The sequence below is a fragment of the Mobula hypostoma genome, chromosome 12 (genome assembly GCF_963921235.1).
Source record: "Mobula hypostoma chromosome 12, sMobHyp1.1, whole genome shotgun sequence".
Taxonomy (NCBI): domain Eukaryota; kingdom Metazoa; phylum Chordata; class Chondrichthyes; order Myliobatiformes; family Myliobatidae; genus Mobula; species Mobula hypostoma.
In genome coordinates this window covers 2,601,107-2,745,285 of record NC_086108.1, presented here as the reverse complement: position 1 = coordinate 2,745,285, position 144,179 = coordinate 2,601,107, and the positions used below count along the sequence as shown (strand labels likewise).

The 144,179-nt window shown below is 50.2% G+C and overlaps 1 protein-coding gene across 2 annotated transcripts; it reads right to left on the bottom strand.

Annotated features, from left to right (window-relative positions):
* Positions 1-35,552: 35,552 nt before the first annotated feature.
* LOC134354565 (inositol-tetrakisphosphate 1-kinase-like) lies at positions 35,553-143,474 on the bottom strand. Of its 2 annotated transcripts, XM_063063492.1 has the most exons (10): positions 143,248-143,474; positions 124,442-124,466; positions 93,860-93,985; positions 84,624-84,741; positions 81,514-81,612; positions 75,922-75,962; positions 73,026-73,191; positions 68,234-68,301; positions 49,430-49,592; positions 35,556-36,157 (listed from the first exon to the last, which is right to left on the bottom strand). In XM_063063492.1, exons 1-10 carry the CDS (start codon positions 143,337-143,339, stop codon positions 35,874-35,876), a joined length of 1,182 nt encoding a protein of 393 aa, XP_062919562.1. In that variant the 5' UTR covers positions 143,340-143,474; the 3' UTR covers positions 35,556-35,873. The 2 variants fall into 2 exon arrangements, with proteins under 2 accessions (XP_062919563.1, XP_062919562.1); XM_063063493.1 differs by lacking the exon at positions 93,860-93,985 and having other exon boundaries at positions 35,553-36,157.
* Between the last annotated feature and the right edge of the window lie 705 nt (positions 143,475-144,179).

Below are 144,179 nucleotides of genomic sequence, written 5' to 3'. Positions count from 1 at the left end.
AGTGAGGGGGAAAGAGATTGAGAGAGTGGGGGGGAGAGAGATTGAGAGAGTGGGGGGCGAGGGAGAGATTGAGAGAGTGTGGGGAGGGAGAGATTGAGAGAGTGGGGGGGAGGGAGAGATTGAGAGAGTGGGGGGAGGGAGATTGAGAGAGTGGGGGGGAGAGAGATTGAGAGAGTGGGGGGGAGGGAGAGATTGAGAGAGTGGGGGGAGGGAGATTGAGAGAGTGGGGGGAGAGAGATTGAGAGAGTGGGGGGAGGGAGATTGAGAGAGTGGGGGGAGGGAGAGATTGAGAGAGTGGGGGGAGGGAGAGATTGGGAGAGTGGGGGGAGGGAGATTGCAAAGTGGGGGGAGAGAGATTGAGAAAGTGGGGGGGAGAGAGAGATTGAGAGAGTGGGGGGATGGAGATTGAGAGAGTGGGGGGATGGAGATTGAGAGAGTGGGGGGGAGGGAGATTGAGTGGGGGGAGGGAGATTGAGAAAGTGGGGGGAGGGAGATTGAGAGAGTGGGGGGAGGGAGATTGAGAGAGTGGGGCGAGGGAGAGATTGAGTGAGTGGGGGGAGGGACAGATTGAGAGAGTGGGGGGGAGATTGAGAGAGTGGGTGGGTGGGAGAGATTGAGAGAGTGGGGGGGAGGGAGATTGAGAGAGTGGGTGGGTGGGAGAGATTGAGAGAGTGGGGGGGAGGGAGATTGAGAGAGTGGGGGGAGGGAGAGATTGAGAGAGTGGGGGGAGGGAGAGATTGAGAGAGTGGGGTGTAGGGAGAGATTGAGAGAGTGGGGGGAGGGACAGATTGAGAGAGTGGGGGGAGGGAGAGATTGAGTGGGGGGAGGGAGAGATTGAGAGAGTGGGGGGAGGGAGAGATTGAGAGAGCGGGGGGGGAGATTGAGAGAGAGTGGGGGGGAGAGATTGAGAGTGGGGGGAGGGAGAGATTGAGAGAGTGGGGGGAGGGAGTTTGAGAGAGTGGGGGGAGAGAGATTGAGAGAGTGGGGGGAGAGAGATTGAGAGAGTGGGGGGTGGGAGAGATTGAGAGAGTGGGGGGGAGATTGAGAGAGTGGGGGGGGAGATTGACAGAGTGGGGGGAGAGAGATTGAGAGAGTGGGGGGAGAGAGATTGAGAGAGTGGTGGGGAGATTGAGAAACTGGGGGGAGGGAAATTGAGAGAGTGGGGGGAGGGAGAGATTCAGAGAGTAGGGTGGAGGGAGAGATTGAGAGAGTGCGGGGGGAGGGAGAGATTGAGAGTGGGGGAAGGGAGAGATTGAGAGAATGGGGGGGAGAGAGAGATTCAGAGAGTGGGGGGAGATTGAGAGAGTGCGGGGGAGATTGAGAGAGTGGGGGGAGGGAAATTGAGAGAGGGGGGAGGGAGATTGAGTGGGGGAGGGAGATTGAGAGAGTGGGGTGGAGGGAAATTGAGAGAGTGGGGGGAGGGAGATTGAGTGGGGGAGGGAGATTGAGAGAGTGGGGGGAGGGAAATTGAGAGAGTGGGGGGAGGGAGAGATTCAGAGAGTAGGGGGGAGGGAGAGATGGAGTGAGAGGGGGGAGGGAGATTGAGAGAGTGCGGGGGGAGGGAGAGATTGAGAGAGTGAGGGGGAAAGAGATTGAGAGAGTGGGGGGGAGAGAGATTGAGAGAGTGGGGGGCGAGGGAGAGATTGAGAGAGTGTGGGGAGGGAGAGATTGAGAGAGTGGGGGGGAGGGAGAGATTGAGAGAGTGGGGGGAGGGAGATTGAGAGAGTGGGGGGGAGAGAGATTGAGAGAGTGGGGGGAGGGAGATTGAGAGAGTGGGGGGAGAGATTGAGGGAGTGGGGGGGAGGGAGATTGAGAGAGTGGGGGGAGGGAGATTGAGAGAGTGGGGGGAGGGAGAGATTGAGAGAGTGGGGGGAGGGAGAGATTGGGAGAGTGGGGGGAGGGAGATTGCAAAGTGGGGGGGAGAGAGATTGAGAAAGTGGGGAGGAGAGAGAGATTGAGAGAGTGGGGGGATGGAGATTGAGAGAGTGGGGGGGAGGGAGATTGAGTGGGGGGAGGGAGATTGAGAAAGTGGGGGGAGGGAGATTGAGAGAGTGGGGGGAGGGAGATTGAGAGAGTGGGGCGAGGGAGAGATTGAGTGAGTGGGGGGAGGGACAGATTGAGAGAGTGGGGGGGAGATTGAGAGAGTGGGTGGGTGGGAGAGATTGAGAGAGTGGGGGGAGGGAGAGATTGAGAGAGTGGGGGGAGGGAGAGATTGAGTGGGGGGAGGGAGAGATTGAGAGAGTGGGGGGAGGGAGAGATTGAGAGAGCGGGGGGGGAGATTGAGAGAGAGTGGGGGGGAGAGATTGAGAGTGGGGGGAGGGAGAGATTGAGAGAGTGGGGGGAGGGAGTTTGAGAGAGTGGGGGGAGAGAGAGTGAGAGAGGGGGGGGAGAGAGATTGAGAGAGTGGGGGGTGGGAGAGATTGAGAGAGTGGGGGCGAGGGAGATTGAGAGAGTGGGTGGGTGGGAGAGATTGAGAGAGTGGGGGGGAGGGAGATTGAGAGAGTGGGTGGGTGGGAGAGATTGAGAGAGTGGGGGGGGAGGGAGATTGAGAGAGTGGGAGGGAGGGAGAGATTGAGAGAGTGGGGGGAGGGAGAGATTGAGAGAGTGGGGTGTAGGGAGAGATTGAGAGAGTGGGGGGAGGGACAGATTGAGAGAGTGGGGGGAGGGAGAGATTGAGTGGGGGGAGGGAGAGATTGAGAGAGTGGGGGGAGGGAGAGATTGAGAGAGCGGGGGGGAGATTGAGAGAGAGTGGGGGGGGGGAGAGATTGAGAGTGGGGGGGAGAGATTGAGAGTGGGGGGAGGGAGAGATTGAGAGAGTGGGGGGAGGGAGTTTGAGAGAGTGGGGGGAGAGAGATTGAGAGAGTGGGGGGAGAGAGATTGAGAGAGTGGGGGGTGGGAGAGATTGAGAGAGTGGGGGGGAGATTGAGAGAGTTGGGGGGGAGATTGACAGAGTGGGGGGAGAGAGATTGAGAGATTGGGGGGAGAGAGATTGAGAGAGTGGGGGGGAGATTGAGAAACTAGGGGGAGGGAAATTGAGAGAGTGGGGGGAGGGAGAGATTCAGAGAGTAGGGTGGAGGGAGAGATTGAGAGAGTGCGGGGGGAGGGAGAGATTGAGAGTGGGGGAAGGGAGAGATTGAGAGAATGGGGGGGAGAGAGAGATTCAGAGAGTGGGGGGAGATTGAGAGAGTGCGGGGGAGATTGAGAGAGTGGGGGGAGGGAAATTGAGAGAGGGGGGAGGGAGATTGAGTGGGGGAGGGAGATTGAGAGAGTGGGGTGGAGGGAAATTGAGAGAGTGGGGGGAGGGAGATTGAGTGGGGGAGGGAGATTGAGAGAGTGGGGGGAGGGAAATTGAGAGAGTGGGGGGAGGGAGAGATTCAGAGAGTAGGGGGGAGGGAGAGATGGAGTGAGAGGGGGGAGGGAGATTGAGAGAGTGGGGGGGGAGAGAGAGATTGAGAGAGTGCGGGGGGAGGGAGAGATTGAGAGAGTGAGGGGGAAAGAGATTGAGAGAGTGGGGGGGAGAGAGATTGAGAGAGTGGGGGGCGAGGGAGAGATTGAGAGAGTGTGGGGAGGGAGAGATTGAGAGAGTGGGGGGGAGGGAGAGATTGAGAGAGTGGGGGGAGGGAGATTGAGAGAGTGGGGGGGAGAGAGATTGAGAGAGTGGGGGGAGGGAGATTGAGAGAGTGGGGGGAGGGAGAGATTGAGAGAGTGGGGGGAGGGAGAGATTGGGAGAGTGGGGGGAGGGAGATTGCAAAGTGGGGGGGAGAGAGATTGAGAAAGTGGGGAGGAGAGAGAGATTGAGAGAGTGGGGGGATGGAGATTGAGAGAGTGGGGGGGAGGGAGATTGAGTGGGGGGAGGGAGATTGAGAAAGTGGGGGGAGGGAGATTGAGAGAGTGGGGGGAGGGAGATTGAGAGAGTGGGGCGAGGGAGAGATTGAGTGAGTGGGGGGAGGGACAGATTGAGAGAGTGGGGGGGAGATTGAGAGAGTGGGTGGGTGGGAGAGATTGAGAGAGTGGGGGGGAGGGAGATTGAGAGAGTGGGAGGGAGGGAGAGATTGAGAGAGTGGGGGGAGGGAGAGATTGAGAGAGTGGGGTGTAGGGAGAGATTGAGAGAGTGGGGGGAGGGACAGATTGAGAGAGTGGGGGGAGGGAGAGATTGAGTGGGGGGAGGGAGAGATTGAGAGAGTGGGGGGAGGGAGAGATTGAGAGAGCGGGGGGGAGATTGAGAGAGGGTGGGGGGGAGAGATTGAGAGTGGGGGGAGGGAGAGATTGAGAGAGTGGGGGGAGGGAGTTTGAGAGAGTGGGGGGAGAGAGATTGAGAGAGTGGGGGAGAGAGATTCAGAGAGTGGGGGGTGGGAGAGATTGAGAGAGTGGGGGGGAGATTGAGAGAGTGGGGGGGGAGATTGACAGAGTGGGGGGAGAGAGATTGAGAGAGTGGGGGGAGAGAGATTGAGAGAGTGGGGAGGAGATTGAGAGACTGGGGGGAGGGAAATTGAGAGAGTGGGGGGAGGGAGAGATTCAGAGAGTAGGGGGGAGGGAGAGATTGAGAGAGTGCGGGGGGAGGGAGAGATTGAGAGAGTGAGGGGGGAAAGAGATTGAGAGAGTGGGGGGGAGAGAGATTGAGAGAGTGCGGGGGGGAGAGAGATTGAGAGAGTGCGGGGGGGAGGGAGAGATTGAGAGAGTTAGGGGAGGGAGAGATTGAGAGAGTGGGGGGAGGGAGAGATTGAGAGTAGGGGGAGGGAGAGATTTGGAGAGTGGGGGGGAGGGAGATTGCAAAGTGGGGGGAGGGAGATTGACAAAGTGGGGGGGAGAGAGATTGAGAAAGTGGGGGGGGAGAGAGATTGAGAGAGTGGGGGGGGAGAGAGATTGAGAGAGTGGGGGGAGGGAGATTGAGTGGGGGGAGGGAGATTGAGAAAGTGGGGGGAGGGAGATTGAGAGAGTGGGGGGAGGGAGATTGAGAGAGTGGGGGGGAGGGGGATTGAGTGGGGGGAGGGAGATTGAGAAAGTGGGGAGGGAGAGATTGAGTGAGTGGGGGGAGGGACAGATTGAGAGAGTGGGTGGAGGGAGAGATTGAGAGAGTGGGGGGAGGGAGAGATTGAGAGAGTGGGGGGGAGATTGAGAGAGTGGGGGGAGGCAGAGATTGAGCGAGTGGGGAGAGAGATTGAGAGAGTGGGGGTGAGGGAGAGATTGAGAGAGTGACGGGGCGAGAGATTGAGAGAGTGGGGGGGAGGGAGAGATTGAGTGAGTGGGGGGGAGATTGAGAGAGTGGGGGGGGAGATTGAGAGAGTGGGGGGAGGGAAATTGAGAGAGTGGGGGGAGGGAGAGATTCAGAGAGCAGGGGGGAGGGAGAGATTGAGTGAGTGGGGGGAGGGAGATTGAGAGAGTGGGGGGGAGAGAGAGATTGAGAGAGTGCGGGGGGAGGGAGAGATTGAGAGAGTGAGGGGGGAAAGAGATTGAGAGAGTGGGGGGGAGAGAGATTGAGAGAGTGGGGGGGAGAGAGATTGAGAGAGTGCGGGGGGAGAGAGAGATTGACAGAGTGGGGGGGGGAGAGATTGACAGAGTTGGGGGAGGGAGTGATTGAGAGAGTTGTGGGGAGGGAGATTGAGAGAGTGGGGCGAGGGAGAGATTGAGAGAGTGAGGGGGAGGGAGAGATTGAGAGAGTGGGGGGGGGAGGGAGATTGAGAAAGAGTGGGGGAGGGAGAGATTGAGAGAGTGGGGGGGATGGAGAGATTGAGAGAGTGGGGGGAGGGAGATTGAGAGAGTGGGGGGGAGAGAGATTGAGAGATTGGGGGGGAGGGAGATTGAGAGAGTGGGGGGAGGGAGATTGAGAGAGTGGGGGGGAGGGAGAGATTGAGAGAGTTAGGGGAGGGAGAGATTGAGAGAGTGGGGGGAGGGAGAGATTGAGAGTAGGGGGAGGGAGAGATTGGGAGAGTGGGGGGAGGGAGATTGCAAAGTGGCGGGGGAGGGAGATTGACAAAGTGGGGGGGAGAGAGATTGAGAAAGTGGGGGGGAGAGAGATTGAGACAGTGGGGGGATGGAGATTGAGAGAGTGGGGGGGAGGGAGATTGAGTGGGGGGAGGGAGATTGAGAAAGTGGGGGGAGGGAGATTGAGAGAGTGGGGGAGGGAGATTGAGAGAGTGGGGGGAGGGAGATTGAGAGAGTGGGGGGGAGATTGAGAGAGTGGGGGGAGAGATTGAGAGAGTGGGGCGAGGGAGAGATTGAGTGAGTGGGGGGAGGGACAGATTGAGAGAGTGGGGGGAGGGAGAGATTGAGTGAGTGGGGGGAGGGAGAGATTGAGAGAGTGGGGGGGAGATTGAGAGAGTGGGGGGGTGGGAGATTGAGAGAGTGGGGGGAGGGAGAGATTGAGAGAGTGGGGAGAGAGATTGAGAGAGTGGGGGGAGAGAGATTGAGAGAGTGGGGTGAGGGAGATTGAGAGAGTGGGGGCGAGAGAGAGATTGAGAGAGTGCGGGGGGAGGGAGAGTTTGAGAGAGTGAGGGGGGAAAGAGATTGAGAGAGTGGGGGGGAGAGAGATTGAGAGAGTGGGGGGGATGGAGAGATTGAGAGAGTGTGGGGGATGGAGAGATTGAGAGAGTGGGGGGAGGGAGATTGAGAGAGTGGGGGGGAGAGAGATTGAGAGATTGGGGGGGAGGGAGATTGAGAGAGTGGGGGGAGGGAGATTGAGAGAGTGGGGGGAGGGAGATTGAGAGAGTGGGGGGGAGGGAGAGATTGAGAGAGTTAGGGGAGGGAGAGATTGAGAGAGTGGGGGGAGGGAGAGATTGAGAGTAGGGGGAGGGAGAGATTGGGAGAGTGGGGGGAGGGAGATTGCAAAGTGGCGGGGGAGGGAGATTGACAAAGTGGGGGGAGAGAGATTGAGAAAGTGGGGGGGAGAGAGATTGAGACAGTGGGGGGATGGAGATTGAGAGAGTGGGGGGGAGGGAGATTGAGTGGGGGGAGGGAGATTGAGAAAGTGGGGGGAGGGAGATTGAGAGAGTGGGGGAGGGAGATTGAGAGAGTGGGGGAGGGAGATTGAGAGAGTGGGGGGGAGATTGAGAGAGTGGGGGGAGAGATTGAGAGAGTGGGGCGAGGGAGAGATTGAGTGAGTGGGGGGAGGGACAGATTGAGAGAGTGGGGGGAGGGAGAGATTGAGAGAGTGGGGGGAGGGAGAGATTGAGAGAGTGGGGGGAGGGAGAGATTGAGAGAGTGGGGGGGAGATTGAGAGAGTGGGGGGGTGGGAGATTGAGAGAGAGGGGGGAGGGAGAGATTGAGAGAGTGGGGAGAGAGATTGAGAGAGTGGGGGGAGAGAGATTGAGAGAGTGGGGGGAGAGAGATTGAGAGAGTGGGGGTGGGAGAGATTGAGAGAGTGACGGGGCGAGAGATTGAGAGAGTGGGGGGAGGGAGAGATTGAGAGAGTGGGGGGAGATTGAGAGAGTGGGGGAGAGATTGAGTGAGTGGGGTGAGGGAGAGATTGAGAGAGTGCGGGGGGAGGGAGAGATTGAGAGAGTGCGGGGGGAGGGAGAGATTGAGAGAGTGCGGGGGGAGAGAGTGATCGACAGAGTGGGGGGGGGAGAGATTGACAGAGTGGGGGGAGGGAGTGATTGAGAGAGTTGGGGGGAGGGAGATTGAGATAGTGGGGGGAGGGAGAGATTGAGAGAGTGGAGGGGGGGAGATTGAGAGAGTGGGGGGAGAGATTGAGAGAGTGGGGCGAGGGAGAGATTGAGAGAGTGGGGGGGAGGGAGAGATTGAGAGAGTGGGGGGGAGGGAGATTGAGAAAGTGGGGGGGAGGGAGATTGTGAGAGTGGGGGGGAGGGAGAGATTGAGCGAGTTAGGGGAGGGAGAGATTGAGAGAGTGGGGGGAGGGAGAGATTGAGAGTAGGGGGAGGGAGAGATTGGGAGAGTGGGGGGAGGGAGATTGCAAAGTGGCGGGGGAGAGAGATTGAGAAAGTGGGGGGGAGAGAGAGATTGAGAGAGTAGGGGGATGGAGATTGAGAGAGTGGGGGGTAGGGAGATTGAGTGGGGGGAGGGAGATTGAGAAAGTGGGGGGAGGGAGATTGAGAGAGTGGGGGGAGGGAGATTGAGAGAGTGGGGGGAGGGAGATTGAGAGAGTGGGGGGGAAGATTGAGAGAGTGGGGGGAGAGAGATTGAGAGAGTGGGGGGTGGGAGAGATTGAGAGAGTGGGGGGTGGGAGAGATTGAGAGAGTGACGGGGCGAGAGATTGAGACAGTGGGGGGGAGGGAGAGATTGAGAGAGTGGGGGGGAGATTGAGAGAGTGGGGGGGAGATTGAGAGAGTGGGGGGAGGGAGATTGAGAGAGTGGGGGGGAGAGAGAGATTGAGAGAGTGGGGGGGAGAGAGATTGAGAGAGTGCGGGGGGAGAGAGAGATTGACAGAGTGGGGGGGGAGAGATTGAGAGAGTGCGGGGGGAGAGAGAGATTGACAGAGTGGGGGGGAGAGATTGACAGAGTGGGGGGAGGGAGTGATTGAGAGAGTTGGGGGGAGGGAGATTGAGAGAGTGGGGCGAGGGAGAGATTGAGAGAGTGGGGGGGAGGGAGAGATTGAGAGAGTGGGGGGGAGGGAGATTGAGAAAGTGTGGGGGAGGGAGATTGAGAAAGTGTGGGGGAGGGAGAGATTGAGAGAGTGGGGGGAGGGAGATTGAGAGAGGGGGAGGGAGGGAGAGATTGAGAGAGTTAGGGGAGGGAGAGATTGAGAGAGTGGGGGGAGGGAGATTGCAAAGTGGGGGGAGGGAGATTGACAAAGTGGGGGGAGAGAGATTGAGAAAGTGGGGGGGAGAGAGAGATTGAGAGAGTGGGGGGGAGAGAGATTGAGAGAGTGCGGGGGGAGAGAGAGATTGACAGAGTGGGGGGAGAGATTGACAGAGTGGGGGGAGGGAGTGATTGAGAGAGTTGGGGGGAGGGAGATTGAGAGAGTGGGGCGAGGGAGAGATTGAGAGAGTGGGGGGGAGGGAGAGATTGCGCGAGTGGGGGGGAGGGAGATTGAGAAAGTGTGGGGGAGGGAGATTGAGAAAGTGTGGGGGAGGGAGAGATTGAGAGAGTGGGGGGAGGGAGATTGAGAGAGTGGGGGGAGAGAGATTGAGAGAGTGGGGGGGGAGGGAGATTGAGAGAGTGGGGAGAGAGATTGAGAGAGTGGGGGGAGAGAGATTGAGAGAGTGGGGGGGTGGGAGATTGAGAGAGTGGGGGGAGGGAGAGATTGAGAGAGTGGGGCGAGAGAGAGATTGAGAGAGTGCGGGGGGAGGGAGAGATTGAGAGAGTGAGGGGGGAAAGAGATTGAGAGAGTGGGGGGGGAAAGAGATTGAGAGAGTGGGGGGGAGAGAGATTGAGAGAGTGGGGGGGAGAGAGATTGAGAGAGTGCGGGGGGAGAGAGAGATTGACAGAGTGGGGGGGGGAGAGATTGACAGAGTTGGGGGAGGGAGTGATTGAGAGAGTTGTGGGGAGGGAGATTGAGAGAGTGGGGCGAGGGAGAGATTGAGAGAGTGAGGGGGAGGGAGAGATTGAGAGAGTGGGGGGGAGGGAGATTGAGAAAGAGTGGGGGAGGGAGAGATTGAGAGAGTGGGGGGGATGGAGAGATTGAGAGAGTGTGGGGGATGGAGAGATTGAGAGAGTGGGGGGAGGGAGATTGAGAGAGTGGGGGGGAGAGAGATTGAGAGATTGGGGGGGAGGGAGATTGAGAGAGTGGGGGGAGGGAGATTGAGAGAGTGGGGGGAGGGAGATTGAGAGAGTGGGGGGGAGGGAGAGATTGAGAGAGTTAGGGGAGGGAGAGATTGAGAGAGTGGGGGGAGGGAGAGATTGAGAGTAGGGGGAGGGAGAGATTGGGAGAGTGGGGGGAGGGAGATTGCAAAGTGGCGGGGGAGGGAGATTGACAAAGTGGGGGGAGAGAGATTGAGAAAGTGGGGGGGAGAGAGATTGAGACAGTGGGGGGATGGAGATTGAGAGAGTGGGGGGGAGGGAGATTGAGTGGGGGGAGGGAGATTGAGAAAGTGGGGGGAGGGAGATTGAGAGAGTGGGGGAGGGAGATTGAGAGAGTGGGGGGAGGGAGATTGAGAGAGTGGGGGGGAGATTGAGAGAGTGGGGGTAGAGATTGAGAGAGTGGGGCGAGGGAGAGATTGAGTGAGTGGGGGGAGGGACAGATTGAGAGAGTGGGGGGAGGGAGAGATTGAGAGAGTGGGGGGAGGGAGAGATTGAGAGAGTGGGGGGAGGGAGAGATTGAGAGAGTGGGGGGGAGATTGAGAGAGTGGGGGGGTGGGAGATTGAGAGAGAGGGGGGAGGGAGAGATTGAGAGAGTGGGGAGAGAGATTGAGAGAGTGGGGGGAGAGAGATTGAGAGAGTGGGGGGAGAGAGATTGAGAGAGTGGGGGGAGAGAGATTGAGAGAGTGGGGGTGGGAGAGATTGAGAGAGTGACGGGGCGAGAGATTGAGAGAGTGGGGGGAGGGAGAGATTGAGAGAGTGGGGGGAGATTGAGAGAGTGGGGGAGAGATTGAGTGAGTGGGGTGAGGGAGAGATTGAGAGAGTGCGGGGGGAGGGAGAGATTGAGAGAGTGCGGGGGGAGGGAGAGATTGAGAGAGTGCGGGGGGAGAGAGTGATCGACAGAGTGGGGGGGGGGAGAGATTGACAGAGTGGGGGGAGGGAGTGATTGAGAGAGTTGGGGGGAGGGAGATTGAGATAGTGGGGGGAGGGAGAGATTGAGAGAGTGGAGGGGGGGAGATTGAGAGAGTGGGGGGAGAGATTGAGAGAGTGGGGCGAGGGAGAGATTGAGAGAGTGGGGGGGAGGGAGAGATTGAGAGAGTGGGGGGAGGGAGAGATTGAGAGTAGGGGGAGGGAGAGATTGGGAGAGTGGGGGGAGGGAGATTGCAAAGTGGCGGGGGAGAGAGATTGAGAAAGTGGGGGGGAGAGAGAGATTGAGAGAGTAGGGGGTAGGGAGATTGAGTGGGGGGAGGGAGATTGAGAAAGTGGGGGGAGGGAGATTGAGAGAGTGGGGGGAGGGAGATTGAGAGAGTGGGGGGGAAGATTGAGAGAGTGGGGGGGAGAGAGATTGAGAGAGTGGGGGGTGGGAGAGATTGAGAGAGTGGGGGGTGGGAGAGATTGAGAGAGTGACGGGGCGAGAGATTGAGACAGTGGGGGGGAGGGAGAGATTGAGAGAGTGGGGGGGAGATTGAGAGAGTGGGGGGGAGATTGAGAGAGTGGGGGGAGGGAGATTGAGAGAGTGGGGGGGAGAGAGAGATTGAGAGAGTGGGGGGGAGAGAGATTGAGAGAGTGCGGGGGGAGAGAGAGATTGACAGAGTGGGGGGGGAGAGATTGAGAGAGTGCGGGGGGAGAGAGAGATTGACAGAGTGGGGGGGAGAGATTGACAGAGTGGGGGGAGGGAGTGATTGAGAGAGTTGGGGGGAGGGAGATTGAGAGAGTGGGGCGAGGGAGAGATTGAGAGAGTGGAGGGGAGGGAGAGATTGAGAGAGTGGAGGGGAGGGAGATTGAGAAAGTGTGGGGGAGGGAGATTGAGAAAGTGTGGGGGAGGGAGAGATTGAGAGAGTGGGGGGAGGGAGATTGAGAGAGGGGGAGGGAGGGAGAGATTGAGAGAGTTAGGGGAGGGAGAGATTGAGAGAGTGGGGGGAGGGAGATTGCAAAGTGGGGGGGAGGGAGATTGACAAAGTGGGGGGGAGAGAGATTGAGAAAGTGGGGGGGAGAGAGAGATTGAGAGAGTGGGGGGGAGAGAGATTGAGAGAGTGCGGGGGGAGAGAGAGATTGACAGAGTGGGGGGGAGAGATCGAGAGAGTGCGGGGGGAGAGAGAGATTGACAGAGTGGGGGGAGAGATTGACAGAGTGGGGGGAGGGAGTGATTGAGAGAGTTGGGGGGAGGGAGATTGAGAGAGTGGGGCGAGGGAGAGATTGAGAGAGTGGGGGGGAGGGAGAGATTGAGAGAGTGGGGGGGAGGGAGATTGAGAAAGTGTGGGGGAGGGAGATTGAGAAAGTGTGGGGGAGGGAGAGATTGAGAGAGTGGGGGGAGGGAGATTGAGAGAGTGGGGGGAGAGAGATTGAGAGAGTGGGGGGGAGGGAGATTGAGAGAGTGGGGGGGAGGGAGATTGAGAGAGTGGGGGGGAGGGAGATTGAGAGAGTGGGAGGGAGGGAGAGATTGAGAGAGTTAGGGGAGGGAGAGATTGAGAGAGTGCGGGGGTAGAGAGAGATTGACAGAGTGGGGGGAGAGAGATTGACAGAGTGGGGGGAGGGAGTGATTGAGAGAGTTGGGGGGAGGGAAATTGAGATAGTGGGGGGAGGGAGAGATTCAGAGAGCAGGGGGGAGGGAGAGATTGAGTGAGTGGGGGGGAGGGAGATTGAGAGAGTGGGGGGGAGAGAGAGATTGAGAGAGTGCGGGGGGAGGGAGAGATTGAGAGAGTGAGGGGGGAAAGAGATTGAGAGAGTGGGGGGGAGAGAGATTGAGAGAGTGGGGGGGAGAGAGATTGAGAGAGTGCGGGGGGAGAGAGAGATTGACAGAGTGGGGGGGGAGAGATTGACAGAGTTGGGGGAGGGAGTGATTGAGAGAGTTGTGGGGAGGGAGATTGAGAAAGAGTGGGGGAGGGAGAGATTGAGAGAGTGAGGGGGAGGGAGAGATTGAGAGAGTGGGGGGGAGGGAGATTGAGAAAGAGTGGGGGAGGGAGAGATTGAGAGAGTGGGGGGGATGGAGAGATTGAGAGAGTGGGGGGAGGGAGATTGAGAGAGTGGGGGGAGAGAGATTGAGAGATTGGGGGGGAGGGAGATTGAGAGAGTGGGGGGAGGGAGATTGAGAGAGTGGGGGAGGGAGATTGAGAGAGTGGGGGGGAGGGAGAGATTGAGAGAGTGGGGGGAGGGAGATTGAGAGAGTGGGGGGGAGGGAGATTGAGTGGGGGGTGGGAGAGATTGAGAGAGTGGGGGGGAGGGAGAGATTGAGAGAGTGGGGGGGAGATTGAGAGAGTGGGGGGAGGGAGATTGAGAGAGTGGGGGGGAGAGAGAGATTGAGAGAGTGGGGGGGAGAGAGATTGAGAGAGTGCGGGGGGAGAGAGAGATTGACAGAGTGGGGGGGGAGAGATTGAGAGACTGCGGGGGGAGAGAGAGATTGACAGAGTGGGGGGGGAGAGATTGACAGAGTGGGGGGAGGGAGTGATTGAGAGAGTTGGGGGGAGGGAGATTGAGAGAGTGGGGCGAGGGAGAGATTGAGAGAGTGGGGGGGAGGGAGAGATTGAGAGAGTGGGGGGGAGGGAGATTGAGAAAGTGTGGGGGAGGGAGATTGAGAGAGTGGGAGGGAGGGAGAGATTGAGAGAGTTAGGGGAGGGAGAGATTGAGAGAGTGGGGGGAGGGAGATTGCAAAGTGGGGGGGAGGGAGATTGACAAAGTGGGGGGGAGAGAGATTGAGAAAGTGGGGGGGAGAGAGAGATTGAGAGAGTGGGGGGGAGAGAGATTGAGAGAGTTAGGGGAGGGAGAGATTGAGAGAGTGGGGGGAGGGAGATTTCAAAGTGGGGGGGGAGGGAGATTGACAAAGTGGGGGGGAGAGAGATTGAGAAAGTGGGGGGGAGAGAGAGATTGAGAGAGTGGGGGGGAGAGAGATTGAGAGAGTGCGGGGGTAGAGAGAGATTGACAGAGTGGGGGGGAGAGATCGAGAGAGTGCGGGGGGAGAGAGAGATTGACAGAGTGGGGGGAGGGAGTGATTGAGAGAGTTGGGGGGAGGGAGATTGAGAGAGTGGGGCGAGGGAGAGATTGAGAGAGTGGGGCGAGGGAGAGATTAAGAGAGTGGGGGGGAGGGAGAGATTGAGAGAGTGGGGGGGAGGGAGATTGAGAAAGTGTGGGGGAGGGAGATTGAGAAAGTGTGGGGGAGGGAGAGATTGAGAGAGTGGGGGGAGGGAGATTGAGAGAGTGGGGGGAGAGAGATTGAGAGAGTGGGGGGGAGGGAGATTGAGAGAGTGGGGGGGGAGGGAGATTGAGAGAGTGGGGGGGAGGGAGATTGAGAGAGTGGGAGGGAGGGAGAGATTGAGAGAGTTAGGGGAGGGAGAGATTGAGAGAGTGCGGGGGGAGAGAGAGATTGACAGAGTGGGGGGGGAGAGAGAGATTGACAGAGTGGGGGGAGGGAGTGATTGAGAGAGTTGGGGGGAGGGAGATTGAGAAAGTGTGGGGGAGGGAGATTGAGAAAGTGTGGGGGAGGGAGAGATTGAGAGAGTGGGGGGAGGGAGAGATTGAGAGAGTGGGGGGGAGGGAGAGATTGAGAGAGTGGGGGGGAGGGAGAGATTGAGAGAGTGGGGGGGGAGGGAGATTGAGAAAGTGTGGGGGAGGGAGATTTAGAAAGTGTGGGGGAGGGAGAGATTGAGAGAGTGGGGGGAGGGAGATTGAGAGAGTGGGGGGGGGAGGGAGATTGAGAGAATGGGGGGGGGAGGGAGATTGAGAGAGTGGGGGGGAGGGAGATTGAGAGAGTGGGAGGGAGGGAGAGATTGAGAGAGTTAGGGGAGGGAGAGATTGAGAGAGTGCGGGGGGAGAGAGAGATTGACAGAGGGGGGGGGAGAGATTGACAGAGTGGGGGGAGGGAGTGATTGAGAGAGTTGGGGGGAGGGAGATTGAGAAAGTGTGGGGGAGGGAGATTGAGAAAGTGTGGGGGAGGGAGAGATTGAGAGAGTGGGGGGAGGGAGAGATTGAGAGAGTGGGGGGAGGGAGAGATTGAGAGAGTGGGGGGGAGGGAGATTGAGAAAGTGTGGGGGAGTGAGAGATTGAGAGAGTGGGGGGGAGGGAGAGATTGAGAGAATGGGGGGAGGGAGATTGAGAGAGTGGGGGGAGGGGATGATTGAGAGAGTGGGGGGGGAGATTGAGAGAGTATGGGGGAGGGAGACATTGAGAGAGTGGGGGGGAGAGAGATTGAGAGAGTGGGGGCGAGGGAGATTGAGAGAGTGGGGGCGAGGGAGATTGAGAGAGTGGGGGGAGGGAGAGATTGAGAGAGTGGGGGGGAGGGAGTGATTGAGAGAGTTGGGGGGAGGGAGATTGAGAGAGTGGGGGCGAGGGAGATTGAGAGAGTGGGGGGGAGATTGAGAGAGTGGGGGGGAGGGGGTGATTGAGAGAGTGGGGGGAGGGAGAGATTGAGAGAGTGGGGGGAGAGAGATTGAGAGAGTGGGGGGGAGGGGGTGATTGAGAGAGTGGGGGGAGGGAGAGATTGAGAGAGTGGGGGGAGGCAGAGATTGAGAGAGTGGGGGGAGGGAGAGTTTGAGAGAGTGGGGGGAGGGAGATTGAGAGAGTGGTGGGAGGGAGAGATTGAGAGAGTGGGGGGGAGGCAGAGATTGAGAGAGTGGGGGGAGGGAGAGTTTGAGAGAGTGGGGGGAGGGAGATTGAGAGAGTGGTGGGATGGAGAGATTGAGAGAGTCGGGGGTAGGGAGAGATTGAGAGAGTGGGGGGAGGGAGATTGAGAGAGTGGGGGGAGAGGGAGATTGAGAGAGTGGTGGGAGGGAGAGATTGAGAGAGTCGGGGGGAGGGAGAGATTGAGAGAGTGGGGGGGAGACATTGAGAGAGTGGGGGGAGGGAGAGATTGAGAGAGTGGGAGGGAGAGATTGAGAGAGTGGGGGGAGGGAGTGATTGAGAGAGTGGGGGGGAGATTGAGACAGTGGGGGGAGGGAGAGATTGAGAGAGTCGGGGGGAGGGAGAGATTGAGAGAGTGGGGGGAGAGAGATTGAGAGAGTGGGGGGAGGGAGATTGAGAGACTGGGGGGAGGGAGAGATTGAGAGAGTGGGGGGGCGGGAGAGATTGAGAGAGTGGGGGGAGGGAGAGATTGAGAGAGTGGGGGGGAAGGACAGATTGAGAGAGTTGGGGGGAGATTGAGAGAGTGGGGGGGTGGGAGATTGAGAGAGTGGGGGGAGGGAGAGATTGAGAGGGTGGGGGGAGTGAGATTGAGGGGGAGGAGCGAGAGTTTGTGGGGGAGGGAGATTGAGAGAGTGGGGGGAGAGACTGAGAGAGTGGGGGGAGGGAGAGATTGAGAGAGTTGGGGGGAGGGACAGATTGAGAGAGTGGGGGGAGGGACAGATTGAGAGAGTGGGGGGAGGGACAGATTGAGAGAGTGGGGGGAGGGAGATTGAGAGAGTGGGGGGAGGGAGAGATTGAGAGAGTGGGCGGAGGGAGAGATTGAGAGAGTGGGGGGAGGGAGATTGAGAGAGTGGGGGGGAGGGAGATTGAGAGAGTGGGGGGAGAGATTGAGAGAGTGGGGGTGAGGAAGCGATTGAGGGGAGGGAGATTGAGAGAGTCGGGGGAGGGAGAGATTGAGGGGGAGGAAGAGATTTGGGGGGAGGGAGAGATTGAGATAGTGGGGGAGGGAGATTGAGAGAGTGGGGGGAGGGAGATTGAGAGAGTGGGGGAGGGAGAGATTGAGAGAGTGGGGGGACGGAGATTGAGAGAGTGGGGGGATGAAGATTGAGAGAGTGGGGGGGAGAGATTGAGAGAATGGGGGGGAGAGATTGAGAGAGTGGGGGGGTAGAGATTGAGAGAGTGGGGGGGAGTGATTGAGGGAGTGGGGGGGAGGGAGATTGAGAGAGTGGTGGGAGAGGGAGATTGAGAGAGTGGGTGGGAGAGATTGAGGGAGTGGGGGGGGAGGGAGATTGAGAGAGTGGGGGGAGAGATTGAGAGAATGGGGGGGAGAGATTGAGAGAGTGGGGGGGGTAGAGATTGAGAGAGTGGGGGGGAGAGATTGAGGGAGTGGGGGGGAGGGAGATTGAGAGAGTGGGGGGAGAGGGAGATTGAGAGAGTGGGGGGGAGAGATTGAGGGAGTGGGGGGGAGGGAGATTGAGAGAGTGGGGGGAGAGGGAGATTGAGAGAGTGGGGGGAGGGAGAGATTGAGAGAGTCGGGGGAGGGAGAGATTGAGAGAGTGGGGGAGGGAGAGATTGAGAGAGTGGGGGGGAGATATTGAGAGAGTGGGGGGTGAGGGAGAGATTGAGAGAGTGGGGGGAGGGAGAGATTGAGAGAGTGGGGGGAGGGAGATTGAGAGAGTGGGGGGGAGGGAGAGATTGAGTGAATGCGGGGGAGGTGATTGAGTGAGTGCGGGGGAGGGTGATTGAGAGAGTAGGGGGAGGGTGATTGAGAGAGTAGGGGGAGAGTTTAAGAGGGGGGGGAGGGAGTTTGAGAGAGTGGGGGGAGGGAGATGGAGAGAGTGGGGGGAGGGAGAGATTGAGAGGGGAGGGAGATGGAGAGAGTGGGGGGAGGGAGAGATTGAGAGGGTGGGGAGAGGGAGATTGAGAGGGGGGAGCGAGAGATTGGGGGGAGGGAGATTGAGAGAGTGGGGGGAGAGACTGAGAGAGTGGGGGGAGGGAGATGAGAGAGTGGGGGGGAGAGCTTGAGAGAGTGCGGGGGAGATTCAGAGAGGAGGGACTGAGATTGAGAGAGTGGGGGGGAGGGAGAGATTGAGAGGGTGGGGGGATGGAGATTGAGAGAGTCGCGGGGGAGAGAGAGATTGAGAGAGTGGGGGGAGGGAGAGATTGAGAGAGTGGGGGGGAGGGAGAGATTGAGGGGGAGGGCGAGGGAGATTGAGAGAGTTGGGGGGAGGGAGATTGAGAGAGTGGTGGGGAGAGAGAGATTGAGAGAGTGGGGGGGCGGGAGAGATTGAGGGAGTGGTGGGGAGAGATTGAGAGAGTGGGGGGGAGGGAGATGGAGAGAGAGGGGGGAGAGAGATTGAGAGAGTTGGGGGGAGGGAGATTGAGAGAGTGGGCTGAGGGAGAGATTGAGAGAGTGGGGGGGAGGGAGAGATTGATAGGGTGGGGGGGAGGGAGAGATTGAGAGAGTGGGGGGGCAGGAGAGATTGAGAGAGTGGGGGGGAGGGAGAGATTGAGTGAGTGCGGGGGGGGGTGATTGAGTGAGTGCGGGGGAGGGTGATTGAGAGATTGGGGGAGGGTGATTGAGAGATTGGGGGGAGGGAGAGATTGTGGGGGGAGGGAGATTGAGAGAGTGGGGGGAGGGAGAGATTGAGAGAGTGGGGGGGAGGGAGAGATTGAGAGAGTGGGGGGGAGGGAGAGATTGAGAGAGTGGGGGGAGGGCGTTTGAGAGAGTGGGGGGAGGGAGAGATTGAGAGCGTGGGGGGGAGGGAGAGATTGAAAGAGTGGGGGGGAGAGAGAGATTGAGAGAGTGGGGGGGGGAGAGATTGAGAGAGTGGGGGGGCTGGAGAGATTGAGGGAGTGGGGGGAGGGAGAGATTGAGAGAGTGGGGGGAGAGACTGAGAGAGTGGGGGGAGAGATTGAGAGAGTGGGGGGATGGAGAGATTGAGAGAGTGGGGGGAGGGAGATTGAGAGAGTGGGGGGGAGGGAGATTGAGAGAGTGGGGGGATGGAGATATTGAGAGAGTGGGGGGAGGGAGAGTTTGAGAGGGGGGTAGAGATTGAGAGAGTGGGGGGGGAGGGAGAGATTGAGAGAGTGGGGGGCGGGAGATTGAGAGAGTGGGGGGAGGGAGAGATTGAGAGAGTGGGGGGAGGGAGTTTGAGAGAGTGAGGGTGAGGGAGAGATTGAGTGGGGAGGGAGATTGAGAGAGTGGGGGGAGGGAGAGATTGAGAGAGTGGGGGGGAGGGAGAGATTGAGAGAGTGGGGGGAGGGAGTTTGAGAGAGTGAGGGTGAGGGAGAGATTGAGGGGGAGGGAGATTGAGAGACTGGGGGGAGGGAGATTGAGAGAGTGGGGGTGAGGGTGAGATTGAGGGGGGAGGGAGATTGAGAGAGTCGGGGGAGGGAGAGATTGAGAGAGTGGGGGGAGGGAGAGAGTGAGAGTGGGGGGAGGGAGAGAGTGAGAGAGTGGGGGGAGGGAGAGTTTGAGAGGGGGGTAGAGATTGAGAGAGTGGGGGGGAGAGATTGAGAGAGTGGGGGAGAGATTGAGGGAGTGGGGGGGGAGAGATTGAGGGAGTGGGGGTGAGGGAGATTGAGAGAGTCGGGGGAGGGAGAGATTGAGAGAGTGGGGGGGAGGGAGAGATTGAGAGAGTGGGGGGAGGCAGAGATTGAGAGAGTGGGGGGGTGGGAGATTGAGAGAGTGGGAGGGAGAGATTGAGAGAGTGGGGGGGAGAGATTGAGAGAGTGGGGGGGAGGCAGATTGAGAGAGTGGGGGGAGGGAGATTGGGAGAGTGGGGGGAGGGAGATTGGGAGAGTGGGGGGAGGGAGAGATTGAGGGGGAGGGAGATTGAGACAGTGGGGGGAGGGAGAGATTGAGAGAGTCAGGGGGAGGGAGAGATTGAGAGAGTGGGGGGGAGAGAGATTGAGAGAGTGGGGGGAGGGAGATTGAGAGAGTGGGGGGGAGGGAGAGATTGAGAGACTGGGGGGAGGGAGAGATTGAGAGAGTGGGGGGGAGATTGAGAGAGTGGGGGTGGTGGGTGATTGAGAGAGTGGGGGGAGGGAGAGATTGAGAGACTGGGGGGAGGGAGAGATTGAGAGAGTGGGGGGGAGATTGAGAGAGTGGGGGTGGTGGGTGATTGAGAGAGTGGGGGGAGGGAGAGATTGAGAGGGTGGGGGGAGGGAGATTGAGGGGGGGAGCGAGAGTTTGTGGGGGAGGGAGATTGAGAGAGTGGGGGGAGAGACTGAGAGAGTGGGGCGAGGGAGATTGAGAGAGTGGGGGGGAGGGAGATTGAGAGAGTGGGGGGGAGGGAGATTGTGAGAGTGGGAGGATGGAGAGATTGAGAGAGTGGGGGGGAGGGAGAGATTGAGAGAGTGGGGGGAGGGAGAGATTGAGAGAGTGGGGGGGAGAGAGATTGAGAGAGTGGGGGGGAGGGAGATTGAGAGAGTGGGGGGGAGGGAGAGATTGAGAGAGTGGGGGGGAGAGAGATTGAGAGAGTGGGGGGGAGGGAGATTGAGAGAGTGGGGGGGAGGGAGAGATTGAGAGAGTGGGGGGAGGGAGAGATTGAGAGAGTGGGGTGGAGGGACAGATTGAGGGAGTTGGGGGGAGATTGAGAGAGTGGGGGGGGTGGGAGATTGAGATAGTGGGGGGGAGGGAGATTGAGAGAGTGGGCGGCGGTAGGATATTGAGAGAGTGGGGGGGAGGAAGATTGAGAGAGTGGGGGGGAGGGAGAGATTGAGTGAGTGCGGGGGAGGGTGATTGAGTGAGTGCGGGGGAGGGTGATTGAGAGAGTGGGGGGAGAGTTTGAGAGATTGGGGGGAGGGAGATTGAGAGAGTGGGGGTGGGAGAGATTGAGAGGGTGGGGGAAGGGAGATTGAGGGGGGGAGCGAGAGATTGGGGAGAGGGAGATTGAGAGAGTGGGGGGAGAGACTGAGAGAGTGGGGGGGAGATTGAGAGAGGAGGAACTGAGATTGAGAGTGTGGGGGGAGGGAGAGATTGAGAGAGTGGGGTGGAGGGACAGATTGAGGGAGTTGGGGGGAGATTGAGAGAGTGGGGGGGTGGGAGATTGAGATAGTGGGGGGGAGGGAGATTGAGAGAGTGGGGGGGAGATTGAGAGAGGAGGAACTGAGATTGAGAGTGTGGGGGGAGGGAGAGATTGAGAGGGTGGGGGGGGGTGGCAGATTGAGAGAGTGGGGGGGAGGGAGAGATTGAGAGAGTGGGGGGAGGGGGATTGAGAGAGTGGGATGAAGGAGAGATTGAGGGGGAGGGAGATTGTGAGAGTGGGGGGGAGGGAGAGATTGAGGGGGAGGGATAGATTTGGGGGGTAGGAGAGATTGAGAGAGGAGGGAGGGAGATTGAGAGTGGGGAGAAAGAGGGAGCATGAGAGAGAGAAATGGGGAGAAAGAGGGAGGGGAGAAGGAGATGGGGAATGAGAGATAGATAGAGAGAGAGAGAGAAAATAAATGAGGGAGAGAGGCAGAAGAGTTCACCTAGCCAAAGGCCCAGCTGCCAATGGTGGAGCAATTAAATTCAGCAAGTTACCATATTGATCAAAGTCAAGTTTATTGTCACAGTCATAAATATGTGTATACACAGAGTGTATCAGCTATCAGAAGAAAAACATAAATATGGAACAGGAACAATAAAACCCATTGCAGTGTCAAGTGGCCATAGTGTTACAATTCTGAGGTTGAGCAGGGTGGTTGGAGGGAAGTAGCTGTTTCTGAACCTGGTGGTGTGAGACTTTAGGCTTCTGTACCTGCTGCTGGTGGTAGCGGTGAGAACACTCCTGGCCCGCACGGTGGGGATCTTTGCTAATGGACGTCGCCTTTGTGAGGCAGCACCTCCTTTAGATGCCACCAATACGGAGGAGGGACGTGAGGTGGGTTAGACCAGGTAAGAAGAACAGCTTTTCCTTCCATGAAGGGCAGGAGTAAACCATGAAGACTTTTAGGATGGTTTGATAGCTTTGTGATTACTGTGATTTTAATAAATGTATGAGGGGTGATTGATAAGTTTGTGGCCTAAGGCAGAAGGAGTCAATTTTAGAAAACCTAGCACATTTATTTTTCAACATAGTCCCCCCCTACATGTACGCACTTAGTCCAGCGGTCGTGGAGCATACGGATCCCTTCCTTCGAGAAGTGGTCCACAGCAGGGGTGATTGATAAGTTCGTGGCCTGAGGTAGAAGGAGATGAGTTATTAACTTCAAACTTTCTGCATCTTCACTCAGAGTCGAACTGTACATGCATGTAACAAGAGCGTCTTGGATCTCCAGGTGGTCCACAGCAGGGGTGATTGATAAGTTCGTGGCCTAAGGTAGAAGGAGATGAGTTATACAGCTCTCGTTACATGCCCATGCAGTTCAACTCTGAGTGATAATGCAGAAAGTTTGAAGTTAATAACTCATCTCCTACTTCCTTAGGCCACAAACTTATCAATCACCCCTCGTATTTAGTTAGAGTCCTGGGGCTTAGAACACTATAGCACAGAAACAGGCCTGACAGAAGTTCGAAGTCCAAAGGTTAACTTTATTATCAATGTATGCAGAATACAACCTTGAGAGTCGTCTTCTCCAGATGCCACAAAACTAAAAGAAACCTTGACAGTCGTTGAAAGACATGCCCCCTAATACAAAAAGAAATAAAACAAGAACTTGCAAACCCCAAACCCCGCCCCCAACCCCTTCCTTGCACAAAAACTAATATATTGCCCACATGGGAGTAAAAAACAGCGACCATAACATCAAATGCCCAACACCCTCTCTCGTACACAGAAAAACACTAACAAGAGCATCAGACCCCCGATGCCCAAACCCCTCCCTCACACGAAAAACTAACATGTCACCCACCCAGAAAATTGCAACAAGGACATTAAACCGCAAATCTCAACCCACCAATCCTAGTTTTCCTGTAGATTTCTTAGTCCCATCAACACACACCTGGATCATAGCAGGCCTTACCCCTCCACCCCCATCCAAGCTTCTCTTCATGCTGAAATTGAACCTGCAGCTGCCTGAATTTACACTATCCAGCTGCAGCTGAATAGGGCTCAGAACAGCTGGCCCGATTAGTAACACATCTGCATTATCATATACTCTGCCTTGTGGGAAGGAACATCAGGAGGGGCTGTAGTTCCACCCCGTGCACCCATTTCATTCCCAATACACCATTACTGATGTTTTCTCATTCCCAATACACCAGGCTCATCTTTATACGGGAAGGCTAAAGCTTTCAGGCAGGATATAACCCATCAAACTCCCAAATGCCACTAACCAGAACCAATTTTTCAAACTTCTCTCCGTAGCAATGGTCAACCCGCTGATTTCCCTCCACAGATGCTGCCTGACCAGCTAAGTGTAACAAAAATATTTTAAAAATTTGCTCCTCGTTCATAAAACAGCACCTTTGGCCCACAATGTTGTGCCGAACCAGCTAAACAGTAAATTAAAAGAAATAAAAACTAAACCCTCCTAGCTACATAATATCAATTTCCCTCCACCTTCCTCACATCCATGTGCCTATCCAAACATCTCTTAAAAGTCTCTAATGTATCTGCCTCTACCACCAGACCAGGCAGTACATTCCAGACATCCACCACTCTCTGAGTAAAAAACTTATCCCTCACTTACCCCTCACATCCCCCCTGAACCTACCCCCACCTCCCTCACCGTCAATGCATGCCCTCTGGAATTAGACATTTCAACCCTGGGAACCAGATATTCTCTGTCTACTCAATCCATGCCTCTCAAGTCCTTATAAACCATAGATCTTTTCTGATTCAGCAGCCGGATGTAGCCCCAAACACTGTGCATGTGTTAAAGATTATAACAAGTTACTTAATTTGAAATTATGAATGAAAAGTAATTAATAAAGTAGGAAAAGAGACAAAGTAATGCTTATCAGCCAATCTTAAAACCACTCCACAAATTCAATGTTATGGCGTCTGTTCAACAGTATACATGTTCGGTCAAAACAAAATGATTAGTCAGGCATGGAAGTTTACGGAGAGAAGGCAGGAGAATGGGGTTGAGAGGAAAATAGGTCAGCCATCATCAAATGGTGGAGCAGACTCGATGGGCCGAATGGACAACACCGAACATGTAACTCACACACACCACACATAATGTAATATTACCACAAATAAATTAACAAATCATGTATGACACAAGTTAAAAAGCTAACAGTATATAACGATACTGGTGCTTCATATGTGATAAGGCACAGGGGGGTGGCGAGGAGGTCCGTAGTCTTATGGTCTGGGGGATGAAGCTGTTCTTGACACAAGAGGACTGACATGTTGGCGTGGGAATAGGAATTGAAATGTTTGACCACTGGGATGTACCGCTTTTGGCAGATGAAGCCAAGCTGCTTAATGAGGTGGTCCCCCTTTTTCTTAACCACTTTTTGGTTTTTGCTCCCCCAGTCTCGGCATTTGTGCTTTGTTGTGTCTCTGCTGACTAATGTCACTTCAGCTGCAGTGCTGCCATTATTACACTGGGATAATTGTAAAACTACCTCAGTTATCACTTAATTCAATTAGAAATCTGCTTTTAATTGCTCTGGTGGCATGAGGGATGTAAATGGCTGATGGTTGTGTTTTTCATGAACACTTATACCCATTTTGCAGTTTCGTTGTACCCACTGCAGCTCTACCGAACTCTGGTTAGATCACATTTGGAGTATTGTGTTCAGTTCTGGTCGCTTGTTATAGGAAGGACGTGAATGGTTTAGAGAGGGTGCAGAGGAGATTGACCAGGATTGGATAGCATGTCTTACGAGGATAGATTGAGTGAACCAGGGCTTTTCTCTTTGGAGTGAAGGAGGATGAGAATTGACTTGACAGAGATATATAAGGGACATAGATAGAGTGGACAACTGGGAACTTTATCCCAAGGCGAAATGGTTAATACAGGAGGGTGAAAGTTTAAAAGTTCAAAGTAATTTTTATTATGAGAGTACATGACTTAATGGATTGAAGGGTGCCCATTCAGAACAGAGATGCAAAGAAATTTTTTTAGCCAGAGGGTGGTGAATCTATGGAGTTTGTTGCCACGGACCGCAGTGGAGGCCAAGTCATTGGGTGTATTTAAGGCAGAGATTGATAGGTATCTGAGTAGCCAGGGCATCAAAGGTTATGGTGAGAAGGTGGGGGAGTGGGACTAAATGGGAGAATGGATCAGCTCATGATAAAATGGCAGAGCAGACTCGATGGGCCGAATGGCTGACTTCTGCTCCTTTGTCTTACATATGTCACCATATACAACCCTGAGATTCATTTTCCTGCAGACATACTCAGCAAATCTATAGAATAGTAACTGTAACAGGATCAATGAAAGATCAACCAGAGTGCAGAAGACAACAAACTGTGCAAATGTAAATATAAATAAATAGCAATAAATAATGAGAACATGAAACAATGAGATAAAGAGTCATTAAATTGAGATCATTGGCTGTGGGAACATCTCAATGGGCAAGTGAGTGCAGTTATCCGCTTTTGCTCACCAGAGCCTGATGGTTGAGGGGTAGTAACTGTTCTTGAACCTGGTGGTGCGAATCCTGAGGCTCTGTACCTTCTACCTGATAGCAGCAGTGAGAAGAGAGCACGGCCTGGGTGGTGAGGATCTCTGATGATGGATGCTGCTTTCCTATGACAGAGTTTTATTAAAGTGTTTAAGGGAAGTATAGTGAGGAGGTAGTTTTTTTTTACACTGAGGGTGCATGGGTGCATGGAATGCCCTGCCAGGGCTGGTGGTAGAGGCAGATACAGTAGGGACATTTAAGAGACTCTTAGATAGGTACATGGATGATAGAAAAATAGAGTGCTGTAAGGGAGGAAAGAAGTAGATTGATCCTGGATTAGGTTTTAACATCAGCACATTGTGGGCTGAAGGGCCAATATTGTTCTATGCTCTATGTTCTAAATAGAACTAAATCCAATATTTGTTGGATGTTCTTGTGGCATGAAGCTCCCTAGATTCTCCACAACATCACCAGGAACTTATGGAACCTTTTGCAACCTTCCTTTAAACACAAGTTCCATATTGCCCTATTTTTGGCAATGCTCCAATCATAGACAAACTTTGCATCTTTGCAGCTTCCGATTGGCTCAAGGGGAGAAAGAGGAGCCAATTGTGAGAGCATGTTGTGATGGTGGGAAGGAAGGCACCATCCTATTGGCTCCCAAACGCTGTCAATCATGAAGTTGCTTTGGCATTTCCCAAGGCCATCTGACTGGCACTGCCCAGTGATCATGAGTGCCCATAAGCTGGAAGGCAGGGTTTCTCACTGGGATGTGGTTACCGATGTGTGCTGGCCAATGATTTCACAGGAGTAATTATTAATTTGTTATATTGTCATGTGCAGCAGGATACATTTTTTACATGTGAGCCACGGAGATCATTCCAAATGCAAGTACATTGATGAAAATACCTTGTAAAATGTGTAGCTTGGGTGGTTGATGGTTGGGTTGAGTTACTTTCCGATCTTGGCAATCCATTTGCAAACGTTTCGTCACCGTACAGCATCAGTGTACCAAGATTGGAGAACACTTCAACCCAACAAAGTACATTGAGGTAGAACAAGATAAAACAGAATGCAGAATAAAGTATTACCATTACAGAGAAAGTGCAGTGCAGACAGAAAATACGGTGCAAGTATCATGAGAAGGTGGATAGTGAGGTCAAGAGTCCATCTTATTCTTGTTGCTCTTGCTGTCCAACTTTACAATACAACAATCTTACAAGACCAGGGTGGAAGCTGCCTCTGAGCCTGGTGACATGTGTCTTCTGCCCGATGGGAGAGGGGAGAAGAGAGAGTGTCTGGGGTGGGCGGGATCTTTGACGATGCTGGCTGCTTAACTGAGGCAACGAGAAGTGTGGACAGAGTTTATAGAGGGGAAGGCTGGTTCCAGTGGTGGACTGAGCTGTGCCCACGACTTGGTACAGAATGGAGAATCCCATGAATATGCCAGTTCTGGCTGAGCTGGAAGCTGTGTGGGGTAGAGGTAGACAATTGTCTCCAAAACAGTAATTGCTCCTTCACTGGAGGATATTCAACCCCCGTCAAATGTATTTTAAATACTGGCAGGTTGAAAATGGAATGGTATCTGCCATTTAACACTCATCTACAATCTGCATGTTGCTGTGGAAACCTGACTTGAAGGCTTCACCAAGGCCTTGGGATGGAGGATGCCTTTGGTGTTGTGGGAGTTGAAGTATCTGATGAGGCTAATGTAGGAATCCAAGTCAAAGCGGAACTTATTATCAAAGTACTGTATGTATATGTTACCATACAGTACCTGAGATTCATTTTCTTGCAGGGATTTGCAGGAAAACAAAAAAAAATAGAATTTGTGAAAATCTGTATACAGAAGGTCTGACAAACAGCCAACGTGCAACAAAAGACCACTTATGTAAATAAATAAATATTACTGGGCCATGAGTTGTACATTCCTTGAAAGTGAGTCTTTAGAGTGTGGACGTAGTTCAGAGTTGCAGTGAGCTCCTCTAGTTCAGGAGCCGGCTGCTGTAAGGTAATAACTGTTCCTAAACCTGGGGCTCCTGTACCTCCTGCCCCATCATAGTAGTGAGAAGAGAGCATGGGTTAGACAGTAGGGGTCATTGACCATGGATGCTGCTGTCTCGTCGCAGTTAGGGAGGGCCTTACCAGTGATGAACTGGGCTGTCTACCACTCCCTGTAGCCTTTTCTGTTCCAGGACATTGTCGTTTCCATACTAGGCTATCACTCTCCCCCACTCCCCCCCAACTAGGGCTGGTGGTGGGCAGCTCCTTCTGCCCCTTACATCTGCTCCGTACCAGCTCAAGCCCTGAGGTCTTCAATCACCCCTTCCATTCTGAGTAGTCATGGGCCAGACATTTCCAAGAGACAGCAGGGTGCCACCTGCGTTGAACTAAGGTTAAACAGACCCAACACAGGCTGCAAACGAGGCCAAGTAATTATCACTCTCCTCCCCCCACCCCCACTACCTCAAGTGGCATCCCATCTTCATTGTGCGAGTGACATTGCCATTCTTGGACTGTTATATTAAGATGCTCTGGAAATTACACCTGTCTAGTAATTATAAACTGTCTTTTTTGAACATTTTGCATTGGTTACCATAGGAACGGAAGTATTCCCAAAGGTGCCTGAGGCAAATATTTGCAGTCATTGGCACAGTTTGGCCCACCACCCATCTGTGTTTACCAATACCTGTGAGAAAATAAAATCTTGTTTCAGAACCACTACCCACGTCTTCAAGTAATTTTTTCAAGTCTCGCCTCTAAATTTCACTCAAGGTTGATCTTGCGACACGAGAGTCGGCTGCTTGGTCCGTCATGCTTCCAGGATTGAACGTCTTGTCATATGAGGAGCGTTTGATGGGTCTGCGTCTGGGCCTGGAATGCAGAAGAATGGGGGTGATCTCATTGAAACCTATTAAATATTGAAAGGCCTAGATAGAGTGGATGTGGAGAGGATGTTTCCTATGATGGGGGAGTCCAAGACCAGAGGACACAGCCTCAGAATAGAGGGACAACCATTTAAAACAGAGTTGAGGAGAGTGGAGTTGGTTGCCACAGGCGGCTGTGGAGGCCAAGTCATTGGGTATTTTCAAGGCAGAGGTTGATAGTTTCTTGACTAGTCGGGGCATGAAGGAATAGGAGGAGGAGGCAGGAGACTGCAGCTGAGAGAGAAAATGGATTGGCCATGATGAAATGGCAGAGCAGACCTGATGGGCCAAATGGCCTAATTCTGCTCCTATACCTTATGGTTTCATGTTTAATGCTGGCCCTCAAGGGAGCAATCCAATCGTTCCTGTTTCTTCCTCGTTCTTACACATCCCCTTTAACTCCCCTCCCCCATAATACTCCCCCCTTTACATACACTAGCAGGTATAACTCTCACAGGTGTGGGGTGCACATGCAAACTCCACACAGACAGCACCAGATATCAGAATTGAATCTGGAGTTCTGAGGCAGCAGCACTACCTGCTGCTTACTATTCCGAATCAGAATCAGGCTTATTATTAAATACTGAGGATTCTGCAGATGCTTGAAGTGTTGAGGAAAACAGATACAAAATGCTGAAGGAACTCGGCAGGTCAAGTCGCATCTATGGCAATGAATAAATAGTCGGTTTTGGGCTGAGACCCTTCTTCAGGACTGGAAAGGAAGGGGAAACCTCAGAATAGAAGGTGGAAGGGGAGAGGGGGAGGAGGATAGCTGGAAGGTGATAGGTGAAGCCAGGTGGGTGGGAAAGGTCTAGGGCTGGAGAGGAAGGAATTTGAGGGAGAGGAGAGTGGACCATAGGAGAAAAGGAAGGAGGAGGTGACCCATAGGCAGGTGAGAAGGGGTAATAGGCCAGAGTGGGGAATAGAAGAGGGGAGGGGGAGGGAAATATTTTTTACTGGAAGGAGAAATCGATATTCATGCCATCAGGTTGGAAGCTACCTGGACGGAATAGAAGGTGTTGCTCCTCCGCCCTGAGGGTGGCCTCATCTTGGTACAAGAGAAGGCTGTGGCTTGAGATGTCGGAATGAGAAAGGGAATCGGAATTAAAATGTTTGGCCACCAGGAAGTTCTGCTTTTGGCGGATGGACTGCAGATGCGCAACAAAGCGGTCCCCCAGTTTCTGATGGGTCTCACCAATGCAGAAGAGGCTGTACCAGGAGCACCGGACACAGTAGAGCTGGTAATAGAGGAAGCAGTTTGTCACTGCCTTCTTGTGGCGGTGTATCTATAAGATGGGTGACCCCGGCCATTATCAATACTCTTCAGAGACTGTCTGCCTGGTGTCAGTGGTCACATAACCAGGACTAGTGATCTGCACCGGCTGCTCATACGACCATCCAGCACCTGCTCCCATGGCCTCATGTGGCCATGATCAGGGGGAGGGGGGGCCACTAAGCAGGTGCTACTCCTTGCCCAAGGGTGACCTGACCTGCAGGCTAGCGGAGGGAAGCAGCTCCTTTCATCTCCTTTGGTAGAAACGTTTCTCCACCCTGCCTTCTGGATGGTGAGGCTCCTTAATAATGGGTGCTGCCTTCCTGAGGTATCATCAGCCTCCCTTCCATAATCACATTAGATTAATGTAACATAAAACCATAAATGTAGCAAAACATTCAATTTCCCTTTAACAGACTATATTCAAATAAACATGCTTTCACAATAAACTAGCTTCTCTATACTGAAGGTCCAGTCTTTTGGATGGTGTTCTGTTTCTTTCGGGATAATGCCTTTGGATTTGTGGAGTGGCATCAGGTTTGGCAGGTGTCTTGTCCAGGACAACTTTCTCTGTTGCAGGTGTCACATTGTTGTTAGTGACATGATCGTCACCGAGAGGCACGTTTGGTGGCTGTAATGCGTCCATCTAATTGATGCAGTCATCTCAGGTGTGTTCTTTGGCTGAGTATCCAATGTCTCATCCACATGACGTCTTCATGTCTGATCTCCAACATCCACTGGGAACATCAGTGGTCCAGTTCTTGTAGCTATCCCACCGGCTGTCCACTTGTCTTCTCGGTAATCACTTGTTAGGACTTCCAGTCCAATCTCGATTTACTTGATAACTAGATAAACCGTTTATTCTACACTTCCCTTCGTCGGTCTGGTTTCAGGAGGCCTACGCGAGATCTCAGATTCCAGTTCATGTGCAGCTTTGCAGGTGTTTGGATTGTCATCACATGAAGAGAGTTCTGATACACAAAAAGGAAGTTGTTCCACCTTGTGCTGTAGAGAAACGTCCTCCTTGTCCACCGCTTTTAATGGACTTCTTGAGGGTTTGGATAAATCTTTCAGTTAACCTATTGGTTGCTGGGTGGTGAGGAGCTGACTTGAAATGTCTGATACCATTTTTCTTTGTGAGCTGTCGGAATTCTTCTGGGTGTATTGCGGTCTGTTGTCACTCACAATTTCTTCAGGTAAGCCGTTTCCGGTGAGGATAGACCTCAGAGTGGAAACAGTCTTTGCCAAGGTGGCTAACTTCATTGGTACAACCTCCGGCCACTTCAAATGAGCATCCACAGAAATGAGGAACATGGAGTCCATGAATGGCCCAGTGAAGTCAATATGTATTCTTGTCATGGGGAAGATGGTCACTCCCACGGACGTGCCTGTTGGCGGGGGGGTGCATTTTGAATTTTTTGGCATCCCAAACTCCTTTTAGCCAAGTCTTCAATCTGTTTATCTATTCCTGGCCACCACACGTAGCTCTGGGCAAGACTCTTTGTTGTGACTGTGTACCCAGGTGACCTTCATACACATTCTCTAACACAGTTCAGAGGGGATCACAACATGAGCTCTGCACATCGGGGTTCTTTGACATACAGACAGTTGGTCTCGTCTCGCTGAGGACTCGAGACACAGGATTATCCTGAACTGGCCATCCTGGCATGGTGATGTCATAGACTTTCAACAATTCCTTGTTCCTTTTTTTATTTCAGAATTTGTTACTGGCAGTTGGTCTACCAGCACCGTGTGGAACATCTCTGCTGGGTCACAGTATGAAGACTTTGCTTCTTTAGTTGTCAACAGTGCAAGACTTGAGAAGCCGTCAGTATTACTGTGGTGTTTGGTACTCTGGAACTCCATGTCATAAGAGTGGGCTGCTGGGGAAAGAGCCCAGTGTTGCAAGCAGGCGGCAGTCGTCACTGGAATTCCCTTCCCGGGACTGAAAATGGAAAGGGGCCAGCGGTCTGTCAGTAGGATAAACTTTCGTCCGTAGAGGAAGTGGTGGGGCTTCTTTATTTCCCAGGCTAGACCCAGGGCCTCTTGGTCAATCTGTGCATAGCTGCATTCTGTGCTCGTCAGTGATCTTGAAACAAGCGCAATTGGACGTTCAGATCCATCTTTCATAGTGTGTGACAAAACAGCTCCAATGTCATAAGGGGACGTAACACACGCCAGTCTGATGGGCAGGGATGAGTCAATGGCTGAGCAGTTCATCTGGTGTAATTAGTCTCTGTTTCCTTGAATGCTCTTTCACATCTTTCTGACTATTCCCACTTTGCTCCTGTCTGTAACAGTGCAGCACTGTAGTAATGTTTGGAAAAAACCGGTGGTAGTAGTTTACAAGGCCTAAATATGCCCTGAGTTGTGACACATTTTTCAGTCTGGCTGCCTGTAGCATTGCTTCAATCTTCTCTTGTGGTTTATGTAAGCCATTCTTCTCAATGACATGTCCACAATATTAGATTTCATTCTTGAAAAACTCACATTTCTCTCTCTTTGCACACAGACCATACTCACAGCCTGGTAAGCACCTTACCAAGATTCTGGAGGTGCTCCTCATCATTTTTGCCAGTCACAATGATATTATCAAAGTAACATTGTGTTCCTGGGATATCTTATAGCACTTGCTGATGTAATGCCAAAGACAAGATAATTATACTGGAACGGTCCCTTGTGTGTGTTGATTGTGAAGAACTTCCTGCTTGACTCCTCAATCTCCATTTGTGACAAGTCAATCCCCGCCTGCCAAAGTTACAGCAGGAAATACTGCACAGTACACAGCACAGGGTTGACTTTGAAGTCCTGCACATGCAAACATCTCTCCCTCTGTCTCTCTGACTATACCCCTTGCCCATCCTCTGGGCTTCCCTCCTCCCACTTTTCCTTCTCCCTGGGCCTCCTGTCCCATGATCCTCTCATATCCCCCTTGCCAATCACCTGTCCAGCTCTTGGCTCCATCCCTCCCCCTCCTGTCTTCTCCTATCATTTCAGATCTTCCCCTCCCCCTCCCACTTTCAAATCTCTTACTAGCTCTTCTTTCGGTTAGTCCTGACGAAGGGTCTTGGCCCGAAATGTCAACTGTACCTCTTCCTAGAGATGCTGCCTGGCCTGCTGCGTTCACCAGCAACTTTGATGTGTGTTGCTTGAAATTCCAGCATCTGCAGATTTCCTTGTGCTGGCCTTCCCTTTCTTGATGACTGGGAAAAAAGGTTATGAGAGAAAACTGGCAGGAAACATAAAAACGGACTGTAAAAGCTTTTATAGATATGTAAAAAGGAAAAGACTGGTAAAGACAAATGTAGGTCCCCTGCAGACAGAAACGGGTGAATTGATTATGGGGAGCAAGGACATGGCAGACCAATTGAATAATTACTTTAGTTCTGTCTTCACTAAGGAGGACATAAATAATCTTCCAGAAATAGTCGGGGACAGAGGGTCCAATGAGATGGAGGAACTGAGCGAAATACACGTTAGTAGGGAAGTGGTGTTAGGTAAGTTGAAGGGATTGAAGGCAGATAAATCCTCAGGGCCAGATGGTCTGCATCCTAGAGTGCTTAAGGAAGTGGCCCAAGAAATAGTGGATGCATTAGTGATAATTTTTCAAAACTCGTTAGATTCTGGACTAGTTCCTGAGGATTGGAGGGTGGCTAATGTAACTCCACTTTTTAAAAAAGGAGGGAGAGAGAAACCGTGGAATTATAGACCGGTTAGCCTAACGTCGGTGGTGGGGAAACTGCTGGAGTCAGTTATCAAGGATGTGATAACAGCACATTTGGAAAGCGGTGAAATGATCGGACAAAGTCAGCATGGATTTGTGAAAGGAAAATCATGTCTGACGAATCTCATAGAATTTTTGAGGATGTAACTAGTAGAGTGGATAGGGGAGAACCAGTGGATGTGGTATATTTGGATTTTCAAAAGGCTTTTGACAAGGTCCCATACAGGAGATTAGTGTGCAAACTTAAAGCACACGGTATTGGGGGTAAGGTATTGGTGTGGGTGGAGAATTGGTTAGCAGACAGGAAGCAAAGAGTGGGAATAAACGGGACCTTTTCAGAATGGCAGGCGGTGACTAGTGGGGTACCGCAAGGCTCAGTGCTGGGACCCAGTTGTTTACAATATATATTAATGACTTGGATGAAGGAATTAAATGCAGCATCTCCAAGTTTGCGGATGATACGAAGCTGGGTGGCAGTGTTAGCTGTGAGGAGGATGCTAAGAGGATGCAGGGTGACTTGGATAGGTTGGGTGAGTGGGCAAATTCATGGCAGATGCAATTTAATGTGGATAAATGTGAAGTTATCCACTTTGGTGGCAAAAATAGGAAAACAGATTATTATCTGAATGGTGGCCGATTAGGAAAAGGGGAGGTGCAACGAGACCTGGGTGTCGTTATACACCAGTCATTGAAAGTGGGCATGCAGGTACAGCCAGCGGTGAAAAAGGCGAATGGTATGCTGGCATTTATAGCAAGAGGATTCGAGTACAGGAGCAGGGAGGTACTACTGCAGTTGTACAAGGCCTTGGTGAGACCACACCTGGAGTATTGTGTGCAGTTTTGGTCCCCTAATCTGAGGAAAGACATCCTTGCCATAGAGGGAGTACAAAGAAGGTTCACCAGATTGATTCCTGGGATGGCAGGACTTTCATATGAAGAAAGACTGGATGAACTGGGCTTGTACTCGTTGGAATTTAGAAGATTGAGGGGGGATCTGATTGAAACGTATAAGATCCTAAAGGGATTGAACAGGCTAGATGCAGGAAGATTGTTCCCGATGTTGGAGAAGTCCAGAACGAGGGGCCACAGTTTGAGGATAGAGGGGAAGCCTTTTAGGACTGAGATTAGGAAAGACTTCTTCACACAGAGAGTGGCGAATCTGTGGAATTCTCTGCCACAGGAAACAGTTGAGGCCAGTTCATTGGCTATATTTAAGAGGGAGTTAGATATGGCCCTTGTGGCTACGGGGATCAGGGGGTATGGAGGGAAGGCTGGGGTGGGGTTCTGAGTTGGATGATCAGCCACGATCATAATAAATGGCGGTGCAGGCTCGAAGGGCCGAATGGCCTACTCCTGCACCTATTTTCTATAATGGGTGTGGCCCAATCGCTCCATTCAACCTTGAAGAGAATGCCAGATGCCTCCAAGTTCTGAACTTCAGCATCCACTTTAGGATATAGGGTATAAGGCACTGGTAAATGTCGGCCCAGATCAGAGGTGATTAGAGCAAGTGAAATCAGCAATCGCCTCTGATCTGGGCTGACATTTATGTGCCGGGCGGCACCTAATTAATCAGCTTGTTTATTTTGGCTTTTTTCTTAAAGATGTGCTGGGTGTGTCCCGGCTTCCGCTGCACCGCTGCATGCTTTGTGGCCCAGTATCTGTCCGTTGTCCAGAGGTTGGGGACCACTGCCTTAATGCATCAGAAAGTCATCGTTGAAGTCACAGTATTGGGAAAGTTTGTGCAGTTCTGCAATATATTCGGAAATGCTTTCATCCTTTGACTGATTCCTTTGGTGAAATCTAAACCTCTCAGCTATTACAAGCTGTTTTGGGCTCAGGTGAGTTTTGCAAAATTGCAACAATTTCATTGAATGTCTTGCTTGCTGGCTTTTCAGGAGTTACTAAGTTAAGAGACTGTGCTTTCGAGTACCCATTCAGGTAAGAGGTGTGCAGACTTTCTTTACCTCATCCATGCTTATTAGCATTACAATACAGTTCAACCCTCTCAATATACGATTCCCAGTCCTCAACAGCATTATCAAATTCATTAACTTACCTGAGTGAGGCCATTATCATGTTATTTTCTCTTTAGCTTTGCTCTCACTGTTACTCACATGTCCTTTCGTGTCTGTGACCACCTTCTCCATATCGGTTCAGTTCACACTGTCCTCTCTTCCTTCCTCTGAAGTCTGTCATCTTGTAACTGTTGGTGCAGTTGGTGATATTCGCTGACATTTAGGTTTGTACTCATTGCCAATTTGCCGAGTCTGTACAACTACATAGAGCATCCATACATTACATAACGCTCACATATAAACTGCTGTTCCGGGACCCCTCTGCAATACAGAGGCCCATGTAAAACCATTGGAACAGCGGAGCCGCAGAAATTCAAGCCATCATTACAAAACAATATCAATATGTGCAAGTCTGCTTAGTCCCAGATGCACTGTAGAACTCACTAAAGTCAGTGCAATAATCAGTACTCATTTCCAAATCAAAACACATTTGCATATTTGATTGTACTTCTGGAAATAACAAAATGAAAGTAGAGGAGAAATATTTTCCATCTCAGAGGGTTGGAAAGGGTCTGGAAGAACTCAGCAGCATCCACGGGAGGAGAGGGATTGTAAACCTTTTGGAATTCAATTTAATATGTTGTTCGATGGCTCTGGCTCTGTGCTGCAGTTTAGAAGAATGGTGGGGGGGGGGTACAGAATTTTATTAAAACACCATATCACAATTTATAGAGTCTCCTTGAATAGTTTTTGCTCTCAGATTATGCTCTTATTGCAATACTTCTTATTTTTTACTTTTTTTATTGTAACTTGTGGCATTTTTAATGAGTTGCACTGTACTGCTGCCCCAAAACAAATTTCACAACATATTTCAGTGATAATACAGGTGATTCTGAACAAACAGAATAAATTGACAGATTATTCTATGTTTAATATCACAACTCAAGAGATATCTGAAATATATTTTATTAATAAGAAGTTAATCTACAATAATATGTTGAACATACAAAGCAATTAAACTCTCCATAACATTAATCTCAAGGCAAATATAATAAAACTTCTAATAATATCTCAAGTTCTCAATCAGTTCCATGACGGACCCTTTGGGAGGGTTGAACTACTCACAGCTGGACTGGCAATGGATGGGTGACTGAGTGACCAATTCCTGGAAACAGGCAGAGTCCATGGGCCACTTCCCTACAAGAGCTTCCTCTGCCATCCACGGCTCTTTCCTGAGGTTACTGGGGGCTGAGTCCTTCTCCTGGGGGCTTTGCAACCAGTTGGGAAGGACTGGTTGACTGATGTCGGCGATGGCTCCATCGAGATTCCTTTCCTGTTCACGTAGCAGTGTTTCAACGTGGTCCAACAGGGCGTTGAAGAATTCAGGAACACCTTCGTACCCTGTGGGGAGAGGTGGAATGAGGTATTATTAGCACATTTGAAAATAGTTGGCCAGGTGAATGGTTAATCCTCGTGTCACGTACCACTACAGCACAAATGCAGGACCTTCAGCCCATCTAAACCATGATTTAGCCCTGACCCACACCTGAATCATAGCCCCCCGTACCCCTCCCACCCATGTACCTATCCAAATTTCTTCCTAGTCACATCGGCCCACAACAGGACCACAGCCATCCATACCTCTTTCATTCATGTACCTATCCAAACTTATCTTAAGGGTTGAAATTGAACCTACGTCCATCACTTGCGCTGGTAGTGTGTCCCACACTCTAACCACCCTCTCAGCAAAGAAGCTCCCCCTCATGCTCCCCTTAAATTTTTCACCTTTCACCCTTAACCTATGACCTCTGGTTGTAGTCTCACCCAACCTCAGTGGAAAAAGCACGCTTGCATTTACTGTATTTATACCCTCATAATTTTGCACACCTCCATCAAATCTCCTCTCTTTCACCTATGGTCCAGGGAATACGCACCAGCAGGCACAGGAAGAGCTTCTTCCCTGAGGCTGTAAACCCTGCTGAACCTCTCATCACAGCGCTAAGCAGTATTGCACCCATAATGTACTGTCTCAGTACTTTTATATTTGTGTGCTGTAGCACTTTTTTTATTCGCAGTTATTTTGTAAATAACACTATTCTTTGCATTTCTGGTCAGATGCTAAATGCTTTGTATCTGTACTCGGCACAATGACAATAAAGTTGAATCTAATCTAATCTAATCTAAAGTCCAAACCTCTTCAACCTTTCCCGATAACTCAAGTCTCAAGTCAGGTCAAGTCACTTTTTTTTGTCGTTCGACCATAACTGCTGGTAACGTACACAGTAAAAACGAGAGAACGTTTTTCAGGACCATGGTGCTACATGAAACAATACAAAAACTACACTGAACTACAGACCTATCTGGGACTGCATGAAGCACATCGAACAGTGCAGGCATTACGATAAATGATAAACAAGACAACAGGCACAGCGGAGGGCAGTAGGTTGGTAGTCCGATGGCTTGGGGGGAAAAACTGTTACAGAAATAAACAGCTGAATGGCGGTGTCCGGGATCACGTCCGTTTCTGTATTCCCGCCGAGTATTTCGCCGGAATCGGATGCAGTCCAATTTAATGTCCATTGGAGAGCAGAATGGACGGGAGAGCTGGCAGGCTAGGGCTTGCTTTTTTCCTGACACGGACTCCTGCCCGCTCGTTTCGCTTCCGCTTCCTCGCACTCCGCTTACGACCTCCCCACCTCCGGCCACCGGCATCAGGCGACTCCGAGGACTGTGGGCCCGATACCCTCAGCGAGCCGAGGTCGCGCAATTTAACCAGCAGATCTTCATGAAGGTTTGTTTTTGGGCGATCTGTGTATTGTAGCAGTATCTGGCGATGGTAGATAGTCGCTCTGTTATCCATTGCCCTAAACCCTAATTGTGCCTTAAAATTAAATTAGCACAGATCCAAAAGGCCACTGCTGGCCATACTGTGCCGCCTGCCGGATCCTTGTAAATTTAAAATGGGAAAAAAATCATTACCCTTATTCCAATCCAACACTGCCTAGCCAAGCCCCTGAGAAGGTGTACGACCATAAGATTAAGGAGCAGAAATAGGCCATTTAGCCCATCAAGTCTACTCCACCTGTCAATCGTGGCTCATTTTTCCCTATTCCATTCTCCCTATAACCAGTCATAAACCTATCAACCTCTGCCTTAAATGCACCCATTGACTTTACCTCTACAGTCACTTGTGGCAACTTAATTTCACAGATTCATGACTCATCCCCATTCTAAAAGAACACCCCTCATTTCTGAGATTGTGCCCTCTGGTCTTAGACTCCCTTCTTGTAGGAAAAAATCCTCCCCACATCCCCTCTGTCTAGGCATTTCAACTTTCAATAGATTTCAATGAGATCCGCCCTCATTCTTCTAAATTCCAATGAGCAAAGGCCCAGAACCATCAAACACTCCTCATATGACAAGACTTTCAATCCCAGAATCATTTTTGTGAACCTCCTTTGAACCCTCTCCAATGTCAGCACATCCTTTCTTAAACAAGGGCTCAAAAACTGTCAACAGTACTCCAAGTGAGGCCTCACCAATGTATGTGCAGGGCTTCTAGATAATCTTGGGACTGTTCTTGGTCAGTTCCCAAGTTCTAAAGGGACATCCCTTTATTCTGAGTCTGTGCCCTCAGATCCTAGACTCCCCCATGATGAGAACATCCTCTCCATATCCATTCTATTCGTGCCTTTCAGTATGTGGTAGGGATCAGATTTCAGATTTATTCATCACATTTACACTGAAAAATACAATGAAATGTCTCATTTTCATTAAGAACCCATACACCCAAGGAACTGCTAGGGGGAGCAGTATAGAGCAAAGGACCTGTCCTGTGCTGTGCTGTGCAGTACAGAGGCCAGAATTAGGCCACATAGCTGTTCAAACCTGCTCCACCAAAGAGTGGAGTGAAATACAACCCCGAGATCGGTCTTCCCGCAGACAGCCTCACCCGGAAGGGCCCTGAATGAGGGAGGTGGGGTGGGGGCAGGTGTGGCACTTGCTCCACTTGCAAGGATGAGCACCAGGAGGGAGATCAGCAGGGAGGGCTGTGAGATGTCGTGTGGGGAGCAATCCCTGTGGAAAGCAGAAAGTGGGGTGGGGTGGGGGGGGAGGGAAAAATGTACTTGGTGCTGGGATCCTGTTGGAGATTGCGGAAGTGCGCAGTATTATGTGCTGGATACGTAGCCTAGTGAGTTGGTAGCTGAGGACAAGGAAACCTATCCCCAGTGGGGCAGCGGGAAGATGGGGTGAGGGTAGACGTGCGCGAAATGGAAGAGATGCGGGTGAGGGCAGCACTGATGGCGGTGGAAGGGAAGCCCCTTTCTTTGAAGAAGGAGGACATCTCCTTCAGTCTAGAATGAAAAGCCTCACCCTGAGAGCAGATGCAGCAGACACAGAGTAACTGAGAAAAGTGACATGGTGGGAAGAGGTATAGTCAAGGTAGCTGTGAGATCAGTGCGTTTATAAAAGATAGACTGTCTTGGGGACAGAGAGATTGAGAAAGGAGAGGGCAGTGTCGGAAATGGACTAAGTAAATTTGAGGGCCGAGGCCTCCACTTTCCACTCCCATTCTGACATGTTAGTCCATGGCCTCCTCTCCCGTTCCGATGAGGCCACACTCAGTTTGAAGGAGCAACACTTTATATTCCATCTGGGTAGCCTCCAGCCTAATGGCATGAACATCAATTTCTCGAACTTATGGTAAATGCCCCACTCCCTCTCCTTCACCATCCCCCATTTCTGTTTCCCTCTCCCACCTCATCTCCTTACGTACCCATCACCTCCCTCTGGTGCTCCTCTCCCTTCCCTTTCTTCCATGGTCTTCTGTCCTCTCCTGTCAGATTCCCATCTCCAGCCCTTCAACTCTTTCACCAATCCACTTCCCAGCTCTTCACCCCCTCACACTCTCCCAGCTTCACCTATCACCTGCCACCTTGTACTTCTTCCTCCCCTCCCTCCACCTTCTTACCCTGACCTCCCCTTCCTTTCCAGTCCTGATGAAGGGTCTCAGCCCAAAACATCGACTGCTTACTCTTTTCCTCAGATGCTTCCTGACCTGCTGAGCTCCCCTAGCGTTTGTGTGTATTGCTCTGAAATTCCAGCATCTGCAGATCTCCTCGTGGTTCAGAAGAGCAAAAATAAAATGGTTTGTGAAGAAATTAGCTGTGGAAAGAGGAAGGCTGTTGGTCCATGGCTTTCTCTTGTACTAAAATCAGGCCACCGTCAAGGTGGAGGAGCGACACCTTATATTCCACCTGGGTAGTCCCCAACCTGATGGCATGAATATCAATTTCTCCTTCCGGTAAAATCCCCTCTTCCCCCTCACCTCCTCTTCTATTCCTCACTGGCCTCTTACCTCTTCTCACCTGCCTATCACCTCCCCCTTCCCTTTCTCCCATGGTCCACTCTCCTCTCCCATCAGATTCCTTCCTCTCCAATCCTTGACCTTTCCCACCCACCTGGCTTCACCCGTCACCTTCTAGCTACCACCTTCCCCTTTTCCCATCCTTTTTATTCTGGCATCTTCCCTCTTCCTCTCCACTCCTAAAGAAGGGTCTCAGGCCGAAACGTCAACTGTTTATTCATTTCCATGGATGTTGCCTGACCTGCTGAGTTCCTCCAGCATTTTGTGCGTGAGAGCCTGTGTTCTTTAACTACTCTCTCCGAACACTGACTCATGCCGGGGGAAGGTGGAGCTAGCGAAGGTCATCGCTGAGGAAATAAGCCACACAGATCAATGTGGCAAGCCCAGTGAGGCACACAGCCTCGGGCCAAAAGCCAGCATCACTCAAGGAAGTCTGTTGCTCAACACAAGGCCTGTGGTTTTGCTCTGGGAGGAACCAGACCAGGTGGCAGGGTGGAGACACGTCTCTACCAAAGGCACTCCTTTCTTCAACCAGCCTGCAGGTCACTCTTGGGCAAGGTGTAGCACCTGCTTAGACCCTCCCCCCGATCAAAGTCATAGGATCTGGTGGTGCAGGTTGTATAAGCAGTGAGTTTGCACGTTCTCCCCTGACGGCGTGGGTTTCCTCTGGGTGTTCCAGTGTCCTCCCACAGTCCACAGGCGTACTGGATGGTAGGTTAATTGGTCATTGTAAATTGTCCCGTGACCAGGCTAGGGTTAAACTGGGGAATTGCTGGCTCAAAGGGCCAGAAGGGCCGGTTCTGTGCGGTATGTCTATCTATCAATCAATAACTATCACAAGTCCTGGTTATCTGACCACTGACACCAGACAGATGCTCTCTGAAGAGTATTGATAATGGCTGGGATCACCTTTCTAGTAAAGACACTGTCCAGAAGGTGGCAATGGTAAACAGAAGACAACCTGCAGATGCTGGAAATCTGAGCAACACACACAAAATATTGGAGGAACTCAGCAGCCAGGCAGCATCTATGGAAAAGAGTACAGTTACCGTTTTGAATCAAGACCCTTTGGCAGGAAGGCAATGGCAAATCACTTCTGCAGAAAAATTTGCCAAGGACTATCATGGTGATGGAAAGACCATGACTGGCCACATCAGAGGACATGGCACATAATGATGATGATGATGATGAGTCACTAGAAAATAATTCAATTGTGGTGTTAGAAATAGATAGGGAGCAAGCCAACTATGTAGAGTTTGAACTGATCTCCAGGATCAGGACTCCAGAAAGCCCGTGGGTGAGGGGTGGGGGCAACTCACTGAGTAAACTGGCAGTTATTCAGAAGGCAGTTAAGTTGTAGTTATCTCGGGGGGGGCGGGGGAGTAGGGTTGAAGTCACTGGGTAAGATGGGATATTTCCCTCTGTAGCAGGGTCTGGTGATAATTGGGTAGTTTCACATTCACCATTACAAATTAAACTTTAAAAAAAAATTCCAGGCCATTTAACTGCTTCAGTTTGCCTTTTCAATCAGGAAGTTTTGAACATAAATCCCAGTCTTCAGATGTTAAACCAGCATCAACCCCTATCTGTCCATGGCAAAAATCCTAATCTGGACCAGGCTGGTCTCACAACAGCTCTCAGACCAAAAATTCCAAGATGGCACTGACCTTTGACCTCTGCTAAGTCACAGCTCAGATTTATTTGACTTTTAATTGTTTAATTTTTTTGTGGAGGGAGGGGAAACAGAGAGGGTGTTGGGGGTCAGGTTAGGGCTTGGAGACCAGGATGTGAGGGAATTAGAGGTCAGACCGGAGTACAAGTCTCTGCTCCGTATTTGAAGACCAATGACGCAGACGTGAGACATCCTTATGAAGTCATATGAAGAAAGACTGGATGAACTGGGCTTGTACTCGTTGGAATTTAGAAGATTGAGGGGGGATCTGATTGAAACGTATAAGATCCTAAAGGGATTGGACAGGCTAGATGCAGGAAGATTGTTCCCGATGTTGGGGAAGTCCAGAACGAGGGGTCACAGTTTGAGGATAGAGGGGAAGCCTTTTAGGACCGAGATTAGGAAAAACTTCTTCACACAGAGAGTGGTGAATCTGTGGAATTCTTTGCCACAGGAAACTGTTGAGGCCAGTTCATTGGCTATATTTAAGAGGGAGTTAGATATGGCCCTTGCGGCTACAGGGGTCAGGGGGTATGGAGGGAAGGCTGGGGCGGGGTTCTGAGTTGGATGATCAGCCATGATCATAATAAATGGTGGTGCAGGCTCGAAGGGCCGAATGGCCTACTCCTGCACCTATTTTCTATGTTTCTATCCTTGCTTGAGTGTCAGACCGGCAGCAGGGAGAGGCAAAAGGGCCCCACAGATGAACAAGTTACTGGTCTGTTCTGGAGTCGGAGTTCCCTGCAAGCAGAGAGGATGAGTTCCAACAACTCCCTGGTTGCATCAATCAGTGAGACCAGAGTTTGAGGCCTAGAGTTCAGTGATCAGTGTGTCCTGGGATCAATGCTGAGGATCAAGGAGCACGGGTCAATGCCAGGAAGTCGAGGCCTGTTGGCCAGAGCCAAGACTGCCAGTCTCTGCAGGAACACTGGGGAGGTTAAAGCTTGGTGTCTTCAGGCCAGAATCTGTGTCCACTAGAGGCCTGAGGCCTGCCTCGGGGTTAAAGGACTGCGTATGTATGTGGATGGGAGGAAAGAACGGTTGTTTCATTGCTTGGTGTGTTCTCTGTTGTTCTGTCGAGCATTGTGGGATTGCTACGTTGGCACTGGAATGTAGGGTGGCCAACTTTCTCACTCCCAAATAAGGGACAAGAGTAGCAGTCAAATACGGGACACTTGTGTTTACCCCGAAGAAGACTACCATGACCATGAAACCTTGCGCGAGCACTTGTGTGCACATGTGTGACGTGCACACGCCTGTATGTGCCGATTTTTTTTTCCACAAATTGGTTTTGGCTCAATTTTCCCGACTGCACTGTACATGCATTATTTCTACTTTATATAGGATGTGTATTTTATCATATCATTCCTGCTTTTACTACATGTTAGTGTTATTTTAGGTTTTATGTGTTATTTGGTGTGATTTGGTAGGTTAGTTTTTGGGTCTGGGAATGCTGAAAAATTTTTCCCATATAAATTAATGGTAATTGTTTCTTCGCTTTATGCCATTTCGGCACGAAAGGTTTCAGAGGAACGCTCTACCTTAGCGGGGGAAATAGAGGACAAGGGCAATCCCGTATGGTACAAACCAATTTAGCCCAATATACGGGATGGCCCGGCTAATTCCGGACAGTTGGCAACCCTACTGGAATGTGTGGTGACACTTGTGGGTTGCCCCCAGCACATTCTCGGCTGTGCTGGTTGTTAACACAAACACCGCATTTCTCTGTGTATGTTTCTTTGTACGTGTGAGAAATGAACTTGAATCTTGAACCCTCGACCTCATCAGGATGGGACACCTCCACATGCAGCTTCCCTCCAAGTCACCCACCATCCTGCCCTCCACTATCCGTCATTGCCGTGGGTGATCACCGTCTTCCCATGACCAGGATTGTTCTTGGCAAACTTTTCTATAGAACTGGTTTGCCATTCCCGTCTTCTGGGCTGTGTCTTTACAAGACTGGTGACCCCAGCCATGATCAATACTCTTCAGAGATTGTCTGTCTGGTGTCAGTGGTCACATAACCAGGACTTGTGATCTGCACCAGCTGCTCATACGACCATCCACCACCTGCTCCCATGGCTTCACATGACCCTGACCGTGGGGCGGGGGGGCTACACCTTACCCAAGGGCGACCTGCAGGCTAGCGGAGGGAAGAAGTGCCTTGCACCTCCTTTGGTAGAGATGTATCTTCACCCACCACCACTATACCCTGCTTGAACAGATAAATCTCCAAAAAATATTGTATAACTGCTTCAAGTTAAAATAAAATTTCAGTGTGGTGGAGAAAGGGGAAGGAAGCGTGACTAATTGGAGAACTCAACCAGTCAGGCGAGATCTAAAACACATAATTGCAAACCTCCAGCACTGTGGTCAATGTTATGATGTTAGCAGTTCCGGTACTGACTGGTACGGTTGAGCTTTGACCTTGTACATTGAAGAGTAGACGCAATGTGTTGAGAACTTTTACCTCAGTGTATTGAGTGCCAGATAACACCCCATCTCTTGGGTATCGATAATACGCAACACACACAAAGTATCTGGAGGAACTCAACAGGCCAGGCAGCATCTGTAGAAAAGGGTACAGTCGACGTTTCGGGCCAAAATCCTTTGGCAGGACTGGAGAAAAAAAGTGGAGGAGTAGATTTGAAAGGTTGGGGGGAAGGGGGAAGAGAAACACCAGGTGATCGGTGAAAACCGGAGGGGGAGGGATGACGTAAAGAGCTGGGTAAGTTGATTGTGAAAGAGACAGAAGGCCAGGGAGGAACGAAAAAGGGGGGAGGAGCTCCAGAGGGAGGCAATGGGCAGGCAAGGAGATGGGAAGTGGTGAAGTGGGAGGGGTGGTGGGGGCATTACTGGAAGTTTGAGGAATCAATGTTCATGCGTTCATGCCACCAGGCTGGAGGCTACCCAAACGGAATGCAAGGTGTTGTTCCTCGTGGTTTCATCACGACAGTAGAGGAGGCTGTGGATAGGCATATTGGAATGGGAATGGGAAGTGGAATTAAAATGGTGGCCACCGGGAGATACTGCTTTCTCTGGCAAACAGAGTGTAGATGCTCGGTGAAGCGGTCTCCCACCTGGAAGTGTCACCTCACCTGGAAGGACTGTTTAGGACCCTGGATGGTAGTGAGGGATGAGGTGTAGAGGTAGATGTAGCACTTGTTCCGTTTGCCAGGATAAGTGCCAGGAGGGAGATTAGTGGGGAGGGACGAATGGAATGGACAAGGGAGTCACGTAGGGAGTGATCCCTGCGGAAAGCAGAAAGTGGTGGGGGGGGGATAAATGTGTTTAGCAGTGGGATCCCATTGGAGGTGGCGGAAGTTTTGGAGAATTATGTGCTGGACATAATGTGCTGGAATTATGGGGCTAGTGGGATAGTGGGGTGATAGGTGAGGACAAGAGGAACCCTATTCCTGCTAGGGTGGTGGGAGGATGGGGTGAGAGCAGATGTGTGTGAAATGGAAGAGATGTGATTGAGGGTAGCGTTGATGGTGGAGGATGGGAAGCCTCTTTCCTTGAAAAAGGAGGACATCTCCTTCATTCTAGAAATGAAAAGCCTCATCCAGAGAGCAGATGCAGCTGAGATGGAGGAATTGAGAGAAGGAGATGTTGTTCGTAGGTTTGTAATAGACATCAGTGGATAAACTGTCTCCAGAGATGGAGACAGTGAGATCGAGAAAAAGGAGGGAGGTGTTGGAAATGACATGGTGAATTTGAGAGCAGGGTGGAAGTTGGAGGCAAAGTGGATGAAGTCGACGACTTCAGCACGGGTGCAGGAAGCAGCACCAATGCAGTCATCAATGCAGCGTAGGAAAAGTGCGGGACGCCCACCAGTGTAGGCTTGAAACATAGACTGTTCCACGTAGACAACAAGCAGGCAGGCATAGCTGGGACAGTCCTTCCAGGTGAGGTGACACTTCACCTGTGAGTCTGCTGGGGTCATATACTGTGATTGGTGCTACTGGCGTGTATTGCTGAGACCCAACAGACTGGAAAACTGCTTTGCCGAGCATTTACGCTCCATCCGCCAGAACAAGTGACATCTCCCAGTGTCGTGATGAGGGCACAATTAGGTTGGAGGAACAACACATTATATTCCATTCTGATGGTATGAACATCGATTTCTCAAACTTCGGGTAATGCCCCCCCTTCACTATTTCCCATCCCCCTTTCCCTCTCTCACACATTATCCCCTTGCCCGCCCATCACCTCCCTCTGGTGCTTATCCCCCCCTTTTTCTTTCTTCCACGGCCTTCTGTCTCTTTCAACAATCAACTTCCCAGCTCTTTATTTCATCCCTCCCCCTCCTGGTTTCACCGATCACCTGGTGTTTCTCTCTCCCCCTCCCCACCTTTCAAATCTAATCATCTTTTTTTCTCCAGTCCTGCCGAGGGGTCTCAGCCCGAAACGTCGACTGTACTTTTTTCTATAGATGCTGCCTGGCCTGCTGAGTTCTTCCAGCATTTTGTGTGTGTTGCTCGGATTTCCAACATAGAACCATAGAACACTACAGCACAGAAAACAGGCCAATCTGCCCTTCTAGTCTGTGCTGAAACTTTATTCCGCTAGTACCTTTGACCTGAACCCAGTCCATAACCCTCCAGACCTCTCCCATCCATATACCTATCCAATTTATTCTTAAGACTTAAGAGTGAGCCCTCATTTACCACATCAGATGGCAGCCCATTCCACACTCCCACCACTCTCTGAGTGAAGAAGTTCCCCCTAATGTTCCCCCTAAACCTTCCCCCTTTCACCCTAAAGCCATGTCCTCTCGTATTTATCTCTCCTAATCTAAGTGGAAAGAGCCTATTTACATTTACTCTGTCTACACCCCTCATAATTTTGTAAACCTCTATCAAATCTCCCCTCATTCTTCTATGCTCCAGGAATAAAGTCCTAACCTGTTCAATCTTTCCCTGTAACTCAACTCCTGAAGACCCGGCAACATCCTAGTAAATCTTCTCTGCACTCTTTCAATCTTACTGATATCCTTCTTATAGTTAGGTGACCAGAACTGCACACAATACTCCAAATTTGGCCTCACCAAAGTCTTATACAACCTCACTATAACATCCCAGCTCCTATACTCAATACTTTGATTTATGAATTCCAGGATGCCAAAAGCCTTCTTTACAACTCTGTCTACCTGTGACGCCACTTTCAGGGAATTATGTATCTGAACTCCCAGACCCCTTTGTTCCTCCACACTCCTCAGTGCCCTACCATTTACTGTGTATGTCCTACCTTGATTTGCCCTTCCAAACTGCAACACCTTACACTTGTCTGCATTAAATTTCATCTGCCATTTTCTGGCCCATTTTTCCAGTTAGTCCAGATCTCTCTGCAAGCTTTGAAAGCCTTCCTCACTGTGCACAACGCCTCCAATCTTAGTGTCATCAGCAAACTTGCTGATCCAATTTACCACATTATCATCTAGATCATTGATATAGACAACAAACAACAGTGGTCCCAGCACAGATCCCTGAGGCACACCACTAGTCACAGGTCTCCAGTCTGAGAAGCAATCATCTACTACCACTCTCTGTCTTCTCCCACACAGCCAATTTCAAATCCAGTTTACAACCCCTCCATGAATACCTAGTGCCTGAACCTTCTGAACTGACCTCTCGTGGGGCCTTGTCAAAGGCCTTACTAAAATCCACGTAGACAACATCCACAGTCTTTCCTTCATCTACTTTCTTGGTAACTTCCTCGAAAAACTCTACAAGATTCGTTAAGCACAATCTACCACGCACAAAGCCATGCTGACTATCCTTAATCAGCCCTTGGCTGTCCAAATACTTGTATATCCGATCTCTCAGAACACCTTCCAATAATTTACCTACTGCTGTTGTCAGGCTCACCAGTCTGTAATTACCTGGTTTACTTTTGGAGCCTTTTTTAAACAACGGAACAACATGTGCTACCCTCCAATCCTCTGGCACCGCACCGGTAGCTAAGGACATTTTAAATATTTCTGCCAGGGCCCCCGCAATCTCTACACTAGTCTCTCTCAAGGTCTGAGGATTCTCCCTTGTTAGTGAATCAATTATACACAGATGGATTACTAACAATCAAAAATGGAAGAAAAAAGTTTTTGTTTCAACAAACAGACCAGGAAGTTCTGTAACCAAGATTAGATGCAGAGATAGTTGTATTCAAAGCCAGTTTGTTCTACAATGAATGGGATGACCTGTTGAATACAGATGCTCCAAACCTTGCAGCAACAGCCAAGAATTTTGCATGAACTGGTGATGGTTGGCTGAAGATAATCAGCAGCACACGGGTTGGTATGGCAGTGCAGCACTTAACGTGACGCTTCATAGCACCGGCAACTGGGGTTCAATTCCCGCCACTGCCTGTAAGGAGCTTGTACGCTCTCCCCGTGACCGCGTGGGCTTTCTCTGGGTGCTCTGCTTTCCTCCCACAGTCCAGGGATCGGTAGGTTAATTGGTCATTGTAAATGGTTCCATGATTAGGCTGGGTAGGATTGCAGACTGAAGGTCCAGAAGGGCCTGCTCCATGCTGTATCTCAATAAACGAATAAAATAGAATTTAAAAATCCTAATGAGAGCAGAGAGCCCTGGAAGGGGAACTATTACATGTTCTATTTTTAGTTATTTAGAGATCCAGCACAGTAAGCACTCATTAACACACTAACCCATATGTCTATGGAATGTGGAAGGAAACTGGAGCACCCCAAGGTCACGGAGAGAGCGTACAGACTCCTGCCAGCGAAGGGCGATCAGCCCCGGTCACCAGGGCTGTAACAGCACTACTACTGTGCTCAGCAACGTTCTATGTTCTAATTGGCTGTAAAATGTCAGTAGTGAATGGTTTCAAAGATTTTCAAAGGCCTTGTTTTGAAAAAAAGGAAGTGGAAATCAGAATACAATTAGTTTGACAACACACACAAAATGCTGGAGGAACTCAGCAAGTCAAGCAGCACCTATGGAGAGAAATAAACAGTTGACCCTCATCAGGGTCTTGGCCCAAAATGTCGACTAGTTATTCTTCTCGATAGATGCTGCCTGACCTGCTGAGTTCCTCCAGCATTTTGTGCATGTGGCTCTCGATTTCCAGTGCCTGCAGAATCTCTTGCATTGGTTTGGTAAAGAGTTTACACCACTTGCACCTTTCCAAGCATCCCAGTGGTGCATTCCTTCAGTCATTCTGTGACATCATCATCATGTGCCATGTTGTGTGATGAGGGCAATCATGGGGACCATGATTGTTCTTGGCTAATTTTTCTACAGAAGTGGTTTGCCGTTGTCTTCTCCTGGGCAGTGCCTTTACAAGACAGGTGACCCCAGTCATTATCAACACTCGCCAGAGATTGTCTGCCTGGGGTCAGTGGTCGCACAACCAGGAGTTGTGATCTGCACCGGCTGCTCATACGACCGTCCACCACCTGCTCCCACGACTTCACGTGACCCTGATTGCAGGTGCTGCACCTTGCCCAAGGGTGACCTGCAGGCTACCGGAGGGAGGGGCACCTCACACCTCCTTTGGCAGAGATGTATACACACACTGCCACCAAGGTAATGCAAAATGCAACAGTGGTCACTTACAGATGTACCAGGGTAGAGACACGACGCACACTGCCCGGTAACTGATCTGTACTAACCTGGAAATGCATTGATATCGATCACTGCCAGCTTGCCAGATCTGCTGTCGACAATGACATCCACCCCAAACAGTGACAATCCCAGGGACATCTGCAGGCATCGGCTGATGGATTGAATAATCCCATCCGATGGTCCACTTGGGTGGTTCTCCTGTTCGTCCCTCTGTAGGAACAGGGCAAAGACAAAGACACACATTGGTTTAGGGAAAGAGCCAGGAGGTTTAAAGAGGAATCAGAAGGCGGGTAATTTCAAAACATTTAACCAATTCGAAGAGAGACACTGGTGTCTGAAATGTGAGTCTAACTTCGTAAACACAAGGAATTCTGCAGATGCTGAAAATTCAAGCAACACACATCAAAGTTGCTGGTGAACGCAGCAGGCCAGGCAGCATCTCTAGGAAGAGGTACAGTTGATGTTTCAGGCCGAGACCCTTCGTCAGGACTAACTGAAAGAAGAGATAGTAAGAGATTTGAAAGTGGGAGGGGGAGGGGGAGATCTGAAATGATAGGAGAAGACAGGAGGGGGAGGGATGGAGCCAAGAGCTGGACAGGTGATTGGCAAAAGGGGATATGAGAGGATCATGGGACAGGAGGCTCAGGAAGAAAGGTGGGGGAGGAACCCAGAGGATGGGCAAGGGGTATAGTCAGAGGGACAGAGGAAGAAAAAGGAGAGAGAGAGAGAAAGAGTGTGTGTATATAAATAAATAACGGATGGGGTACGAGGGGGAGGTGGGGCAATAGCAGAAGTTAGAGAAGCCAATGTTCATGCCATCAGGTTGGAGGCTACCCAGACGGAATACAAGGTGTTGTTCCTCTTACTTTAAGCGAGGTACACACAGGTCACACGGTAATGTTATAAGATAAAACTTTATTTATCCCGAAGGAAATTATCGTTGCAAGGCTGCTCAGTCAGAAATATATACTTTAAAATACGAAATATAAGCATCAAGGTATGAAAAAGAATACAAAATGTGGCATTAAAAAGTAATAGTACAAAATACAGATGTGCAATGAAACCATATCATTGTATACTTGAGGAGGAGGAGTTGTAGAGGCTCATAGCCACAGGGAGGAAGGATCTCCCGTGACGTTCAGTGGTGAACCTCGGAGGAATTAGCCCGTTACTAAAGGTGCTCCTCTGTTTGTCCGGTCTGTCATGGAGGGGGTGAGAGGGATTGTCCATAAAGCTCCATAGTTTCTGCAGGATCCTCCTCTCCGACACAACCACCAGGGGATCCAGTTCCACCCCCAGAACAGAAACAGCCTTCCCGACGAGCTCATCGATCTTCGTCGCGTCAGCTGCTCTCGCCCTGCTGCAATTCATGGATTTATACATACAGCCCATGATGAATTATTTAAATGAAGAATGCTTACTCAAACAATATATAAGATTACTCAGCTATTAAATACACAACAGGCTGTATCTGCAACACAAAACCCAAGTGTGACAGAGGCAGCGATGCACATTTAAAACAAGCACTCGAGAAGACCACAACTTTGTCGTAGGGTTCGGAGGCTCGCGTGCCTCAGTTACTCAGAGAGCTATGGCGGCTGGAGTCTGGGCTTTATGCTTTGGCTCTTGTTAGGGTCGCCTATGCCAAATAGGTCAAAGGTTAGAGGCCAGACTAAGAGTGGTCCACCAATCCACCAGGTTTGGGGATTCAAGCTCAGGGCTAACAACCCAGAATGGTAAAACAAACTGTTACAGAAACAGCAGTGAAGAATTCTTCTGCATCTGAGTGTGATGGTATTCCTGAGTCTCCACCCGGGACTTGGATGACTGACAGTAGTGAAAACTGAGAGGAAGCTACTGACACGATGAAGGAAGCCCTGAACACCACCAGAGATGGGGGATCTTCACTGCTGCCCTAACTGGCAGAGACTCAAGTCACCAGGGTGCAGAAAAGTATAGGAGTGGTGTAGATGGACAACAAGAATATGTGGGTAGGTGACCAATTTCTATATTGTACCACCATATAACCTGCTGTACAGGTTTACCAGAATGATCCGGGGAATCAAAGGGTCAACAATGAGAAGTGTTTGATTAACTCTGGGCTTGTACTCGCTGGAGTTTAGAAGAATTGGGGGTGGGGGAGATCTCTACTAGATAGAATGGATGTAAGGAGGACATTACTTATAGTGGGAGAATCTAGGACCAGAGGACACAGCCTCAGAATAGAAGGGTGTCCCTTTAGAATTGAGACGAGGCAATGACTCTTTGCTACTGAGCCACGGTAACCAGGAGAAAGGACAGAACAAAGGTGCACTTTATGATGTTGTATCTGCCAGTATCAAAATAGTGAAGAGTAAGAGAATCTTAATTCATTATGAGGTTTGTTGTGTGACATCGGCACTCATGGTCTTTCCACGACCCTGATGGTTCTTGGCAAATTTTCCCACAGAAGTGGTTTGCCATTGACTTCCTCTGGGCAGTGTCTTTACAAGACCGGTGACCCCAGCCATTATCAATACTCTTCGGGGATTGTCTGCCTGATGTCAGTGGTCACATAACCAGGACTTGTGATCTGCACCGGCTGCTCATGTGATCATCCACCACCTGATCCTGTGGCTTCGCTGACCCTGATTGAGGGGGTAGTGGGGGTGGGGGGCTAAGCAGGTGCTACACCTTGCCCAAGGATGTCCTGCAGGCTAGTGGAGGGACGGAGCACCTCACACCTCCCTTGGTAGAGACATATCTCCACCCTGCCAAGCAAAGAACATCTCAGCAGTCACAAACAAATTGCCCAGGAACACTACTTCCTTGTTCTCCTTTCACACTATTCATTTTTGTAACTTGTAATGATTTTTAAGTCTTGCACTGTAGAGGGACGTCCCTTTACAGCTAGGATGAGGAAGAACCGCTTTAGTCAGATGGTGGCGAGTTTGTGGAATTCATTGCAGGTATAGCCACTGGGTGTATTTAAAGTGGGGGTTGATTAGTTCTGGATCAGTCAGGGTGTCAAAGGTTACATGAAGGCAGCTGAAAAGGAAAATAAACCTGCCACAATGGAACGGCAGAACTGGTGATGTAAAGTGCGGTGCTAACCACATCGCTGAAGATTTATGTTGGAAAGCCGTGCATCTGGAGTGGGGATTCCCAACCTTGTTTATGCTGTACTATTACGCAAAGGGTCCATGAACCCCAGGTTGGGAACTCCTGATCTGGAGTCACAAAGCAGCCTCGATCACATTAATGGAAGGAACAAACTTGAGGGGCTGAATGGCCTTTCCTGCTCCAGCCTATTAAATCTGCTCACAACATAACACTGCTGTTAAATGAGCTCAACGGGAAATTGCCTGCCCATCAAATTAAACATTCATAACAGCTGTAGAAAAGGGTTTAGTGGTAACCAAACTAAATCCTCCTTAACCACATCTGGTTACTGACTAAAACAGGAAGTAATGACTTTACCTTCTCCCTGGTAATGACCACACAATTATAGTCATAGTCATACTTTATTGATCCCGGGGGAAATTGGTTTTCGTTACAGTTGCACCATAAATAATTAAATAGTAATAAAACCATAAATAGTTAAATAGTAATATGTAAATTATGCCAGGAAATAAGTCCAGGACCAGCCTATTGGCTCAGGGTGTCTGACCCTCCAAGGGAGGAGTTGTGAAGTTTGATGGCCACAGGCAGGAATGACTTCCTATGATGCTCTGTGTTGCATCTCGGTGGAATGAGTCTCTGGCTGAATGTACTCCTGTGCCCAACCAGTACATTATGTAGTGGATGGGAGACATTGTCCAAGATGGCATGCAACTTGGACAGCATCCTCTTTCCAGACACCACCGTGACAGAGTCCAGTTCCATCCCCACAACATCACTGGCCTTATGAATGAGTTTGTTGATTCTGTCGGTGTCTGCTACCCTCAGCCTGCTGCCCCAGCACACAACAGCAAACATGATAGCACTGGCCACCACAGACCCGTAGAACATCCTCAGCATCGTCCGGCAGATGTTAAAGGACCTCAGTCTCCTCAGGAAATAGAGACGGCTCTGACCCTTCTTGTAGACAGCCTCAGTGTAGACAGACCAGTCCAGTTTATTGTCAATTTGTATCCCCAGGTATTTGTAACCCTCCACCATATCCACACTGACCCCCTGGATGGAAACAGGGGTCACCGGTACCTTAGCTCTCCTCAGGTCTACCACCAGCTCCTTAGTCTTTTTCACATTAAGCTGCAGATAATTCTGCTCACACCATGTGACAAAGTTTCCTACCGTAGCCCTGTACTCAGCCTCATCTCCCTTGCTGATGCATCCAACTATGGTAAAGTCATCAGAAAACTTCTGAAGATGACAAGACTCTGTGCAGTAGTTGAAGTCCGAGGTGTAAATGGTGAAGAGAAAGGGAGACAAGACAGTCCCCTGTGGAGCCCCAGTGCTGCATCTACATCTCCTCTATAGGTTGTTGGTGCCCAGCCAGACAATAAGATGGAAATAATTTGGAAGGTGTGAACGTGTGTAGCTCAGGTGGTTGATGCTTGGGTTGAGTTGTTCTCCGATCCTGGCGATTTACTTGTAAATGTTTCGTCCCATATGAGGAGACGTCATCCGTGCACTGTTGATTGTGGTGTGTCCTCTGAATGCTTGGCCTTGATATACTTTTCGATCAGCTGATTCAGTAGAAAAACTCAGTTGTGCTGTGGGGAGGAAATCTTGTTGCTAATTGTTTACGTGGCAAGCTCCATGCGTTCTGGTCTGGATTTTGCCCAGGATCGAGGTCTACGTGTTTGCGGAAAATCACACGTATAGGAGTTCTCTTGCATGTCCTGTGTTTGCGTGTGCCATGACTTTCACTGACGGCAGGTTGAATTTGTGCCCCTCTCAATCTTCATGGGTAGAACGCAGAAAGCCTACAGCACAATACAGGCCCTTCGGCCCACAATGCTGTGCCGAACATGTCCCTACCATAGAAATTACCTAGGGTTACCCATAGCCCTCTATTTTTCTAAGCTCCATGTACCTGTCCAGGAGTCTCTTAAAAGACCCTGTCGTATCCGCCTCCACCACCGTCACCAGCAGCCCATTCAACGCACTCACCACTCTCTGCGTAAAAAACTTACCCCTGACATCTCCTCTGTATCTACTCCCCAGCACCTTAAACCTGTGTCCTCTCGTTCTAGCCATTTCAGCCCTTGGAAAAAGCCTCTGACTATCTACATGATCACTGGGTAGAGACGAGGGAGAGTTGGTTGTTTCGCTTTGCAGTTGATGTTCATGGATCCTTGCGGATAGTTTTCTCCCAGTTTGCCAGGTGTAACATTTGCTGCAGTCCCCACCTTGGATTTTTGTCTATTCTTTTTCTCTCTCCTTCTCTCCCTCGCCCCCTGCCAGGACCAACTCCTCTTGCCTCTCTCTCTCCCCCCTTCCAGGTCACTCCCCGCTCTCTCCCCCTGCCAGGCAACACCACCCCCTCCCGCAGTCAGGACCATTCCTCTATCTTCCCCTTCCAGGACCCTCCCCTCTCTCTCCACCAGCGTCCCCTCTCTGCCTGCCACCACACCCTCTCTCAATGATTTGTGCAAATGTACATTCCCACTCGCACTGGTGTGCAGTGAGAATCTTACTTGCAGTATAACAAGCACAGATCATCAGATAAGCAGCGTTCACAAATTAGATACAAGTTTTACAAGAACACAGTTAAAACAAAACACTTAAGTGATCAGAGTGTTGCTAAGTTCTCCTAGGTAGGCTCTGTCCACCACAAAAAGCAGGATTTCCCAGGGGCTACCCATTTCAATTCCACTTCCCATTCCCATACGTCAGTCCACGGCCTCCTCTACTGCCGTGACGAGGCCACACTCGGGTGGGAGGAGCAACACCTTGTACGTCTGTGTAGCCTCCAACCTGATGCCATGAACTTCTATTAATTGCCCCCCATCTCCTCTCCTTCATCATTCCTGTTTCCCTCTCTCACCTTATCTCCTTACCTGCCCATCGCCTTCCCCTGGTGCTCCTCTCCTTCCTTTTCTTCCATGACCTTCTGACCTCTCCTATCAGATTCCCCCGTCTCCAGCCCGTTATCTCTTTCACCAGTCAACTTCCCAGCTCTTTATTTCACCCCTCCCTCTCCCAGTCTCCCAGTCTCACCTTGTACTTCCTGCTCCCCTCCCCCACCTTCTCACTCTGACCTCACCCCTCCCCCTCTTCCAGTCTCACCTTGTACTTCCTCCTCCACTCCCCCACCTTCTCACTCTGACCTCACCCCTCCCCCTCTCCAGTCTCACCTTGTACTTCCTCCTTCCCTCCCCCACCTTCTCACTCTGACCTCACCCCTCCCCCTCTCCCAGTCTCACCTTGTACTTCCTCCTCCCCTCCCCCACCTTCTCACTCTGACCTCACCCCTCCTCCCCTCACCCAGTCTCACCTTGTACTTCCTCCTCCCCTCCCCCACCTTCTCACTCTGACCTCACCCCTCCCCCTCTTCCAGTCTCACCTTGTACTTCCTCCTCCACTCCCCCACCTTCTCACTCTGACCTCACCCCTCCTCCCCTCACCCAGTCTCACCTTGTACTTCCTCCTCCCCTCCCCCACCTTCTCACTCTGACCTCACCCCTCCCCCTCTCCCAGTCTCACCTTGTACTTCCTCCTCCCCTCCCCCACCTTCTCACTCCGACCTCACCCCTCCCCCTCTCCCAGTCTCACCTTGTACTTCCTGCTCCCCTCCCCCACCTTCTCACTCTGACCTCACCCCTCCCCCTCTCCCAGTCTCACCTTGTACTTCCTGCTCCCCTCCCCCACCTTCTCACTCTGACCTCACCCCTCCCCCTCTCCCAGTCTCACCTTGTACTTCCTCCTCCCCTCCCCCACCTTCTCACTCTGACCTCACCCCTCCTCCCCTCACCCAGTCTCACCTTGTACTTCCTCCTCCCCTCCCCCACCTTCTCACTCTGACCTCACCCCTCCCCCTCTCCCAGTCTCACCTTGTACTTCCTCCTCCCCTCCCCCACCTTCTCACTCCGACCTCACCCCTCCCCCTCTCCCAGTCTCACCTTGTACTTCCTCCTCCCCTCCCCCACCTTCTCACTCTGACCTCACCCCTCCCCCTCTCCCAGTCTCACCTTCTACTTCCTCCTCCCCTCCCCCACCTTCTCACTCTGACCTCACCCCTCCCCCTCTCCCAGTCTCACCTTGTACTTCCTCCTCCCCTCCCCCACCTTCTCACTCTGACCTCACCCCGCCCCCTCTCCCAGTCTCACCTTGTACTTCCTCATCCCCTCCCCCACCTTCTCACTCTGACCTCACCCCTCTCCCTCTCCCAGTCTCACCTTGTACTTCCTCCTCCGCTCCCCCACCTTCTCACTCAGACCTCACCCCTCCTCCCCTCACCCAGTCTCACCTTGTACTTCCTCCTCCCCTCCCCCACCTTCTCACTCTGACCTCACCCCTCCCCCACCTTCTCACTCTGACCACCCCTCCCCCTCACCCAGTCTCACCTTGTACTTCCTCCTCCCCTCCCCCACCTTCTCACTCTGACCTCACCCCTCCCCCTCTCCCAGTCTCACCTTCTACTTCCTCCTCCCCTCCCCCACCTTCTCACTCTGACCTCACCCCTCCCCCTCTCCCAGTCTCACCTTGTACTTCCTCCTCCCCTCCCCCACCTTCTCACTCTGACCTCACCCCTCCCCCTCTCCCAGTCTCACCTTGTACTTCCTCCTTCCCCTCCCCCACCTTCTCACTCTGACTTCACCCCTCCTCCCCTCTCCCAGTCTCACCTTGTACTTCTTCCTCCCCTCCCCCACCTTCTTACTCTGACCTCACCCCTCCCCCTCTCCCAGTCTCACCTTGTACTTCCTCCTCCCCTCCCCCACCTTCTCACTCTGACCTCACCCCTCCCCCTCTCCCAGTCTCACCTTGTACTTCCTCCTCCCCTCCCCCACCTTCTCACTCTGACCTCACCCCTCCCCCTCTCCCAGTCTCACCTTGTACTTCCTCCTCCCCTCCCCCACCTTCTCACTCCGACCTCACCCCTCCCCCTCTCCCAGTCTCACCTTGTACTTCCTCCTCCCCTCCCCCACCTTCTCACTCTGACCTCACCCCTCCCCCTCTCCCAGTCTCACCTTGTACTTCCTCCTCCCCTCCCCCACCTTCTCACTCTGACCTCACCCCTCCCCCTCTCCCAGTCTCACCTTGTACTTCCTCCTCCCCTCCCCCACCTTCTCACTCTGACCTCACCCCTCCCCCTCTCCCAGTCTCACCTTGTACTTCCTCATCCCCTCCCCCACCTTCTCACTCTGACCTCACCCCTCCCCCTCTCCCAGTCTCACCTTGTACTTCCTCCTCCCCTCCCCCACCTTCTCACTCTGACCACCCCTCCCCCTCACCCAGTCTCACCTTGTACTTCCTCCTCCCCTCCACCACCTTCTCACTCTGACCTCACCCCTCCCCCTCTCCCAGTCTCACCTTCTACATCCTCCTCCCCTCCCCCACCTTCTCACTCTGACCTCACCCCTCCCCCTCTCCCACTCTCACCTTCTACTTCCTCCTCCCCTCCCCCACCTTCTCACTCTGACCTCACCCCTCCCCCTCTCCCAGTCTCACCTTCTACTTCCTCCTCCCATCCCCCACCTTCTCACTCTGACCTCACCCCTCCCCCTCTCCCAGTCTCACCTTCTACTTCCTCCTCCCCTCCCCCACCTTCTCACTCTGACCTCACCCCCCTCTCCCAGTCTCACCTTCTACTTCCTCCTCCCCTCCCCCACCTTCTCACTCTGACCTCACCCCTCCCCCTCTCCCAGTCTCACCTTCTACTTCCTCCTCCCCTCCCCCACCTTCTCACTCTGACCTCACCCCTCCCCCTCTCCCAGTCTCACCTTCTACTTCCTCCTCCCCTCCCCCACCTTCTCACTCTGACCTCACCCCTCCCCCTCTCCCAGTCTCACCTTCTACTTTCTCCTCCCCTCCCCCACCTTCTCACTCTGACCTCACCCCTCCCCCTCTCCCAGTCTCACCTTCTACTTCCTCCTCCCCTCCCCACCTTCTCACTCTGACCTCACCCCCTCTCCCAGTCTCACCTTCTACTTCCTCCTCCCCTCCCCCACCTTCTCACTCTGACCTCACCCCTCCCCGTCTCCCAGTCTCACCTTCTACTTCCTCCTCCCCTCCCCCACCTTCTCACTCTGACCTCACCCCTCCCCCTCTCCCAGTCTCACCTTCTACTTCCTCCTCCCCTCCCCCACCTTCTCACTCTGACCTCACCCCTCCCCCTCTCCCAGTCTCACCTTGTACTTCCTCCTCCCCTCCCCCACCTTCTCACTCTGACCTCACCCCTCCCCCTCTCCCAGTCTCACCTTCTACTTCCTCCTCCCCTCCCCCACCTTCTCACTCTGACCTCACCCCTCCTCCCCTCACCCAGTCTCACCTTGTACTTCCTCCTCCCCTCCCCACCTTCTCACTCTGACCTCACCCCTCCCCCACCTTCTCACTCTGACCACCCCTCCCCCTCACCCAGTCTCACCTTGTACTTCCTCCTCCCCTCCACCACCTTCTCACTCTGACCTCACACCTCCCCCTCTCCCAGTCTCACCTTCTACATCCTCCTCCCCTCCCCCACCTTCTCACTCTGACCTCACCCCTCCCCCTCTCCCAGTCTCACCTTCTACTTCTTCCTCCTCCCCTCCCCACCTTCTCACTCTGACCTCACCCCTCCCCCTCTCCCAGTCTCACCTTTACTTCCTCCTCCCCTCCCCCACCTTCTCACTCTGACCTCACCCCTCCCCCTCTCCCAGTCTCACCTTGTACTTCCTCCTCCCCTCCCCCACCTTCTCACTCTGACCTCACCCCTCCCCCTCTCCCAGTCTCACCTTGTACTTCCTCCTCCCCTCCCCCACCTTCTCACTCTGACCTCACCCCTCCCCCTCTCCCAGTCTCACCTTGTACTTCCTCCTCCCCTCCCCCACCTTCTCACTCTGACCTCACCCCTCCCCCTCTCCCAGTCTCACCTTGTACTTCCTCCTCCCCTCCCCCACCTTCTCACTCTGACCTCACCCCTCCCCCTCTCCCAGTCTCACCTTGTACTTCCTCCTCCCCTCCCCCACCTTCTCACTCTGACCTCACCCCACCCCCTCTCCCAGTCTCACCTTGTACTTCCTCCTCCCCTCCCCCACCTTCTCACTCTGACCTCACCCCTCCCCCTCTCCCAGTCTCACCTTCTACTTCCTCCTCCCCTCCCCCACCTTCTCACTCTGACCTCACCCCTCCCCCTCTCCCAGTCTCACCTTCTACTTCCTCCTCCCCTCCCCCACCTTCTCACTCTGACCTCACCCCTCCCCCTCTCCCAGTCTCACCTTCTACTTCCTCCTCCCCTCCCCCACCTTCTCACTCTGACCTCACCCCTCCCCCTCTCCCAGTCTCACCTTCTACTTCCTCCTCCCCTCCCCACCTTCTCACTCTGACCTCACCCCCCCTCTCCCAGTCTCACCTTCTACTTCCTCCTCCCCTCCCCCACCTTCTCACTCTGACCTCACCCCTCCCCCTCTCCCAGTCTCACCTTCTACTTCCTCCTCCCCTCCCCCACCTTCTCACTCTGACCTCACCCCTCCCCCTCTCCCAGTCTCACCTTCTACTTCCTCCTCCCCTCCCCCACCTTCTCACTCTGACCTCACCCCTCCCCCTCTCCCAGTCTCACCTTCTACTTCCTCCTCCCCTCCCCCACCTTCTCACTCTGACCTCACCCCTCCCCCTCTCCCAGTCTCACCTTCTACTTCCTCCTCCCCTCCCCCACCTTCTCACTCTGACCTCACCCCTCCCCCTCTCCCAGTCTCACCTTCTACTTCCTCCTCCCCTCCCCCACCTTCTCACTCTGACCTCACCCCTCCCCCTCTCCCAGTCTCACCTTCTACTTCCTCCTCCCCTCCCCCACCTTCTCACTCTGACCTCACCCCTCCCCCTCTCCCAGTCTCACCTTCTACTTCCTCCTCCCCTCCCCCACCTTCTCACTCTGACCTCACCCCTCCCCCTCTCCCAGTCTCACCTTGTACTTCCTCCTCCCCTCCCCCACCTTCTCACTCTGACCTCACCCCTCCCCCTCTTCCCTCCCCTCCCCACCTTCTCACTCTGACCACCCCTCCCCTCTCACCACCTTCTCACTCTGACCTCACCCCTCCCCCTCTCCCAGTCTCACCTTCTCCTCTCCCTCCCCACCTTCTCACTCTGACCTCACCCCTCCCCCTCTCCCAGTCTCACCTTGTACTTCCTCCTCCCCTCCACCACCTTCTCACTCTGACCTCACCCCTCCCCCTCTCCCAGTCTCACCTTGTACTTCCTCATCCCCTCCCCCACCTTCTCACTCTGACCTCACCCCTCCCCCTCTCCCAGTCTCACCTTGTACTTCCTTCTCCCCTCCCCCACCTTCTCACTCTGACCTCACCCCTCCCCCTCTCCCAGTCTCACCTTGTACTTCCTCCTCCCCTCCCCACCTTCTCCCTGACCTCACCCCTCCCCTCTCCCAGTCTCACTCTGACCTCACCCCTCCCCCTCTCCCAGACTCACCTTGTACTTCCTCCTCCCCTCCCCCCCTTCTCACTCTTACCTCACCACTCCCCCTCTCCCAGTCTCACCTTGTACTTCCTCCTCCCCTCCCCCACCTTCTCACTCAGACCTCACCCCTCCTCCCCTCACCCAGTCTCACCTTGTACTTCCTCCTCCCCTCCCCACCTTCTCACTCTGACCTCACCCCTCCCCCACCTTCTCACTCTGACCACCCCTCCCCTCACCCAGTCTCACCTTGTACTTCCTCCTCCCCTCCCCCACCTTCTCACTCTGACCTCACCCCTCCCCCTCTCCCAGTCTCACCTTCTACTTCCTCCTCCCCTCCCCCACCTTCTCACTCTGACCTCACCCCTCCCCCTCTCCCAGTCTCACCTTGTACTTCCTCCTCCCCTCCCCCACCTTCTCACTCTGACCTCACCCCTCCCCCTCTCCCAGTCTCACCTTGTACTTCCTCCTCCCCTCCCCCACCTTCTCACTCTGACCTCACCCCTCCCCCTCTCCCAGTCTCACCTTGTACTTCCTCCTCCCCTCCCCCACCTTCTCACTCTGACCTCACCCCTCCCCCTCTCCCAGTCTCACCTTGTACTTCCTCCTTCCCTCCCCCACCTTCTCACTCTGACTTCACCCCTCCTCCCCTCTCCCAGTCTCACCTTGTACTTCCTCCTCCCCTCCCCCACCTTCTCACTCTGACCTCACCCCTCCCCCTCTCCCAGTCTCACCTTGTACTTCCTCCTCCCCTCCCCCACCTTCTCACTCTGACCTCACCCCTCCCCCTCTCCCAGTCTCACCTTGTACTTCCTCCTCCCCTCCCCCACCTTCTCACTCCGACCTCACCCCTCCCCCTCTCCCAGTCTCACCTTGTACTTCCTCCTCCCCTCCCCCACCTTCTCACTCTGACCTCACCCCTCCCCCTCTCCCAGTCTCACCTTGTACTTCCTCCTCCCCTCCCCCACCTTCTCACTCTGACCTCACCCCTCCCCCTCTCCCAGTCTCACCTTGTACTTCCTCCTCCCCTCCCCCACCTTCTCACTCCGACCTCACCCCTCCCCCTCTCCCAGTCTCACCTTGTACTTCCTCATCCCCTCCCCCACCTTCTCACTCTGACCTCACCCCTCCCCCTCTCCCAGTCTCACCTTGTACTTCCTCCTCCCCTCCCCCACCTTCTCACTCTGACCACCCCTCCCCCTCACCCAGTCTCACCTTGTACTTCCTCCTCCCCTCCACCACCTTCTCACTCTGACCTCACCCCTCCCCCTCTCCCAGTCTCACCTTCTACATCCTCCTCCCCTCCCCCACCTTCTCACTCTGACCTCACCCCTCCCCCTCTCCCAGTCTCACCTTCTACTTCCTCCTCCCCTCCCCACCTTCTCACTCTGACCTCACCCCTCCCCCTCTCCCAGTCTCACCTTCTACTTCCTCCTCCCCTCCCCCACCTTCTCACTCTGACCTCACCCCTCCCCCTCTCCCAGTCTCACCTTCTACTTCCTCCTCCCCTCCCCACCTTCTCACTCTGACCTCACCCCCCTCTCCCAGTCTCACCTTCTACTTCCTCCTCCCCTCCCCCACCTTCTCACTCTGACCTCACCCCTCCCCCTCTCCCAGTCTCACCTTCTACTTCCTCCTCCCCTCCCCCACCTTCTCACTCTGACCTCACCCCTCCCCCTCTCCCAGTCTCACCTTCTACTTCCTCCTCCCCTCCCCCACCTTCTCACTCTGACCTCACCCCTCCCCCTCTCCCAGTCTCACCTTGTACTTCCTCCTCCCCTCCCCCACCTTCTCACTCTGACCTCACCCCTCCCCCTCTCCCAGTCTCACCTTCTACTTCCTCCTCCCCTCCCCACCTTCTCACTCTGACCTCACCCCCCTCTCCCAGTCTCACCTTCCCCTCCTCCCCTCCCCCACCTTCTCACTCTGACCTCACCCCTCCCCCTCTCCCAGTCTCACCTTCTACTTCCTCCTCCCCTCCCCCACCTTCTCACTCTGACCTCACCCCTCCCCCTCTCCCAGTCTCACCTTCTACTTCCTCCTCCCCTCCCCCACCTTCTCACTCTGACCTCACCCCTCCCCCTCTCCCAGTCTCACCTTGTACTTCCTCCTCCCCTCCCCCACCTTCTCACTCTGACCTCACCCCTCCCCCTCTCCCAGTCTCACCTTGTACTTCCTCCTTCCCTCCCCCACCTTCTCACTCCGACCTCACCCCTCCCCCTCTCCCAGTCTCACCTTGTACTTCCTCCTTCCCTCCCCCACCTTCTCACTCTGACCTCACCCCTCCCCCCTCCCAGTCTCACCTTGTACTTCCTCCTCCCCTCCCCCACCTTCTCACTCTGACCTCACCCCTCCCCCTCTCCCAGTCTCACCTTGTACTTCCTCCTCCCCTCCCCCACCTTCTCACTCTGACCTCACCCCTCCCCCTCTCCCAGTCTCACCTTGTACTTCCTCCTTCCCTCCCCCACCTTCTCACTCTGACCTCACCCCTCCCCCTCTGCCAGTCTCACCTTGTACTTCCTCCTCCCCTCCCCCACCTTCTCACTCTGATCTCACCCCTCCCCCTCTCCCAGTCTCACCTTGTACTTCCTCCTCCCCTCCCCCACCTTCTCACTCTGACCTCACCCCTCCCCCTCTCCCAGTCTCACCTTGTACTTCCTCCTCCCCTCCCCCACCTTCTCACTCTGACCTCACCCCTCCCCCTCTCCCAGTCTCACCTTGTACTTCCTCCTCCCCTCCCCCACCTTCTCACTCTGACCTCACCCCTCCCCCTCTCCCAGTCTCACCTTGTACTTCCTCCTCCCCTCCCCCACCTTCTCACTCTGACCTCACCCCTCCCCCTCTCCCAGTCTCACCTTGTACTTCCTCATCCCCTCCCCCACCTTCTCACTCTGACCTCACCCCTCCCCCTCTCCCAGTCTCACCTTGTACTTCCTCCTCCCCTCCCCACCTTCTCACTCTGACCTCACCCCTCCCCCTCACCCAGTCTCACCTTGTACTTCCTCCTCCCCTCCACCACCTTCTCACTCTGACCTCACCCCTCCCCCTCTCCCAGTCTCACCTTCTACTTCCTCCTCCCCTCCCCCACCTTCTCACTCTGACCTCACCCCTCCCCCTCTCCCAGTCTCACCTTGTACTTCCTCCTCCCCTCCCCCACCTTCTCACTCTGACCTCACCCCTCCCCCTCTCCCAGTCTCACCTTGTACTTCCTCCTCCCCTCCCCCACCTTCTCACTCCGACCTCACCCCTCCCCCTCTCCCAGTCTCACCTTGTACTTCCTCCTTCCCTCCCCCACCTTCTCACTCTGACCTCACCCCTCCCCCTCTCCCAGTCTCACCTTGTACTTCCTCCTCCCCTCCCCCACCTTCTCACTCTGACCTCACCCCTCCCCCAGTCTCACCTTGTACTTCCTCCTCCCCTCCCCCACCTTGTCACTCTGACCACCCCTCCCCCTCTCCCAGTCTCACCTTGTACTTCCTCCTCCCCTCCCCCACCTTCTCACTCTGACCTCACCCCTCCCCCTCTCCCAGTCTCACCTTGTACTTCCTCCTCCCCTCCCCCACCTTCTCACTCCGACCTCACCCCTCCCCCTCTCCCAGTCTCACCTTGTACTTCCTCCCTCCCTCCCCCACCTTCTCACTCCGACCTCACCCCTCCCCCTCTCCCAGTCTCACCTTGTACTTCCTCCTTCCCTCCCCCACCTTCTCACTCTGACCTCACCCCTCCCCCTCTCCCAGTCTCACCTTGTACTTCCTCCTCCCCTCCCCCACCTTCTCACTCTGACCACCCCTCCCCCTTACCCAGTCTCCTTGTACTTCCTCCTCCCCTCCACCACCTTCTCACTCTGACCTCACCCCTCCCCCTCTCCCAGTCTCACCTTCTACTTCCTCCTCCCCTCCCCCACCTTCTCACTCTGACCTCACCCCTCCCCCTCTCCCAGTCTCACCTTCTACTTCCTCCTCCCCTCCCCCACCTTCTCAGTTTGACCTCACCCCTCCCCCTCTCCCAGTCTCACCTTCTACTTCCTCCTCCCCTCCCCCACCTTCTCACTCTGACCTCACCCCTCCCCCTCTCCCAGTCTTACCTTCTACTTCCTCCTCCCCTCCCCACCTTCTCAGTCTGACCTCACCCCTCCCCCTCTCCCAGTCTCACCTTCTACTTCCTCCTCCCCTCCCCCACCTTCTCACTCTGACCTCACCCCTCCTCCTCTCCCAGTCTTACCTTCTACTTCCTCCTCCCCTCCCCCACCTTCTCACTCCGACCTCACCCCTCCCCCTCTCCCAGTCTCACCTTGTACTTCCTCCTTCCCTCCCCCACCTTCTCACTCTGACCTCACCCCTCCCCCTCTCCCAGTCTCACCTTGTACTTCCTCCTCCCCTCCTCCACCTTCTCACTCTGACCTCACCCCTCCCCCTCTCCCAGTCTCACCTTGTACTTCCTCCTCCCCTCCACCACCTTCTCACTCTGACCTCACCCCTCCCCCTCTCCCAGTCTCACCTTCTACTTCCTCCTCCCCTCCCCCACCTTCTCACTCTGACCTCACCCCTCCCCCTCTCCCAGTCTCACCTTCTACTTCCTCCTCCCCTCCCCACCTTCTCACTCTGACCTCACCCCCCTCTCCCAGTCTCACCTTCTACTTCCTCCTCCCCTCCCCCACCTTCTCACTCTGACCTCACCCCTCCCCCTCTCCCAGTCTCACCTTCTACTTCCTCCTCCCCTCCCCCACCTTCTCACTCTGACCTCACCCCTCCCCCTCTCCCAGCCTCACCTTCTACTTCCTCCTCCCCTCCCCCACCTTCTCACTCTGACCTCACCCCTCCCCCTCTCCCGGTCTCACCTTGTACTCCCTCCTCCCCTCCCCCACCTTCTCACTCCGACCTCACCCCTCCCCCTCTCCCAGTCTCACCTTGTACTCCCTCCTCCCCTCCCCCACCTACTGACTCCGACCTCACCCCTCCCCCTCTCCCAGTCTCACCTTCTACTTCCTCCTCCCCTCCCCCACCTTCTCACTCCGACCTCACCCCTCCCCCTCTCCCAGTCTCACCTTCTACTTCCTCCTCCCCTCCCCCACCTTCTCACTCTGACCTCACCCCTCCTCCTCTCCCAGTCTCACCTTGTACTTCCTCCTCCCCTCCCCCACCTTCTCACTCTGACCTCACCCCTCCCCCTCTCCCAGTCTCACCTTCTACTTCCTCCTCCCCTCCCCCACCTTCTCACTCTGACCTCACCCCTCCCCCTCTCCCAGTCTCACCTTGTACTTCCTCCTCCCCTCCCCCTCTCCCAGTCTCACCTTGTACTTCCTCCTTCCCTCCCCCACCTTCTCACTCTGACCTCACCCCTCCCCCTCTCCCAGTCTCACCTTGTACTTCCTCCTACCCTCCCCCACCTTCTCACTCTGACCTCACCCCTCCCCCTCTCCCAGTCTCACCTTCTACTTCCTCCTCCCCTCCCCCACCTTCTCACTCTGACCTCACCCCTCCCCCTCTCCCAGTCTCACCTTGTACTTCCTCCTCCCCTCCCCCACCTTCTCACTCTGACCTCACCCCTCCCCCTCTCCCAGTCTCACCTTGTACTTCCTCCTCCCCTCCCCCACCTTCTCACTCTGACCACCCCTCCTCCTCTCCCAGTCTCACCTTGTACTTACTCCTCCCCTCCCCCACCTTCTCACTCTGACCTCACCCCTCCCCCTCTCCCAGTCTCACCTTGTACTTCCTCCTCCCCTCCCCCACCTTCTCACTCTGACCTCACCCCTCCTCCCCTCTCCCAGTCTCACCTTGTACTTCCTCCTCCCCTCCCCCACCTTCTCACTCTGACCTCACCCCTCCCCCTCTCCCAGTCTCACCTTGTACTTCCTCCTCCCCTCCCCCACCTTCTCACTCTGACCTCACCCCTCCCCCTCTCCCAGTCTCACCTTGTACTTCCTCCTCCCCTCCCCCACCTTCTCACTCTGACCTCACCCCTCCCCCTCTCCCAGTCTCACCTTGTACTTCCTCCTCCCCTCCCCCACCTTCTCACTCTGACCTCACCCCTCCCCCTCTCCCAGTCTCACCTTGTACTTCCTCCTCCCCTCCCCCACCTTCTCACTCTGACCTCACCCCTCCCCCTCTCCCAGTCTCACCTTGTACTTCCTCCTCCCCTCCCCCACCTTCTCACTCTGACCTCACCCCTCCCCCTCTCCCAGTCTCACCTTGTACTTCCTCCTCCCCTCCCCCACCTTCTCACTCTGACCTCACCCCTCCCCCTCTCCCAGTCTCACCTTGTACTTCCTCCTCCCCTCCCCCACCTTCTCACTCTGACCTCACCCCTCCCCCTCTCCCAGTCTCACCTTGTACTTCCTCCTCCCCTCCCCCACCTTCTCACTCTGACCTCACCCCTCCCCCTCTCCCAGTCTCACCTTGTACTTCCTCCTCCCCTCCCCCTCTCCCAGTCTCACCTTGTACTTCCTCCTTCTCCTCTTCTCACTCTGACCTCACCCCTCCCCCTCTCCCAGTCTCACCTTGTACTTCCTCCTACCCTCCCCCACCTTCTCACTCTGACCTCACCCCTCCCCCTCTCCCAGTCTCACCTTCTACTTCCTCCTCCCCTCCCCCACCTTCTCACTCTGACCTCACCCCTCCCCCTCTCCCAGTCTCACCTTCTACTTCCTCCTCCCCTCCCCCACCTTCTCACTCTGACCTCACCCCTCCCCCTCTCCCAGTCTCACCTTGTACTTCCTCCTCCCCTCCCCCACCTTCTCACTCTGACCTCACCCCTCCCCCTCTCCCAGTCTCACCTTGTACTTCCTCCTCCCCTCCCCCACCTTCTCACTCTGACCACCCCTCCTCCTCTCCCAGTCTCACCTTGTACTTACTCCTCCCCTCCCCCACCTTCTCACTCTGACTTCACCCCTCCCCCTCTCCCAGTCTCACCTTGTACTTCCTCCTCCCCTCCCCCACCTTCTCACTCTGACCTCACCCCTCCCCCTCTCCCAGTCTCACCTTCTACTTCCTCCTCCCCTCCCCCACCTTCTCACTCTGACCACCCCTCCTCCTCTCCCAGTCTCACCTTGTACTTCCTCCTCCCCTCCCCCACCTTCTCACTGACTTCTCATCTCTGGTTCTATTCCTGGTGGAGGGTCTCGGTGTCTTTTGTTCTCGTCCACAGATGCTGCCCCAGTGCCTAGCCTGCTGAGTTCCTCCAGCATTTTGTGTGTCAGTTAGGGTCTCACTGCTTGGTTCACATTAACCAGGGGAAAGCTGGTGAGCAGAGGGTGGAGCATCAGGACACTGTTTTATTCATTTTTATCTGACACCCTGCCCTCCTGCACCTCGTGCACTTACCTGTGTTAGGTGAGAGCGAGATTCCGGTTTCGAAACTTCGTGACTATTAAAGAATATCGTTTTCCTATCTGAGAATGAAAGGCAGAGTGAGAACCATGTACACCCTTCAGTCACCACCTATCCCTCCTTCCTCACTCTGACACCAACACTCAATGTCCATTCAATTCGGCACAGGAGTATTTCCAACAAAGTGGCCACAGGAGTGAGGTTTGGTGCGGTTTTCTGCTGCTGTAGTCCGTCCACTTCAAGATTTGATGTGTGGAGCGTTCAGAGATGCTCTTCTGCACACCACTGTTGTAACACGTGGTTATTTGAGTTACTGTCAGCTGGAATCAATTTGCCCAGTCTCTGACCCTTCTAATTAACAAGCTGTTTTCACCCACAGAACTGGCGCTCAACGGATGTAATTTTGTTGTTCACACCATTCTGTGGAAAGTCTCGAGAAAGAGTACAGGAGACGGGATGTTATGTTGAAGTTGTACAGGATGTTGCTGAGGCCCTGATGTAAAGGATTGTGTGTAGCTCTGGTCACCTACCCACAGGAAAGATGTGAATAAGGTTGAAAGAGTACAGAGAAAATCTACGATGATGTTGCTGGGTCTGGAGGACCTGAGTTACAAGGAAAGATTGAATAGGTTAGGACTTTATTCCTTGGAACATAGAAGACTGAGAGGAGATTTTATAGAGGTATACAAAATGAAGAGGGGTATGGATAAGAGGTTGGGGTGGGACTACAACCAGAGGGATGTGTTAAAAGTGAAAGGGAAATCTTTAATGAGAACATGAGGGGAACTTCTTCACTCGGAGGGTGGTGAGAGTGTGGAATGGGCTGCCAGCACAAGTGGAGCGTGCGAGCTCGACTTCAACGTTTAAGAGAAGTTAGGATAGGTACATGAATGGTAGGGGTACGGAGTGTTATGGTTCCAGTGCCAGTCAATTTGAGTAGACAGTTTAAATGGTTCGGCACGGACTAGATGGGTGAATGTTCAGTTTCTATGCTGTACTTTTCTACGAGTCTATCACTAATGTGTGTCAAGATTCAGCAGTTTCTGAGGTACTCAAACCAGCCCACCAACAAACATTCCACTTTCAAAGTCACTTAGATCACTTCTCTTTCCCCCTTCTGATATTTCTGAACAACAGCTGAACCTCTTGACCAAGTTGGCACACTTTTACGCATTGAGTTACTGACTAGATATTTATTTATTCAAAGATACAACACAAAACAGGCCCTTACGGCCTAATGAACCACAACTCCCAGCAACCCACCTACTTAACACAGCTTTTCACTGGATAATTTACAATGACCAATTAACCTACCAACCAGTACACCTTCGGAATGTGGGAGGAAACTGGAGCACGCGGGGGAAACCACATGCTCATACAAACTTCTAACATATAACTCGGAACTGAACTCCGAACTTTGACGCTCCAAGCTAAAATAGTATTGTGCTAACAACCGCCCTACCATGCTGTCCCTAGTGAAGTGGTCACTGATTGTATGCACACATAGGAGATTCTGCAGGCATTGGAAATCCAGAGCACAGAAATGCCATCACAAAGGCAGCACAACATCACCTCTACCATTTTTTTTTAAGAAGTTTGTGTAGATTTGGCATGTCACCAAAAACTTTGACAAACTTCTATAAAGTGCAGTGGAGTGTAACCTAAATGATTGCATCATGGCCCAGTATAGAAGCTCCAATGACCAGGAATGGATAAGGCTACAAAAAAAAATGGCGGATATGGCCCAGGCTATCACAGGCAAAGCCCTCCCCACCATTTACAAGGAGTGCTGCCACAAGAAAGCAGCATCCATTGTCAAGGTCCCCATCTTCCAGGCCATGCTCTCTTCTCACTACTGCCATCGTGCAGGAGGTACAGGAACTTTGGGTTCCACACCACCAGGTTCAGGAACAGTTATTACCCCACAACCATCGGGCTCCTGAACCAGTGTGGATAACTTCACTCACCACAATGAGCCTCAGGTCCCACACCACCAGGTTCAGGAACAGTTATTACCCCTCAACCATCAGGCTCCTGAACCAGTGTGGATAACTTCACTCACCACAATGAGGCTCAGGTCCCACACCACCAGGTTCAAGAACAGTTATTACCCCACAACCATCAAGCTCCTGAACCAGTGTGGATAACTTCACTCACCACAATGAGCCTCAGGTCCCACACCACCAGGTTCAGGAACAGTTATTACCCTACAACCATCAGGCTCCTGAACCAGTGTGGATAACTTCACTCACCTCAATGAGCCTCAGGTCCCACACCACCAGGTTCAGGAACAGTTATTACCCCTCAACCATCAAGCTCCTGAACCAGTGTGGATAACTTCACTCACCACAATGAGCCTCAGGTCCCACACCACCAGGTTCAGGAACAGTTATTACCCCACAACCATCAGGCTCCTGAACCAGTGTGGATAACTTCACTCACCACAATGAGCCTCAGGTCCCACACTACCAGGTTCAGGAACAGTTATCACCCCACAACCATCAAGCTCCTGAACCAGTGTGGATAACTTCACTCACTATAACTCTGAATTGACTCCACAATCTACAGACTCACTTTCAAAGACTCCGAAACTCAGGTTCTTGGCATTTTTAAATTTGTACAAATTGCCTTCCCTTGCACATTGTTTGTTAGTCATTGTTTATGGATAATTTTATTGTAAATTCTATTGTATTTCTTCAAATTTTTTCTGTAAATGTCTGGAAACAATAAATCTCAAGGTGGGATATAGTAACATATGTACTTTGATAAAATTTTGCTGTAGCTTACTTCATGTCACCAAAGACTCTTGCATATTTCTACAGATGTATTGTGGAGAGCAGTCTAACTGGTTGTATCACTACTGTAAGGAGGAGCGGGGAGGGAGAGTGGGCTACTGCACAGGATCGGAAAAAGCTACAGAGAGTTGTAAACTCAGTCAGCTCCATTATGTCCACTAGACTCCCCAGCATCTTCCAAAGGCAATGTCTCAAAATGGCAGCATCCTTCATTAAGGAACCGCAATCACCTCTTGAACGTGCCCTCTTCTCATTGCTACCATTGGGGAGGGGTACACGAGCCTGAAGACCCACACATAATGATTCAGCAACAGCTTCTTCCCCTGTCATCAGATCCTGAACGGGCAATGAATCAACCCATGGCCCGCAACTGTCACGGTATTCTTTAATGATCTGGAAGAGTGCAGTGCACCCAAGTTTGGTGATGATACCAAATTGAGTGGAGAAGCAAATTGTGCAGAGGATACAGAGAGTCTGCAGAGAGGTTAAGTGAGTGGGCAAGGGTCTGACAGATGGAGTACAATGTTGGTAAATGTGAGGTCATCCACTTTGGAAGGGAAAATGGAAGATCAGATTATTGTTTAAATGGTGAAAGATTGCAGCATACTGCTGTGCAGAGGGACTTGGGAGTGCTTGTGCATGAGTCACAAAAGGATGGTTTGCAGGTACAACAGATTATTAAGAAGGCAAACGGGATGTTGGCCTTCATTGCTAGAGGGATTGAATTCAAGAGCAGGGAGGTCATGCTGCAACTATACAGGGTAATGGTGAGGCCGCACCTGGAGTACTGTGTGCAGTTCTGGTCTCCATACTTGAGGAAGGATATACTGGCTTTGGAGACAGTGCAGAGGAGGTTCACCAGGTTGATTCCAGGGATGAAGGGGTTAGACGATGAGGAGAGATTGAGTCGCCAGGGACTGTACTCGCTGGAATTCAGAAGAGTGAGAGGAGATCATACAGAAACATATAAAATTATGAAAGGGATAGATAAGATAGAGACAGGAAAGTTGTTTCCACTGGTAGATGAGACTAGAACTAGGGGACATAGTCTCAAGATTCGGGGGAGTAGATTTAGGACGGAGATGAGGAGGAACTGCGTTTCCCAGAGAGTGGTGAATCTATGGAATTCTCTGCCCACTGAGGCAGTGGAGGCTACCTCAGTAAATATATTTAAGACAAGATTGGATAGATTTTTGCATAGTAGGGGAATTAGGGGTTATGGAGAAAAGGCAGGTAGGTGGAGATGAGACCATGTTCAGATCAGCCATGATCTTATTGAATGACGGAACAGGCTCGACGGGCCAGATGGCCGACTCCTGCTCCTATTTCTTATGTTCTTTGGACACTACTTCACTATTTTTGTTCTCTTTTTGCACTTATTTAATGTAAATGTTCAAAATATATTTTTTATTGCAATTTCCAGAGTATTTTATACATAGCACTGCATTGCTGCCACCAAAAGCAAATTTAACGACACAGAGTACTGTGCAAGTCTTCAGCACACGCTGTGTATATCACCAGGGAGCCTCAGGCCTTTGCATAGTACTGTAGGAATTCTGTGTGTTACACTGTAAAACAAAGCATGGCATGTGTGAGTGATGGTAAACCTGACGCTGATATGGGTCTCTATTGTAACTGAGAGTGGGGAGAGAGCAGGGAGAGGGGAACCATGTTTGGGAAAAGGGGAATGCAGAGGGAAGCACCAGAGAGACATTCTGTAATGATCAATAAACCAATTGTTTGGAGTCAAATGACCCTGCCTGGTGTCTCAGGGCTGGCTGTGTCTGTACTCGTGCTACTCCCCCCCCCCACCCAGTCACTCCCCCTCTGCCACCTGTCCCACACCCTTTCCACAGTGCTCGCCATTCCCAACATTATTTGCCCCCGCCAGATTTACAAACTCACTCTCTGCTCCACTTTGACAAATACAGTACTGCACAAAAATGCTGACTCCGATTTGGCCCACACACAGACCTGTTGGTTAAACTAACCTGATTTACCAAGGGCAAAATTCTTCAGGGATGGTCTTTTCACAACAAAATGCGACTGACCAACCACAAAGATTTTATAGAGGACAGCGTTATGATTGATGAAACTCTGTAGCACGCAGGGCAGACTGATGTCCTGTAGACCGTCTTCACTGAAGATGAGAGCCATCTGCGAAGAAAAGGAACTCTTGTTTCTATAATGGAGACACGAGATGCTGTAATCCAGAGCAACACTCGAGATGCTGGAGGAATCTCCTTCACGCCAGCTGGAGAGGTCAACCCAAAATGTCAACTGTCCATTTCCGCCCCTGCTTTCCCGAGCTCCAGGACCTTGTCTCCTTCTCACTTCTACATGCCAACTCTTTCAACCTTGGGTGCTTAACCCAGAGGGCATGCATTGAATGAAAGGGTTATAGACAAGGTGAATGGAGTCATTTTCCCAGGAAATGAGAACTTTAAAAGCTGTAGTCTATAAGCATTGAGTTCAAAAATCAAGAGCTAATGCTGCGACTTTATAAAACTCTGATCAGGCCGCATCTGGAGTATTGTGTACAGTTCTGATCACCCACTATAGGAATGATGGTGAGGCTTTGGAGAGGGTACAGAAGAGGTTTACCAGGATGCTGCCTGGTTTAGAGGGCATGTGTTATCATGAGGGGCTGGATAAACTTGTTGTTTTCTCTGGAGCACAGGAGGCTGAGGGGAGATCTGATAAGAGTTTTACGAGATTATGAGAGGCAGATATAGAGTGGACAGACAGTATCTGTTTCCCAGGGTAGAAATGTCTAATACCAGAGGACGTACATTGAGGGTGTACCTCTTCTGATATACACCCTCAATTTATACCAGAGGGTGAGGGGGGTAGGTTCAAGGGGTATGTGAGGGGTAAGTTTTTTTACTCAGAGAGTGGTGGATGCCTGGAATGCGCTGCCTGGTCTGGTGGTAGAGGCAAATACATTGGAGGCTTTTAAGAGACGTTTGGATAGGCACATGGATGTGAGGAAGATGGGGGGGGGATATGGACACAGTGTAGGTAAGAGGGATTAGTGTTTGCGGGCTTTTTGATCTGCTTTCTAACTGGTTCAGCACAACATCGTGGGCTGAATGGCTTGTTCCTGTTCTGTACTCTTCTATGTTCCTAATACATTATTACATTTCAGGAATCTCTGCTATGTTCCTGACACATTATCACATTTCAGGAATCGCTTCCTCATTGATACAGTGGTCAGTATCCCTGCCTGTCACGAGGGAGTCTGGGGTTCAGTTCCCCAATGGGGAGATGGTTTTGGGGCAGCATGGTAATGTAGCTGTTAGCGTGACACCATTGCAGTGCCAGTGAACTGGGTTCAATTCCTGTTGCTGTCTGTAAAGAGCTTGTATCTTCCCTCGTGATCATAAAGAGCTTGTATCTTCCCCCGTGATCATGTGGGTTTCCTCCAAGTGTTCCAGTTTCCTCCCACAGTCCAAAGATGTACCAGGTAGAATAGAACAGAACTTTATTGTCATTGTTCAAGACAACGAGATTGTGGTGCTACTCCAGTCTGTGTAAAACAGATATTGACAATGAATGTGGCATGATTTAATTCTCTAAAACTTCCCATATCTACATGCAACAAGTGACTTTGATAGTCCATAACACTCCAAGGCAATTGGCAAGCCGGAGTGTAGCATTATTCAACACACAACAGCTCTTTGGAAGACGCAAACACGAGGAATTCTGCAGATGCTGGAATTTCAAGCAACACACATAAAAGTTGCTGGTGAACGCAGCAGGCCAGGCAGCATCTCTAGGAAGAGGTACAGTCGAGACCCTTCGTCAGGACTAACTGAAAGAAGAGCTAGCTCCTTCAGTTAGTCCTAACGAAGCGTCTCGGCCCGAAACGTCGACCGTACCTCTTCCAATAGATGCTGCCTGGCCTGCTGCGTTCACCAGCTCTTCCCAAGAAGCTGTATTTCAGCCTTACTGTCTTGGCTAAGACGTTTCTCCTACCAGATGGCAGGAGGTTGAACAGTCAGCGTCTGGGATGGGATGGGATGGGTCTTTGATGGTGTGATGAGCATGCCATAGGCACTGAGGGTTGTAGGTTGCTTCAGGTCGGGTAGTTGAGTTCCAGTGAAGTGCTGAGCTGTCCTGATCACCCGCTGGAGTGCTTTGTGATCGGTCTTGCTCAATAGGCTAATTGGTAACATGGGTGTAACGCTGCTGGATTCTGTGTACACTGCTCTGGCTTTCAGCGCTTATTGTGTCAGGTGGCCTTGCAGGCTTAGCAAGTCAAGGAGAGGATTGATTAAATAAAGAAGGAAATTAATAAAGAAAATCAATAATCAGCTCAAGGGATCTTGATTAAATTTTAAAGAAACTCCTCCTTGTGACAAGGTTGATGAGAAAGGAATTTTTCAAACAAAGAACATAGGTTACCACAGCAACACACACACACACAATGCTGGAGGAGGAAGTAAACAGTCAGTGTTTCAGGCTGAAACCCTTCAATGGGCTGGAAATGAAGGGGGAAGAAGGCCGAATGTGAGGGGAGGGGTAGTGCAGGCTGGCAGGTGATGAGCGAGACCAGGTGAGTGGCGGGAGGAATAAAGTTATTAGCTAGGAGGTGATAGGTGAAGGAGGTAAAGGTTGCTATTTGGAACAGATTGCTTGAAGGGTCGGTGAGAGCAGCAAGTCAAATATAGGAGGCGTCAAGAGGAACTAAGAGTGAAGATCCAGTGAATGGACTCCTGGTCTGTGAGAATCTGTGACACCATCTTGAAATTCTTTGTTTGGGGGTTTTAAGGCTTAAAGTCGGCTGAAGGCACTTGGCTCATTTGAAACTGGAGGACTGGGAAAGGTTTCCTGAAGCATCCAGCTTTGAGTGTACAGAGTTCACAGTCTTGGTCCACTACTCACATTGTGGGAACTCGATCCCTGTGCAACCCTGGTCTTGCAAACTGCAAGAGAACAAACCAGAAGTTAGACTTAAGTGAATAAGCCCCCCTTCCTCGTTACCAACGCAGTGAACACTTCAGCAAGAATGTTCAAACACAAGTTAATCACACTTAGACCATAAGATATGGGAGCAGAATTAGGCCATTCGGATCATCAACTAATTCACCATTCCATCATGGCTGATCGAAGTTCCTGCTCAACTCCATTCCCCTGCCTCCTAACACCCTGACTCACCAAGAAACTATCAACCTCTGCTTCAAATATATCCAATAACTTGGTTACTGCAGCTGTCTGTGCAATGAATTCCACAGATTAACTACTCTCTGGCTAAAGAAATTCCTGTTCTGAATTGAAGTCTCTCTGTTCTGAAGCTGTGTCCTCTGGTCCTAGGCTCCCCCACCATAGGAAACATCCTCTCCTCATCCACTCTATCTGTGTCCTCTGGTCCTAGACTCTCCCACTATAGGAAACATCCTCTCCTCATCCACTCTATCTGTGTCCTCTGGTCCTAGACTCTCCCACTACAGGAAACATCCTCTCCACATCCACTCTATCTGTGTCCTCTGGTCCTAGACTCTCCCACTACAGGAAACATCCTCTCCACATCCACTCTATCTGTGTCCTCTGGTCCTAGACTCCCCCGCTACAGGAAACATCCTCTCCACATCCACTCTATCTGTGCCCCCTGGTCCTAGACTCCCCCGCTACAGGAAACATCCTCTCCACATCCACTCTATCTGTGTCCTCTGCTCCTAGACTCCCCCAGTACAGGAAACATCCTCTCCACATCCACTCTATCTGTGTCCTCTGGTCCTAGACTCCCCCACCATAGGAAACATCCTCTCCACATCCACTCTATCTGTGTCCTCTGGTCCTAGACTCCCCGGCTACAGGAACCATCCTCTCCACATCCACTCTATCTGTGTCCTCTGGTCCTAGACTCCCCCACTATAGGAAACATCCTCTCCACATCCACTCTATCTGTGTCCTCTGGTCCTAGACTCCCCCAGTACAGGAAACATCCTCTCCACATCCACTCTATCTGTGTCCTCTGGTCCTAGACTCCCCCAATATAGGAAACATCCTCTCCACATCCACTTTATCTGTGCCCTCTGGTCCTAGACTCCCCCACTATAAGAAACATCCTCTCCACATCCACTCTATCTGTGCCCTCTGGTCCTAGACTCCCCCACTATAGGAAACATCCTCTCCACATCCACTCTATCTGTGTCCTCTGGTCCTAGACTCCCCGGCTACAGGAAACATCCTCTCCACATCCACTCTATCTGTGCCCTCTGGTCCTAGACTCCCCCACTATAGGAAACATCCTCTCCACATCCACTCCATCTGTGTCCTCTGGTCCTAGACTCCCGCACTACAGGAAACATCCTCTCCACATCCACTCTGTCTGTGTCCTCTGGTCCTAGACTCCCCCACTATAGGAAACATCCTCTCCACATCCACTCTATCTGTGTCCTCTGGTCCTAGACTCCCGCACTACAGGAAACATCCTCTCCACATCCACTCTATCTGTGTCCTCTGGTCCTAGACTCCCCCACTATAGGAAACATCCTCTCCACATCCACTCTATTGAGGGTTTTCAGCATTCGATAGTTCTCAATGAGCTCCCCCACATTCCTCTAAAACAGTGAGTACAGGACCAGAGCCACCAAACACTCCTCATACGTTAACCCTTCCAGCTCCTTATTATCAATACTAAACTTCCAGACTAAATTCATCTTTACAACTGTCAGGATATCCCAAACACAAATGCTGGAGGAATCTAGAACTGGCTTTCCCCAAACGGGCTTGACCACTTTGAAAGATGTAGGATTGAAAGATGTAGAATTCTTTTGAGTAGAGTAAAGAAACTGCAAGGATAAAAAGACCTTGATGGGAGTTATATACAGGCCTCTGAACAGTAGAAAGGATGAGGGCTACAAATTACAATGGGAGATAGAAAAGACTTGTCAAAAGGGCAATGTTACAATAATCATGGACAGAAATTTCAATATGCAAGTAAACTGGGAAAATCAGATTGATGCTGGATCCCAAGAGAGGGAAGTTGTAGAATGCCTATGATGTAGCTTTTTAGAGCAGCTTGTGGTCCAGCCCACTTGGGGAAAGGCAATTCTGGATTGAGCATTGCATAATTAATTAGGAAGCTCAAGGTAAAAGAACCATTAGGAGGCAGTGATCATAATATGATAGAATTCGACTGCAATTTGAGGAGAAGCTAAAGTCAGATGTATCAGTATTATGGTGGAGAAAGGGCATTACAGAGGTATGAGGGAGGAGCTGGCCAAAATTGACTGAAAGTGGATACTAGCAGGGATGGCGGTAGAATAGCAATGGCTGGAGCTTCAGGGGTCAATTTGGAGGGCGTAGGACAGAAATATCCCAAAGGTGAATAAGTATTCTAAAGGCAGGATCAGGCAATCATGGCTGAGGTTTCAGGGTACTTGGAGCACATGATAAAATAGGCCAAAGTCAGCATGGTTTCCTTAAGGGGAAATCTTGCCTGACAAATCTACTGGATTATTTGAGGAAATAACAGGCAGGATAGAGAAAGGCGAGTCAGTGTGTTGTTTATGTGGGTTTTCAGAAGGCATTCGACAAAATGCTGCACATGAGGCTGCTTAACAAGTTAAGAGCCCATGGTATTACAGGAAATATACTAAGACGGATAGAAGATTAGCTGATTAGCAGGAAACTAAGAGGGGGAATGAAGGGGCCTTTTCCAGCTGGCTGCCCCGACTAGTGATGTTCTGCCATGTTGGGACCACTTCTTTCTACGTTATAGGTCAATGATTTAAATGAAGGAACTGATGACTTTGTGGCCAAGTTTGTAGTTAATATGAAGATAGGTGAAGGGGCAGGTAGTGTTAAAGAAGCAGAGAGTCTGCAGAAGGACCTGGACAGATTGGGAGAATGGGAAAGAATACAGTGTAGGGAAGCATATGGTCATGCAATTTACTAGAAGGAATAAAGGAGTGGACAGTTTTCTAAATGGGGAGAAAATTCAAACATCAGAGGTGCAAAGGAACTTTGTGCAGGATTCCCTAAAGGTTAACTTGCAGGTTGAGTCAGTGGTGGGGAAGGTAATTGTGAGGTTAGCATGCATTTCAAGTGGACTAGAATATAAAAGCAAAGATGTAATGTTGAGGCTTTATAAGACATTGGTCAGACCACCCTTAGAGTATTGTGAGCAGTTTTAGGCAACTTTTCTAAGAAGAGATGTACTGGCATTGGAGAGCTCAGTAGAGGTTCATGAGAATTATTACAGAAATGAAGGGATTAATGGATGCGGAGCATTTGATGGCTCTGGGCCTGTACTCACTGGAGTTTAGAAGAATTGGGGGGGTTGTTCTCATTGAAACCTATTGCATATTGAAAGGCCTTGACAGAGTGAAACGTAGATTAATGTTCCTATGGTGGGGGAGTCTATGACCAGAGGGCTCAGCCTCAGAATAGAGGGACATCCATTTAGAATGGAGATGAGGAGGAATTCTTTTAGCCAGGATGGTGAATCTGTGGCATTTATCACCACAGACAAGGAATTGAGTGTATTTAAATTTAAAGCAAAGTTTGATAGATTCTTCGTTAGCCAGGGTGTCAAAGATTGTGAGGTGAAGGCAGGACTGTGGGGTTGAGAGGGATAATAATAAGTCAGCGGGGCAGACTCAATGGGCCAAATGGCCTAATTCTGTTCACATGTCTTATGGTCATGATCCAGCCTCAGAGAAGATTCCACCTTGCACAAAAAAATTGTCTCTTTTTATATTCTTCAAGATCTCTTCAAAAAATCTAACAATATTTACTCCAGTACTTTTCCAGATAATGGTTTGTCATCATTATCTGCTCTCAAGGCTGTAGATTGGCGCTCACATTAAGTTCTCAAAACATTGCCGTTGACTTGTTCCCTTGTACTTTCTCAAAATATCCCTACATCCCAGACTACTTTGTCTTACAAACTTCCATTTTGTGTTACATATGTCAGCATACACCAAGGAAAAGTCAAAGTTAACTCTTTCCTTACAGTCCTACACCACTAGGTTCAAGAATAGCTCCATCCCTTCAACCATTTGGCTCTTGAAGCAAACTGCACAACCCTAACCACTACCTCTCTTCAGCAAAACTATGGCCACTTTGTACTGTAATGGCCTTTTTTTTGTCCTAATTGTGTTCATTTTAATATCATTTGTTTTTTTCATGCGAAGGTACAGGAGCCTCAGGACTCACTCCACCCAGCTCAGGAACTGTTATTACACCTCAAACATCAGGCTCTTGAACCAAGGGGGATAACTTCACTTGTCCCACTATTGAAATGTTCCCACAACTAATGGACTCACTCTCAAGAACTCCATCTCATGTTCTCGATACTTATTGCTTATTTATTTATCATTATTATTTCTTTCTTTTTTCATTTGCACAGTTTGTTGTCTTCTGCACTCTGGTTGAACACCCTAGTTGGGCGGTCTTTCATTAATTCTGTTATGGTTATTATTCTGCAGATTTATTGAGTATACCCACAAGGAAATGAATCTTGGGGTTGTATAAGATGGCGCCAGAGGTATCTACAGACCCAGACGATTTCTTCCAGTTAGTTTGAGAAACACTTATTCTTCTTTTCTCATCTCTCTTTTCTTTCCAAGTTGGCTGAAGTCCAGTTGGAGTCTGGGAGGTACAGCTGCAGCTTTAACTACAGTTCTTTATGGGTGATGGGTTCTCACTGAGCAGCCTGGCATTTCAATATCTGCAAATGCAGCCTGGAAGACGTGTGCCTTGTGGGTGACCCAATTCCACGCCACTGCTGCCAGCGTACGCTGCTGTCAGGAGGAGGCCCCTGCACTCGAGTGATCTCTCCCTCTTGACGGTGAGTGAGAATCTCGTCGGGGGACTTGGAGAAACGACACGGCAGATTGTAACATCGAAACAGCGAGCTGTTGGTCTCCCTGCTCGCTGCTGCAGGAGCCATCTCTCTTTTTCCCTCGTTAGAGAGAGAGAGAGCCTGTCTGTGATGTCAAAGTGTTGGACGGACAGTAGTTTTTGATAGACTCGAGGACATGGTCTCGGGGGGCTTTGCTGTTGCTTGCATTGTGGGTGCTGGGGGGGGGGGTTGATGCTTTTACTGGAGCAAGAGGGGCGAGGGGGGAGGGTTGACGTTTCTGCTGCGGCTTGTGTGTGGGAGGGCGAGGGGGAAGGGGAGGGCTTTGGGGTTCTTATGTTTCTGTCATTCATTCTGAGTTTTTCTGCTTTGTGGATGTCTGTGAGGAGTAAGAATTTTAGGTTGAATACATTCTCTGATATTAAATTGAATTATTGAACACATATGTATTTTAATAATAAATTTACTTTGTACTTTGAATGTTGTACCACTGATGCTATGTGCCTGTGATTTTGCTGCAAGTCAGTTTTTCATTGCATCTGTATCACGTACTTGTGCAGATGACAAGGCAGGAGAGACGGCACGTACGGGAGAGAGAGAGATGACAAAGTGGGAGAAGGGACGTACAGGAGAGAGGGGACGCACAGGAGGGAGGATACACTCACTGAATGGAAAAGACAAATTCTGTTCTTTAATCTGTCGCAGGATCTCACTCTGGTTTTCTGTTTCCAGCTCCAGATAAGGAGGATTACAGAAATGGTTACCTGTGGGAGCAGATGAAAAACAGACGGCGTTACCCAGGTTTTATAGAACATACAACTGTGGAGACCCTTCAGTTTCTTGATGTTGCCGACCTTGTAATCTACTCCAAGATTAATCTAACCCTTCCCTCTTGCTTCGTCCTCTATTTTTCTATCATTTATCTGCTGATCTAAGTGTCTCTTAAATGTTCCTCATACATCTATCCTTGGCAGGACGTTCCACACACTTACCACTGAGTAAAAAACCCTCCTCTGACATCTGCCCTATACTTTCCTCCAGTCACCATATAATTATGCCCTCTTGTATTGACCATTGCTACCCTGGGAAAATGTCTCTGGCTATGCCCCTTATCAAGTCAATTCTCCTCCTCTTTCACTCCCAAAGAGAAATTCCCTAGCTCATTCAACCTATCCTCATAAGACATGCTCTCTAATCCAGGCAGCGTCCTGGCAAATCTCCTCTGCACCATAAGACCATGAGATATAGGAGCAGAATTAGGCCATTTGGCCCATCGCATCTGCTCCACCATTTCATCATGGCTGATCCATTTCCCTCTCAGTCCCCATCTCCTGCCTCCCCGCCACCCGCCCCCCCGTATCCCTTCATGCTCTGACTCATCACGAATCTATCAACCTCTGCCTTAAATAAACCCAATGAGCTGGCTTCCACGGCAACCTGTGGAATTGAATTCTACAGATTCTAGCTAAAGAAATTCCTCCTCGTCTCAGTTCTAAATGGATGTTCTCCTATTCTGAGCCTCAGCCCTCTGGTCCTAGTCTCCCTCACCAAAGGAAACTGACCGAACAGTGTTGGGGTTTCTGGATTTGACTCTTCCTGCAAGAGTTCATCTCCAGCTTCCAGCACACCCAGCCGGTGGCATCTCCTCTGCTCCAGAAACTTACCCGGCCCACAGAAGTGGCGTGGTGTTTCTGGCCATCTCTGGTGACTGGGATCTGTCAAACTCCTCCTGACAGAGGTATACAAAATTACCAGCCTCTTCTCCCTGTAACCCTTCATGCCCCGACCGTCTCTTTGAGCTCAGTAAGGAGCACCTGATGGCAGCTGTCCAGTCGGACTACCTGCAGGTACTGGACTTCTGTCATCAGTTAATGAATTCCTGCTTGTTCACTTGAGGGAATTTGTTAGTGAAAGATACCAAAATCTGAATTAGGTTTTGTATCACTGGCAATATGGATGTGGAGATTATGTTCCCTGTGGTGGGGGAATCTACAACCAGAGGGCACAGCCTCAGAATAGAGGGGCGTCCTTTTAGAATGGAGATAAGGATGTGGAGAAGGAAGGAAAATAGAGTTGAGTGGAGAATAAGTCAACTACGATCAAATGGCACAGCAGACTCGATGGGCCAAGTGGCCTAATTGCTCTCCACTGTCTTATGATCTTTCATAATCAAGAACCTATCAACTTCCCTCTTAAGTATAGCCCTCTAAAGCTTCCACATCCTTCCTATAATGAGTAGACTAGAAAGGAAGATAATACTCCGAGTGTGGTCTAACCAGAGTTTTACAGAGCTACAACATTACCTCGTGGCTCTTGGGCTCAACCCCACAACTACTGAGGGTCAAACACGACCATAATAAACCAGTTCCCACAGTCACAGGTACAACCATAAAAGGGCACAATGTTCGAGCGACTTTCACCCAAAGGTTACCCAAGGATCACAGACAGATTTAGCGTTGGTGACATTCGCAAGGTGGTGCAATGGCTGCTGTAACACTCTACAGTGCCAGTGATCAGAGTTCAACACCTTCTCCCCTTGACCAGGTGCGCTTCTTCTGGGAGTGTTGTTCCTCCCACATTTCAAAGACATACAATAATGTGCAAAAGTCTTTGATACATATACACACACACACACACATACACACACATATAAATAGATAGATATAGAGAGGGGTGGGGGAGGGGGGGCCAGGGAGCCAAAGACTTTTGCACAGTACTGTAGTAACTTTACATATTGTACTGTACTGCTGCTGCAAAAAGAACAAGTTTCATGACGTATGTGAGTGATGATAAACCTGATTCTGATCTGGGTCTCTATTGGGGACTGAGAGTAGGAAGGGGACAGGGAGAGGGGAATCATGGTTGGGAGAGGGGAAGGGAAAAGGGAGGGTGTGGGAAGCACCAGAGGGACATGCTGTAATGATCAGTAAACCAAAAGCCTTTCCTGGTGTCTCAGTGCTGGGTGTCTCCGCACCCGTGCCACTCCCCCTCCTCCGCCCCAGCTCTCCTCCTCGGCCACCTGTCCCACACCCCTCCCGCGATACTCCACCCTCGCCATTCCCAACAATCCTTTGCTCCCACCAGATTTACAAACTCTCTCTGCTCCACATTGACAAATACAGAACTGTGTGAAAGTCAGAGGGACCCTAGGGGCGACTCTTGCGGGCTGCCCCCAACACATCCTCGGACTGTGTCGGTCATTGACGCAAAATGACGCGTTTCACTGTAAGTTTTGATGTTTTGGATGTACGTGTGACAAATAAAGCGAATATATATCTTTCTAATCTTTTTATTGGTCAGAGGAAGGACACCAGCTGGGGAACTGCTGTTTCATGGTCGGGCTTCCTGTTTCATCCAGGAGTGACAGGACAGGGCCATTTGTGCGGACAGACAGTTGTGGGTGTGTGTGTGGGGAACAAGGGGCCGGGAGTATCAGGACCAATTGTGGACAGACAGTTGTGGGTGTGTGGAGAGGGGTGTGTGTGTGTGTGTGTGTGTGTGTGTGTGTGTGTGCACACAGAGGGAGGCATGGGAGGAACAAGGGGCCGGGAGTGACAGGACCATTTGTGGACAGACAGTTGTGGGTGTGTGGAGAGGGGGTATGTGTGTGGGGAACAAGGGGCCAGGAGTATCAGGACCAATTGTGGACAGACAGTTGCGGGTGTGTGGAGAGGGGGAGTGTGTGTGTGGGGAACAAGGGCCGGGAGTGAGGTAGAATGGTCAGCAATCACTCCCAGGGATCAGTGGTGTTGGGCCTCACCACAGTGGAACCCACCTTGGTCCATGCTCTGCAGCTCCTGAATCAGCTTGTAGGACTGGAAACGGTCTGCGAGTCTCTGCATGGCTGGCAAAGGATCCAGAAGGATGGTACGCGGATGGGAGTCAACATAATCCTGGAACAAGAGGGGTCAAGCAGTTGTAAGAATGTATATGGCTTTCACATCTTTCATGACATCAGGATGTCCCAAAGCATTTTATAGCTGGTGCAGTCATCGTTACTGAACATTAGGGTAACGAAGGTCAACTCGTACTCTTCTGAAATACTGGCCATGGGATCTCCTTGGCACATGGGACTTGGGCGGAGAGGTGGCATAGCAGTTAGCGAACACTTTACAGCGCCATTGATTGGGATACAATTCCCGCCAGCACCTGCAAGGAGTTTGTACCTTCTCCCCATCACCACACGCGTTTTGTCGGGTTGCTTCTGATTCCTCCCACTGTCCAAACTGCGGCGGCCGTGCTACATCATTGCTGGAAGCGTGACGACACTCGCATAGGGGCTGCTGCCAGCACAGTCTTCGGACTCTGGTGTCATCAACGCCACCAGCGCATCTCACTGTAGCTTTGAATGTCCAGGTGACGAATAAAGCTAATGGTCATCTCTCTGTAATCGGGACAACTCATACTCCCCTGAAATTCCGATCCATGGAATCCCTTTAACATCCAAGAGAAATGGCTCTTCCAAATTGACCATGTACTAAACAAGGAATGGTTAATTAGTTTCTAACTTGGAAAGAAATTTGGTTTGAAATTCTAATGCCTCCTAGACTGCCCTTGTGGTGGAACTAAGTATGTTTTGAACATTTTAATGTTCTCTGTATTATTTATTTTTTATTATTATTGGTTTGTTCTGTATTTCACAGTTTGTCTTGCTTTGCTCATTGTTTGTTAGTCTTTGTGTGTAGTTTTTCATTGATTCTACTGTATTTCTTTGTTCTACCGTGAATGCCCACAAGAAAATGAAATGAGAAAATTTACTTTGAACTCCTGGGTACAACACACATTTTAGGTGCTGTCACAAAGAAGGCACAACAGCACCTCTACTTTCTTAGAAGTATGCATAGATTCGACATGACCCCAGAAAGCTTTGACAAAGTTCCACAGACGCCTAGTGGAGAGTATCCTGACTGGCTGCATCATAGCCTGGTATGGAAACACCACTGCCCAGGAACAGAAAAGCCTCAAAAAGACCATAAGATATAGGAGCAGAATTAAACCATTTGGCCCATTGAGTCTCCACTGTCATTTCATCATGGCTGATCCATTTTCCTCTCAGCCCCAGTCTCCCACCTTCTCCCCAAATCCCTCCATGCCCTGACTAATCAAGACTCTATCAACCCCTGCCTTAAATATACCCAATGACTCGGCCTCCACAGCTGCCTGTAGTGACAAATTCCACAGATTCACCACCCTCTGGCTAAAGAAATTGCTCCTCATCTCTGTTCTAAGTGGATGCCCCCCTCTATTCTGAGGCTGTCCTCTGGTCTTTGACTCCCCCACCATAGGAAACATCCTCTCCACATCCACTCTATTAAGGCCTTTCAACCTTCCGAATTGCTCCCAGAAACTCCAGCAATTTCTGCATTGCCATCATCTCTGCTGGTGTTCCCTTCCAATTGATGCTGGCCAGCTTCTCTCTCATGCCTCTAATTCCCTTTTCTGCGCTGCATTACTGATACATCTGACTATATATTCTCCTTCTCAAATTGCAGGGTGAATTCTGTTCACTGCCTCCTAAGAGTTCCTTTACCTTAAGCTCTCTAATCAAATTCGGTTCACTCCTCAACACCCAGTCCAGAATAGCTGATCCCCTAGTGGGCTCAGCCACTGAGTCATAGAAACAGCTCAGGTCTTCACAAGAAAAGCCCTTCCCACCATTGAGCACATTTACAAGGAGCACTCCCACAAGAAAGCAGTGGATTCATCAAGGACCCAGAACATATCATGGTCTCTTTTCACTACTACCATTGGGCAGGAGGCACAAGAAGCTGAAATCCCACACCACCACATTCTGCTACAGTTATTATCCTAAATATCAAGTTGCTGAACCAACATGAATAACTTCACTCACCACAACACTGACCTGATGACACAACCTATGGACTCACTTTCAAGGATGACTTTTTTTTTAAAACAACTCATGTTCTCAGTATTATTATTTTTTAAACTATTTCTTTTAAAATCTGCCTTTTTTGCATATTAGTTGTTTGTCAATCTTTACGTATTTTTAATGAATTATATTGTAGTTCTCTATGTTCCTGTAATGCCTGCAAGAGTCTCAAGGTAATTTCATGGTAATGCATATTTATTTTGATAATAAATTTTACTTTGACCCTGGCTAAATTCAGTTGTGGTGGGAGGGGGAGGAAAGAGACCATGGAGGTTGGGGCTGATCATGCCATGTTCTAGAGTTTGAGGAAGGGTAGGGAGAGGATAGGATCAAGGCACCTACCCCTGGTACTCTGGGTGACAACTGTGGCAGCTCAGTAGGTGCAGAAGCTTGGAAACTGAACACAGTTGCATCTGGAAGACATTGGAAAGTGACCGAGAACAACTCCATGATTATCTCATACATTGATGAGGTCTCACGTGGACTATTGTGAGCAGTTTTGGGCCACTTATCTAAAAAAGGAGAGGCCAGCATTGGAGAGGGTCCAGAGGAGATTCACAGAATGAGGAGTATTTGGTGGCTCTGGGCATGTACTCACTGGAATTTAGAAGAATAAGGGGGGACCTCATTGAAACCTATCGAATGTTGATAGGCCTAGATAGCGTGGACATGGAGAGGATGTTTTCTATAGTGTGGGGAGTCTAGAACACGAGGGCAAAGCCTCAGAATAGAGGGACATCCATTTAGAACAAAGGTGAGGAGGAATTTCTTTAGCCAGAGGGTGAGGAATCTGTGGAATTTGTTGGAGGCCAGGTCATTGGTTTATTGTCTCTTGGTAAGTCAGGTTGTGAAAGGTTCTGGGGAGAAGACAGGAGAATGAGGTCGAGAGGAAAATGGATCAACCATGATCAAATGGCAGAGCAGACTTGATGGGTCCAATGTCTTAATTCTACCCCAATGCCTTATGCCCTTATACAGGGGAACAACAAGGGCACCATGTTGCAAAAATCAAACTGGAGCTGAGTCATGCCAGGAAGATCGAGGTAGAGCCAAACAGCATGGAAGGAAACAGAACCAGGTTTCGTTTCACTCACCTACAGAACTCTGCAAAATATACATTTAACTGTATATATACATGTACCCAAGACTATTGCACAGTACTGCCTGTCATGAAATTTGTTGTTTTGTGGCAGCTGTATATTTCAATACCTAGTTCAGAAGAACGAGGGGTGTGCTCATCGAACCCTAGCGACTGTTGAAAGGCCATGTCCTAGGTGGTGGGGGTCCTTAATGACAGGTGCTGCCTTTTGAAGATGTCCTAGACACCGTGTAGACTACTGCCCATGCTGGAGCTGACTGAGTTCACAACATTCTCCCTTCAGCCCAACTCACCATGTCCACCAAGTGAGGCCCACTTGGACAATGTCCATCTAAACCCCTCCTGTCCAAATACTTGTACAATGCCTTTTAGTCATGCTTAACTTACTATCCCTCTCAACCCCATTCTCTTGCCTCCTCCCCGTGACCTTTGACACGCTGACTAATCAAGAACTTGTCAACTTCCGCTTTAAATACACCCAACTACTTGCCCTCCGCAGCTGTCTTCGGCAATGAATTCCACAGATTGACCCCCCTCTGGCTAAAGAAATTCCTCATCTCCGTTCTGAAGGGACGTCCTTGTACTCTGAGATTGTGCCCCTCTGGTCCTAGACTCCCGCACTACAGGAAACATCCTCTCCACACCCACTCTATCTGTGCCCTCTGGTCCTAGACTCCCCCACTATAGGAAACATCCTCTCCACACCCACTCTATCTGTGCCCTCTGGTCCTAGACTCCCCCGCTATAGGAAACATCCTCTCCACACCCACTCTATATGTGTCCTCTGGTCCTAGACTCCCGCACTACAGGAAACATCCTCTCCACATCCACTCTATCTGTGCCCTCTGGTCCTAGACTCCCCCGCTACAGGAAACATCCTCTCCACATCCACTCTATCTGTGCCCTCTGGTCCTAGACTCCCCCACTATAGGAAACATCCTCTCCACACCCACTCTATCTGTGTCCTCTGGTCCTAGACTCCCCCACTATAGGAAACATCCTCTCCACATCCACTCTATCTGTGCCCTCTGGTCCTAGACTCCCCCGCTACAGGAAACATCCTCTCCACATCCACTCTATCTGTGCCCTCTGGTCCTAGACTCCCCCACTATAGGAAACATCCTCTCCACACCCACTCTATCTGTGTCCTCTGGTCCTAGACTCCCCCACTATAGGAAACATCCTCTCCACATCCACTCTATCTAGGCCTTTCAATATTTCAATGAGATAGTCTAGACTCCAGTAAGTACAGGCCATTAAATGCTCCTCATACATTTACAAACATCTCGGTCAGCAAAAGTTGGGCGAATGTTCTGCATTACTTTACTCTGACTCTATGACTCTCACTCTTTCTACACCACGGTGTTTCAAACTCCTGGGAGCGCACATCTTGCACAACCTCTCGTAGGGTGCACAACACATTCTACACAATCAGGAAAGCTCACCAATGCCTCTACTTTCTGAGGACGCTGAAGGGAGCGGGACTTTGCACAGATGTGCAGGAGAGAGCATCCTAACATGATATGTTACTGCATGGTATGGAAACTGCACTGCAGCAGACAAGAAGCCTTTACGATGGGTAGTCAGAACTGCCCAATGCATCACTGGCACCAGCCTGCCCAACATCAAGGACGTGTATACAGAAAGGTGTTGCAAAAAGGCCAGTAACATCGCAAACACAAGAAAGTCTGCAGATGCTGGAAATTCAAAGTAACACAAACAAAAAATTCTACCCCCCCCCCTTTCTATTCGCCACTCTCCTCTCCTCTCCTCTCACTTTTTCCTCACCTGGGCCCCCTGCTCCTTCCCTTTCCTCGTGGTCCACTCTCCTCTCCTATCCCATTCTTTTTTCTCCAACACTTGACCTTTCCCACCCACCTGGCTTCACCTTCGCTTGCCTCCTTCCCCTCCCTACTTTTTATTCTGGCATCTTCCCCCTTCCTAAAGGAGGATCTTGGCCCAGAACATCACCTGTTTATTCATTTCTATAGATCTGCCTGACCTGCCAGGAACTTCATGAAGGACCCCACCCACCCTGCTCACGGACTATGCGGCATACTCCCATCTGGGAGAAAGCGACCAAGCATCCACGCCAGCACACCAGACTGAACAGCAGCGACATTCCCTGAGCAGTGAAACTGCTCAACACCTCCACCCACTAACCCACTAACCCTCCCTCCACACCCCAACCACCCACCGACCCACCCCTCCAACCCCCAGCCACCCACTGACCCACCCCTCCAACCCCCAGCCACCCACTAACCCTCCCTCCACACCCCAACCACCCACCAACCCACCCCTCCAACCCCCAGCCACCCACTGACCCACCCCTCCAACCCCCAGCCACCCACTAACCCTCCCTCCACACCCCAACCACCCACCCACCAACCCCTCCAACCCCCAGCCACCCACTAACCCACTAACCCTCCCTCCACACCCCAACCACCCACCGACACACCCCTCCAACCCCCAGCCACCCACTAACCCACTAACCCTCCCTCCACACCCCAACCACCACCGACTCACCCCTCCAACCCCCAGCCACCCACTGACCCAACCCTCCAAACCCCAGCCACCCACTGACCCACCCCTCCAACCCCCAGCCACCCACTAACCCACCCCTCCAACCCCCAGCCACCCACTGACCCACCCCTCCAACCCCCAGCCACCCACTGACCCACCCCTCCAACCCCCAGCCACCCACTGACCCACCCCTCCAACCCCCAGCCACCCACTAACCCTACCTCCACACCCCAACCACCCACCAACCCACCCCTCCAACCCCCAGCCACCCACTAACCCTCCCTCCACACCCCAACCACCCACCGACCAACCCCTCCAACCCCCAGCCACCCACTAACCCACTAACCCTCCCTCCACACCCCAACCACCCACCGACCCACCCCTCCAACCCCCAGCCACCCACTAACCCACTAACCCTCCCTCCACACCCCAACCACCACCGACTCACCCCTCCAACCCCCAGCCACCCACTGACCCAACCCTCCAAACCCCAGCCACCCACTGACCCACCCCTCCAACCCCCAGCCACCCACTAACCCACCCCTCCAACCCCCAGCCACCCACTGACCCACCCCCCAACCCCCAGCCACCCACTAATCCACTAACCCTCCCTCCACACCCCAACCAGCCACCAACCCACCCCTCCAACCCCCAGCCACCCACTGACCCACCCCTCCAACCCCCAGCCACCCACTGACCCACCCCTCCAACCCCCAGCCACCCACTAACCCACTAACCCTCCCTCCACACCCCAACCACCCACCGACCCACCCCTCCAACCCTCAGCCACCCACTAACCCACCCCTCCAACCCCCAGCCACCCACTGACCCACCCCCAACCCCCAGCCACCCACTAACCCACTAACCCACCCTCCACACCCCAACCACCCACCGACCCACCCCTCCAACCCCCAGCCACCCACTAACCCACTAACCCTCCCTCCACACCCCAACCACCCACCGACCCACCCCTCCAACCCCCAGCCACACAGACCCACCCCTCCAACCCCCAGCCACCCACTGACCCACCCCTCCAACCCCCAGCCACCCACTAACCCACTAACCCTCCCTCCACACCCCAACCACCCACCGACCCACCCCTCCAACCCCCAGCCACACTCTGACCCACCCCTCCAACCCCCAGCCACCCACCAACCGAACCCTCCACACCCCCAACCACACACTGACCCACCCCTCCAGACCCCCAACCACCCACTGACCCACCCCTCCACACCCCCACTCACTGACACACCCCTCCAACCCCCAGCCACCCACTGACCCACCCCTCCAACCCCCAGCCACCCACTGACCCACCCCCCAACCCCCAGCCACCCACTGACCCACTAACCCTCCCTCCACACCCCAACCACCCACCGACTCACCCCTCCAACCCCCAGCCACCCACTGACCCAACCCACCAAACCCCAGCCACCCACTGACCCACCCCTCCAACCCCCAGCCACCCACTGACCCACCCCTCCAACCCCCAGCCACCCACTGACCCATTAACCCTCCCTCCACACCCCAACCACCCACCGACCCACCCCTCCAACCCCCAGCCACACTCTGACCCACCCCTCCAACCCCCAGCCACCCACCAACCGAACCCTCCACACCCCCAACCACACACTGACCCACCCCTCCAGACCCCCAACCACCCACTGACCCACCCCTCCACACCCCCACTCACTGACACACCCCTCCAACCCCCAGCCACCCACTGACCCACCCCTCCAACCCCCAGCCACCCACTGACCCACCCCCCAACCCCCAGCCACCCACTGACCCACTAACCCTCCCTCCACACCCCAACCACCCACCGACTCACCCCTCCAACCCCCAGCCACCCACTGACCCAACCCTCCAAACCCCAGCCACCCACTGACCCACCCCTCCAACCCCCAGCCACCCACTAACCCACCCCTCCAACCCCCAGCCACCCACTGACCCACCCCTCCAACCCCCAGCCACCCACTAACCCACCCCTCCACACCCCCACTCACTGACACACCCGTCCGCGCCCCCAACCACCCACTACTTCATCACGTCCTGTCAGTCACCTCATCTCCTGTGCTTCGAGTCACTTTATGGAGATACAATCAATGTATCCAAGCTATCCTATGTATTTATATTTATTGTATTCTGTATCTTATTGTCTTTGTTTGTGTTGTGTCAGATCCAGAGGAACAATTGTTTCATTCTCCTTTACACTTGAATGATCTTGAACATTGCAATACAGCACAGAACAAGCCCTTTGAAACTTCGAGCCACTTTGCCCAGCAACCCCCGATTTATCTAATCACTGGAAAATTTACAATGACCAATTAACCTACCAACCAATGGGAGGAAACCAGAGCACCCAGAGGAAATCCGTGTGGTCACGGGGAGAACGTACAAACTCCTGACAGGCAGCAGTGGGAATTGAACCCGGATCACCTAAATCTTGAGGTGCTCGTGTGGATCTTAAATGATGTACACCACTGCCTCGAGCACCCTCTTGGTGATGGTGTTCCAGATTCCAACCACCTACTTGGTCAAAAACCATCTTCAAATCTTCTGCCCCTTAGGTCTGTTGAAGTGGCAGAGCACAGTCAATGGGCCTTTAATCCTTCCAGGTTTATTAGCAACAAACCAATCCTCCTGGTTGGATTGGTGGCTTGATCAGGACCCATTGGGCTACACGGGGCAGAAATGGCTGGAGCAGAAGTTAGCGTGCAATTAAAATTAAAAATCAGTTTTCTCGTGTTAATACTGAAATAAAAGCGTTTAATTTCCAGAACATCTCACACACACACACACACACACACACAATGCTGGAGGAACTCAGCAGGTCAGTCAGCATCTCTGGAGAGGAATAAACAGTCAACATTTCGGGCTGAGGAATGGGAAGGGGGAGGAGGAGGAGTAGAAGCTGGCAGGTTTTTAAATTCCCTGGGTAATTGGGTCACACTGCCAGGTTCAGGAGTTGCTGTGCCCTACAGCTCCTGGCTCCTGGACTGGCTTTGCTTGCCTCAGTGACTGTGGGCTCCCTTTCAGGGACACCGCAGTTCATTTTCTGCATATTCATTGTTTTTTTTTAATTGTTTGCATGATTTGTTCTTTTTCATACATTGAATGTTCGTCAGACTCTGTTGTGTGGTGGGGAGTCATGGGTTCTATGGTGGTTCTTTGTTCTGTGGCTGCCCGCAAGACGACGGATCTCAAGGTTGTATATAGTATACATACTTCGACGACAAATTTACTTTCAACTTTAATTTCCTCATTTTATGAGCTCTTGGTGAGGATTGTATTCATAGTGCAGGGGTAACTGCAGCTTCCAAAGGGAGAGAGGGATTTGACACACACCTGGAGACAAGGTAAATTGTGGGGGACGAGCAGGAGTGTGGGACTGAATGGAGAATTCTATCAGAGAGCCAGCTTTGAGACAATGGGCTGAAACCCCCTCCTGTGTGTCGCATCATTCTACAGAGGTGGGGGGACACGAGGTCTGGACCAATACCTGAAACTTTCGTAGGAGCTGCTGAGACTGTGAATCTGCCTGTTCTGCTTCCACTATCAGCTCAGAGAGTTTGTGGATGATCACATCAAAGGGGCCCTGGTCCTCGATGGACCTGGTCAAGTCGATCTACCAGAGAAGAACCCAGACAAGAAAAAAAACTTATTACATTAATAGAAAGAAATAACCATTACCTTGAACAAACCTCTTCTACACAAGAGATAATGAACTCTTGATCTCGCAATCTACCCCAGAGTGACGAATCTAATTGGGAGCATGTGACAAAATTGGCAATAATCTTCTAACAAATTATCTCATATGCCAAAGTAATTTTAAGCAGAGATTATCCCTGATTAATGAATTAGTAACTATAATTATGGACTTTAAAGAAAAAAGAATGATTTATCTTTACTGTTAATGAAAGTATAACTGGCAGATTGAAATAAACGAAGCATTTTAGAAAATCTGTTGAAAAATTATTAATCTTTTAAAAAGACAATTGGAAAATAAATTTCTAAACAGGATTGTTATCATAGCCATTTACTATCCACATGTACACCAGGATTCCAAAACTTCATGCGTTCTTGCAACCATCTAGTTGCCTCAAACCAGTCAGCATGATCATTAATTTCTATATTCTCCAATAATTCCTCCCTCTCTCTTTTTCCATTCCCCATTCTGACTCTCCTCTAATCCCTTCTCCTCAATTTCCCATCACCTCCCTCTGCTGCCCATCCTCCTTCCCCGTCTCCATGGTTCACTCTCTTCTCCTACCAGATTCCTTCTTCTCCCGCCCTTTACCTTTCCCACATATCATCACCCACCTTCTTAATCCATACCCCCTCCCCTACCCACCTGCAGTACTGTGCGAAAGACCGGGCACATGTATAACTAGGACTTTTGCACAGTACTGTATTGAGCGGAGAGTGAGTTGTAAGTCTGGCGGGAGCAAAGGATGTTGGGAATAGAGAGAGTGGCACACCGCAGGAGGGGTATGGGACAGGTGGCAGAGAGGGAGTGCCACGGCAGGGGGGATGATGCAGGTGCAGACACACCCAGCCCTGACGCACCAAGCAAGGTCATTTGATTCCAAACAATTGGTTTATTGATTGTTACAGAATATCTCTCTGGTGCTTCCTGCTTCCTCCTCTCTCTCTTCTCCTTTTCCCAACCATGATTTCAGTCTCCCAGCCCCCTTCCCACTCTCAATAGAGACCCATATCACATATGTCATGAAATTTGTTTGCAGTACAAAGCATAGAACACAGAAATCTACAGCCCACAATGTTGTGCTGACCATGTAACCACTCTAAAAGCTGCCTGGAATTTCCCTACCACATAACCCTCTATTTTTCTAAGCTCCATGTACCTTCCTAAGAAGCTCTTAAAAAACCCTACTGTATCCGTTTCTACCATCATCACTGGCAGTGCATTACACGCACCCACCACTCCCTGTGTGAAAACCTTACCTCTGACCTTCCCCCACTTCCAAGCACCTTAAAACGATGCCCCCTCCTATTAGACATTCCAGCCCTGGGAAATAGCTTCTGGCTATCCACACGATCAATGCCTCTCATCATCTTATACACCTTTATCAGGTCACCTCTCATACTCCGTCGCTCCAAGGATAAAAGGCCAAGTTCACTCAACCTATTCTCATAAGGTACGCCCTCCAATCCAGGCAACATCCTTGTAAATCTCCTCTACATTCTCTCTATAGTACATCCTTCCTGTAGTGAGGTGACCAGAACTGAACCGTACTCCAAGTGGGGTCTAACTAGGGTTGCATATAGCTGTAACATTACCACATGGCTCTCGAACTCAACCACACAGTTGATGAATGCCAACACACCATACATCTTCTTACCAACACTGTCAATCTGCACAGCAGCTTTGAGTGTCCTATAGACACAGACCCCAAGATCTCTCTGATTCTCCACACTGCCAAGAGTCTTACCATATTCTGTCTTCAAATTTGACCAACTGAAATGAACCACTTGACACTTATCTGGGTTGAAGTCCATCTGCCACTTCTCAGCCCAGTTCTGTATCCTATCGATGTCCCACTGTAACCTCTGACAACCCTCCAGACTATCCACAACACCCCCAACTTTTATGTCATCAGCAAACCTTCCCCTCTACTCCCTCATCCAGGTAATTTATAAAAATCACAAAGCGTAGGGGTCCCAGACAGATCCCTGAGGCACACCACTGCTCACTGGCCTCCATGCAGAATATGAACCATCTATAACCACCCTTTGCCTTCTGTGGGCCAGTCAATTCTGGATTCACAAAACAGGATATCCTTGGATCCCATGCTTCATTACTTCCTAAATGAGCCTTGCATGGGGAACCTTCTCGAATGCCGTACTGAAATCCATACACACTACATCTACTGCTCTACTTTCATCAATGTGTTTTGTTACATCCTCAAAGATTGCAATCAGGCTCATAAGGCACAAACTGCCCTTGACAAAGCCATACTGACTATCCCTAATCAGATTATGTTTCTTCAAACGCTCATAAATCCTGCCTCTCAGGATCTTCTCCAACAACTTGCCCACCACTGAAGTCAGACTCGCTGGTCTATAATTTCCTGGGTTACCTCTACCCCCTTTCTTGAACAAGAGAACAACGTTTGCAACCCTCCAATCCACTGGCACTTCTCCTGTCCCTATTGATGATGCAAACTTCATCACCAGAGGCTCAGCAATCTCCTCCCTCGCTTGCCACAGTAGCCTGGGGTAGGTCTTGTTTGGTCCTGCCGACTTATCTAACTTAATGCTTTTGAAAAGCTCCAGCCCATCCTTTTTCTACGTGTCTATGCATTCAGGCATTCCAGTCTGCTGTAAGTCATCCCCACAATTGCCAAGGTCCTTTTTATTGGCAAATACTGAAGCAAAGTATTCATTAAGTATCTTCGTTAGCTCTTCTGACTCCGTGCGCATGTTCCACTATTGCTCCTGATTGGTCCTATTCTCACATAGCTCATCCTCTTGCTCTTCACATACCTGTGGAATGTCTTGGGGTTTTCTTTAATCCTGCTCACCAAGGCCTTCTCAGGGCTCCTTCTAGCTCTCCTAGTTTCATTCTTGAGTTCCTTCCTGGCACCCCTGTAATTTTCTAGAGCCCTAACAGTACCTAGTTTCTTGAACCTTTCGTAAGCTTTTCTTTTCTTCTTAACTAGATTTTCAACATCCTTTGTACATCATGGTTCTTTTACCCAACCATCATTTCCCTGCCTGAGAAAGGAGGCGGATCAAAGTTAAGATGGCGCTAAACGGCGACTCCTTTGCTGGCATCTTTGGAAACAGCTCTATTTCCATCTTTAATATCTTTATTTTCCCCTTCCAGGGTTCTTTTGAACCTGGAGTTACACGCTGACTTCAGTTCTTTGCGGGAATGGGACCCGCTCTCGGGGTTTCGGGACTGGTCGTTGTTCACCACGCCAAGAGTTCAGCCTGAGAGTCCGGCTCGAATTCAGAAGCCTGAGATCTTGGGGCTCTGGAGACGGGCGGATCGGGGCTCGGTGTCACGGCAGGAGACCCGTGTGCTGTCGGGGGATTCTGAAAATCTACTGCTGTGTGCCCGAAGACCTGGGATCTCTGAGATCTTCAGACACAGAGCTCGAGAAAAACAACATAACGGACTTTTAACATCGCAAACAAGCGAGTTGTTTGTTGTGTCTCCCCGCTTGCTGGGAAAACAGTGACACCTCCTTCTCCCTTATTAGGGAGAGAGACAGAGCCTGTGGTCTGCAGAATGCCAGGTGAAATGCAAAGTCTTTGGGGTAACTGCAAGTCTGTGTCTTTGCTATTGCTTTGCTCACGCTTGAGTGCTCAGTGCTGACGCTTGCTTTTTTTTTGCCAGTGGGAGGGAGGGGGGATCATTGCTTGCTGCCGCTTATGTGTGGGGAGGGAGGGGAGCTGGGGGGGGACTTTGAGGTTCTAACATTTATCTGTCATTCATTCTTTGACGCACTTCTCTGTTTTCGTGGATGTTTGCAAAGAAAAAGCATTTCAGGATGTATATTGTATACATTTCTCTGACATTAAATTGAACCTTGAACCTTTACCAAACACCATGCAAACGTTCCCTAAACATTTGCCACATTTCTGCCTTGCATTTCCCTGAGAACATCTGCTCCCAATTTATCCTCCCAAGTCCCTGCCCAATAGCATCATATTTCCCCTTACCCCAATTAAATGTTTTCCCAAATTGTCTGCTCCTATCCTTCTCCAGCGCTATGATAAAGGAGATAGAATTGTGATCACTATCTCCAAAATGCTCTCCCACCGAGAGATCTGACACCTGACCAGGTTCATTTCCCAATACCAGATCAAGTACAGCCTCTCCTCAAGTTGGCTTATCCAGATATTGTGTCCGGAAACCTTCTTGAACACACCTAACAAACTCCACTCCATCTAAATCCAATACATGCAATACATAACATTACTATAGTACTATGCAAAAGCCATAGGGCACCCTGGCAATATATACATATAGGTGCCTGAGACTTTTGCACGGTACTGTACCTTGCCCTCACCTGGTTTCACCTATCACCTTCCAGTTTCTACTCCTTCCCCTCCCCCCACCTCATTATTCTGGCATTGGACTAGCGACCTGCAAGTCGTGAGTTCGAGCCCCAGCCGAGGCAACGTGTTGTGTCCTTGATATAGGCATATATAGGCATCCGTTAGTCTCATGAGACCATGGATTTGCGCCTTGGAAGGTTTCCAGGGCGCAGGCCTGGGCAAGGTTGTATGGAAGACCAGCAGTTGCCCATGCTGCAAGTCTCCCCTCTCCACGATACCGATGTTGTCCAAGGGAAGGGCATTAGGCCCCATACAGCTTGGCACCAGAGTCGTCGCAGAGCAATGTGTGGTTAAGTGCCTTGCTCAAGGACACAACACGTTGCCTCAGCCAAGGCTTGAACTAGTGACCTTCAGATCACTAGACGAATGCCTTAACCACTTGGTCACGTGCCAACACTGAGCAAGGCACTTGATCACACATTGCTCTGCGAGGACACCGGTGTCAAGCTGTATGGGTCCTAATGCCCCTCCCTTGGACAACATCGGTGTCGTGGAGAGGGGAGACTTGCAGCATGGACAACTGCTGGTCTTCCATACAACCTTGCCCAGGCCTGCGCCCTGGAGAGTGAAGACTTTCCAGGTGCAGATCCACGGTCTCGCAAGACTAACGGATGCCTTTACCTTACCTTTCCTACTGAAAAGTCTTGGCCTGAAATGCCGACTGCTCATTCCCCTCCATAGGTGCTGCCTGACCTGCTGAATTCCTCCAGCATTTTGTGTGCTGCATCTGTAGTTGCGAACTTCCCATGATTCCGGACACTTATAAGGACAGGTGTGTAAAAAGGGCCCGTAGGATCACTGGGGACCCAAGTCACCCCAACCACAATCTATTCCAGCTGCTACCATCCGGGAAACGGTACCGCAGCATAAAAGCCAGGACCAGCAGGCTCTGGGACAGCTTCTTCCACCAGGCCATCAGACTGATGAACTCACGCTGATCTGAGTGTACTCTATGTTACACTGACTGTTCTATGTATTATAAACTACTACGATGGCACATTGCACATTTAGACGGAGACATAACGTAAAGAGTTTTACTCCTCATGTATGTGAAGGATGTAAGAAATAAAGTCAATTCAATTCGATATCCAGCATGTGCAGAATCTCTTGTGATTAAGATCACCATTATGTATCTTGCATGGGTTAATAGAATCAAAGGGCAGTAGTGCATGCCACGTGCCAACAGAATTCTTGCACGTACCATAGGTTCCCCACCTCTGAACCTCAATGATCCTTGTACTTTGTCCACCTGCACTGGAACTTTCTGCACTCTGCTGGTGTTTTCCCTTCTCTTATACTTGCATTTGGAATGATCAGCCTGGCCAGCGTAGGAACGATAATTGACTTCAAGAAAGCAAGAGTTCCCAACCAAGCCTCGACATCATTAATGGTGAGGTAGTGGAAAGTGTCTCCAGTTCCAGGTTTTTGGAGGTGGGCATCACTGAAGAACTCTCTTGCTCCATCAACACAATCTCGATAGTCTGGACGACATTACAGTGACTACTCTATCTGACTTGCTTAAGGAGAGCTAATCTGCCCCAAAAATTGCTGGTCAGCTTTGATCGATGTGCGACAGAGAGCATACTGACAGCGTGGGACTCTAGTTACAGCAAGACAGATCACAAAGCACTCCAATGGGGGAATAGGACAGCTCAACACATCACTGAGATTCAACCATCAGGCTCTTGAATGAAAGAGGATAACTACACTCATCCATCGAGATGTTCCCACGACCAATGATCTCACTTTAAGGACTCTTTACCTTGTTATTTCATGCTGTCATTAATTATTGCTATTTATTTATATTTGCATTTGCACAGTTTGTCATCTTCTATCCCTTACTTAACCTTTCACTCATCCTGTTTACAGTTCCTATTCTATCGATTTGCTGAGTATGCCTGCAGGAAAAAAAGAACGTCAGTGTAGTACAGTATGTGGTACCCTGATAATAAAATTTACTTTGAACTTTGAAGCACCAAACCTGGAGACAATCTACAACTCTTAATGGTTACAGCATATTTGGATCATTAGAGACCCAACTCATCCCAGACACTGTCTGTTCAATCTCCTGCCATCTGGTAGGAGATACAGAAACATCTCAGCCAAAACAATAAGACTCAAATACAGCTCCTTCCCCAGGGCTGTTGTGCAGCTGAATAATGCCGCACTCCAGCCAATGGCCTTTCAGTGTTATGGATTTTCAACGTCAAAATATGGGAATTTTTTAATTAAGCCATACGACATGGGTTGTAACTATCTGTCTTGCACAGACTGGAATAGCACCACAATCTCATTGGCTTGAGCAATGACAATAAAATTCTATTCTAGCTCAGTACATGTGATGACAATAAAGCAATTACCAAAGATGATTCATATCATCATATACCAAAGATGACCTGGTGCCAGGATCCGGGATATTTCTGATCGTGTCCAAGATATCCTGAAGTGGGAGGGTGAGGAGCCAGAGGTCGTGGTACATATAGGTACCAATGACATAGGTAGGAAAAGGGATGAGGTCCTGAAAGGAGAATATAGGGAGCTAGGAAGGGAGTTGAGAAAAAGGACCGCAAAGGTAGTAATCTCGGGATTACTGCCTGTGCCACGCGACAGTGAGAGTAGGAATGCGATGAGGTGGAGGATAAATGCGTGGCTGAGGGATTGGAGCAGGGGGCAGGGATTCAAGTTTTTGGATCATTGGGACCTCTTTTGGCGCAGGCGTGACCTGTACAAAAAGGACGGGTTACTCTTGAATTCTAGGGGGACCAATATCCTGGCAGGGAGATTAGCGGGGGCTACTGAGGTGACTTTAAACTAGAGTGGTTGGGGGGGTGGGAATCAAATTAAAGAGGCTAGGTATGAGGAGGTTAGTTCACGACAGAGGGATGGGAACCAGTGCAGAGAGACAGAGGGGTGTAAAGTGAGGGTAGAAGCAAAAAGTACTAAGGAGAAAAGTAAAAGTGGCAGGCCGACAAATCCAGGGCAAGCATTAAAAAGGGCCACTTTTCAACATAATTGTATAAGGGCTAAGAGAGTTGTAAAGGAGCGCCTGAAGGCTTTGTGTGTCAATGCAAGGAGCATTCGTAATAAGGTGGATGAATTGAAAGTGCAGATTGTTATTAATGATTATGATATAGTTGGGATCACAGAGACATGGCTCCAGGGTGACCAGGGATGGGAGCTCAACGTTCAGGGATATTCAATATTCAGGAGGGATAGACATGAAGGAAGGGGAAGTGGGGTGGCGTTGCTGGTTAAAGAAGAGATTAACGCAAGCCGGGAAGATGTGGAATCGATATGGGTAGAGCTGCGTAACACTAAGGGGCAGAAGACGCTGCTGGGAGTTGTGTACAGGCCACCTAACAGTAGTAGTGAGGTCGGAGATGGTATTAAACAGGAAATTAGAAATGTGTGCAATAAAGGAACAGCAATTATAATGGGTGACTTCAATCTACATGTACCAAATTGGTAAAGGTGCTGAGGAAGAGGATTTCTTGGAATGTATGCGGGATGGTTTTTTGAACCAACATGTTGAGGAACCAACTAGAGAGCAGGCTATTCTGGACTGGGTTTTGAGCAATGAGGAAGGGTTAATTAGCAATCTTGTCGTGAGAGGCCCCTTGGGTAAGAGTGACCATAATATGGTGGAATTCTTCATTAAGATGGAGAGTGACATAGTTAATTCAGAAACAAAGGTTCTGAACTTAAAGAGGGGTAACTTTGAAGGTATGAGACGTGAATTAGCTAAGATAGACTGGCAAATGACACTTAAAGGATTGACGGTGGATATGCAATGGCAAGCATTTAAAGGTTGCATGGATGAACTACAACAATTGTTCATCCCAGTTTGGCAAAAGAATAAATCAAGGAAGGTAGTGCACCCGTGGCTGACAAGAGAAATTAGGGATAGTATCAATTCCAAAGAAGTAGCATACAAATTAGCCAGAGAAAGTGGCTCACCTGAGGACTGGGAGAAATTCAGAGTTCAGCAGAGGAGGACAAAGGGCTTAATTAGGAAGGGGAAAAAAGATTATGAGAGAAAACTGGCAGGGAACATAAAAACGGACTGTAAAAGCTTTTATAGATATGTAAAAAGGAAAAGACTAGTAAAGACAAATGTAGGTCCCCTGCAGACAGAAACAGGTGAATTGATTATGGGGAGCAAGGACATGGCAGACCAATTGAATAATTACTTTAGTTCTGTCTTCACTAAGGAGGACATAAATAATCTTCCAGAAATAGTAGGGGACAGAGGGTCCAGTGAGATGGAGAAACTGAGTGAAATACATGTTAGTAGGGAAGTGGTGTTAGGTAAATTGAAGGGATTGAAGGCAGATAAATCCCCAGGGCCAGATGGTCTGCATCCTAGAGTGCTTAAGGAAGTAGCCCAAGAAATAGTGGATGCATTAGTGATAATTTTTCAAAACTCGTTAGATTCTGGACTAGTTCCTGAGGATTGGAGGGTGGCTAATGTAACTCCACTTTTTAAAAAAAGGAGGGAGAGAGAAACCAGGGAATTATAGACCGGTTAGCCTAACATCGGTGGTGGGGAAACTGCTGGAGTCAGTTATCAAGGATGTGATAACAGCACATTTGGAAAGCGGTGAAATGATCGGACAAAGTCAGCATGGATTTGTGAAAGGAAAATCATGTCTGACGAAGCTCATAGAATTTTTTGAGGATGTAACTAGTAGAGTGGATAGGGGAGAACCAGTGGATGTGGTATATTTGGATTTTCAAAAGGCTTTTGACAAGGTCCCACACAGGAGATTAGTGTGCAAACTTAAAGCACACAGTATTGGGGGTAAGGTATTGGTGTGGGTGGAGAATTGGTTAGCAGACAGGAAGCAAAGAGTGGGAATAAACAGGACCTTTTCAGAATGGCAGGCGGTGACTAGTGGAGTACCGCAAGGCTCAGTGCTGGGACCCAGTTGTTTACAATATATATTAATGACTTGGATGAGGGAATTAAATGCAGCATCTCCAAGTTTGCAGATGACACGAAGCTGGGAGGCAGTGTTTGCTGTGAGGAGGATGCTAAGAGGATGCAGGGTGACTTGGATAGGTTGGGTGAGTGGGCAAATTCATGGCAGATGCAATTTAATGTGGATAAATGTGAAGTTATCCACTTTGGTGGCAAAAATAGGAAAACAGATTATTATCTGAATGGTGGCCGATTAGGAAAAGGGGAGGTGCAACGAGACCTGGGTGTCATTATACACCAGTCATTGAAAGTGGGCATGCAGGTACAGCAGGCGGTGAAAAAGGCGAATGGTATGCTGGCATTTATAGCGAGAGGATTCAAGTACAGGAGCAGGGAGGTACTACTGCAGTTGTACAAGGCCTTGGTGAGACCACACCTGGAGAATTGTGTGCAGTTTTGGTCCCCTAATCTGAGGAAAGACATCCTTGCCATAGAGGGAGTACAAAGAAGGTTCACCAGATTGATTCCTGGGATGGCAGGACTTTCATATGAAGAAAGACTGGATGAACTGGCTTGTACTCGTTGGAATTTAGAAGATTGAGGGGGGATCTGATTGAAACGTATAAGATCCTAAAGGGATTGGACAGGCTAGATGCAGGAAGATTGTTCCCGATGTTGGGGAAGTCCAGAACGAGGGGCCACAGTTTGAGGATAGAGGGGAAGCCTTTTAGGACCGAGATTAGGAAAAACTTCTTCACACAGAGAGTGGTGAATCTGTGGAATTCTCTGCCACAGGAAACAGTTGAGGCCAGTTCATTGGCTATATTTAAGAGGGAGTTAGATATGGCCCTTGTGGCTACGGGGGTCAGGGGGTATGGAGGGGAGGCTGGGGCGGGGTTCTGAGTTGGATGATCAGCCATGATCATAATAAATGGCAGTGCAGGCTCAAAGGGCCGAATGGCCTATTCCTGCACCTATTTTCTATGTTTCTATATTCTGAGAACTCTCAGAATCAGTAGAGAACTGTTGTGGTCTGGGGTGACTATTCACCCCGTTTACACTCTCTTAGTACCCGGTAGAGGAATTTTATCAGTCCCATCCTTTACCCTTACTCCAATGCCCACACTCTCCCTGCATTGTACACGTTAAGGCCCTAGTTTCTTGCAGACAAGCAGGACCAATACCAAAAAGACATGTGAGCAGAATTAGGCCATTTGGCCCATCGTGTCTGCTCTGCTGTTTCATCATGGCTGATCTACTTCCCCCTCAAGCCCATTCTTTCACAGTCTTACTAATCAAAAAGTTAGCAACCCCCCGCCTTAAATACACCCAATGACTTGGCCTCCAGAGGCAACGAATTCCACAGATTTGCCACTCTCTGCCTAAAGAAATTTCTCATCTCCCTTCTAAAAGGACATCTCTCTATTCTGAGGTTGTACCCTCCGGTCTTAGACTCCCTCCACTCTTAGACTCCCTCCACTGTAGGAAACATCCACTCTCGCGAGGCCTTTCAGTATCCAGTAGGTTTCAATGAGATCCCCTTCTGAGTTCCAGTGAGTACAGGCCCAGAGCCATCAAACGCGCCTCATATGACAAGTCTTTTATTCCCAGAATCATTTTCATGAACCTCCAATGTCAGCACATCATTTCTTAGATAACAGCCTAGATAACAGCTGATAATACTCCAAATGAGGCCTCACCAGCACGTTGTAAAGCCTTAGCATCACATCCTTGTTTAAGTCACAAACGCTCATTAAAAGAAAACCTTTATGTAAGGAACATTAGATACATGAACAAGAATACTCTATTGACCCATCACGCTTAATCCACCGTTCATTGGGTTCCCTGATTCCTTGCCTCCGTTTTCCTGATCCGTTGATAACATTCACAGATGGGCAGGAGGGAACATCCCAACAAGCTGCATCACTGCATAGCACGGAAACTACACTGTGGCAGACAGGACGGCTGTACAACGAGAGGTCAAAACTTCCCAACACTTCATCAGTGCCAGCCTACCCGCCATCTATACAGAAAGATGCCAAAAAAGGGCAGCAACATCACGTCACGTCACCCCACCCACCCACGCTGCTCATCAAGGAGAAGGCTATGCAGCACCCAGGCTGGGGAAGAAATATTATCTGGGACTTTGACCATAATACAATTGTTGGTGCCAGATGGGGTGGTTTGAGTATCTCCTGAGATTTTCACGCACAACAGTGTCACTCAGCAGAGACATCTTGAGATCCAAGTTCATAGCTCCTTGAAAGTATCTACACAGTTGGATAGGGTGGTTAAGGCAGCTTACAGAATGCTTGCTTTTAGTCAAGGCATTGAGTACAAAAGTCAAGAGGTTATGTTGCAAACTTATAAAACTCTGGTTAGGTCCAATCTGGAGTATTGTGTACAGTTCTGGTCGCTCCACTATAGGAAGGATGTTGAGGCTTTGGGGAGGGTGCAGGAGAGGTTTACCAGGATGCTGCCTGGTTTAGAGAGCGTGTGCTATCACGAGAGGCTGGATAAACTTGGGTTGTTTTCTCTGGAGTGTCAGAGGCTGAGGGGAGATCTGACAGAGGTTTATACAAGATTAAGAGAGGCAGATCGAGTGGACAGAGAGTATCTGTTTCCCAGGGTAGAAATGTCTAATACCAGAGGGCATGCATTGAAGGTGAGGGAGGTGGGGGTAGGTTCAAGGGGGATGTGAGGGGTAAGTTTTTTTACTCAGAGTGGTGGATGCCTGAAATGTGCTGCCTGGTCTGGTGGTAGAGGCAGATACATTAGGGGCTTTTAAGAGATGCTTGGATAAGCTCATGGATATGAGGAAGATTTTTTTTGCTTTGCTTTTTAGCTTGCTTGGCACAACGTTGTGGGCTAAAGGGCCTGTTTCTGTGCTGTGCTCTATGTTCTATGTTTAACAGTCTGTAGAGTTTACAAAGTATGGTGTGAAAAACCAAAAAAAAACATTCAGTGAGTAGTTCTGTTAACAAGAGGCTCAGAAGAGAATGGCCAGACTGGTTCAAACTAACGGGAAGGTGAGAGTAACTCAAATAATCACGTTTCAACAGTGGTGTGCAGAGGAGCATCACTGAACGACCGTGAAGTGGGTGGGCTACGGCAGCAGACAGCACACCGGATTCCATCCCGTACCTCACGCATATTCTGCCTTCCAGTTTCTTTTAATTGTCTGTGGAATTACTTGACCGGGTGGCACAGAACCAGCAGGTCAAACCTTCGTCCGTCCACATCCTTTTGCCCATCACTTCAATCCCACACTGAGGAGGTAGTAGCAGGGCAAAGGCTAAGGTAATACCCAGGCAAGTAATAGTTTACAGATAATGCGGGTCATCAAGGTCACACAGAATGTAATGCAATGCTTTACAGAGCCAGTGATCCGGGTTCAATTCCTGCCACTGTCTGTAAGGAGTTTGCACGTTCTCCCCGTGGCCGCGTGGGTCTCCTGCGGGTACCTCCCACGTTCCAAACACGATCGGGTTGGAGTTAGTAAGTCCTGGCACAGGAACCATGACAACACCTGCAGGCTGTCCCTAGCACATCCCCGGACTGTGTTGGTCGCTGTCTGCTTTGATGTATGTGCTACAAAAAAAACTCAAAAAAACAAGGAGAGAATTAGAATTAATTTAAATCTTACATCCATCCCACAACGTGAGGGAGTGAAAATCTTTGCATTATAACTCCATCGCAATGAACAGACATGTGAATTTAAAAGTCCAATGGCTTGTGGAAAGAAGTTGTCCCACAGCTTGTTAGCCCTGGGTTTAATGCTGTGGTACTGTTTGCCAGACGGAAGCAGCTGAAACAGTTTATGGTTGAGGTGACTGGTGTCCCCGATGACCTTCCAGGCCTTCTTTCTGCACCTGCTGCTGTAAATGTCCTCAATGGAGGGAAGTTCACATCCACAGACGCTCTGGGCTGTCCGTACCACTCTCTGCAGTGCCCAGCGATCAAAGTTGGTGCAGTTCCCGTACCAGGCAGTGATACAGCCAGTCAGGATGCTCCCAGTGGTGCCCCTGGAGAAGGTCTTGAGGATCTGGGGGCTCATGCCAAACTTCCTCAGTCGCCTGAGGTGGAAGAGACGCTGTTGTGTTTTTTTTTGCCACAAAGCCGGTGTGTAAGTTTGTTGTGCCTGAGGTCTTTCCACAGCAGGGGACCAGTGACACTTAGCACAAAGATGCAAACAAGGGTGACATTTACTGTTGGCCAGTTACTTTACTAATTCTCGAATCTTACTGGCCTTTAACATGGGGATTCTATTGGCTATTAATACTTGTATTATCATAATGCGATTGGTGATTGATCATGCAAATAAGGAATTTGCACATCCTCAAGATCTTATTTAAGATTTAAGTCAGCAAGACCAAAGCACTGATTGTAGGCATCAGAAAGGGCAAAATCTGGGAACACACACCAGTCCTCAGAGGGATCAGAAGTGGAGAGAGTGAGCAATTTCAAGTTCCTGCATGTCAAGGTGTCTGAGGTTCTGACCTGGACCCAACATATTGACGCAGTTACAAAGAAGGCACGACAGCAGATATATGGTATTTCATTAGGAGTTTGAGAAGATTTGGTATGTCACAAAGTCACTTGAAAATTTCTGCAGATGTGATGTAGGGAGCATTCTGACTGGCTGCATCACCGCCTGGTATAGGGGGCAGGGGAGGGGGCTACTGCACAGGGTTGAAATAAGCTGCAGAGTTGTAAACTTAGTCAGCTCCATCATAGATACTAGCCAGTGTAACATCCAGATCAACTTCAAGGAGCAATACCTCAGAAAGGCCACATCCATCATTAAGGACCCCCATTTCCCAGGACATGCCCTCTCCTCATTGCTACCATCAGGGAGGAGGTACAGGAGCCTGAAGGCACAAACTCAATGATTCAGGAACAGCCTGATTTCTGAATGGACATTGAACCCATGAACACTACCTCACTAATTTTTTTATTCTTTTCTGCTTTTTGCACTCGCTATTGAACTGTTTATTTTATGGTTAGGGAACTGGGACCATCTGGTGAGAAACTGGCTGCCGGAACAAACCATAAATGGATGAGACTAGACAACATGGAATTAATGGAATGCACATGGAACCGGATACATCAAGTGCATGTGGGGACTCTGGCACAACGAAGACCGTCATCCACATTGACGGATAAACAACTAGTCACCCAGCAATCAAACATTGTCAGCAGAGGATCACTATCACATCTTGAATTGGAAGACAGACAATCACAATGCACCACAGCAACATCACCGCAGAACTGAGCCCATCGGGGAACACGAGTTCAAACCCCACCCCCACAACTCACAGACGGCGCAAAGGTAATAACATCACTTTGTACACGGGAAATGCGAGTTCGAACCTCACCTGCAGGCACACTGACGCTGAATGCTGTAATCAGAGAGGAGATCAGAGCTGAACTGGCCACTGTCAATCAATGAACTAGGTTCCACCAGACAGCATGCTGGAAGCACCCAATGAACCACAACTCACCACTGCAACCTCCAACATGACTGAGACCAGTAACCCTGATACATGCATCGGCAGCAGTCCTTGAGCTGCTGGGCTACAAAATGAGTTACAGTGGAGAGTACAGTATATCCCCGAAGACAATAATTGGAAGCCAAGATGAAACCCACAAGGGTGGAGCTCAGCAGACTAACTGAGCTGCAGAGGGTGGAAAGACCAAAGACTCATCTTGGCTACTAAGGAAGTAGAGAGCTGTCCATAGCTGAAGCCCTGGAAACTGCTAAGCAACAGTTAACATCTCTGGCTGCCAGACTACAGAGGTACACCAAACATGCAGAGGCCAAGTGAATAAATGCATTCTTCTCCAAAGAACCAGGAAAAGTATTCGCACTGATCCAGAGCAACAACACGCCAGTACTTGAACCAACCAAGACTGCAACTGAGGAATACTGGAAGAGTGTATGGGATCACAAAACACCAGTGCCCAATGGCTGGAAGACCTACAAGCAAGCCTGTGCAACCTCTCAGAAGAACCAGTCTCCATCACAGCAGGAGATGTCCAGCAATGATTAGCAAGTGGGAAGAGCTGGATATCACCAGGGCCTGACATGATCCACACCTATTGGCTGAAGAAACTAACAGCATTATATACATGGCTGGCAACTCAACTGAACCAGCTACTTGAAGCAGGTCTGAAGAAAGGACGGTACTCATAATGAAGGAAGGCTGCAACATCCAAGTACCTCCAAAGAGTGAGACAGGTCCTAAAAAGCCAGCTGAATAGGAAGAACAAGATCAGAGCCAGCAACACATTCGCCCTACCAGTCATCAGATACTCAGCCGAAATAGTGCAGTGGCCGAGGAACGAACTGGAAGCTGCTGACATCAAGACCCGGAAATTACTAACAATAAATGGAGGATTCCATCCAAAGTCCAATGTCGAGTGACTATACACCCATCAGAATTAAGGAGGATGAGGACTTGGAAGTGTCAAGGCCACAGTCCTGGAAGAAATGTGAAACATCAGGAAGATGCCCTCCCCCTCCCCCCAAGGATGACCTGCTAGGAGAATACCTCAGATAGCAGGCAGTGGGCATGGAAATGGGAGTGAGTGAAACTGTGAGAGGATCAGAGGCCATGGCAGGACAGTACACTGCATGGGATGTCCCACCACCAGATATCAGAGGCGGCTGACATAAGAAAGCCCTACTAGTGGCTGGAAATGGCAGGGCTCAGGGACAGCAGAGGTGCTGCTCGTGGCTGCACCAGAACAGGTGCTGAGCAGTAAAAGCAGGGGTCTATCACACCAGACAAGACCCAGGATGCAGACTGTGCAAAGGATCAGCTGAAACCATCTCGCACATAGTAGCAGGGTACAAGATACAGGCAGGGAGAGCACACACAGAACAGCACAACCAAGTTGTAGGAATCGTGTACAGGAACATCTGCACTGACTATGGATTGGACACTCCCAAGTCGAAATGGGAAACACCCGAGGAGGTCGTGGAGAATGACAGAGCCACGATCCTGTGGGACTTCCAAATACAGACTAACAAGCAGTTACTGGCCAACCAACCAGACAAGGAACAAGAAGAAAGCAATAGTAATGGACACGTCAATCCCAAATGACAGTAACATCAGGAAGAAAGAACAAGAAGCTGGAGAAATATCAGGGCTTGAAAGAGAAGATGGAAAGGGTACAGAAAGTTAAAGCCAGAGTAATCCCGATAGTGATAGGAGCACTTTGGGCTATTACACCTGGACCGGGGGAGCGGCTCCAACAAATCCTGGGAACAATATCTGAGATCCAGGTCCAGAAAAACACACCACTGGGAACAGCAAGCATACTGCACTGAACCCTGAGGCTCCCAGGCCTCTGGTAGGGAAAACACACAATCACACCACCCATAAGGGGCAAGAAAAAAATACTCACATACATACACACACTTAGTGTAATTCCCAAATTCCCAGTTTTTTTTTCTATTATTATGTATTGCTGCCACAAAGACCACAAATCTCATGACATATACCAGTATTATTAAAAGCCGATTCTGAAGATTACCAATTGATCCATTTTTGTATAAAAATACATTTCTTTGTTCACTTGGAGTATTGTGTTCAGTTCTGGTCGCCTCAATATGGGAAGGATATGGAAGCTTTAGAGAGGGTGCAGAGGAGATTTACCAGGCTACTGTCTGGATTAGAGAGCAGGTCTTGTGAGGAGAGGCTGAGCAAGCTGGGGCTTTTCTCTTCAGAGTGAAGGAGGTTGAGAGGTGACTGGATAGAGACATACAAGATGATAAGAGGCTCAGATCGAGTGGACAGGCAGAGACCTTTTCCCCAGGGCAGAAACAGCTACAATGGGGGGCCACAACTTGTGGTAATTGGAGGAATGCATGAGAGGGGAATGTCATTTTAAAAAATATATAAACTGAAAGAATGGTGGGTGGTGGTAGAGGCAGATACATTAGGGACATTTAAGAAACTTTTAGATAGACACATGGATGACAGAAAAATGGAGGGCTACGTAGGAGGGAAGGGTTAGACTGATCTTAGAGTAGGTTAAAAGTACAGAACAACATTGTGAGCTGAAGGGCCTGTACTGTTCTATGTTAAAACTCCAGAAAAGTTTAGTGACAGGTGACGGAAGCCAGTCTGTTCCCCTTGTGCTTGAGTAACTAAGGTGTGATTGAGGACCAAGTGCAGGCAAGATTTCAAAGTCTGGTTACTTAGAGACAACACCCCCCCTGCCCCCCAGAAGGTGCTGACAGGGAGTATTTTAATTAAATGACAACACAGTGCAAGAGGGATGCTGCCATCTCCCAGCTCCAGAAGAGGACAGCTCGATTTTGACCTCTAATACTATCTGTGTGGAGTTTGCACGTTCTCTGAGGGTGTAGGCTTCTCCCAGGTGCTCTGGTTTGCTTCCACAGCCCCTAGATACACTGACTGCTGTATATTATCCTGGGATGCAGGAAAGTTGTTGGTATGCATAGGGACTGTTCCCAAGAACTGTCATGGATCCAAGGGGCCAAATGGCCCATCCGTGGAATAAGAAAATATGAGAGTAGGGAACAACTCCCCGATCCAAAGTGTTCTTTACAACTCCATTAAACCGCCTCTCATTCCTTGCCTGCAGGTCTATCTGTTTTTTTCCACTGAAATACTTGGAATATTGTGACAGTTCTGGTTGCCTCACTATAGGAAGGATGTGGAAGCTTTAGAGAGGGTGCAGCAGAGATTCAGCAGGATGCTGCCTGGATAAGAGAGCGTGACTTATGAGGACAGGTTGCGCAAACTCAGGCTTTTCTGCTTGCTCACTCCTGTCCTTCTCCAAGAGGACCACAACCTTGTCATCGGGTTTGAGTCTTGCGTGTCTCAATGACCTGGAAAGCTATGTTGGCTGTATTAAGAGCTTTATGCTTTGGTCACAGGGTAGAGGCCAGACTAAGAGTGGTCCAATGGTCCTCTTGGTTCGGGGGGGTTCAGCTCAGGGCTAACCACCCTGACTGGTAAAGCAACAGAAAGAGCAGTGAAGAATCCTCTTACATCTGAGTGGGAGAAATGGAAGGAGCAGGGGCACCAGAGGGAGCTGATCGGCAGGTAAGCAGAAGAGAAGGGGCAAGATTGAACCACTGAGCACATCCACGTGGAGCGCTGTTGCAGGAAAGCAGCATCCATCATCAGGGACCCCCACCACCCAGGACGTGCTCTCTTCTCGCTGCTGCCATCAGAACGGTGGAACAGGAGCCTCAGGTCCCACACCAGCAGGTTCAGGAACAGTTATTACCCCACAACCATCAGGCTCCTGAACCAGTGTGGATAACTTCACTCACCACAATGAGCCTCAGGTCCCACACCGCCAGGTTCAGGAACAGTTATTACCCCACAACCATCAGGCTCCTGAACCAGTGTGGATAACTTCACTCACCACAATGAGCCTCAGGTCCCACACCACCAGGTTCAGGAACAGTTATTACCCCACAACCATCAGGCTCCTGAACCAGTGTGGATAACTTCACTCACCACAATGAGCCTCAGGTCCCACACCACCAGGTTCAGGAACAGTTATTACCCCACAACCATCAGGCTCCTGAACCAGTGTGGATAACTTCACTCACCACAATGAGCCTCAGGTCCCACACCACCAGGTTCAGGAACAGTTATTACCCCACAACCATCAGGCTCCTGAACCAGTGTGGATAACTTCACTCCCCACAATGAGCCTCAGGTCCCACACCACCAGGTTCAGGAACAGTTATTACCCCACAACCATCAGGCTCCTGAACCAGTGTGGATAACTTTACTCACCACAATGAGCCTCAGGTCCCACACCACCAGGTTCAGGAACAATTATTACCCCACAACCATCAGGCTCCTGAACCAGTGTGGATAATTTCACTCACCACAATGAGCCTCAGGTCCCACACCACCAGGTTCAGGAACAGTTATTACCCCTCAACCATCAGGCTGTTGAACCAAAGGGGATAACTTCACCTGCCCATCACTGAACGGTTCGCACAACCTACGGACTCACTTTAAAAGACTAATCACTCATGTTATTGATATTTCTTGCTTATTTATTTATTTCTTCCTTTGTATTTGCATATTGGTTGTTTGCGCATCCTGTTTCATTGATTTTACTGTGTTTCCTGGATTTACTGCATATACTCACAAGAAAACAGATGTCAGGGTTTTATATGGTCACACGTGTACTTTGATAACATTTACTTTGAATTTGAACTTTGAAGGAGGGGGGGAAGAGAGCCAGATTGGGGAAATGGAAACAGTTAGAAGTGGGAGGGTGAAAATTTTACCGGAAGTTAGAGAAACCAATATACATATCCGGTTGGAGAGTAACCATATGGAATATGAGGTGTTGCTCTCCAACCTGAGCGTGGCCTCATCATCGCTGCAGTAGAGGTGGTCACGGACTGACACGTCAGAATCAGAATGGGAAGTAGAATTAAAATGGGTGGCCACTAATTGGAAGTAGAATGTAATCAGTGTTTTGTGCGAGACAATGTCTGGAACAGGAGCTCCCTCGCTGGTGTCCACAGACTCCTTGCTTAATGGCATCGGTCCATGGCATAAAGAGGGTTGGGAACCCCTGCTCTAGTAGGACAAGGGACAGAGACTCAGAATATTCCAAAACTGTCAACACTGTGACACGACCAGAAGAGCTGCTGCCTCACAATTTCAGGGACATCGACCTTGGTATGGGTGCTCTGACCATGGGTGCTCCAGTTTCCTCCCACACGTGGGTGGGTTGGTTGGTTAATTGGCCACAGTAAATTACTCTCAGCGTGAGTGAGTGGTAGAGTACATAAACTCATCTTTCATCTTTATTTATCATTTGTACATCTAAGCGAGGATGGCATTTTGTTTCGAGATACAGTGCAGAGTCAGTCCTTCGAGCCATGCAGCCCACCAATCCCGCACTTTAAAGGTTAATTTGCAGGTTGAGTCAGTGGTGAGGAAGGCAAATGCAATGTTAGCGTCATTTCGAGAAGCCGAGAATAAAAAAAGGCAGGGATTTAATGCTGAGGGCTTTAGAAGGCACTGGTGAGGCCTCGCTCGGAGTACTGTGAGCAGTTCTGGGCCCCTATCTTAGAAACAGGAGAGGGTTCAAAGGAGGCTCATGAAAATGAGTCCAGGATTGAATGGCTTGTCATATGAGGAGCGTTTGATGGCTCTGGGTCAGTATTCACCGGAATTCAGAAGAGTGAGGGGTGATCTAATTTAAATCTATCGAAAAGTCTTAACGGAGAGGATACAGAGAGGATGTTTCCTATGGTGGGAGCATCTAGCACCAGAGGACACAGCCTCATGATGGAGAGGGGTCCTCTTAGAAAGGAGATTAGAAGGCACTTCTTTAGCCAGAGGGTGGTGAATCTGTGGAATTTGTTGCCACAGGCGGCTGTGGAGGCCAAATCATTGGGTATATTTAAGGCAGAAGTTGATAGATTCTTGATTAGTCAGGGCATGAAGAGAACACGGGGAGAACACGGGGAGAACACGGGAAATTGGGGCTGAGGGGGAAAATGGATCAGTCATGATGCAATGAGAACAGACTCGATGGACCAAATGGCCTAATTCTGCTCCTATATCTTATGGTCTTAACCCTAGCCCAATCACAGGACAATTTAGAATTAACCTACCAACTGGTAGGTCTTTGGACTGAGAGGGGAACTAGAGTACTCAGAGGAGACCCCAACGTGGTCACGGGGAGAGTGAGAGAATTGCTCACAGACAGCCCTGGGGATTGAACCCGGGTCACCTGTACTGAAAAGTGTACTGACACCGACTAATTACTGTTCCATCAAAGCAAATCAGCAAGAATTGTATTGTGGGTGGGGGGTGGTACAGCCCACGAATGTCGGCACACTTCTGCCACCAACGTAGCATGCCCACAGCTCACAAACCATAACCTGTACGTCTCTGGGAGATGGGAGGAAATTGGAGCACCCAAAGGAAACCCTGCTGGTGGGAATCGAACCCCCGATCTTACAGCCAGCTACTGTAAAAAGCTGCAGCAACCTCTCCCCTTGGGAGAATATGGACTGGTGCAAATGGAGAGGCATGATTAAGGCAGCATACGGTGCAATGGCCTTCATCAACCGTGGGATTGACTTTAAGAGCCGAGAGGTAATGTTGCAGCTACATAGGACCCTGGTCAGACCCCACTTGGAGTACTGTGCTCAGTTCTGGTCACCTCACTACAGGAAGGATGTGGAAACCATAGAAAGGGTGCAGAGGAGATTTACAAGGATGTTGCCTGGATTGGGGAGCATGTCTTATGAAAACAGGTTGAGTGAACTCAGCCTTTTCTCCTTGGAGCAGCAGAGGATGAGAGGTGACCTGATAGAGGTGTATAAGATGATGAGAGGCACTGATCGTGTGGATAGTCAAAGGCTTTTTCCCAGGGCCGAAATGGTTAGCACGAGAGGGCACGGTTTTAAGGTGCTTAGAAGTAGGCACAGAGGAGATATCAGGGGCAAGTTTTTTTTTAAAAACACAGAGTGTGGTGAGTGTGTGGAATGGGCTGCCAGCGTTGGTGGTTGGAGGCAGAAACGATAGGGTCTTCCTGAGTGGGTCCATGGAGCTCTGAAAAATAGAGGGCTATGGGTAACCCAAGGTAATTTCTAAGATAAGTACATGTTTGGCACAGCTTTGTGGGCCGAAGGGCCTGTATTGTGCTGTAGGTTTTCTATGTTTCTATGATTGGCTGGATCTCACTGGGCTAAGGAAAGCCACATTACAAGTACTTTGGGATCACCCAGGAGGTCACAAGAATACAGCTAGTTCACACTGCCTGTGGTTTATCAGAAGCTGGATTTGTCAAAATAGTTCACTTTAGCCACTTACAACGAGAATGCCCCAGCTGATATGTCTCCCCTCTATTTTTAGCATCCCCAAGGAGCCATTCCCTACACAACTCCCTGGTCCACTCCATCAGAGAGTCATGGAAAACTGCAGGACGGAAACAGGCCCTTTGCCCACCTAGTCCACTTAAACAGCCTCCTCCCATCGACCCCCATACCCCTACCATCCACGTGCCCGTCCAAACTGCTCTTAAACATTGAAATCGAGCCTGCATGCAACACTTACACAGGCAGCTCGTTCCACACTCTCACCACCCTCTGAGTGAAGTTCCGCTCAAGTTCCCCTTAAACCTTTCACCTTTAACCCATGACCTCTAGTTGTAGTCCCATTCAACCTCGTGGGGGTGGGGGGGGGGGGGGAGAAGGACCTAGTTGCATTTATCCTATTTATACCCCGCCCATTATTTCAACCCTGCCAAGCTTTCCCCTTCCTGGTACTTTCGTGTCAACACAGGAGATAAACACTTAACCTTACTTCCTGTCCACCAGCTGGAGACCCAAACAATCCCAGTGAAGCGTGCACTGGGATTGCTCTAAATGGGTCTAAAATTGCCTTCCAATATCATGAGGGGTATAGATAGGGTGAATGCAAGCAGGCTTTTTCCACTGAGGCTGGGTGAGACTGGAACGAGAGGTCATAGGTTAAGGGTGAAACCTCATTTAGGCTATCCGGCCCATCAAGTCTACTCCGCCATTTCATCATGGTTGATCCTTATTTAAGGGGCATCTGAGGGGGAAACATGGATAGCAGTTAGTCTAATGTTTTACAGTGCCAGTAACTGAAAGATCAGGGTTCAAATCCTGTTGCTGTCCATAAGGAGTCGATACATTCTTCCTATGACCGAGTGGGTTTTGTCCCACTGTCCAAAGATGTACTGGTTAAGGCTAGTGAGTTGTGGGCACTCTATGTTGGAGTCAGAAACATGGCAGCCCGCCTCCAGCCTGTGTTGGTCGCTGACGTTTCTGTGTACGTGTGACAAATAAAAGGTAATCTTTAATCTTTTCACCCAGTGGTAGGAGCACGGAATGAGTGGTGGAGGCGGGCTGGATTGTAACATTTAAGAGAAGTTTGGATGAGAGGGTTACACGGACGGTGGTCCGGGTGTGGGTCGATAGGACGAGGCGGAATAACCGTTCATGACCGACAGGTGTCTGTCCCTCTGCTGCAGCACTCCGACCCGCATCAACGGGACTGAGAGCTGAAAGCAGTCTGCAGGTGCGAGAGACGTGGAGAGCATTCGGTGGCCGGGTGAGAGTCAGAGACAAAGGCAGCCTCAGCTCTCTCGATTCCAGGTGCGGAGCACCAGCTGACATCGAGGTCTGTCTGTGACACCAGCACAATAGGTGGGGAAAGGAAGCACAGAAAATAACAGGGATTAAACAAACCGATCAGGAATAACAACCAGAAACTGGCAACAATACACAGCTGGTGCCTTAAAGACTCAAGTTTTGTCAACACCACATTACATTGCATGGCCACCTCACGAGTTACACTCAGTTCATTAGTATGTTCATGGTGTTCTGCTGTAGCCCAAGGTTTGACATGTTGAGCACACACCACTGTTGTAACGCCGGGTTATTTGAGTTACCGTCACCTTCTTGTCAGCTTGAACCTGCCTGGCCTTTCTCCTCTGACCTCTCTCATGAACAGCCCACAGGACTCCCACTCACTGGATGTTTCTGTTTTCACACTATTCTCTGCAAACTCTGCAACAAGGGTTCCCAAGCTTTATGCCATGGGCCCCTACCATTAGCCGAGGGTTTTGTTAACTGCAGGCTGGGAACCCCGGGCTCTAGAGACTGTTGTATGTAAAATCCCCGGAGGTCAGCAGGTTCTGAGATACTCAAAGCAGCATCTGACACCAGCGTCATTTCACGGTCAAAGTCACACAGATCACATTTCTTCTCCATTCTGAACAAGAATTGAACCTCTTGACCATGTCAGCATGCTTTTACGCATGCAGTTGCTGCCACGTGATTGGCTGATCAGATACTTGCATTAATGAGCAGGTGTACAGGTGTACCTAATAAAGTGGCCGCTGGGTGACCAGGAGTCAGGGTACCGTGTGTGTGGAATGAGAGAAGTTACAGCCCCCCCCCCCCCGAAGGGGCTGCTCCTCGGGTTTTGGTTACATTTCAGCCCTGCGCTCCTTATATATGGTCACCAATTATGGAAGGGGGCATGTTGCTCGGAGGATCTACTCCGAGCAACATTCCAAGATGGCCATTCACAGGACCAAGGGCTCTGCCAGGGCCAAGTGCCTGCTCCTCTTCGGGCGATACGACCGTGCCCGGCTTTCCTTAGAGAGGTAGCATGTGGGCACAATGTGTACAGTGCGCGATTTCCAGAAACCTTGCCCCCCCACTCAGGGAATAGTTTTATATATAGTAATAATCATATCTTAATTTGACTTTTTTCCACTGTCTTGTAAATATTTGATGTTTGTATTTTGTGTGAATAAACTTTTGTAAAAAAAATGCCCCACTCAGTTTAAATAAACTGTCCAATGACCCGAGTTCAGTCGCAACCTCCTGCGTGTGGAGTCAGCAAATTCTCCCGGGAGAGACTCTCTCCCACCCACACCAATGCCATGCAATCTAAACCATACAAAACATTCCATTGAACCCGTGCTAACCGCCAATCCCCCGTTTCAGATGCATGTATCATCATGTGTACGTTCAAACCTACTTGCCAAGAATAGTCACAGTCACAAGACCATGATAGTCACATCATACGACACAGCAGACAATGATGACGCCATCGAAACATAGTGAAATGTGTGGTGTTCATTAACACCCGAAGAGGTGCTGGAGACAGCCTGCAGGTATCGCGTACATTGCGGCACCAACAAAGGCACGAGGGTACGGCACAGAAACAAGCCTTTCAGTTCATCTAGTCCGTGCCAAGCCATTCAAACTGCCGACTCCCACCGACCTGCCCTCCATATCCCTGCCAGCCACATACCTATCCGAACTTCCCTTAAACGTTAAAAATCAAGCTCACATGCACCACTTGTTCCACATTCTCACCACCCTCTGAGTGAAGAAGCTTCCTCTCATATTTCCCTTAAACTTTTCACCTTTCACTCTTAACCTCTGGTATTCAACCCCACCCCAGTGGAAAAAGCCTGCTTGCATTTACCCTATCTATACCCCTCAATTTTGTATACCCCCATCAAACCTCCCCTCAATCTTCTATATTCCAAGGAATAAAATCCTAACCGATTCAATTTTTCCTTATAACTCAGGTCTTCCAGACCCTGCAACATCCTTGTAAATTTTCTGTATTTATGAACACTATTCACATCTTTCCTATAGGTCACCTGACCAAAACTGTACTCCAAATCTGGCTCACCAACATCTTGTGCTGAATATAGCATAGCCACAAACATTCAGCAGAACAACAAAGAACACAAGCCCCTTCCTCCTTCCCACCGAGTCTTGTAACCCCAGGACAAGCCACTGGGCCTCCGACTTCCCCAGTGGACTTCAAACTCACTGAGCCAGGGCCATCAGTCATTGCTCTCTTCCAGACTTCTGATCAACCCCTGTGTCGATGCGCCATTGCCTCACCAGAACTGTTTGGGACCCCAGAACGGGTGGACAGGGAATGAATCTCTCGTGTTTACACAGGTGGGCCGAGAAGGGGAATGAGAGAGAGTTGCATAGGGAATAGTTCTGTGGGAATGCTGAAAGAGAGGAGAGACGTGAAATCTCATCTGAAATGGTTAAATCTACACAGTTTTGACTCTACCATTCCCTCATGAAGCACGTTCCAGAAATAACCAACTTCTGGATAAAAATACAATTGTTCCTCATCTCTCTACTCTGTCTACCAATTCCCTCAACTCTGGTTTTTAAAACCGTTGTCAGAGGAAATGGGCCCATAGTTACTCACCGTACACCCTTCACTTCAGCATTCTTACTCGGGGCTTTCTACCAAACAGAAGTGACTTGATAGAGGTGTACAAGATGATAGGAGGCATAGATGAAGCGGACAGCCACAGACTTTTTCCCCTGGGTGAAATTTTCTGATGACTCTGCCATAGTTGGATGCATCAGCAAGGGAGATGAGGCTGAGTACAGGGCTACGGTAGGAAACTTTGTCACACGGTGTGAGCAGAATTATCTGCAGCTTAATGTGAAAAAGACTAAGGAGCTGGTGGTAGACCTGAGGACAGCTAAGGTACCGGTGACCCCTGTTTCCATCCAGGGGGTCAGTGTGGACATGGTGGAGGATTACAAATACCTGGGGATACGAATTGACAATAAACTAGACTGGTCAAAGAACACTGAGGCTGTCTACAAGAAGGGTCAGAGCCGTCTCTATTTCCTGAGGAGACTGAGGTCCTTTGACATCTGCTGGACGATGCTGAGGAAGTTCTACGAGTCTGTGGTGACCAGTACCATCATGTTTGCTGTTGTGTGCTGGGGCAGCAGGCTGAGGGTAGCAGACACCAACAGAACCAACAAACTCATTCGTAAGGCCAGTGATGTTGTGGGGATGGAACTGGACTCTGACGGTGGTGTCTGAAAAGAGGATGCTGTCTAAGTTGCATGCCATCTTGGACAATGTCTCCCATCCACTACATAAGGTACTGGGTGGGCACAGGAGTACATTCAGCCAGAGACTCATTCCACCGAGATGCAACACTGAGCGTCATAGGAAGTCATTCCTGCCTGTGGCCATCAAACTTTACAACTCCTCCCTTGGAGGGTCAGACACCCTGAGCCAATAGGCCGGTCCTGGACTTATTTTATAATTTACTGGCATAACTTACATATTACTGTTTAACTATTTATGGTTTTATATTGATATATTTATACTCTGTTCTTGGTTGGGGCAACTGTAATGAAAATCAATTTCCCTCGGGATCAATAAAGTATGACTATGACTATAAATACTGAATACAAGGGGGGCATCATTTTAAGGTGTTTGGAGGAATCTATGGGGTTTATGGGCTGTCCAGGTAAGGTAGCACCTCTGGTGAAGCAGCTCATCGCCTCCATTCTGAGGCAACTTGTTTACTGACCTCAAACTTGACTTTGGTGCTGACTAAACAAAGTGACGAGCCCATCTCTGTGCTGTGGTGCTTTATAACTGACCAGGAGTGAAGCTGGTGGTGTTTCAGCAGTAGCTGGTAAAAGATGTCCAACTCAAAACCTTATCCTTCCTTGTCACGACAACAGGAGAGCTTCCGCTACACCGGTTCAACCTTGACCTAAAGAGGTGTGGAGTTTCTGCATTCCCCTGGGTGCTCCGGTTTCTTCCCACCTCCTGAAGGCGTGCAGGAAGGTTAATGGGCCACTGCTACTTACTCATTCGTGTGGGCAAGAGGTGAAATTATAGAAGTTGTGGACAAGCGAGAGAACACGTCCCTGAGGGAGAGTGAAATAACGATGGGGAAGGGAAGCTCCTCTAAAAGCTCATGGTTCTGACGGGTAGAACGGCCAATGTCCAGTAACCCAATGTACCTGTGCGACAGTATTCCTTCAACGTTGCATGCAAGGGCAGCACAGCTGGACGGTTAGGGTTTAACTCCTGCCACTGTCTCCAAGGAGTTTGCACGTTCTCCCGTGACGACGCGCGTTTCCTCTGGGTGCTCCATGTTCCAAAGGCATTCTGGGTGGGGTCAGCAAGCTGTGCGCAGGCTATGTCAACATCAGAAGCACGGCGATACTTGCAGGCTGCCCCCAGCACGTCCTCAGACTGTGTTGGTTATTGACACAGGTACACATGACAAACAGAGCTAATCCTCACCTTAAGTCTTCTTAAGGTTAAAGACACAATCTCCATTTTTGTTCTCTCCACTTCGCTGGCATTTAGAACAGCGATGAAGGTCCTCCATCTCTGGTGGTGTTCAGAGCTTCCTTCATCATGTCAGTAGCTTCCCCTCAGTTTTCACTACTGTCAGTCACCCAATCCCGGGTGGAGACTCAGGAATACCGTCACACTCAGATGTAGAAGGGTTCTTCATTGTTGTTTCCGTAACAGTTTGACCAATTGTCTGATTGTTTGACCAATCAGGGCTGTTGGCCCTGAGCTGAGCCCTCGAACCTGGAGGACTGATGGACCACTCTTAGTCTGACCTCTACCCTTTGACCTGTTTGGCATGGGTGACCCTACCAAGAGCCAAAGCATAAAGACCTGACACCAGCCACCATAGCTCTCAGCGTCATTGAGGCACGCCCAATGACAAGGTTGTGATTCTTTGTTCTGCTCAAGTTCAATTGAAGTTCAGGTCCAATTTAATGTACAGGATGGGATCTGAACTCGGACAACAAGAGGATATTCCACTCACTCCTAATTCTACACAGTGATGGGCAGCAAAGTGAAATCTACGGGAGCAGGTTGGTCACCAAGAGCTACCTGGATACATTCATTTCAGCGCACACGAGATTGCACACACATGCTGGATTAATTCAGCAAGTCAGGCAGCATCTATGGAGAGAAATGAACAGCTTTGGCAGGAGACCCTTCATCAAGACTGGAAAGAAAGGGGGCGGAAGCCAGAAAAAGGTTGCGAGAGGGGAAGAGTACAAGCTGGCAGGTCATTAGAGAGACCAGTTGAGAGGGGAGAATGAAGTGAGACGTTGGGAGGGGATAGGTGGAAGAGATAAAGGACTGAAGGAATCCTATCTGCCAAGAGATCTTTGTTGTTTGGTTTGGAGGCTTGCGTGCCTCAGTGACCTGAAGAGCCAAGTTGGCTGGAGTCAGGGCTTTGTGCTTTGACCAGTTTGGCATGGGTGACCCTACCAAGAGTCAAAGGGCAGAGGCCAGACTAAGAGTGGTCCACCGGTCCTCCAAATTCAGGGGTTGAGCTCAGGGCTAACCGTGACTGGTCAAACAAAGCTGCAATGAAGAATCCTTCTGCATCCGAGTGCGATGGTATTCCTGAGTCTGCAGCCAGCTGGTGGTAGTGAAAACTGTGAGGGAGCCCCGAACAGCACCAAGACCAAAATTGGTTTTGGTGGCCAAGGACAAAGGTGGGGAACCTTCATGGCCCTAGACTCCAAAGGAGAAATGTGCAGCAAGTAAGGAATCTGATCAGAGAGCAAGAGCATGGAATAGAAAGGGAAGGACCTGAGGAAAGCACAGGGAGATACTCGGTAGGAGAGGGCCATCAGAACGGGAGGAGGGTACAATAAAGAGGGGGAAGAAAGAAAAGGCAAGTGATTACAGGAAATTAGAGAAATAGATGTATATTCCACCAGGTTGGTAAAAGCGGGCTTTCCCCCCCACTGAGGTTAGATAGGACTACAACCAGAGGTCATGGGTTAAGGGTGAAAGGTGAAAAGTTTACGAGAAACGCGAGGGAAACTTTTTCACTCAGGGTGGTGAGAGTGTGGAATCAGCTGCCAGCAAAAGTGGGGCATGCGAGCTCAACCTCAACATTTAAGAGAGAGTTGGACAGGTACATGGATAGTAGGGGTATGGAGGGTGTGGTCCCAGTGCAGGTCACTGGGAGATTAAACGGTTTGGCATGGACTAGACTGGCCGAAGGGCTTCTTTCTCTGCTGCACTTGTCTATGACTCTACGATACCCAGATGGAGTTAAGTTTTGCTCCAACCTGCGTGGCAGTAGAGGCCGTGGACAGACTTGTCGATGTGGGAATAGGAAGTTGAATTGAAGTGGGTGGCCAACAGGAGATCCTGGCTGTTGCAGTAGAGAGAGGAAAAGGTGCTAAATGATATCCACCACGAGTGTAGACAGATTGTTTGCAAGTATGCATGCACACCCTCCAAAGAGGACTACAACCTTGTCTTTGGGTTTGGAGAGCTGTGTGCCTCAATGACCTGGAGAGCCATGTTGGCTGGAGTCAGGACTTTATGCTTTGGCTCTTGGTCGGGTCACCCATGCCAAACAGGTCAAAGGGTAGAGGCCAAACTAGGAGTGGTCCACCGGCCCTCAAGATCTGGGGGTTCAGCTCACGGCTACAACCCTGACTGGTTAAACAAAACTGTTACAGAAACAGCAATGAAGAATCCTTTTACATCTGAGTGTGACGGTATTCCTGAGTCTCCACCCGGGACTTGCGTGACTGACAGTAGTGAAAACCGAGAGGAAGCTACTGACATGATGAAGGAAGCCCTGAACACCACCAGAGATGGAGGATCTTCATCGCTGCCCTAGACAGCAGTGTAACAGGTAGTAACTAAACTCTGCATGCACACAAGATACAAGAGAAAAATCTTCACTCACCTGGATGACTTCAATTCCTCTCTTCCTAAAAAAAAGGAAGAAAAAAAAACTGCATTATACCACTCGCTTAACCGAAGGCCAATGAAGCTACAAAGCTCATTAACCTATCCCAAAGTTTAAGTTCCCATAAGTTCCCGGAGCCATTTGAAATGAGCTCTGGTATTCTTACAACACACATCAAAGTTGCTGGTGAACGCAGCAGGCCAGGCAGCATCTCTAGGAAGAGGTACAGTCGACGTTTCAGCCAAGACCCTTTGTCAGGACTAGCTGAAGGAAGAGTGAGTAAGGGATTTGAAAGCGGGAGGGGGAGGGGGAGATCCAAAATGATAGGAGAAGACAGGAGGGGGAGGGATGGAGCTAAGAGCTGGACAGGTGATTGGCAAAAGGGATACGAGAGGATCATGGGACAGGAGGTCTGGGAAGAAAGACAAGGGGGGGGGGGACCCAGAAGATGGGCAAGAGGTATATTCAGAGGGACAGAGGGAGAAAAAGGAGAGTGAGAGAAAGAATGTGTGTATAAAAGTAAGTAACAGATGGGGTACGAGGGGGAGGTGGGGCATTAGCGGAAGTTAGAGAAGTCGATGTTCATGCCATCAGGTTGGAGGCTACCCAGACGGAATATAAGGTGTTGTTCCTCCAACCTGAGTGTGGCTTCATCTTTACAGTAGAGGAGGCCGTGGACAGACATGTCAGAATGGGAATGGGACCCCCAGAAAACCGTCTCCCTCAGATCCCACCGTCAGCTCCTGGGCCCTCAGAGGCTCCATCTTCCTCTTACTCCAACCATCCCCTCTCCACTGACACCCCCAGAAAACTCCCAGTGGCCACACAATTTAATTCCACATCCCATTCCCATTCTGACATGTCTGTCCACGGCCTCCTCTACTGTAAAGATGAAGCCACACTCAGGTTGGAGGAACAACACCTTATATTCCGTCTGGGTAGCCTCCAACCTGATGGCATGAACATCGACTTCTCTAACTTCCACTAATGTCTCACCTCCCCCTTGTACCCCATCTGTTACTTATTTTTATACACACATTCTTTCTCTCACTCTCCTTTTTCTCCCTCTGTCCCTCTGAATATACCCCTTGCCCATCCTCTGGGTCGTTTCCCCCCCCCGTCTTTCTTCCCAGACCTCCTGTCCCACGATCCTCTCGTATCCCCTTTTGCCAATCACCTGTCCAGCTCTTGGCTTCATCCCTCCCCCTCCTGTCTTCTCCTATCATTTTGGATCTCCCCCTCCCGCTCCAACTTTCAAATCTCTTACTCACTCTTCCTTCAGTTAGTCCTGACGAAGGGTCTCGGCCTGAAACGTCGACTGTACCTCTTCCTAGAGATGCTGCCTGGCCTGCTGCGTTCACCAGCAACTTTTATGTGTGTTGCTTGAAATTCCAGCATCTGCAGAATTCCTGTTGTTCTGGTATTCTTACCGCAGTCTGGAGGCGTGTATTCAAGTCCCACCCAGAGACTTGAACACTGGTTAGAGCAGAGAGTTCCCACCTTCTTTACACCATGGACCAATACCATTAAGCAAGGGGACCCTGGACCCCAGGTTGAAAACCACTGGGATGGAGGGGCGAGTATCTGCCTCACAGTGCCAGCGACTCAGGTTCGAACCCCACCCCAGCTACAGACTGTTGCAGTTTACACACTCCCACGAACAGTACCTGCCTCGATGTGGCCTAGGCCACAGTTACACTCCACCATCTACTAAAGACTTGACATTCTGATAGGTGGGATCAAAAACTCCAGTCTTTGAAGATTTCAAAACTACAAATACTCATTCTTTCAGTATTGACATTTGCTGGCAATCACTCTGCATCCTCATCTGTTCCCAGACTGAACAGTTGGGAGTCATTCCAATTACTCGGGCTAGAATAACATAGCCCAGCCCGGACAGTGACCGGTTTAAAATAAAATAAATCAATAACTTTGTTGTGTTATCACTGAGAAATGTCGTGTTTTAAGTTCTAGATACAATTAGAACAGAAATTATTCAGCAGCTATATTGGGAATGGAACTCACCCACTCAGTTTTGCTGATGAACAATTTAAGCACTGTTACCCTATCCAAAACTTAAGGTCCCTGTGAATTTCCACCCCCACCTCACTTCCTGCCATCTGCCGGTCCCCAACCGGTATTCCTCAGCTATTCCCGGAATCATCCTTGTGAACCTCCTCTGAACCCTCTCCAATGCCAGCACATCTTTTCTTTGATGAAGGGCCGAAAGCTCTTCACAGTATTTAAGGTGAGGCCTCACCAGTGCCACATCCCTGCTCTGTATTCTAGACCTCTTGAAATGAATGCTAACATTGCATTTGCCTTCCTCACCAACTCTACCTGCAAGTTAACCTTTAGGGTGTTCTGCATAAGATACCCAAGTCCCTTTGCACTTTGCATCTCGGATTTTTGGATTTTCTCCTGGTTTAGAAAATAGTTCGCACATTTATTTCAACTACCAAAGTGAATGACCATGCGTTTTCCAGCATTGTATTTCATTTGCCACTTTCTTGCCCTTTCTCCTAATCTGTCTATATCCTTCTGCTGCCTACCCGTTTCCTCAATACTACCTATCCCTCCACCAATCTTCACATCATCTGCAAACTTGGCGACAAAGCCATCTATTCCATCATTGAAATTATTGATATGCATCACAAAAGGAAGTGGTCCCAACATAGACCTCTGCAGTACACCACTAGTCACTGGCAGCCAACCAGAAAAGGATCCTTTTATTCCCACTCGCTGCCTCCTACCAATCAGACAATGGTCTAACCATGCCAGTAACTTTCCTGTAATACCATGGGCTCTCAACTTGGTAGGCAGCCTCATGTGTAGCACCTTGTCAAAGGCCTTCTGAAAGTCCAAATATACAAGATCCACTGCATCCCCTTTATCCATTCTACTTGTAATCTCCCTAAAAGAACTCCAACAGTTCATCAGGCAAGATTTTCCCTTGAAGAAACCATGCTGACTTTATCCTATCTTACCCTGTGTCACCAAGTACTCCATAACCTCATCCTCAACAATTGACTGCAACATCTTCACTGAGGTCAGGCTAACCGGTCTACAATTTCCTTTCTGCTGCCTTCCTCCTTTCTTAAGTGTTGTGACATTTGCAATTTTCCAGTCCTCTGGCACCATGCTGGAGTCCAATGATTTTGAAAGATCAGTACTAATGTCTCCACAATCTCTATTGCTACCTCTTTCAGAACCCTAGGGTGCAGTTCATCTGGTCCTGGTGACTTATGTACCCTTAGGTCTTTTAGCTTTTTGAGTACCTTCCTCCGGTAATAGTAACTGCACTCACTTCTTTTCCCTCACACCCTTCAACATTTGACACACTGCTAGTGTCTTCCACTGTGAAGACTGATGCAAAGTACACATTTAGTTTATCTGCTATCTCCTTGTCTTACCTTCCCCCCCCCCCCCCATTATTATTTCTTCGGTCTCATCTTCCAGTGATTCTATAACCACTCATCTTATTTTTTTTTTAAATATACTTGAAAAAGCTTTTACTATCCATTTTGATATTGTTTGTGATAGTTATAGTCATAGTCATACTTTATTGATCCCGGGGGAAATTGGTTTTCGTTACAGTTGCACCATAAATAAGAAATAGTAATAGAACCATAAATAGTTAAATAGTAATATGTAACTTATGCCAGTAAATTATGAAATAAGTCCAGGACCAGCCTATTGGCTCAGGGTGTCTGACCCTCCAAGGGAGGAGTTGTAAAGTTTGATGGCCACAGGCAGGAATGACTTCCTATGACGCTCTGTGTTGCATCTCGGTGGAATGAGTCTCTGGCTGAATGTACTCCTGTGCCCACCCAGTACATTATGTAGTGGATGGGAGACATTGTCCAAGATGGCATGCAACTTGGACAGCATCCTCTTTTCAGACACCACCGTCAGAGAGTCCAGTTCCATCCCCACAACATTACTGGCCTTACGAATGAGTTTGTTGATTCTGTTGGTGTCTGCTACCCTCAGCCTGCTGCCCCAGCACACAACAGCAAACATGATAGCACTGGCCACCACAGACTCATAGAACATCCTCAGCATCGTCCGGCAGATGTTAAAGGACCTCAGTCTCCTCAGGAAATAGAGATGGCTCTGACCCTTCTTGTAGACAGCCTCAGTGTTCTTTGACCAGTCCAGTTTATTGTCAATTCATATCCCCAGGTATTTGTAATCCTCCACCATGTCCACATTGACCCCCTGGATGGAAACAGGGGTCACCAGTACCTTAGCAGGGTTTTAGATGCACCAGGTTGCTAGCTTGCTTTCATTTCATTTTTTCCCTCCTAATGATTCTTTTCGTTAGTCTCTGTACATTTTAAAGAGCTTCCCAATCTTCTAATCCTCCCCCTAATTTTTGCTTTGTTGTATGCCCTCTTTTGCTTTTACTTCAACATCAGCTTGAATTCCCTTGTCAGCTACGGTTGTACTATTTTGTCATTTTTTTCATTTCTTCGTTTTTGGAATATGCCTATCCTGCACCTTCCTCATTTTCTCCTCCCAAAAACTCATGCCATCGTTGCTCTGCTGTCATCCTTGCCAGCATCTCCTTCAAATTTACTTTGGCCATCTCCTCTCTCATACTACTATAATTTACCTTTACTCCACTGAAATACTGCTACATCAGACTTTACCTTCTCCCTATCAAATTTCAAGTTGAACTCAATCATATTGTGATCACTGCCTCCTAAGGGTTCCCTTACCTTAAGCTCCCCAATCAGCTCTGGTTCATCACATAACACCCAATCCTGTATAGCTGATCGCCTTGTAGGTTCAATGACAAACTGCTCTAAAAAGCCATCTTGTAGGAATTCAACAAACTCACTCTTGAGATCCACTTCCAACCTGATTTTCACAATCGACCTGCATGTTGAACTCTCTCATGACTATCATAACATTGCCCTTCGACACACCTTTTCTATCTCCCGTTGTAATCTGTGGCCCACATCCCAGCTACTGTTTGGAGGCCTGTATATAACTGCCATCAGGGTCCTTTTACCCTTGCAGTTTCTTAACTCAACCCACAAGGATTCAACATCTTCTGATCTTATGTCACATTTTCCTACTGATGTGATGCTATTCTTTACCAGCAAAGCCACACCACCCCCTTAGCTACCTTCCAATCCCTCCGATACAACGTGTAACCTTGGACATTCTGCTCCCAACTACAACCATCCTTCAGCCACCAAGTCTTTCACAAAGACAGACTTTTGTTGTAACCAGAGTAATGCTGTTTCATTTGGCTGTATTCATGAACGGTTGAATAACAATCAAACTTGAATTGAATGGAAGTGAAATCGAGTCACGTTTACTGTCATGTATACCGCCAAATGAGACAATGTTTCTCCAAACCAGGGTATAAAGCACAGTAGTACACAACTTAGGATAAAATCTACAGATGAATTACACATAAAGTGCATAAATTAAATATTGTGAAGTACACAATGGATTAACCAGTTGCACCTCGAATGCAATGTAGCAGGAAAACAATGCAAATACAAAGAGAAAAAATAATATTTCTTTAGGCAGACAGTAGTGAATCTGTGGAATTTGTTGCCACAGGTGGCTGTGGGGGCCAAGTCACTGGGTATATTTAATGCAGAAGTTGATAGATTCTAGACTAGTCAGGATATGAACGCAGACAGGGAGAATGGCTGAGGGGGAATTGGATCAACCATGGTGAAATGGTCTCCCTCTCCCATTATGAAATCAGTTCAGTGTTGGGCTGAGTGAAATTATCCCTTCTGCTTCAACGGCCTGACGGTTGAGAGGTAACACAGTACAAGACAAATAAAAATTACAAATAAGTTACAATAAAAAAAATAAATAAATAAGGGCAAAATTTGCGGTTGCCTTCATGGACTATTCAGAAATCTGATGGCAGAGGGGAAGAAGCAACACACACAAAATGTGAGGAACTCAGCAGGTCAGGCAGCATCTATCAAAATGAATAGATAGTCTTTCAGACTGAGGAGAAAGGGGAGAGGGGAAAAGGCCATAATAAAAAGGTGGGGGAGGGGAAGGAGGCTAGCTGGAAGGTGATAGGCAAAGCCAGCGGGGTGGAAAGGTCATGGGCTGGTGAAGAAAGAATCTGTTAGGAGAGAGGAGTGGACCATAGGACAAAGGGAAGGAGGGGGGAAAGAAGCTATTCCTGACTCACTGAGTGTGCGTCTTCGGGATCCTGTACCTCCTCCCTGAGAAGTGGGAATGTCCTGGGGACTTCATTTCTCCATTTCAATGAATTTAAGACCCAATATTCTTCTTTCACTGCTTTTGTCTCTGAGAAAGAATTTTCACTCACCCAGTGGGCCCCTCACCCATCGGGACATCCCCTTTTCCTTTATTCATTATATCGAGGCATGACTGCACAGGTGCGTGGATGTCAGCGAGTTAGACCAGTGGGAAGAATTTAAAAGGGGAGCATTTTTCTTTCAGCGGTTTGATCCAGACACGATTGACCAAGCGCGTGGACATCAGCGAGTTAGACCGGCGGGAAGAATTTAAAAAGACAGCTTTATAGAGCGGGCAACAGAGTAGAAGGAGTCAGAGTAGGAGTGCTTTGGCTCAACGGGGCTTCGGCGATAGCAGCCCGAGGCGAGGTAAGTTACTTGTGAAGAATAGGAACAGGAAGTATGTCTGTGAGGCCGGTGTTCTGTACTGGGTGTCAGACGTGGGATGTCCGGGAGACTCCCAGCCTTCCGAATGGTCACATCTGTGCCAGGTGCGTCGAGCTGCAGCTCCTCAGGGACCGTGTTAGGGAACTGGAGATGCAGCTCGATGACCATTGTCTGGTCCGGGAAAGTGAGGTGATAGTTAGGAGTTCTAGGCAAGTAGTCACACCGGGGTCTCGGGAGGCAGTTAAGTGGGAAACAGTCAGGAGAGGGAAGGGCAAGAATCAGATACTAGAGAGCACCCCTGTGGCTGTCCCTCTTAACAATAAGTACTCTTGTTTGAGTACTGTTGGGGTGGGGGGGGAGGGAGGAGGAAGAAAGGACCTACCTGGGGGAAGCAACAGTGGTCACGCCTCTGGCACTGAGTCTGGCCCTGTGCCTCAGAAGGGTAGGGAAAGGAAGAGGATGGCAGCAATGATAGGGGACTCTATAGTTAGGAGGTCCGATAGGCGATTCTGTGGACGCAGGAAAGAAACAGATGGCAGTTTGCCTTCCAGATACCAGGATCCGGGATGTTTCTGATCAAGTCCATGATATCCAGAAATGGGAAGGTGAACAGCCAGAGGTCGTGGTACATATTGGTACCACTGACATAGGGAGGAAAAGGAAGGAGGTCCTGAAAACAGATTACAAGGAGTTAGGAAAGAAGCTGAGAAACAAGGGTAGTAATCTCGAGATTACTGCCTATGCCACATGACAGTGAGTATAGGAATAGAGTGAGGTGGAGGATAAATGCATGGCTGACAGATTGGAGCAGGGGGCAGGGATTCAAATTTCTGGATCATTGGGACCTCTTTTGGGGCAGGAGCGACCTGTACAAAAAGGAGGGTTGTACTTGAATCCACGCAGGACCAATATCCTGGCAGGGAGGTTTGCTAAGGCTACTGGGGAGAGTTTAAACTAGAATTGCTGGGGGGTGGGAATCGAACTGAAGAGATGGAGGAAGGAATGGTTGGCTCACAAATAGAGAAAGCTTGTAGGCAGTGTGAGAGGGAAGACAGGCAGATGATAAAGAAGGGATGTGCTCAGACTGATGGTTTGAGATGTGTCTATTTTAATGCAAGGAGTATCATGAACAAAGTGAATGAGCTTAGAGCGTGGATCAGCACTTGGAGCTATGATGTGGCCATTACGGAGACTTGGATGGCTCTGGGGCAGGAATGGCTACTTAGAGTGCCAGGCTTTAGATGTTTCAGAAAGGATGGGGGAGGGGGATGTAGCACTGCTGATCAGGGATAATGTCACAGCTGCAGAAGAGGAGGAAGTCATGGAGGGATTGTCTACTGTAGGGGTCCCCAACCTTTCTTGCACCGTGGACCGGTTTAATATTGACAATATTCTTGCGGACCGGCCGACCGGGGGGAGGGGGGTGTTCAAGTTCAACAGTGCATGACAGGGAATGAGGAAAGGTGCAGCTGACTCATATTGCCAAATCATATCATTTCCTCACGGCCCGGTAGCACATCTTTGTGGCCTGGTGGTTGGGGTCCACTGGTCTACGGAGCCTCTGTGGGTGGAGTTAGAAACAGGAAGGCGTTAGTAACTCCACAGGGTGTTTTTTTTAAATAGACCACCCAATAGTAACAGAGACATCGACAAGCAGATAGATTCTGGAAAGGTGTAATAAAGGCGGGAGGAGAAGATGGTGTGCGCAGCCCTCCGGTGAAAAATGACGTCGTATCTGTTAAATAGGGGCTGTGGACAATTCTGATTTGATGGAGAATGGACGTGAAAGCACAGAGGAACATCTGGAGAAATTTCTGAAACGCCCGTTCGCTGCTGTCGTTACTGTATGGTCGGGAATCTTTCGGAGGGTAGGCCTCAAAATCCCTGGCCTTGCCTGCTTTTGGCGACTGAGAAGGAGGTCGAATCGTTCGGACAGAGATGGCGCTCAGTACTTGGTGTCGGAGAGCTGATCAGAGCTCGAAGTTTTCAGATGACTCAGAGTCGGACTGTGGTCGGGCATGGCAGGGAGAGTTTTTCTTCCTTCTCCCGTCTGCGTGAGATGTGGGACATTTGAGAGACTCTGAACTTTTACTGTGCTCATGGACTTCTTCATCAAGTTATGGTATTGTTAAACTGTTTGTAACTATATGTTATAATTATGTGGTTTTGTCAGTTTTTTCAGTCTTGGTCTGTCCTGTGTTTTGTGATATCACACCAGAGGAAATATCGTATCATTTCTTAATGCATGCATTACTAAATGACAATAAAAGAGGACTACGTGTCTTCATAATCTAAATCTAAGTAACAGGGCTGTCATGATGGGAGATTTTAATCTCCCTAGAGCAAGGGGTTTAGATGGAGCAAAGTTTGTTGGGTGTGTTCAGGAAGGTTTCCTGACACAATATGTTGATAAGCCTACAAAAGGAGAGGCTGTGCTTCATCTGGTATTGGGAAATGAACCTGGTCAGGTGTCAGGTCTCTCAGTGGGAGAGCATTTTGGAGATAGTGATCACAATTCTATCTCCTTTATCATAGCATTAGAAAGGGATAGGAGCAGACAAATTAGGAAGGTATTTAATTGGAGTAAGGGGAAATATGAAGCTATCAGGTAGGAACTTGGAAGTATAAATTGGCAACAGCTGTTCTCAGGAAAATGTACAGCAGAAATGTGGCGTTCTGCATAGGTACATTCGAATGAGACAGGGAAAGGATGGTAGGGTACAGGAACATGTTGTACAAAGGCTGCTGAAAATCTAGTAAGAAGAAAAGCTTATGAAAGGTTTAAAAAAAACAAACAACAACAAAAAGGCATCCGTTAGTCTTGCGAGACCATGGATCTGCACCTGGAAAGTCTTCAGTCTCCAGGGCGCAGGCCTGGGCAAGGTTGTATGGAAGACCAGCAGTTGCCCATGCTGCAAGTCTCCCCTCTCCACGACACCAATGTTGTCCAAGGGAAGGGCATTAGGACCCATACAGCTCGGCACCAGTGTCATTGCAGAGCAATGTATGATTAAGTGCCTTGCTCAAGGACACAACATCAACGTTGTCCATACAGCAACAACTACTTAAGTAATGATAGAGATCTAGAAGATTATAAGGCTAGCAGGAAGGAGCTTAAGAATGAAATTAGGAGAGCCAGAAGGGGCCATGAGAAGGCCTTGGCGGACAGGATTAAGGAAAACCCCAAGGCATGCTACAAGTATGTGAAGAGCAAGAGGATAAGATGTGAGAGAATAGGACCAATCAAGTGTGACAGTGGAAAAGTGTGTATGGAACCGAAGGAGATAGCAGAGGTACTTAATGAATACTTTGCTTCAGTATTCACTACGGAAAAGTATCTTGCCGATTGTAGGGATGACTTGCAGTGGATCAAAAAGCTTGAGCATATAGACATTACGAGGATGTGCTGGAGCTTTTGGAAAGCATTAAATTGGATAAGTCACCAGGACCGGATGAGATGTACCCCAGCCTACTGTGGAAGGCAAGGGAGGAGATTGCTGAGCCTCAGGCAATGATCTTTGCATCATCAATGGGGATGGGAGAGGTTCTGGAGGATTAGAGGGTTGCAGATGTTGTTCCCTTATTCAAGAAAGGGAGTAGAGATAGCCCAGGAAATTATAGACTAGTGAGTCTAACTTCAGTGGTTGGTAAGTTGATGGAGAAAATCCTGAGAGGCAGGATTTATGAATATTTGGAGAGGTATAGGAATAGTCAACATGGCTTTGTCAAAGGCAGGTAGTGCCTTACGAGCCTGATTGAATTTTTTTGAGCATGTGACTAAACACATTGATGGAGGTAGCATAGTAGATGGAATGAAAATGGATTTTGTGTTGGCACGTGGCCAAGTGGTTAAGGTGTTCGTCTAGTGATCTGAAGGTCGCTAGTTCGAGCCTTGGCTGAGGCAGCGTGTTGTGTCCTTGAGCAAGGCACTTAACCACACATTGCTCTGCGACGACACTGGTGTCAAGCTGTATGCGTCGTAATGCCCTTCCCTTGGACAACATCAGTGGCGTGGAGAGGGGAGACTTGCAGCCTGGGCAACTGTCGGTCTTCCATACAACCTTGCCCAGGCCTGCACCCTGGAAACCTTCCAAGGCGCAAATCCATGGTCTCACAAGACTAATGGATGTTTGTATAAAATATGGACTTCAGCAAGGCATTTGATAAGGTACCCCATGCAAGGCTTATTGAGAAGGTAAGGAGGCATGGGATCCAAGGGGACCTTGCTTTGTGGATCCAGAACTGGCTTGCCCACAGAAGGCAAAGAGTGGTTGTAGACCGGTCATATTCTGCATGGAGGTCGGTGACCAGTGGTGTGCCCCAGGGATCTACTCTGGGATCCCATCTCTTCGTGATTTTTATAAATGACCTGGATGAGGAAGTGGAGGGATGGTTTAGTAAACTTTCTGATGACACAAAGGTTGGGGGTGTTGTGGATAGTGTGGAGGGCTGTCAGAGGATACAGCAGGATAGGAATAGGATACAAAACTGGGTTGAGAAGTGGCAGATGGAGTTCAACTCAGAGGTTTTTTCTCCAGGGCTGAAATGGCTCACACGAAAGGGCACAGTTTTAAGGTGCTTGGAAGTAGGTACAGAGGAAATGTCAGGGATAAGTTTTTTAAAAATTAACCCAGAGAGTGGTGAGTGTGTGGAATGGGCTGCCAGTGGCAGTGGTGGAGGCGGAAACGATAGGGTCTTTTAAGAGGCTCCTGGATGGCGACATGGAGCTCAGAACAATAGAGGGCTATGGATAACCTGAGGTAATTTCTAAACTAAGTAGATGTTCAGCACAGCATTATGGGCCGAAGGGCCTGTACTGTGCTGTAGGTTTTCTATGTTTCTATGTTCTATGTTCATTACCAACTACTGACATTCCAGATCCACCCCTCCTCTATGATATTGACATAGACTGCATGCATTTCCCACCAGAATGTGGCAGCTTGGTGTATAGTGGTTAGTGTAACAATTTCAAGCTTTTATTTATGTATGTATTTAATGAGAGTGCAGACCAGGCCCTTCCAGCACGTCGAGCCTCACTGCTTAGCAGTCTCTGATGTAACCCTCGCACAATCACAGGACAATTTACAATGACTAATTAACCTACCAACTGGTGGGTCTTTGGACTGTGGGAGGAAACCCACGCGGTCACGGGGAGAACATACAAACTCCTTACAGGCAGCAGGGGGAATTGAATCTGTGTCACTGGTACCAGAAACCTACCATGCCCCTGGGTGCTGACCCCAGCACCTCCTCAGACTGTGTTGGTTGTTGATGCATTTTACTGCACGTACAATGAGCATGTGACAAATAAAACTAATTTGTATTAGTACTCATGAAGTGACTCATCTTTGCTAACATTAGGGCCAATCAATTGAGATTGACCAGGAACTAATTCATTGCAAACAAAGACGTTCCTCTGCTGGAAACTGCATCAAGGACAAAGAAACCACTCCTGTGTTCCTGAAGGCCAATGTCCAACTGAACGTCAAGGATCTAAAGAACAGCTGGGAAGGGAAGAGGCCCACACAGGCCTAGCCATTCACTGATAACCGAGTTGAGATTCCCAGCACACGCCAGGACACAACCCCAACTGAAACAAGTACAGGTGAGCATCTGGCATGGGACTGGTCAGCAGCTGCAGGGATGATTTTGAAGAACTCCTCAGCCACTACCCTCGCCGGCCGGTGGTGTTGTGGCAACAGCGCCAGACTTCGAGGCAAGTGGTCCCAGGTTCAAATCCTGCCACCTACTCGCATGCTTTCCATCCATGCTGGGTTGGGTTCAGCACCGAGCTAGCAACTCAACCTCATAAAAAAATAAAACAGACAAAATGCTAAAGAAATGGCAAGGTTGTGCCTGATGTGCCACACGGCGTGGGGAGGACTAACTAACTCACTCAAGCACAAGTGTCTGGCTGCATCATGTTGAAAGCTGTCTAGCTCTACAGTCTAGATTGGACACGCTAGAGATAGGAAACATGTTCCCGATGTTGGGGGAGTTCAGAACCAGAGGCCACAGTTTAAGAATAAGGGGTAGGCCATTTAGAACGGAGTTGAGGAAAAACTTTTTCACCCAGAGAGTTGTGGATCTGTGGAATGCTCTGCCTCAGAAGGCAGTGGAGGCCAATTCTCTGGAAGCTTTCAAGAAAGAGGGAGTCAAGGGATATGGGGAGAAGGCAGGAAAAGAGAACTGATTATGGATGATCAGCCATGATCACAGTGAATGGTGGTGCTGGCTTGAAGGGCCGAATGGGCCTACTCCTGCCCCTATTGTCTACAGTCATCTCCAGCTTTGGATAATGACTCATCAGGAAGGCACAAGTCAACCAAGATCGGTGAACATCTAAAACTTTGGCCAAACAGAATGGTCCAATTCAGAACCTCTAACTTTGTACATTCAGGAAAGAGATCACAGAGGGCTTCAGACACAGCAATCATATCCATCAAGAACAACAAGTAACTTGAACCTTCTGAGACCTCCGTTGGTCAGCATCGACCATGGATGTTGCGTCTACTGCAAGCCTGGGCAGTACAATATGGACAGCATGCTGTTGCCCAAGAAGCAAGCTCCCCCTCTCCATGCAGTTGATGAATCCAAAGTAACGGCAGAGACCGATACAGTTTAGCACCAGCAGTGTTGCAGGAGTCACCAGTCAGCATCGAAATCAGCACAAGACTGTCTTAGGGACTCCAACTCCAGAGATTCTCCCCACCCCGAGTTTACTCCTGAAGCTGCAAGGCTGAGTTTGGTTTGAGATCACAAACAAGGGAAAAATCTGCAGGTGGTGGAAATCTAACAGAGAGACACACACCCCGCCCCCCCCCCCCCACCTGGAGGAACTCAGCGAGGGCAGGAATATAGTCGACATTCTGGACTGAGACCCTTGAGGTGAACACCACCCCTGGGAGCTTATCCCCATTACCACTCCCGGCTATGCCAACCTTAAGGAACTCAGTAAACAGTTACTAAACCTGGAAATAGAAGTGAAGAGGAAAGCAAACTGATGTGACGGGTTAATTTATTTGCCAGTTGGAAGTTGCTTCTGCCATGGCAGTCACTGACTGGCCCATTGAAGGGGATCAGCAGCTTTTTCCCATTCGTTGCTTGTGCACCACAGCATCAGTTTCCCGTTTCAGACTCCTCAAGGTATATGAATAGCTTGTGAGAGAGATACTCTCTCCTTTCCGGTCTCCGAGGGAAATCACCGTTTGTACGGCCAACACCAGACACTGTTTCCAAGCTCTGTCACGGCACAGATTCTCAGGTGGAAACACTTCAAGAATGTTCTCAAAACCCAGAGATACAGGAGCAGAATTAGGCCATTTGGCTCACGAGTCCACTCCACCATTCAGTTACGACAGATTATTTTCCCCCTCAAACTGATTTTCCTGCCCTCTCCCTGAAACCCTTAAACCCCTTTTTAATCAAGAACCTATCAACATCTTCCTTAAATACACCCAACGATGGCATCCACAGCCACCCATGGCAACCATTTCCACAAATTCATCACCTTCTGGCTGAAGAAATTCTTCCGTGTCTGTTCTAAAAGGACAGTGGTTTATTCTGAGGCTGTGCCCTCAGATCTTGGGGTCTCCTACTAACGGAAACATCTGCCCATCCAAACACTGAAAGGCCAGTAGAGAGTGGAAGGCTCAATTCCCACTACACCACCCTTCTGAGAAGTATGGCATTCCCACTGACCCTGGCACAGATAAAGAGGATTAGTGGCAATGGCACAAGACCAACATGGGGGTAGTGACCTGTGCATCTCCATGACCACCTAACATGGATAAAGAGCACTTGGGCTGGAAGCCGGAACACCTGGTGAATTGTTAGGAACTCAGAGGCCTGGTACTTGCCTCAAAGGATGCCAAGTTCATGGCTGTAGTTAGTCCAAGTTCACGGCTGTAGTTGTCCAAGTTCACGGCTGTAGTTAGTCCAAGTTCACGGCCGTAGTTAGTCCAAGTTCACGGCTGTAGTTAGTCTCATCTCATGATGTTGTGACCCGCCAACAAAGAGCTGGACTGCCTTGCAGCATGGTGTGCTCTCAACAAATTGGAGCTGAATGCTATCAAGACAGTGGAAATAAGGATCTCCCTTCCTTGGAAATTAATGGTCAGGCTGTGTCTGGTTGAGTCATTCAGACTCCTGGGGACTACCACTACCGCTACATTGAAGTGGGGCAAGCACGTTATAGGAAAGCCCATCAGAGATTGTTGTTCCTACACCGGCTAAACACGACATCTCAGGGTGTATCCCGATGAATTTTTACTCAGTATCATTGAGAGTGTTGTGACCACCTCCATCGCCGGTCGGTTTCTGGCCGCGTCCTCCTTCTCCGAGTCCAGGTTGTAGGGATTAGGTCACTCAGCAGAGTAGATCGCTGACCACCATCCGCTGACACTTAAAGACACGTTCATTGCCAGAGCAAAGAGAAGAGCTGGAAAAATTACTGCTGATCCCATCCACCCTAGCAGTCACCTGTTTGCCAAGTTGCCATCAGAGTGACACGACAAGTCCATCAGCACCAGGACTACAGTCATCTCTGAAGCTTCTTTCCTGTAGCTATCCAGATTCTCAACAAAGCTCACCCAGGTGTAATACGCTAACTGTCCCTGCAAAAAAATCCATCGAGTGGTCTCTCCTGCTCCCCTTGTTCTGTTACATTCCAGCACAGGCCAATTCAAACAGGGTCTAGACCAACCAGAATTTGTGCAGATCAGAAATAACACCTTCAACACTGGCACCCCACATATTATGGATGCTGGTGATATTCAACCAGATTCCGATTCTGATTCTGTTGATAATTATTGAGTACATTCATATATTCACATTTCAATCTGATCATTGATGCTTACACATGTGACTGTTCCGCTAATTGTTGATTGCGCATGGCTGTTTGAACGATTGTCTTGTAAATTGTTGGTTGCTATTGTGTCATCTGTTAGGGTATTGTCCTGTGTTTTACGCTTGGCACCGAACCACAATCATTTCTGGTCTGTTTCACCTAATGGCAATAAAGTGATTCTGGTCCTCTCCCAATTGGTGGGTGCGAGAGCACAGGGTGGGTTAATCCTGCCTCACCTATGGTGGTGTTTGCAGCCTCATCAGGCACTCCAGAACAAGGGGAACTGCCATGGAATCTGGTGACAGTCAGCCCTGAGGGACTGGGAGAGACTGAGGCAATCAATCAGGTTTATTCCCACTGACACATGTCCTGAAATACGACGTACAGGAGAGGGATGTCATGTATGTACACTCAGTGCCCACTTTATTAGGTACATCTGCTCCTTAATGCAAATATCTAATCAGCAAATCATGTGGCAGCAGCTCTGTGCATAAAAGCTTGCCGGCATCGTCAAGAGGTTCAGTTGCCGTTCAAACCAAATATCAGAATGAGGAAGAAATGTGATCGAAGTGACTTTGACCGTGCAGTAATTGTTGGTGCCAGATGGGGTGGTTTGAATATCTTAGAAACTGCTGCTCTCTTACAACAGTCTCTAGAGTTTACAGAGAATGGTGTGAAAAAAAAACATCCAGTTAGCAGCGGTTCATGGTAATGGTGGGGGGGGGGGCAGGGCATAAAGAAGGTTGGAAACCCCCTGCTCGAGGGTTAACAGAATGGTGCAAATAAGCATCCAGTGAGTGGCAGCTTTGTGGACAAAAACACCTTGTTAATGAGAGGACGGAGGAGAATGGCCAGAAGAGGTCAAGCTGACCAGAAGGCAAATAACCACACATTTACAACAGTGGTGTACAGATCAACATCCCTGAATGCACAACGGGTCTGTACTCTTTCAACCTTCTGCACATCTTTCCCGTAGGTACTCACACTCCTCAGCGCCCTCCCGTTCACTGTGTAAGACCTACCCTGGTTGGTCCGACCGAAGTGCAACACCTCGCACTTGTCCGCATTAAATTCCATCTGCCATCTTATTTCGACCCATTTCTTCAGCTGGTCCAGATCCTGCTGCAAGCCATGATAGTCTTCTTCACTATCAACTACACCCCTAATCTTGATATCACCCCCAAATTTGTTATCCAAATCTCATTTTGTTTATTTCCCCTCGCGCTAATGTGATGAAATGATCTGCAAGGACCGCTTACCAAAACAGCTTTCCCACTCTACCTCAGTGCACACAGCAATGCTAAACCAATTTAACATTACATCGAGCCCGACCTGCCCCACGGAACCATCCCAAACTGAGAGTAATTTCATGATCAAAGTAGCCGCCAAACATATCAATTCCGATTCCATGTCCCGTTCCGACATGTCGGTTCACGGCCTCCTTTAGTCCCAACATGAGGCCACCCTCAGAGTGGAGGAGCAACACCTTGTGGCTACCTCCGTCGGGGTAGCCTCCAAACCGATAGCATGATCGATTTCTCCTTCTGGTTAAAAATACACCTCTGTCTTTTATTTCACACTCTTGTCTTTTACCTCCTCCCACCTCCCTGCTGCCCCTCCTCCTACTGTCCACTCTCCTCTCCTATCAGAGTCCTTCCTCTCCAGCCCCTTACCCTCCCACCCACCTGGCCTCACCTGTCACCTTCCAGTCATCCTTCTTCCCCTCCCCTCTTATTCCGGCGTCTTCCCATTTCCTCTCCACTCTCAGCTTTAAACGCCGGATTTCTATTCATTTCCATAAGATGCTGCCTGCCCACTCAGTTCCTCCAGCATTTCGTGTGTGTTACTCTGACCATCGACACTGTCTGACCTGCTGAGTTCCTCCAGCATTTCGTGTGTGTTACTCTGTCCATCGACACTGTCTGACCTGCTGAGTTCCTCCAGCATTTCGTGTGTGTTACTCTGACCATCGACACTGTCTGACCTGCTGAGTTCCTCCAGCATTTCGTGTGTGTTACTCTGACCATCGACACTGTCTGACCTGCTGAGTTCCTCCAGCATTTTGTGTGTGTTACTCTGACCATCGACACTGTCTGACCTGCTGAGTTCCTCCAGCATTTTGTGTGTGTTACTCTGACCATCGACACTGTCTGACCCGCTGAGTTCCTCCAGCATTTTGTGTGTGTTACTCTGACCATCGACACTGTCTGACCTGCTGAGTTCCTCCAGCATTTTGTGTGTGTTACTCTGACCATCGACACTGTCTGACCTGCTGAGTTCCTCCAGCATTTTGTGTGTGTTACTCTGACCATCGACACTGTCTGACCTGCTGAGTTCCTCCAGCATTTTGTGTGTGTTACTCTGACCATCGACACTGTCTGACCTGCTGAGTTCCTCCAGCATTTTGTGTGTGTTACTCTGACCATCGACACTGTCTGACCTGCTGAGTTCCTCCAGCATTTTGTGTGTGTTACTCTGACCATCGACACTGTCTGTCCTGCTGAGTTCCTCCAGCATTTTGTGTGTGTTACTCTGACCATCGACACTGTCTGACCTGCTGAGTTCCTCCAGCATTCTGTGTGTGTTACTCTGACCATCGACACTGTCTGACCTGCTGAGTTCCTCCAGCATTTTGTGTGTGTTACTCTGGATTTCCAGCATCTGCAGAATCTCTTGTGTTTATGTTTCCATATTCTGCTTCACTATCTTACAGGCATAATAAAAAATACATTTTATGAAAAACTGTACATAAACAAAGACTGACAAACAACCAATGTGTTAAAAAAATACAAACTGTGCAAATGAAAATAAGTAATGAAGAACAGGAGTTGAGAGCGAGTCCATAGGTTGCGGAAACAGGTCAGTGAAGCAATCCACAAGAAAATCTTCAGATGCTGGAAATCCAGAGCAACACACACACAAGGCGCTGGAGGAACTCAGCAGCTCAGGCAGCATCTAGGGAAACGAGTAAACAGTCGACGTTTCGGTCGGAGACCCTTCATCAGGACTCCCAGCTGTTCCTGAACCTGCTGGTGTGAGTCTTGCACCTTGTACCTCTGCCCCATTTCATTCGATCGCGTACATCGTTCCAGCCAACTTTTATCCTGCCATCAGTACTAGCTGTGCACAAAGCGGCATCGTTTTCCCCCATATTCCGACCACGAGCTCACTATTAACCCACTCATCAATTCCATCTGGAAGTCCAAGTCCGTATCTTGGCAGGAGAAACATTCACATGCGTAGACCGTGGCAGTACTAGAGTTTATAAAGCAGCGACTGATACTTCAGCAAAGTAGCGAGAGGCAACCTAGTCTTACCTGCAGAGTTCTGCGAAGACCACAAAGTTTAACTTCTTCCTTTTCTTGCCGTTTAAGCACACTCCTAACCGTTTCCCTGGGCGCCGCAGCATGACTGACCAGCTCGGAAAAGCTACTGACGGTCTTACCTAATGTCTAAAAGGGAAGGAGGCTCCGAGACGAATGATAAAGAAACTCAGTCATCCCAGCCCATGTTAATAGCTAATCGCTTTCAACGCTCCCACTCCAACGAGGTGCAAAGTCTGATTTTTGCCTCCTGTCACACAATGCGCCCCGACCAGCTGCCGATCCGGGGGGCGCCACCCAGAACATTCTCGGGACCCTCACCGGGGTCTGCCCCCAGCTTTTATTTCTTGGTCGCCGTGTAACAAACATATTAGCGCGGCCACGTGACCCGCAAAGGGTTGCAACACCCGCGGGCCACGCCCACCCACGTGGATTTCCGTGGGCGTCCCTCTCACATGCTGGAGTGACGTCACTGCTACCTCTGCCCTCACGGTCCAATGGGCTGCGAAGGCTTGAAGTCTGCCTCGCCGCTGGTGACAATGTCCAGCCCCGGGCTAGAGGACCAACACTTCATATTGACGGCGTGAACTTCCAGTGACTGCCCCTCCTCTCCTTCACCATTCCCCTTTCTTGTTTCCCTCTCACACCGTCTCTTCTTGCTTGCCCATCATCTCCCCCTGGTGCTCCTCGACCTTCCGTATCTCCCGTGATCTTCTGGCCGCTCCTGTCAGATTCCCCCCTCTCCAGCCCTTTATCTTTTTCACCAATCGAATTCCCAGCTCTTCACTTCACCCCACTCCCCCTCTCCCGGTTTCCCCTATCACCTGCCACCCTGTAATTCTTCCTCCCCGCCCCATCTTCTGACACAGACGTCTCCCCTTCCTTCTCAGTCCTGAAGCAGGGTCTCGGCCTGAATCAGCGACTGT

Excerpts from the sequence above, each read along its gene's own strand:
- LOC134354565 (XM_063063492.1), bottom strand. The coding sequence starts at position 143,339 with ATGCTGCGGCGCCCAGGGAAACGGTTAGGAGTGTGCTTAAACGGCAAG. Across the intron at positions 75,963-81,513 it reads GAATTTGTCTTTTCCATTCA|TTTGCAAGACCAGGGTTGCA; the intron begins GTGAGTGTATCC and ends GTTCTCTTGCAG. Across the intron at positions 73,192-75,921 it reads AGGGATCGAGTTCCCACAAT|ATGGCTCTCATCTTCAGTGA; the intron begins GTGAGTAGTGGA and ends TTTTCTTCGCAG.